The sequence below is a fragment of the Hypomesus nipponensis genome, chromosome 11 (genome assembly GCF_054491055.1).
Source record: "Hypomesus nipponensis isolate SF chromosome 11, ASM5449105v1, whole genome shotgun sequence".
Classification (NCBI taxonomy): Eukaryota; Metazoa; Chordata; class Actinopteri; order Osmeriformes; family Osmeridae; genus Hypomesus; species Hypomesus nipponensis.
Window position 1 is genome coordinate 20,241,547 of NC_140371.1, and position 121,896 is coordinate 20,363,442.

General features: G+C 48.1%; 11 protein-coding genes across 18 annotated transcripts; 3 read left to right on the forward strand and 8 right to left on the reverse strand.

The window, feature by feature from the left end:
- Window positions 1-1,547: 1,547 nt before the first annotated feature.
- On the reverse strand, window positions 1,548-16,361 carry actn2b (actinin, alpha 2b). Of its 4 annotated transcripts, XM_084709615.1 has the most exons (22): window positions 16,060-16,361; window positions 13,065-13,179; window positions 12,783-12,902; window positions 12,529-12,615; window positions 12,324-12,411; window positions 12,044-12,122; window positions 10,513-10,594; window positions 10,230-10,315; window positions 9,568-9,660; window positions 8,906-9,136; window positions 8,529-8,676; window positions 7,171-7,321; window positions 6,722-6,830; window positions 5,815-5,955; window positions 5,210-5,392; window positions 4,772-4,906; window positions 4,396-4,575; window positions 4,081-4,227; window positions 3,570-3,647; window positions 3,121-3,186; window positions 2,640-2,798; window positions 1,548-2,428 (listed from the first exon to the last, which is right to left on the reverse strand). In XM_084709615.1, the coding sequence occupies exons 1-22, from the start codon at window positions 16,186-16,188 to the stop codon at window positions 2,270-2,272; spliced, it is 2,766 nt and encodes a 921-aa protein (XP_084565741.1). In that variant the 5' UTR covers window positions 16,189-16,361; the 3' UTR covers window positions 1,548-2,269. The 4 variants fall into 4 exon arrangements, with proteins under 4 accessions (XP_084565741.1, XP_084565738.1, XP_084565740.1 ...); XM_084709612.1 differs by lacking the exons at window positions 3,570-3,647; window positions 10,230-10,315 and adding an exon at window positions 9,844-9,929; XM_084709614.1 differs by lacking the exon at window positions 3,570-3,647.
- A 220-nt stretch (window positions 16,362-16,581) lies between these two features.
- p4ha1b (prolyl 4-hydroxylase, alpha polypeptide I b) lies at window positions 16,582-29,403 on the reverse strand. Of its 2 annotated transcripts, XM_084709091.1 has the most exons (15): window positions 28,889-29,403; window positions 25,420-25,517; window positions 25,130-25,226; window positions 24,701-24,852; window positions 24,337-24,474; window positions 23,612-23,851; window positions 22,909-23,108; window positions 22,491-22,667; window positions 22,130-22,200; window positions 18,617-18,716; window positions 18,451-18,504; window positions 18,282-18,347; window positions 18,138-18,206; window positions 17,741-17,837; window positions 16,582-17,507 (listed from the first exon to the last, which is right to left on the reverse strand). In XM_084709091.1, exons 2-15 carry the CDS (start codon window positions 25,505-25,507, stop codon window positions 17,437-17,439), a joined length of 1,620 nt encoding a protein of 539 aa, XP_084565217.1. In that variant the 5' UTR covers window positions 25,508-25,517; window positions 28,889-29,403; the 3' UTR covers window positions 16,582-17,436. The 2 variants fall into 2 exon arrangements, with proteins under 2 accessions (XP_084565217.1, XP_084565216.1); XM_084709090.1 differs by lacking the exon at window positions 28,889-29,403 and having other exon boundaries at window positions 25,420-26,639.
- Window positions 29,404-29,614: 211 nt separating this feature from the next.
- On the reverse strand, window positions 29,615-35,213 carry LOC146268585 (prolyl 4-hydroxylase subunit alpha-1-like). The gene is made up of 14 exons (XM_084709092.1): window positions 35,094-35,213; window positions 34,813-34,909; window positions 34,473-34,624; window positions 34,003-34,140; window positions 33,446-33,685; window positions 32,982-33,181; window positions 32,546-32,722; window positions 32,182-32,252; window positions 30,909-31,008; window positions 30,743-30,796; window positions 30,574-30,639; window positions 30,430-30,498; window positions 30,135-30,231; window positions 29,615-30,016 (listed from the first exon to the last, which is right to left on the reverse strand). Exons 1-14 carry the CDS (start codon window positions 35,188-35,190, stop codon window positions 29,943-29,945), a joined length of 1,632 nt encoding a protein of 543 aa, XP_084565218.1. The 5' UTR covers window positions 35,191-35,213; the 3' UTR covers window positions 29,615-29,942.
- A 1,517-nt stretch (window positions 35,214-36,730) lies between these two features.
- Window positions 36,731-38,498, reverse strand: LOC146268586 (serine/threonine/tyrosine-interacting-like protein 1). Its single transcript, XM_084667116.1, has 5 exons — window positions 38,479-38,498; window positions 38,143-38,306; window positions 37,860-38,055; window positions 37,596-37,732; window positions 36,731-37,383 (listed from the first exon to the last, which is right to left on the reverse strand). Exons 1-5 carry the CDS (start codon window positions 38,496-38,498, stop codon window positions 36,731-36,733), a joined length of 1,170 nt encoding a protein of 389 aa, XP_084523242.1.
- Window positions 38,499-40,156: 1,658 nt separating this feature from the next.
- Window positions 40,157-43,600, forward strand: LOC146268587 (uncharacterized). The gene is made up of 5 exons (XM_084710288.1): window positions 40,157-40,415; window positions 41,321-41,485; window positions 41,922-42,126; window positions 42,354-42,654; window positions 42,780-43,600. The coding sequence occupies exons 2-5, from the start codon at window positions 41,346-41,348 to the stop codon at window positions 43,175-43,177; spliced, it is 1,044 nt and encodes a 347-aa protein (XP_084566414.1). The 5' UTR covers window positions 40,157-40,415; window positions 41,321-41,345; the 3' UTR covers window positions 43,178-43,600.
- Window positions 43,601-43,764: 164 nt separating this feature from the next.
- Window positions 43,765-49,243, reverse strand: ecd (ecdysoneless homolog (Drosophila)). 2 transcript variants are annotated; one of them, XM_084710286.1, is made up of 14 exons: window positions 49,150-49,243; window positions 48,647-48,886; window positions 48,414-48,531; window positions 48,224-48,311; window positions 47,860-48,038; window positions 47,551-47,743; window positions 47,195-47,323; window positions 46,895-47,020; window positions 46,727-46,812; window positions 46,484-46,593; window positions 45,277-45,523; window positions 44,963-45,030; window positions 44,529-44,737; window positions 43,765-44,371 (listed from the first exon to the last, which is right to left on the reverse strand). In XM_084710286.1, exons 2-14 carry the CDS (start codon window positions 48,849-48,851, stop codon window positions 44,138-44,140), a joined length of 1,992 nt encoding a protein of 663 aa, XP_084566412.1. In that variant the 5' UTR covers window positions 48,852-48,886; window positions 49,150-49,243; the 3' UTR covers window positions 43,765-44,137. The 2 variants fall into 2 exon arrangements, with proteins under 2 accessions (XP_084566412.1, XP_084566411.1); XM_084710285.1 differs by having other exon boundaries at window positions 49,101-49,228.
- Window positions 49,244-49,532: 289 nt separating this feature from the next.
- On the forward strand, window positions 49,533-58,390 carry fam149b1 (family with sequence similarity 149 member B1). 3 transcript variants are annotated; one of them, XM_084710235.1, is made up of 17 exons: window positions 49,533-49,719; window positions 49,836-50,112; window positions 50,648-50,764; window positions 51,135-51,279; window positions 51,779-51,924; window positions 52,255-52,413; window positions 52,631-52,780; window positions 53,032-53,213; window positions 54,093-54,238; window positions 54,713-54,781; window positions 55,592-55,710; window positions 56,121-56,399; window positions 56,589-56,712; window positions 57,113-57,238; window positions 57,331-57,406; window positions 57,537-57,668; window positions 57,848-58,390. In XM_084710235.1, the coding sequence occupies exons 2-17, from the start codon at window positions 50,066-50,068 to the stop codon at window positions 57,928-57,930; spliced, it is 2,100 nt and encodes a 699-aa protein (XP_084566361.1). In that variant the 5' UTR covers window positions 49,533-49,719; window positions 49,836-50,065; the 3' UTR covers window positions 57,931-58,390. The 3 variants fall into 3 exon arrangements, with proteins under 3 accessions (XP_084566361.1, XP_084566360.1, XP_084566362.1); XM_084710234.1 differs by having other exon boundaries at window positions 49,533-50,112; XM_084710236.1 differs by lacking the exon at window positions 54,713-54,781 and having other exon boundaries at window positions 49,533-50,112.
- A 760-nt stretch (window positions 58,391-59,150) lies between these two features.
- LOC146268590 (dnaJ homolog subfamily C member 9-like) lies at window positions 59,151-60,611 on the reverse strand. Its single transcript, XM_084710237.1, has 5 exons — window positions 60,313-60,611; window positions 60,075-60,215; window positions 59,645-59,899; window positions 59,443-59,529; window positions 59,151-59,342 (listed from the first exon to the last, which is right to left on the reverse strand). Exons 1-5 carry the CDS (start codon window positions 60,484-60,486, stop codon window positions 59,265-59,267), a joined length of 735 nt encoding a protein of 244 aa, XP_084566363.1. The 5' UTR covers window positions 60,487-60,611; the 3' UTR covers window positions 59,151-59,264.
- Window positions 60,612-61,623: 1,012 nt separating this feature from the next.
- Window positions 61,624-65,023, reverse strand: ndnfl (neuron-derived neurotrophic factor, like). Its single transcript, XM_084667163.1, has 3 exons — window positions 64,902-65,023; window positions 63,829-63,953; window positions 61,624-63,231 (listed from the first exon to the last, which is right to left on the reverse strand). The coding sequence occupies exons 1-3, from the start codon at window positions 65,006-65,008 to the stop codon at window positions 61,784-61,786; spliced, it is 1,680 nt and encodes a 559-aa protein (XP_084523289.1). The 5' UTR covers window positions 65,009-65,023; the 3' UTR covers window positions 61,624-61,783.
- A 7,642-nt stretch (window positions 65,024-72,665) lies between these two features.
- On the reverse strand, window positions 72,666-79,029 carry sparcl2 (SPARC-like 2). The gene is made up of 9 exons (XM_084666959.1): window positions 78,915-79,029; window positions 78,495-78,605; window positions 77,477-77,558; window positions 76,970-77,081; window positions 76,717-76,835; window positions 76,123-76,277; window positions 75,223-75,335; window positions 73,409-73,503; window positions 72,666-73,153 (listed from the first exon to the last, which is right to left on the reverse strand). Exons 2-9 carry the CDS (start codon window positions 78,561-78,563, stop codon window positions 73,098-73,100), a joined length of 801 nt encoding a protein of 266 aa, XP_084523085.1. The 5' UTR covers window positions 78,564-78,605; window positions 78,915-79,029; the 3' UTR covers window positions 72,666-73,097.
- A 12,739-nt stretch (window positions 79,030-91,768) lies between these two features.
- On the forward strand, window positions 91,769-117,730 carry ccser2a (coiled-coil serine-rich protein 2a). Its single transcript, XM_084709529.1, is given in 10 exon segments — window positions 91,769-92,587; window positions 92,590-93,120; window positions 93,294-93,499; window positions 98,894-98,993; window positions 100,953-101,064; window positions 102,277-102,466; window positions 104,376-104,441; window positions 104,535-104,678; window positions 105,923-106,033; window positions 113,957-117,730. Coding segments are annotated over 10 exon segments (2,997 nt in total). The 5' UTR covers window positions 91,769-91,785; the 3' UTR covers window positions 114,692-117,730.
- The last annotated feature ends 4,166 nt before the right edge of the window (window positions 117,731-121,896 follow it).

Below are 121,896 nucleotides of genomic sequence, written 5' to 3' on the forward strand. Positions count from 1 at the left end.
TGACAGATAAAGGTGAAATTGCGTATGGTATTTCAGAATGATGTCATCCTGTTTAAGCAAGCAAATGATTACAGGCCCAAATGCGGTGACTGGATTCAAAAATGTGATCTTGCACTTCGCAGGACACCATTTCAACCCATTGAGCTATCCTCAAAATGGTGTCCTGCGAAGTGTTTGAATCCAGTCACCGCATTTGGGCCTGTAATCATTTGTTTGCTATAACAGGATGACATTATTCTGAAATACCATACGCAATTTCACCTTTATATGTCAAATTATGATTGAATTACATTTGCTTAAACTTTGGCCAAATCTAACAACGCTTGTTACAGGAGAAACAGCTTACTTTTTTATATAGTAACTGACCGCTAAATCTCCACAACACTTATAGCTCAATCTGCCAAGGCAATTCACTATAGTGAGCAAGGTCACAGGATCAAGCCCTTTCACAGTCTTTGGACTAGTCATTATTTTGATTATCTGTTTAGTTGAACAGGATGACATACCTGAAAATTGATTCTGAAAGTCAGGTGGCTGAACGGTGAGGGAGTCGGGCTAGTAATCAAAAGGTCGTCAGTTTGATTCCCGGCTGTGCCACTTGACGTTGTGTCCTTGGGCAAGGCACTTCACCCTACTTGCCTCGGGGGGAATGTCCCTGTACTTACTGTAAGTCGCTCTGGATAAGAGCGTGTGCTAAATGACTAAATGAAATACCATGCACAATTTCATGCAATTTCACCTTGAAATGTCAACCGTTTATTCACCTTTGTCCCAAAGCTGACCAAAGTTAATAGTTCAGCCTTTCTATTCTTTGAACCTTAACAGTCGTTGTGTAGCAGAGAGGATAGAGAAACTGACTTGTAACCTTATGCTCATGAGTTCTAATCCCCATTCAGCATATTGTTGTTGTACAAACTTGAAGTAGTTTTGCTCTCTGGTGGTCCATCTCTTGACTTTCTACAATGTACATTTTTATAATATTTAGCCATTTTGCAGAGGAAACCGCATCGCTGCTTGCAGCTATATTTAATTACATACTCTGTTTAACCAGTTTCCTACAATACATTATGAATAGAGTTTATCAATGATACAAAAATAATTCAGCAACCACAACTTATTAAGAATTACATTTTGACAATTGTCAGCAGTTACTAATTTCAGAAGTACAATATAAACCAGGGTTCTCCAATCCTGGTCCTTGAGGGCCGCTGTCCTGCATGTTTTAGATGTTTCCCTGCTCAAGCACACCTGTTTCAAATGAATAGGTTGTAATCAAGCCCTGTGGTAGCCGGGTAATGACCATTCATTTGAATCAGGTGTGTTGGAGCAGGGAATCATCAGAAACATGCAGGACAGCGGCCATCGTGGGCCGGGATTATAAACTATTCATAGCCTGTATTTATTTAAATATTTATCACCCCATCTTTTTAAATAACAATAAATTGTGGGAAATGTATTTTTGCTTTGTTCATCCAAACTAATCTCAAACATGAACTAGGTTTAACATAAGTGTCAGATTCAATACAAAAAAGAGACAAGAGAATTGATTTCAAGACAAAGAGGGTTTATTGGATAATTGGTTCACTTGATCATTGGTTTTGTACAGATTAAAGGTATACTGCCCCACCCCAGTACCAACAAGGGCTGCTTTACACTGAATACTGTGATTGCGTTCTCGTCCACCCCAGGAATTAAATAAAAACATTTGTTGCCTGTTAGCATGCAAGTTATGCAGCCTAAACTGTATCTAAGGTTCGATACAAAGTTTGTTGGAATTTATTAGGATCCAAGGCAATTAGTGACATTGTCAAAGAGGCAAGGTTGTATGTTTCAATTCATTTAATTAATACAAAGTAACTAATTCTGTTTCAAAAAGATAGTGTATACAATGTTCCCTCTGTTACGACTTGCATGTGTAAATTCAAACCAACCACACAGGTAACATGGCTTCTTATGATAGCAGATCAATAATGATGTGTGTGAAGCATTCACATAGGCATCAAGTCTCAACATTTGTCATCCCCACACTAGTATTTGAATTATAAATAAGTAATTTTCAATAGCGTTAAACAATCCTGTTATACTGAAAATACCGGAGAAAGAATCTCAGGAATCAGAATTAAACTCATGGCTGTGTTCCTGGACATAGGCACTGATCAAACAAGAGATGTGATAAACATTGGACGCTATCAGTGAACTAAAACACACCCACTGTAAGTAGAACCAACTGACGTTTAGTCTGTCGTGTCAGTGTACATTTAAAGGGGTTTTAGAGGTCACTCTCTCCGTAGAGTGCGGTGGAGAAGGCAGTGTAGTCTAGCGCCCCTGGTGGACCTCCCTGGCCAGGGTAAGGGGGCATCCTCATGATGCAATACTCTGCCTGGTCTGGGGGCAGTTCCCTCCGTAGCTCCTCCACCAGGATGAAAGGCTGGGAGACAAACACCAGGGGGCAGTATGGCACAAACACAGCACTTTTAGCAAAGGTTGTTTGAAGTTAGAACATGATATATATATTTTTGTAAAAACCTTAAGTTAGAACAATGAATTAGTTACTAAACCCAGATGGACGTTAACATGTTCTCACAATTTCAGATTATTTTCTCAGGAACATCTTCCTACACACACACACACACACACACCTTATCGGCGGCCAAGATCCTAAAAGAAGCCACCACTTGTTCTGCCGTGTCGGTGTCAGCTGTTTCTCGGGTCATGAAATCAATGAAGGACTGGAAAGAAACCATCCCAGTGGCACTGGGGTCCACCATCATCATGATCCTGGCAAACTCCACCTCACCCTGACACAGAGACACACAGAGGGAGGGTCACAGGCCGAGGCAGTGCATCGTGTTAGCTGTGTCTTTCAACCTCACCACTTGTGAGATAGTAGACACCTCTTCTGTGAGGTGTCTACTAACACACAGTGGAACACACAGTGTAGTTCTCTAATGCCTTTTTTTCCAAAATAGTATGGCTATACACCTACAATGCCTCGACTTGAGCTGCTGCTATGTAGTTACATGTTTTTTACGTGTTTTTTTCCGATAATACAATAATTTGAAAGCAGACAGTGTATTCATTGGTGTGAAACATCTCTCAGTGATCACAGTGAAACCCTACCAAGTCGTAACCCATGGAGATCAGACAGGCCCTAAAGTCATCGGTGTCCATCGCACCGTGCTTCTTCTACAGGTGGTGTCCAGTCAGGGGTCAGGAGGGTGGGTGGAGGAGAGAGGCAGGGTCCAGGAGGGTGGGTGGAGGAAAGAGGCAGGGTCCAGGAGCAGGAGACGGGTGGGAAAGCAGCAGAGAAGAGGAGCACAGACCCAACCTCAAACATCGAACACACACAAACACAGTTGGATAGCGACGACAAAAGATGGGGAGAGAGAAAGGAGATTCACTTTAGGATTCGTTCTTATAAAGCAAGTGCTTCAGCTAAGACCCACTTGGTCTTTCTAACAAGGGTTAACACAAAAAAAGGCTACTTTGCTGAGGAAAGGCGGGGTGATTAGGTCAGAAGAGGAGGAGGTGAGTAGGCCAGGAGAGGATAAAGAACTCTGTGTGAGTACCTGCTTGTCATTGCACACACTGCCAAGGCTGATGAGGCAAGCCTTGAACTCTTCACGACCAAGCTTGCCCATGTTCTCCTGAGTCCGTGTTAGAGAGCCGGGTTAGAAACACTGACATGTGTACCGAGGGTCCAATTCATATCTTGCCGTTTTCTAGCATGGAAGTCTAACCCTACGTACTAAAGCACCCCAGTGTGCTAGTGAGCTACTATAGCAGTTTATAGCCACGTGATGGTAGATTTTACCCCTCTTTCCTTATGCAGCTTCTGGATGGAAAATTAGAAAGTTAGTTTTTGTTAGTGATATTGCATCAATCAACTGACCAAAGGTTCAGTTAAAGGTTTCGAGTTTTACATTTGTTAAACTCAAAACTACTTGTCAGCCACTGGTTCGTTTGTACGGTTTGAGTACAGTTGACTGTAGCGGGGGGGGGGGGGGGGGGGGGGGGTTAGGATGTTTGCGAAGCAGCAAGTTTCCTTTAGAAACGGACTGCGAGGGCGGGGCACTGTACCCGGTCAAAGTGGTTGAAGGACGAGCGGAACTCGTGCATCTGCTGCTGGCTGATGCCCTTGGCGTCGCGGGTCAGGATCTGGCTCTCGATCTCGTTGATGGTGCGAGCGATGGTGGTGAGGAGCAGCTCCCAGCCCACACGAATGTGCTGCGAACAAAGGTAGTTACACTCACACAGAGGACGAATGAACAACTCATAAAAAATGATATTCATTTCACAGGTAAACGTTTTCCCCTTTGTTTTGGAACTCGTTTTATTCTAGTTTTTAATGATTCTAATTGTATTCGTTCCTCTTTTCTCCGTGCAAGGTCTTACCTCCATGGTGTAGTTGGTGTGCTTGTTGTCAAACACCAGAGACTCCTGAATGAGCTGGTGGTCTCCCTCTAGCTTATCGATGTTGGGTTTGTAGGCGACAATAATGTGCTCGCACTGCTTCAGCTGTGTCATCTGGTCCTCCAGAGTCCCGCCTATCTCCAGAGCGCAACGGCCAATCTCCTGTCAGAAACACAACGTTCTGGAGGTGAACTTCCTGATTGCCCTTTACCGAAATACGATTCAAGGTTTGTTTCAGCAGATAATCCCTGCCATGAATGTTAGTAAATGATTTAGAGGCTGTAAACCAACCCAAGATGTGTTAAAAAAGGAGTTGTGTGTGTGAGAAGGACAAGGCTATCTGCCTGCTCTAGCTGACCTCCATCCTTGTCTGGATCCATGGTCCAATCAGGTTTGCTTGGGCAGCAAACTGCCGTCTGAGCCTTTCGTCAGAATGCTGCCGTGCCAGTTCCTCCTGGAGGGATCCATCTCTCTGAGGAACCAGCTTCTTCACCTGCTCACACCAACACAAGCAAAAGCAACAAACACAGAGTCAGATGGCTGAGCGGTTAGGAAATTAGGGCTATTAATCAGAAAGTTGGCGGTTCGTGCCAAATTAAGTTGTGTCCTTGGGCAAGGCACTTCACCCTACTTGCCTCGGGGGAATGTCCCTGTACTTACTGTAAATCGCTCTGGATAAGAGCGTCTGCTAAATGTAAACACAAAATGAGAAAGATGCTTTCTTTTGCATGGGTGTGTGAGGGTGTGTGTGTGTGTGTGTGTGTGTGGTGTGGGTGCCAGGGAGATGCAGCTGTACCTTATCCCACTTGATAAGAAGCTCCTCAGTGGTGATGATGCTGTAGGGGTTGTGGATGTCAGCCTTGATGCCGTAGCTCTGGGAAATCTTCTGCACTTCGTTGTGGATCCCAACGATAGCCTGTCTCTCTCCCTCTGCTTCGGGGAGAGTGGCCTTGAACTGCTCATGAGCTGCAATCAGACTCTGCAGGAACAGGTTGGAACGAAAGTGAATGGGAGGATAGGAGAGGGAGAGGAGGAGAGGGAGAGGAGGAGAGGGAGAGGGGGAGAGGGAGAGGGGGAGAGGGAGGATAGGAGAGGGAGAGGGGGAGAGGGAGGGACAGAAATGCAGATAAGGAACAGAATCAACACAAGGATCGTACGTTTTACCGTTTCAATGATGTTACTTCACTGTAACCCCCCACCCCCTCAAATCTGAGCATTTTTTAAAGTACATTCTGATTTTTCTACAATCTGTTAATTAATTCAATGAAGTATTTTTCAAGGCGTTTTTGTGGATTTGAGTAATACCCTTAAAGTTTCGAAAAAGATGACTATATATTCCCAAAAATACATCTTTAGATTTGATCCTCCTAGCACTGTGCGTGTGCAGGACTGTACATGTACCTGGACCTCCTCAATCGTGTGCACAATGAACATGTCCCGCAGGTCCTCCATGGCTCCTTCCATCCAGTTGTTGAAGGGAGCAGACCTCTTGGCAAACTCCAGGAACAGCTGATCAATCGTCTCCAACAGTTTCTCGGTCCTCTGGAAACCAGGACAGAGGAAACGGCACCCTGTTCAACCACCATGCCTCGTCGCCCTGTTTGCACTACTAATCCCAGGATGCATCACATTGACATGACGTGATGTAGTTCGGCATGGTCTTTATGGATTAGCCCCCCCCCCCCCCCTCTCCCTCATCAGGCAAGGGCAAGGCCCGACACCAGCCCTTGTCAGTCACCTTAATCCCAGGCCCTGCTCAGGGGCCCTCACACATGTGGGTCTGGAGAGGACAACAGGGACCCAAGAGGCTCAAAGGAAGTGGTCAGTGGGCTTCCATCCAGACTGATGCTGGACAGAACCAGCCATATCATCTACTATAACTCTACAATACCTCCCTAGCTGATTCCCTTCTCCAAGGTCAGAATTCATATTAGAAACCCAATTTTTTGTTTCCTGTTTCAGTTGTGTCTTAGTCATAAGTGCTTGGAACTGTAGGGACTGGGGTTGCAAATTAGCCCATTGGCTAGAAAAATGTTATGCAACACATCTACACATATTGTTATGGCTTTGACTGTGATAATTGTGTATGTAATAATGTGCGCTGCATTGTCCCTGACAAACTAATAAATAAAACGCTCAGTTTGGATCTGAATTATATTTACAAATTGACTTGGCAAAATTGAAAAGATGGTGCACCGGCAGTTTTAAATATTTAGAACTGGATCTCGCCGATCCAACATGAATCCCATCTAAGCAGGCAGTCTGATCACAGCAAGAAACAAGATGGCCTCCTCTAGGATGGCCTCACCTCCAGGACTTCTCTCCTCTTCTGGGTCAGGGTGCCCAGCTGGTCCCACAGGTCACAGATGCTCTGGCAGCGCTGGTTGACTGCAGCCACATCGTGATAGTCTAGCTCACTGCACGCAGACATTCATAGAGAGGATTATATTCAATATCTGCTGACATGTCCAACTTTAGGAGCAGTTATCTTTAGAAATACCTATCAGAAAGGACGGTTTTAAGACCCAAGTCTTGATATTGCTTATAGGACAAACTATTGACATTTGACATCTAATGTGTCAGTTTCTGAGAGAAACCCCTAAAGTATCTGACTAATGGTTGGGCAAACACTAAAGTTAACCCACCTTACGAAGAGGTAGATGGTGCCCAAAGGTAGAATACTTTCGACAAATATTCAGAACAATCCTTGAGATGATTTCAAATTCAAAGTATTGTATTTAAAAGAGGCCATCGTACTTGAGTTCCTGGGCGATGGCAGCAATCTGCTCTACCCTATCCTGGTGGGCCGCCAGGTCACTCTCAAAGGCCTCGTGTTTCCGTAGCAACGCTCGCACCTCTGTCAGAGTGGCTGTCTCAAAGTCCTTCTGAGACAGTATCAGGTCCTTTCCTGGGGTGTAAGCACACAGACACGCACACAGACATGCACAGACATGCACAGATATTGTAATGGGGAGAGAGCGTGAGACGTATAATAGAGAGAGTCTACTAAATGCTGTACGACAGATAATCCAACATTAGAGTACTGGTTAATCCCCATTGTCAAGAGGATTTAGGGGATCTCATCAATTATGTTCTTACATCCCAAACTTGTTTAAACATAGCAGGAAGCACAGACAGACAGACAGACAAACACAGTCAGACAGACACAATCAGACAGACAGACAGACAGAGACCGACAGACAGACACAAACACAGACACAGTCAGACAGACACAGTCAGACAGACGGACACAGACACAGTCAGACAGACAGACACAGACACAGTAAGACAGACACAGTCAGACAGACAGACACAGTCAGACAGACAGAAAGACAGACACAGTCAGACAGACAGACAGACAGACAGACAGACAGACAGAGACACAATCCAACAGACACACACAGACAGACAGACGGACACAGACACACAGAAACAGTCAGACAGACAGACAGACACAGTCAGACAGACAGACAGACAGACAGACACAGTCAGACAGACACAGTCAGACAGACAGACAGACAGACAGAGTCAGACAGACAGACAGACAGACAGACACAGTCAGACAGACAGACAGACAGACAGAGACACAATCAGACAGACACAGACACACAGAAACAGTCAGACAGACAGACAGACACAGACACAGTCAGACAGACAGACACAGTCAGACAGACACAGACAGACAGAGAGACAGACAGAAAGACAGACACAGTCAAACACAGACAGACAGAAAGACAGACACAGTCAGACAGACAGACAGACACAGTCAGACAGACAGACACAGTCAGACAGACAGACAGACACAGTCAGACAGACAGACACAGTCAGACAGACAGACAGACACAGTCAGACAGACAGACACAGACACAGTCAGACAGACAGACACAGACAGACAGACAGACAGACACAGTCAGACAGACAGACACAGTCAGACAGACAGACAGACACAGTCAGACAGACAGACAGACAGACACAGTCAGACAGACAGACAGACACAGTCAGACAGACTGAAAGACAGACACAGTCAGTCAGACAGACACAGTAAGACAGACACAGACAGACACAGTCAGACAGACACAGACAGACAGACACAGTCAGACAGAGCTCAGACTGACCACTGGCCCAGGTCTCATGGGTGGTGGCTTTCTGGCGAAACTTCTCCGCCAGGTGGTCGAGTCTCTGCAGCCTGCGGATCTCAGTGAGAAGCCACTCCTCATAGCCTTTCTCTGCCCCTTCCAGACCCTGCCACGCACTAGCAATGTCCTGCAAACACACAGTCAACACCCACACATCTCACTCCGCACAGGAACAGACTATGTGTCATTTATGTAAACTTATTTGGCAATAAACCGGATTCTGATCCAAGTCATTTATTGAATTACACTTGAAAACACCACTTCATAGCAACGAACATATGAACCGACAGAAATATATAAACAGATGTCTTGTCTTTTCAGTGTGTTCTGCCCTGAGTGATGAGTCTAACACTTACAGACACCATCTTGCCTTCGGAGGGCATGAAGGCGGGCCTGTTGCTGATGCGCAGCTTGGTCTGCAGGGTGTTGAAGTTGATCTCCAGCTGACACTTCTCCTGCACCTTGGGGGGCTTGTGCATGCGGCGGTAGTCCCGGAAGTCCTCCAGCTTCCGCTGCATCTCCACCATGGTCTTCTCCGAGGTCCGGTTCTCCAGCCAGGGCGTGGTCCGTCGGATCCACTCCAGGAGCTACAGGACAGGACCACTTTGAAACGCTGGATGGACAGACTGACTGAGCCACTGGCTGAGTGTTTGGAAGTGAGATGAAGAGGTGTTATTTTGCTTTGGTTGTTTTTATTTCCAAAATATGACTTATGTAGGTAGTCAGGTGGCAGAGCGGTTAGGGAATAGGGCTAGTAATCAGAAGGTTGCTAGTTCAATTCCCGGCTGTGCCAAATGACGTTGTGTCCTTGGGCAAGGCACTTCGCCCTACTTGCCTACGGGGAATGTCCCTGTACCTGTTACTGCAAGTCGCTCTGGATAAGAGCGTCTCCCAAATGACTAAATGTAAATCAATGTCTGTCTTTCAAATTGTAAAATAACACCACTCCTGGAATGCCAAAAAAATTGCATGGCGAGAACTATCTGTTTATATGGTAGAATTTGCTATTATTCAGTACCTCACTGGCCAGTCTCTCATACTCTTCCATCATTTTCTCATTCTCCTGGTTGACACCCAGCACCTTACAGATCCTGTTAGCAGCCGTCTCTGCCTGCGGAGAAAGGGAGAGAAAATAGAAGAAAAGAAAAGAGAGGCGAGGGTAAAGGATAGAGGGTAGAGTCATATTATTATCATCACGCAAAAACAAAAGCACTTTATTTTAAGCCTTTTAAAATATATGATTCACTTCAAAAAAAGACACAAGTTCACCAGATTGCTGGTGCAAACTGTATACCTGCTCGGCCCCAGCAAAAGCATGGTAGAAGCAGGAAACATAGGTCATGATAGCTCTCTCATCGGGTTTAGGGGTGTTGATGATGTCTACAGGAGGGAGAGGGAGGAGGATAACAGGAAGTTTGGAGGGCAGGAACATGTACCACTGGAGACGAGGGAGCACAATACTGGGAGAGAGCATGGAGTAGAAATACAGAAAGATCTAACACGCCTCAGTCACCTTAGGATGTAGCACGTCTAAGAATCTTCACTGAAAGGGCTATACTAAACTTAGAGGTGGTGGGGTATCGGTAAAGAAGGAATCAACCCCTGGGACTAAAACGGACAGGTTTCAGAGCAGGGCACATTTTGGAGGGCAGGCATGGACTAGGGCTACAGCAGCCTCACCTTCTGAGCACCTGCAAAGGTGTGATAGTAACTTGACACATAAGTCATGACAGTCCTGTCGTCAGGCCTGGTTGTGCCCATTATGTCTGTGTGGAGGGGAGACCATGTAGTGAGCTTAGCATCCATCCTGCAGTCGCCTCTTTTCATTCATCTCAATTCCACCTTCACTGGAATGGAACTGTCCGCTGACCCCTCCTGAACAGCCGTTTCGATGACATTCAACGGCGGAGAAAAGCTGTATGCCTGTGATTTGAGCGGCCGTGGTGTCTTGTGCAAACGTTACCTTCGGCGTCCAGCATTTTGGGAATGTCCAGGTGTTTCTCTGCGATGTCGAAAGCCAGGTTCAGGTTACCCATAGGATCGTCCTGAGAATGGAGACAAAGCTCGTTACAGATCCAGGGGACGGGGAGTACATATGACACCCCCCTCAAAGTCAGTTGGTGAATCTGAATAGACTGAGCCATAAACAACACGCTGAGAACTGTGACATGTGTAAACCATGAAGGTTTATTCCTTTTATACACAGTGATTAACAGGATTAACTGAAGGGACAGTAACCCAGTTTAGTTAGAGGGGCAGGGTGAATTGGAGTGCTTACTGGGAGGGGTGAGGGATGGGGGGGGGGGGTAATGCTGCTGGTGTTGTTCCTTTCTGTCTGATTCCCTGTTCTCCTTTCACCAAATGTGGGGTGGGGCGGTGGGGTGGTGGGGTGCAGGGGGAGGCTGCTACAGGGCAGAAGCAGCTGCAGAGATACCAGAGGGCCTGGGCGCTGTTCCCCCCCACACACACACTGGGCCGTTTCATCAGGCTTACGGTTAAGGCTTACTGGGCCCACTCACCTGGAGCCAGCCCCAACAGCTGACAAGGTCTGTCTGGGATCAGTGGGTGTAGGTGTGTGTGTGTGTGTGTGTGTGTGTGCCTGTCAGTCAGTCATGACATGTCCATCTGTCTGTCTGCCACTCAGCTGTCCTTTGTTATCCTTATTTGGCGTAATAGCCCTTTAACTAGGACAGATTCACAAATATGACATTGTCCCTATATTCCCAACCAGGATTGATCTGATGGTTCTATAAAGAGCATCCATGCCATGGTGTGTCTGTCAGTCACAGCTGAGGTAAAGCCTTGGCTGTCCTGACAGGCTCACATTTCCACAGCTATTCAGGGACAACACTGAGTTGCTGCAGTCTCGTAGAGTTCGACTGGGTTCGACGTAGAGTGCTGTTTCCCTCCTAACTACCAGTAAAGTTTACACAAATAACATCTGGTATTTCTAATCTACTACACTGAGTCTACCCAGTCTTTCTAACATCTCACACAGAATCCCACACTACGTCTGGAAACGTTTACCTACTACACACTGAGTTGAGATCTCTACAACAACACACTAGACAACTACCACAGAGAATAACGGTCCAAACTCGGTGCTGCTCCTGAAATACCTTCAGGCTGTGGTAGTTGATCAGCTCAGGCCTGTACTTATGGATCAGAGCACAGAAGGCTAACCCATTCTTCCAGCTTGGATCACAACATCAACAACAACAGGAAAGGAAAGACAGCAGATAATGAAGTGAAGAGGTGAACACAAAACATCAGTAAGGGACAAGGGGTGAATGAAAACACACACTAAGGTCAATCAAATCTCATTCAACTTGACAGTGTGTCAGTAGTCACTGCAAACCGATTCCATTTGTATTTAACGTTTCCGTTAAAAACACTTTTGGAATAACGGTGTTGTTTTGTTTCACTGTTTCAACAGGCTTAATTGTTGGGAGTGAATGATCCCTGTTAGTACAGTTTGGGGTTGTGCTGGACACCTTGTTGAGCTTAGCGTAGTCGATGAGGTCGGGTCTGTGTCTGTGAATCAGAGCACAGAAGGCCAGGCCATCCTTCCAGCTTCACCAGCCAATGAGCAGAGAGAGTCAGAGGTCAGGGTTCAAAAGGACGCCACAGGACTCAATACAACCCTCTCCCGGCGTTCACTGCATCAAGGTCATTCGCATTGAAACTTTTGCATGACGTTTTGTTGTCACACGTCTATAAGTGGTTTACTCAATGAGTACAGAAAAAAAAAAAAAAGATTTCAAAAGTTCTCACCTGATATGGAAGTTCTGGACATTGACGTTCCTGTAGGGGGCGGTCTTTCTCTGGCACCACAGAAGAAGGCCTTCTTTAGCCGAGGTTTCTGGGAAGCAGATCCTCTGATACATCAAGTACTATTTTACGACTGTTATTAGTGTAATGAAGGTCATGTGAAAATGGAGGCACGGCCTCTGGCGGGCTCGTATCCTATCACAGGTACCTTCCACAGAGATATCCTGAATGGCGAAACGGAGGATGATGGTCCAGATCATTCCCAGAGTCATTTTAATGTTCCCGTCCGTAATCTCTACACAAGACAAACAGCTAAATGCTGTTACATTCCACTAGCTCTTCCGTAAGATAATGTTACTAATACTTCTGACTACATTCATGAGAGGAGGATATTTGTTTAGTTCTTATTGAGGCTTTGGTTATCACAGCAATTTTCTGAACAGTATAAAACGATTCTCTCACCCTCAGCTCCGATGGAGACAAGCTTGACTCCTTTGCTTGTGATGAAGTCCAAGGCTTTGTTGACATTGGCTATCTTGTGAAAACGCATCTTCCCTCTGTCAGGCTTGGGTAACCTCTCCCCTGCAGAAAGAGAAGACAAGAAATAAAACAGGATCGAGCAAATGACGTCTTCGGGCATGTGCTGCTGCTCCTTTGAAATCCTGCTGATGACATCACCCATCTGGGGAAATCAAAGTATAGACTAGTAATCGTGAGACAGTATATTGCAGAGATGTAAATTACCTGAAATAACTTCCAAGAGCAGCATGAGTTTAAGGCCATTTCTAAAGTCTTCCTCGATGTTCTCAATCTGTGTTCCTGCTTTCCTCAGGTGGGAGTTGCACCAGGCTGTGAAGGTCTAGGCGAGAAAGGGCTACAATCAACTCATAAAGAACATGAACATTTCATGCCCTGGGATAAGGAGAGGTTGTGAATCTGGGAAGGATGGAATAGGGGGAGGGACAATCAGACAATAGTTTTCCTGGTTTTCTGCACAACTCTAAAACAATAAAAAACACACTTCAGAAGCATGTGTAAAATGTATTCTACTGTGCCACATACACTAGGAGACACTCATCCTTACATCCCAGCTGTAAATAAACTGTAGGGAGACAGCTTAGCAGGTCGTCGCTGAAGACCGTAAATTGTATTGACTCTGGCCACTATGACAAGTGTCACATATTCAGATTAACCCATTTGCTGGGGGTCAATTAACCCCTCGCTCTCCACCTCAATCTTCACTTCTTCTCAAAATTGGACACTTAATTGCCTACTGTACATGGCAGTCTGTCAACCCTCACAGCATACAGGCCCGGCTATCATTACTGGAACTTTGAATGTGTTATACTGTAATACGAGTTCATCCTTAGTACTGTATCCCTTTGTTTGAATTTAGACAGGATCACGCACTCCTGCTATGTTTATATTTAAGTCACTCAATAGCTTACAGAGCCTGAAAGCGATCAGCACAGTGCAGATGAAAGCTCCAAGCAGACCCCAGAGCACATTCCAGAAGATATAAGAGGTTAAATTTAGACTGCTCTGGTGGTCATCACGATAACAGACAGCGCTTGAAAAAAAATTCAAGTCAATATCAAGATGACCAAAAATGTCACATGTTCAGTACACATTCTTCTCTGGATGCTTCTTGTAAATTGACTGCATTCGAGTCGTTTTATATGTCACATTCAGAACATCTCTGGTATTACAACCAGACCAAGCTGAAAGTGAGTTGTTCCAAAAAAGCTGAATGGAATCAGTCAGTCAGTCTGTCTCCATCTTCGCTGTAAACATTCGTAAATACAGTATCACCACTAGTTTTGGGTTCGGTGCTATACTGTATACAGGCTTGTGTGCTTCAGTCAAATTGATGACAGTGCAACGATAGAAGGGGCCGCTAGGGGCCTGGGTTCGAATCCGACTGAGGCCATTTCCTGCTCATCTCTCGGCCCTCTCTGTCCCTGCTTTCCTGTCTCCCAACTGTCCAGTCAAGAAAGAAAAGCTGTGAAAAGCCCAAAAGAAATATATGTATGCATCTTTAGAAAGGGCCACACAGGTGATCCTGAGACATGCAAGGACGTTAACTTCTTCCTGTCTTCTCAGAAGGCTGGAGGGCTGATGCCATGGTGTGCACCATGGGAACAGACTAAGATGGAAATATCACAGGCTTCGGAAACAAAGGCCACATTCCACACCACAGAAGAAAGCGGATGGCGTGATGACATTGAACTTCTGTCCTCTCGTTAAAAAACGTGGTGGGCCCTCCGGACCCGACCCGGCCGACCTCTCTAACCCCCCCCCTGCGCCACCCCTCTCTTGGCTCCAACACCCCCTGACGATCACAGCTAAATATACCCAGTGTCAGTCCAGACAGGACCACCCGGGCCTGTCGTTTAAGAGGCTGGTTCTTCTGGGTCTGTGGAGAAGCCTGTATAAGGTGCATGGTGGGTTGAAAATCACAGTGCAGATATCGAAAGAATACAGGGAGACTTTCACGGAGTCAGAGGAATGTGTGGTTCTGAGTCTATGGAGAAGCCTGTATGTGCCAAATGATGTTGTGTCCTTGGGCAAGGCACTTCCCCCTACTTGCCTCGGGGGGAATGTCCCTGTACTTATTGTAAAACGCTCTGGATAAGAGCATCTGCTAAATGACTAAATGTAAATGTATGAGGTGCAGGGCTATTCGAAAATCACAGACCAGATATCAACATTGTACACGGAGACTTTGACAAAGTCACGTTATGACTTTCACCAAGTCACGTTGTGTCAGTCAACGTTACACGTGGTCCATACATCCGGTGGGTGTCAGAGCCCACATGGTAGGAGTGTTCCACTGAAGAAGCAGATGATGTCGGCTGTGTGGGTGGAGCTGCCAGGTACCGCATGATTACAGCTGTATTCCTCCGTGGCTCTGAATGGGTAAGAGGATTGAAGCTATACGTGCAATGATTAGGTAAAGCTATTATAGGGATTTCCTTAAGTCGCCAGAAAGGCAACCGAGAAGGCTTCAACGGGAAACAAATCCCACGTGACTGTGTGGTAATTACATGCGCTGCATGGGTACACATTTACAGTATGTGATCTCTCCCTCTATATTAATTTGAGTGACTTTAAAAGTGGTATTACCCACATTAAATATACTTGGGGAAATAACTCAATTTAATGGACTTGGACATTCAAGTGTCTTGATAATTCAGTATAGGACCAGTATAACTATATACAGCCACTGTATGCAGTGTATTTTGTGTGGTTTCTATAAACAAAAGAATTCCACACCAAGGGCACAGGATTAACCCACTATAATGCCTTTTGGTCGTGAGGTTAAAATTAGATATAGCATCCATTCTAATCCCAAGGACGTCATCATGTGTTAGTAGCATCTGTTGACAGTTTGCATTCCACGCCTATCAGTGGAATGGCAACAGTCTCGAGAGCTGCTTCATTGAGCTATTGTTAGCTGGTACCCACCGCATCCGTCCGTCAATATCCCCCTCAACCGGAGCCAAGACAGAGCCCTGCTCCGGCGGCACGAAACACCAGGAACTACAAATTAAGTTTGTGATATAGAACTCAACGAAAATAACGGTTAATTCAATTAATTCATTACGCAATACTAGGTAGGCTACAGAAATAGGTGTAGCCTACCTACAATGTCACCTTGTATGAATTGCGCCGGCTCAACCGAAATTCCTGCGCGTAAAAAATGAACAGCAGCAGGCACAAGATTTTCTAGACTCACTTTTCTTTGTTGTTTTTCCCACGCAGGGTCCAACAGCAGGTCCCGATCCCACTCGTCCTCCTGCGGCATATAGTCCTCCTCGCTGTATCCGTTATCATATTGAACCGTCGTTTCCACTTGGGTCATCATTGTTGCGCGTCTGTGCCGTTTCCCAAACTAGAAGAGTATTATACTGCAGTATCCTGATGTTCACTGACTGACAATGAGGATTAAAGTCTTGACCTTGGCTGGATACTTCCACGATTTGTGTCTCCCACCTCTTTCTCTCTGGCTTGCCCTTGTTCTCTCGATCCGAGAGCCGACTGGACTCTTGCCTCAGAGGGACAAGAGCTGATAGCAATTAGTACTGAAGAGTCACGTGACAGTCTGGCACCCCCAAGGAACCAACTGTTCACACAACTTTACAGTACACGCAAGCAAGCAAGCACGCACGCACATGCAAGCAGCACACACACAACTCCTTAAGCAAATTCAAGGATTAACTGTGGACACACGATGATAATGAATGCAACTTCAATCCGATTCTTATTAATGAAATATACTTTATTTTAGAGAACATTACATTCACACTTCAAAAAATAAATCGCAAAAGTGGGCAAACAAAAAGTTGTGAGATATACAGTACCAGTCAAAAGTTTGGACTTTAAATGTGTCCAAACTTTTGACTGCTACTGTAAATTAAATGTTTTCCTCGTAAGCTTCTAGATAATGTGGCAAGAATGTAGGGTCAAACCTTTGGATTCTAGGTCAACAGCATTCAAGACCACAAAAGTCATTTGGCAGCATGTTCTTTGGTCTACCTTGAAAGTTTATTTTTAATACCTCTTTTGCAATATTCCTTTTCTGTGTGTGCATGGTTTGTGTGCGTGGCTGTACGTGTGTGCTTGATCAGAATTTCACGGCGTAAACTGCAGGAGCCAATGAGAACAATGACCTCATCACAGGAACACACGGGAGATTTGGAAAATCCCATTCTGTGAGTACAGTTGCATAGAGGATACAGTTGCACAGACTGACTCTTTCACCTAACCCAAACAACCTGCACTCCACATTTCCATGTGAGCTGTGCACTCCTTTCGATTCTCTAAAAGGCACATTCATGCATCATTCAGGTGAACACCAATTCTGCTACCAACCAACTGAGAGGCTGACAAAACTCACATCAACCCTGATCACACAACACAGAGAGGCAGCATGTGTGTGTGTGTGTGTGTGTGAGAGGATGAAGAAACGGAAAAAGGAGAGGAGAGGGGTCCTCAAGGCTTGTCATCTGCAGCAGCGGCCCTTAGCTCCTGGTGTGTGTGGCGGTTATCAAGAATGATTGGTGGATACGAGGAGTGTAACAAAATGGAGAAAGGGAGGGGACATCCCCCTTCATCATTCGGTCTCTACCAGACCACAGGGACGTCTGAACTCCTGTCCTCTTTCATGGATCCATTTGTTCGATACTGGGATTCAGAGGGGAAAAGACATGTTGGTATTACACAGTGCATTCAATTATACCTTGGAACCTATTCAATTAGCCATTAAGTGAATCAAGTGATTCAGCCACTGAGAGACTCACCACGTGAGTCAAGTGATTCAGCCACTGAGAGAGACTCACCATGTGAGTCAAATGATTCAGCCACTGAGAGAGACTCAGAACGTGAATCAAGTGATTCAGCCACTGAGAGAGACTTACCCCACTTGTTACCCACGAGTACAGGACAGGCAGCATGTCTTGTGCTGTAGTCTCCCTCCCCACTGGGGAACAGGTTGTACCAGAACACCGCTGTACCCTGCAACACACACACACACACACACACACACACACGAGCATGAGCTCTCGCAGCGCAGACAGACACACATGCAGGAATCTGTGTGTGTGCGTGTCTGTGGCTCGATGATCTGGAGAACCGGTCACTTTTTGAAGCTGCACATGTGCAGGTGTATTGGTCTGGACCCAAGGAACATGCAGTGTCAAGTGTGACATTGTTTGGATGAGTAATTCGTGTTAAATAGCCTAAATGTAAAAGTACAAATGTTTGCCGCCAAAGGGCATTGCAATAGTACCTAAGCTTCAAATATTCTATGATTACCTTTTTGGGCCAAACAGCAGCCCCTACATCAGGAAATACTGTAGCACCTCCAGCAGCAACATCAGTCATCTGCAATGCAAAATAAAGTCACTCACCACCGCCACACTCTCCAAAATGAATCAATCTCACTCTGATAGCACTTACATAGAAGAGCCAAGTTGCTATGCGGTTGCCTGTGCCCAGCTCTTTGAATGCATCAGGCTCATCTTTCTACAGACAGAGATACACAACAGATTATCACCATGTCCCAGTACTGACAGGAGCCTCAATTAGCTCAGATTTTCTCCTCAACACACCTAACAGAGACACTCACCCTCCCAAAGTCAAAGTGGGGCTCGTACTGCCCTGCCACGCCGTAATTTGCAACCTGGTGAAGACAGTGAATTGAAGTTATTAGAGTTCCTAGAATTTTTTTAAGTTAATACTTAAGTATCGCCGACCCACTCTGCACAAACACACACGTCCACAAGCATACACACCTGCAGCTCCTCAGCAGTGTCCATCTCCAGACCTGTGAGGTCTTCAATCCTCTGGTTGATCTTGTCCACTACTGGGTGTTCATACCCAGTCAGCCAAGCACTAAGGCAAGGGAGGGAGCCATGAGGGAAACAGTGGAACAGGTAAACAAGAACAGTGTATGCATGGCCACCAGAGGACAGCAAAGTCTTTATTAACTGTGGAAGGAGAGAGCAATCGTGTACGGCTGCAGCCTCCAGCCCCATGCCCTCCCATCTCATGCCCTCCCGTCTCGCGACTTAATTTGCGATTTTGTATTTTTGACCCTCTGAATTTCCCGTTGGACAGCTTGGGCATGAGACGGGCGGCTGCAGCCTGCAGCCATTCCCATCTCGGAGAGAGGGTGGAAAATCATGCAGCCAGCCAGCCACTACTGAGACAATGCATTTTAGACATTATCCATGCAATGAAGTCCTGGAAAGTGAAGGTGTAAAGGAAATGAGGAGTAATAAGGAGTAAAAAGGAGGGAGGAAGAGGAGGAACTTGAGCAGGAGGTCCAACAGAATCTCCAATCAGCTCAGCGGATTCAACAGTGTGTCTGAAGTTTGACTGTATTGATGTAACTAAATAAATATTTATTTTTGTTTACACCCCTAAATGTTCTCTTTATAGTAACTGCAGGTCTGTGTCATCCAATGGGTGCCCGCGAAACTCATGGAGGTCACAGGGGATTGGTCTAGGAAGGCTAGAGGCCCTCTAGTTGAAAATAGTTCCATGATTTTGCCAAACACTGCCTTTCTTTCACCAGCAAGCTAAACATCCCCACTCAAACAGGGGGGTTATATGCAGTAAACTCCAGCAATAGTCCCTTTTACGTGTACTATGAAGACATCTTATTCTTGGTTTTATGAAATCAATTATATTACACTATGGCAATTCTTCGTTAGTTGGAAAGAGGCCAAACCAAATGAAATTGTCAAACCACATGAAATAACATTAGTTTTGGTCTAAATGGAGATGCCAGAACCAGTTGTCCTGGCTGGAGAGCTGAAGTGTTGTCTGGGCCAGGAGGGCTGGAGTACTGTTTATGAATGTCAGGATCAGGTCGATCCAGACATCTGCTCTCCACATAGTACTATCCTTTTTCTTGGCTACATTCTTGACTTCAAGACATCACCCAGCCTTTGTTTTTCATCAAACTAGAATGAGGAGATTTATTACAAGTTTCTGTTGGTTAGTATTGACGATAAAATATAAAACTGGCCTTGATAAAGTGCCAAAGAAGCCAGTAAAAGTTCTGTTTCAGCATCTTCTCCTTCCCCTCAGTGACTCATGCTACTGCGACCCTATTTAAACATCAGTTCAAACGGAGTTCAATCTCAGCAGAGCTAACACTGCCTCACCACAAAGCGACACGCATTCACACTTACAAAACCTCACATTCTGTACTGAACATCCATATTTTCCATCCCGTGGATGAAAACGCACACACGCACGCACACACGCACAGAAAGTAAAACCAAGATGACATAGGATGTGGTGTGGAGGGTAGAGGGATCCATTTTAAGCATGCGGTATACTGTATGTACGTGACCCAACAACTTGGCAACAGCATTATGTGGAACTAGAAATTGTCCACAAAGGGGCACTCCCTGTGCGTAATATGCGTTTGCCTTCATGTGCACATGTGTGATTCAGTGTCTGTGTGTGTGTGTGTATATCAGCCAGGGTGCAGCTATGTGTGTGTACACAATTGAGTGACCAGGGGTCTCATTTATAAAAGCTTGCGTACGCACAAAACGGGGCTGAAAATGTGCGTACGCCACTTTACACGCAAAGGTCGTGATTTATAAAAAACAAACTTGACGGGAGAATGTGCGGTCCTCCCAATGCAAACTCTGACCCTCCCGTAGGCCTACGCACATTTTGGAAACAGTTGGAATTGGCAACGCAGATGACCGTACTGTAGTCAGACTGCAGAAAATAAATGCGGGAAGAACATTACTCATAAAATTTATATATTTTGTTTTCCTCACGTAACGGACGTGGTCTTGCTCCGCCAGGGCCGTCGTTTGCTGCCATCAGGAGTCAAACCTGCCACCTCTGGACTGCCAAGCGCAACCACTACCAGCTACGCCAAAGAATAACTAGCTATTCATTGACGCGGGTGGCCCATTAGATACCTGGAGTGAGTTTTACCAGTTCACACCGGTTACATAAAGAACAATCGTATGCCAGGGTGATGATGAGATACTAGATTAGCATTCATGAGGTGCTTTGCATTGACCATTTATGGTTAAAAATGGGCGTGTTACATGGCGGGGTACAATGCTGATTCACGTACGCACACTTGTGGGTAATCTGTGATTTATAAGGGGAACATTGCGTACAGGTGTGCGTACAAACGGTTTTATAAATCTGAATTTTTGTGTGCGTATGCCATTTTAGGCTTTTGGGGCGTATGTACACTTTTAGTAAGAATCCTACCCACAGTTTTATAAATGAGACCCCTGGTGATGTGGAGAATGAGTTGGTGTTTGCTCAGCCAGTGTGCAAAACTCTTGTCAAAAGACACCTGGCAGGATAGGTAGGCGAGAGAGTGAAAGGCCACAACAACACCCTTCTTCTGAATGAGAGAATGGTGTTGTTGATCCTACAACATTTAACAGGGTCTTGTGTAGCAGGGAGAAAAGATAGAAGTCTGAGGGGGGGGGGGGGGGGGGGGGTTGTCCTCTGTGACTTTTGACCTTGTCAACCTTGAACCCCTTACCTCTTGGAGACTCTGTACGTGGCTGTGGTGTGCTTCCCAGTTTTGGGGTCATGCACAGTGGCGCGCTTTAGCTAGTTCCCCGGAAGCAAGCGAGCGAGAGAGAGAGAGAGAGAGAACAGTAGACAGTGAAACAAACATCAAGAAGAAGAGGGGATAAGAAGTGAAAAAATGGAGGGAGAGAGGCAGACAGTCACAAGTTGCTAGTTTTGATTATTGTCTTCTACTGGGCTGTGTCAGAGGCAGTCTTTCCATTCTCCAGTGAAAAACTAATTATATTGTCCATTTAATGCTATACATTTACACAAAACCCATTAGTCATATAATACTTCGCAATCAAAAACAAACTATGACTGATTTCTAAACTGGTGAACCAGACTGCCTCTGTCACATCCAAACCTGGTTAAAAGCAGCTACTACATCGATCGCAGGGCAGCAACTCCTGAGAGAAACCTAGTCCAAACCAGAATCAGCGCTCTTTTCTCAAGCACAGATTACTACTCCTCCTCCTCCTCTCTCATTTCAGGAGAGTCGGAGAAGATCTTACTGTGGTTTGATTCAGAACTTGGTTCTACCAGGGAGCACAGGAGAGTTCTGTTTCTGGACTGTTTCTGCTCAGGAGTTTGGAAGGCGGCAGTCAGAGGAAAGGTGGCTGGCTAGTGACGGAGGTCAAGGGGCTGGCTGCAGGGAGAAGGGTTGCAGCTGGGGTGAGAAGCGGGAGAGAGCAGGAGAGCCCCACCCCTCTGACCCCCAGCCTGGCCTTTCTTACCTCTTGCTGATGCGGTAGGGGGCCGTCTCCAGCACACCAGTGATGGGGTTGGAGATGGTGGCCCTGCGTAGCTGTTGAGCCAGGCACAGGTTTTACACCCCGGGTGAACCCACCCAGACGCCCCGCCCCCACCAATACACCCGCTACGAAACAAGTGCACCCTCAGAGAGACAAGCCTCTACTGATTTCTACCCTGAATCACACATTACTAAACACACTGAATTAGACTAGGAGAAATGTCATATTATAGAAAACCACCAGTGAGGACAGATACAGCTTTACAGCCTTCTGTATGAAAATAAACATGGCTTCAATCCAATAAAAACCCACGAGCAACCACACACACAGGCTAAGTACTCACCCTGGGCTTGGCAAGCTCCTTGACCTTCTCGATCTCGCTGTGGGAGATGATGTCATGGTAACGGACGATGTAGGGGCGGTCCCACTCGTCCTCCTGCTTCACCGGGCCGAGAAGGTACCGGGGGTTACGGTGGTTGTCGTAGTAACGACAGAACAGGCGGCTTTTTCTCCGGGGTGTCTGAAGACAGATGGGAGAGACAGAGTTGGAAAACATGAGCTAATGCAGAAGATTAGACTGAGAAATATATACTGTATCAGGTTAGATAATGTAATGTATAATATCAGATACTATAATTGATATAATGTTATGAGAGAAAGGGAATGAAGAGAGTGCGTGTGTGTGTGCATGCGTGTTTGTGTGAACATGCATGCGTGGTTGTGTATGTGTTTGCATGCGTGTGTGTGTGTGCGTCTTCTACCATTCTGATGCCCTCCCCTCGACACAGCTTCTCGTACATCTTCCTCTCAGGAAGGGGCTCTCTGAAGCGCTTCTTCCTGAGGGCTCCTTCAGTCTCGTTCCTTCCCTGTTTCGGGGGCTCCTCAGCGGATGCGTTCCTCTGTTTCTCCAGCTGGAACTCAAAGTACTTCAAGTTGCCGTTGGCCCTCTGGTGCTCTGGGTCTGGTGTAAACAAGCCATACTGGAGTCAACAATCTACACACATCAAGTCAAAATGTGTGCAGTGTTTCCCCTAGGTTTACAGCTTTGGGGGGGGGGGGGGGGGCGGCGGCGGTGGTGGGGGGGTGACCATGTAGAGACAGAAATGACATGCCGTATATGTGTATATATATATATATATATACACATATACACGCGGCGGGGGTACCGTTGGGGGGGGCGGGGCGCCCCCTAATATAATGGTAGGGGAAACACTGGTGTGACATGTTTAGTGACTTGTTTGGTTTGCTGCAGAAGCCTCAAGCTCAGAACAGCTTCAGTAAACACAATCTGAATTTGGGATGAGTTCAATTGACAAGAAAAAAACAAAACAAAAATACTGCAAAGCTCCAAATCTTGCGGAAAGCACCTCCAACAAAGTTGGAAATCAATAACAAGAAAATGGTGCTTTTAGTACGTTTTATGCGAATTGTCAGCACCACTGGAATAAAGCTACAGGTTCTCACCGAGAGAAAGCAATCTCTTGGTGAACTCCAGAGCTCTCTCCAGCTCTCCCTGCTGGTAGACAGAGTAGCTGAGATAGTCCAGCACCAGGACCTTGTCTATGGGAGACTCCTCGCCCTGGTCCAGCTGTTTGAGGGCCTGAGCCATCCATAACTCAGTGTGGTAGTAGTCCACCTCTGTATAGGCAATCTTTCCCAACTCATAGCAGTCCTCCACTGTCATGGGGCTCTTATAGGTCACGCCTGGGGGAGGAGAGGGAGGAAGGATGAGAGAGGGAGGATGAGAGAGGGAGGAGAGAGAGAGGGAGGGAGGATGAGAGAGGGAGGAGAGAGAGAGGGAGGGAGGATGAGAGAGGGAGGATGAGAGAGGGAGGAGAGAGAGAGGGAGGGAGGATGAGAGAGGGAGGATGAGAGAGGGAGGAGAGAGAGAGGGAGGGAGGATGAGAGAGGCACAGAGGGAGTGAGGGAGGGAGGAAGGATGAGAGAGGGAGAGAGAGGGAGGAAGGATGAGAGATGGAGAGAGGGAAAGAAAGAGGGAGGGAGGATGAGAGAGGGAGAGGGAAAGAAAGAGAGAAGGAGGATGAGAGAGGGAAAGAGGGAGAGAGAGAGGGAGGGAGAGAGAAGGAGGGGGCATAAAAGCAGAATGACAAAGAGAGAGAGATATAAGAGATTCTCTGAGATGAGCTTAGTCACATGCCTGTGTGATTGTTTATAAAGCCCTCACTCACCAGGCAGGTCTCCAGTGGAGATGGTGTTGGCGTCCAGCCTGTAGGTGTCCTGCAGTCTGAGCAGGGCTTTGGCAGCCCCGGTCTGGTCCTCGTCTGTGGGGAAGTGTTGTCTCTGGAGGGTCAGGTTAGAGATGAACCCTGGAGGAAGAGAGGAGGAGGTGGAGGTGGAAAGGGAGGGTAGAGAATGTGTGATAAGGCAAAATAAGTGCGAGAAAGAAATTGATTTCATACACCACCAAAAACATTTTTATATACATTAACATCGCCACTATGAACGTCCTTTTCAATCCAAACCATCAGCTAAATGAATACTATTTTAATAGGATAAAGCAGCCATGTTTTGTACGATGCAAAGCCGTGTTACCGTCCGATGTGACCTGGAGCACCAGGTTCTCCAGGTCGCCCCACTCAGTGTTCAGTCTCTTCATCAGCTTGAAGGCGTTGACCGGGTGCCCCAGGAAGCCCTCTGGGTCCAGGGTGGCCGTGGTGGTCAGAGAGTCCAGCTTCTCTGCCCAACTAGGAGAGAGAGAGCCCGAGAGAGAGCCCGAGAGAGAGCCCGAGAGAGAGCCCGAGAGAGAGCCCGAGAGAGAGCCCGAGAGAGAGCCCGAGAGAGAGCCCGAGAGAGAGCCCGAGAGAGAGCCCGAGAGAGAGCCCGAGAGAGAGCCCGAGAGAGAGCGCGAGGAGAAGAAGGAAGAGAGAGATTGAGGGAAGTGAGAGTGAGTAAAATGAGTTACAAACAAAGAGGGAAATTAGACAGAAAAACATGGAGAAGTGTCAGACAGAAGATACTCACTGTTTGACCTGCTCCAACTTGTTCTCCTCTGCTCTGATGTAGTCCTTCAATGAGGTGACCAGGTCCTTTTCAGTGTACAAGAGATCGGTCATGTGGCCTGCAGAAAGAACATTTATTTTTCTATAATTTTCAGAAACAAGGTAGGAAGATTTAAAGCAGGAATCTACACTAAGATGATCTTATCTGACTAAACAAAAAGACCAAGCATTCAGATATAAGGCTAAAGAATGAAAGACGATAAAATGTCCCAGGATAAAACAGAGGGATAACCGGAATGAGGGGGATCTTACCTATGGACGTGAAGAAGTCACTGTGGGCTGAGAGAGTCTGGAGGAAGCTACTCAGAACCAGAACACACCACGGACATCTCAGCTCCATCCTGGACAAACTAACACAGAATACACAGGCATACCCCCTCATGAAGAACCTGAAGAGCGTTGTATTCTCTTGGTGGTCAGAGACTTTCTGATGAGATAGAAACAGAGGTGGGGATCCAGGTGGAGGCCAGTGAGGGTCTGACTCCAGAGTCCTGGCTGCTCTAAGAGGGCATGGTGGGACCACAGAATCAGACCTCCTCAACCCTCATCTTAAAAAAAGACTCTGGTTTGGCGTTGTTGCCATGGCTACTACTGGACAATATTGAGGTCAATGAGTTGAGTGTCTCCCTTACGTTTCCTGCCTATACTTGATCTCTTAAAAAACGGTTGCTAAGAATACACGGGGAAGGAGACATTAGAGTAAGATGGAGTAATCTGAAGGATATCCTCAAAGTCCTTGAGTCCAAGCCTCATGCCCACCACACAGAGCCAAATATAACCCCTTGGTGGTGCTGTGGCCACTGAATGCCTGGTTTGGCACAGTAGCTGGAGGGCTGGCATGCACATGGTGCCCCCCCCCCCCCCCCCTGGGGAGTGTCCCATTCTCCGCACACAAAGCACCTCCATTAGCCCAGCAGAGTTTGTGTGTGTGTCACAGAGAAGCAACAAGGGTCTTGTTTGAACAAACACGACTATCCTAATTGCCTCTAGGGTAGGAAGATGGGAGGATAGAGGGGGAGCAGGAAGTGGAAAGAACCCTCATTCACACATAGAAATTGACCTCCGCTCCAAGGACACCACCTTGTTAGGCTGAGGGCTTGAAAACACATTTGCTCAACTGGAATCCACTGATTGGGCATCTCCAGTCGATGTCTGTAGCACCATCCCCCCACACAGAAACTACAATAACAGTGACATACCCCTCCTACTGTGGTTGCTGGGAGCTCCTAATCTCTCTCCAGTGCTGCTGTCTGTGTCAGTGCGCAAGCTGATGAATCTGGCGTCCAAGCCAGGAGCGGTAGCTATCTCTGTCAAATAGCAGGCTGGGTCTCTGCAAGGCTGTGTCCAAGTTATGTGCGCTGAGTAAATACTGCAGTCTGAACTCTGCAAACAACTATTCACAAGATACCTTCCCTGATATAAATCTACAACAGCCTGGGCAACTCAACACAGAGTATGAATTTTGCCTGTTCAGAATAATTAATCATAATAATAATAGTTTTGATAAATTATAACTTGGAACTGAAAAGATAAATTGTGTCTAACGTCTGCGGAAAACCAAGTTAAAGAGAGAAGACCAGCCATCAACAGGCAAAGGAATTCAGTTATGAATGTTGTCTCAAAGATATGTTTGCAAGCTATGAAAAAGGAGGGTCATTGAACCAGTGCCAAGCAGGGAAATGATCATCCAAATTCACTGCCAAAGAACAGGTCACACTTGACAGGATCTACACACTGCAGCTAGCATGCCTCCAGGCTCAGATCGTCCAATCTGTACCTCTGACCTATCTACTGAGTCAGAGAACAGGCAAAGACAAGCCCTCTGCTGGAAGCTAACAGGGCGTTATATTTATTGAAGAATAACACTCAAGTTCTTCATTCAGGTTGATGGGAGGAGGGAGAGAGTGTGTCGCCAAAACAGAAAGACGCACTGTGATCCTCGTTGCTCATGTGTTCACATCTTGAATCATGTCACCACTGTGAAGTAGTTGCATGGCAACTGTCACTCTTTACCATGTTAAGCCTGAACCCAAGTTAACTTGCACGCCAAACAGACAAGCAATAATATTTGCATGTATGATTGTGGTGTTCACATTCAAGACATAATCAGTAATTGTTTGGACTAGTGATAAGGCTGCATGGCCCAGTCCTTCCCCTGGCAGTAGCCTAAAGGGGTTACTGCTATAACTTGAACCAGCAGCTTCTGAAGAGTTAAGCCCCCACTACAACAATCTGTTACCTGGGAAACACATCCATCGGGTGCAATCATTCACACATGATTTGAGGTCGTTCACTGTGTGTTAGCCTCTCTGCTCTTGTTTTTGCAGTCTGTTATTAGTTGGTGTTGCCTGAGCGGGAAGTCAAACTAGTAGGATAGGTCCTCTGTCTAGTCCTGTAATTATCCGTCTTCTTTGGGGTGAGTGTTAAAAGGTTTGTCTTTAAAAGTAGCCAAAAGAAGCCAGTCATGTTTAAAGGGTCGTGGCTGCTTAAGTGAGCAGGTGGTGAAGTACAAAACCCTAAATGTAATTTTGTCTTGGTCTTTACCTAATGGTAACTTAAATTCGGACATTCTGACTTCTGATTGAACCTTGCTGAAGCAGTGATTTCATGCGTTCATTCATATTTTTCAATGGCAATGGTTTGCCTAAAAACATAATGTGCATAAGCATAGGAAAAAAGAAAGAGACAGATTGAAATACATCTTTAAATAATATCCAGTGTTGAATCAAAGGACTAAATCAGAGGGATTGGCATCTCTGACAGTGGTCAGTAAGTCAACCATCAAGTGGGATGATGTTTACAGACAGGCAGCTCCTGTGTGACAGCAACAAGAAGGCTAACAACAGGCCAAATCCACCCCCAAAACCATGAAGTTAACAATCGAGCTGTAAATTATAAAGCCAACCTGGTGTTTAGCATAGCGGGATACAGTCTAGCCTTCGGGCTCCTTAAATTGTGGGATTAGGCTGAGTGAAAGTTAAAGGCGGAGAGGATGGACTGCCACGTCCTCGCCCCACCCCCCGGTAAGAGAACTTCTCCCGAGTTCAGTGAACGTCTACCTGCAGCCACCGGAATTCTGAAAACTAGAGCGGCATCAATACTGAAACCACCAGGGTAACAAGTATTTAAGCAGATGACAAAATCGTTGCGCACTTTTAACACAAGCCCATTCTCATTTTGGACAGTCATACTAACCTGATACCAAAGTCTACCTGTGATTTTCATCTCACGGTTTTAAAAGTGCAGAGTACCAATGTGGAACGACCATTTCATCACAAGCCTACTAATAACCAAGTGTTTTCCACCATTTAAAAAGCTTTCGTTAAAGTTACTTATTTGTATCATACAAACCTGAGCATGCACTGTACTCAATATCAATATGTATACCTGTCTTCTACACGTTAGTATAAATCGTTTTTATATATATACGAACAAATCTGAGCAACTGTGATGGATGGACCATGCATTGGAATTTAACCCAGCACGAGCGTGAATGAACCTGAATGAAACCTGCTTAGGCTAAAGCAGACGTTTCAGTGAATTCAGTCACAGCACAGAATACTTGAAAATTAAAATACACTACGTTAAGGGTACATAAATGACCAGACACATGGAGACAGCCAGCTTACTTTGGTTAAGTAAATGATAGAAACGTAACAATCTGACCACCGCAGCCAACATTTTACCCGGCACATGTTCAAATAAATTGAGCAATAATTACCAAATGTGTCAAATAATCCTGGCGACAGATTGATTGTGAATGATACCCGGTGGCCCTAACGTATTATGGTAAGATTCCTGTTCGTTCTCTCTCGGTGCCTGATACCGTTTACTTGTGCGTAAACCTTCAGTTGGCTTTTATCCTTTCCTAGTAGGAGCTTCGCCATCTGGCGGATTGTTGTCACAGAATGTGGTACGTGCCGAGGCTCACATACTGCATTCACTCGTGGTCGTAACTGTGATTTTAGGGTACAACATTTTGGGCCACGCGTTCACAAATCCGGAAACTGTAATGACAACTAGGCTACTTCTTGGCTGTGTTAATATTTGTATCCACAATTTGCTGTCTATTTATTTGAAACTATTCAATTTCTAAATTGTACCATATTAAACTATATTTTAGATGGGAAACATTCTATATGGGCAGCAACGGGCCACACAATGGTATTGTCCTGCACGTTTTACAATTGTAAATGTACAACGGATGTAACTTCTTCACAGTCAAGAGCATGCAGATGCCCAGTGCACTCAATAATAACCAAAATGTCCCCCTGTAGTGGGAGATTGGCGTTAAGGTCCTCTCACATTCCAGAAGCTTCTCTGCTTCCTAGTGTTCAGCAGCGGGAGAATTCCTGCCCAATGAAGAAACGGGGAGGAGTTAAGAGTGCAAGTGCTACAATAGAGGGTTTGTGTACATCGTAAAAGCAAACACATGCTAAAATGCCAGTTAGTTGCGGACTTTCTATATTTCTTCACAGCAGTACATTTCTAAAAAATTAGTCTTTCTTGTGTCACTGTATATGAAGAAGTTAGCTCCTGTGCTGAAACCCCTTCCAGCCACAGTAGTCTTATGAATGGACTCACAACTCCTTCATAGACCCTCTACAACCCTCCATTCAGTTGGAAAACTCTTTCCCCCAAAATGTACATACACTGGTTCCACAGTAATGACGTTGTACAAGGTAAATGACAGACTGCAGCAAATGTGTTTGACTTTGATAGAAAACACAGTGTGTGTGTGGTGTGTGTGTGTGTGTGTGTGTGTGGGGGGGGGGTCATCTTTCGGTCTCTACCAGACCACAGGGACGTCTGAACTCCTGTCCTCTTTCATGGATCCATTTGTTCGATACTGGGATTCAGAGGGGAAAAGACATGTTGACATTACACAGTGCATTCAATTATACCCTGGAACCTATTCAATTATCCATTAAGTGAATCAAGTGATTCAGCCACTGAGAGAGACTCACCCCACTTGCTACCCACGAGTACAGGACAGGCAGCATGTAATGTGCTGTAGTCTCCCTTCCCGCTGGGTAGCAGGTTGTACCAGAACACCGCTGTACCCTGCAACACACACACACACAAACACACACATGAGCTCTCCAGCACAGACAGACAGACAGACAGACATAAAGGCTGGAATCTCTGTGTCTGTGACTGTGTCTATGTGTATGTGTGTCTTGTCTCTAAATGTAAATGTACAAATGTTTGCCACCAAAGGGCATTTCAATAATACAGAGACTTCAAATATTCTATGATTACCTTTTTGGGCCAAAGAGCAGCCCCTACATCAGGAAATACTGTAGCACCTCCAGCAGCAACATCAGTCATCTGCAATGCAAAATAAAGTCACTCACCACCTCCACACTCTCCAAAATGAATCAATCTCACTCTGATAGCACTTACATAGAAGAGCCAAGTTGCTATGCGGTTGCCTGTGCCCAGCTCTTTGAATGCACCAGGCTCATCTTTCTACAGACAGAGATACACAACAGATTATCACCATGTCCCAGTACTGACAGGAGCCTCAATTAGCTCAGATTTTCTCCTCAACACACCTAACAGAGACACTCACCCTCCCAAAGTCAAAGTGGGGCTCGTACTGCCCTGCCACGCCGTAATTTGCAACCTGGTGAAGACAGTGAATTGAAGTTATTAGAGTTCCTAGAATTTTTTTAAGTTAATACTTAAGTATCGCCGACCCACTCTGCACAAACACACACGTCCACAAGCATACACACCTGCAGCTCCTCAGCAGTGTCCATCTCCAGACCTGTGAGGTCTTCAATCCTCTGGTTGATCTTGTCCACTACTGGGTGTTCATACCCAGTCAGCCAAGCACTAAGGCAAGGGAGGGAGCCATGAGGGAAACAGTGGAACAGGTAAACAAGAACAGTGTATGCATGGCCACCAGAGGACAGCAAAGTCTGTTTATTAAATGTGACTCGAAGGAGCGGAGAGGGTGGGAAATGATGCAGCCAGCCACTACTGAGATAGTGCACCTTAGACCTTATCCATGCAATTAAGTCCTGGTAAGTGGAGGTGTAAAGAAAGCCAGGTCATAAAATACTACAGGAATCAAAACCAAGCTATGACCGATGTGATTGGATGGGACCGATGTGACTGCCTCTGTCACATCCAAGCCTGGCTAAAAGCAGCTACTATGTTATCAACAACGAGCCACTACTACAAGCTACCGTTCCTCTTCAGAAAAAGTGAAACACCCCGACTGTTTCTCCTTCTCTGTCCCTCTGGTTAAACATCGATCGCAATGCAGCAACTCCTGAGAGAAACCTAGTCCAAACCAGAATCAGCTCTCTTTTCTCAAGCACAGATTACTCCTCCTCCTCCTCTCTCATTTCAGGAGAGTCGGAGAAGATCTTACTGTGGTTTGATTCAGAACTTGGTTCTACCAGGGAGCACAGGAGAGTTCTGTTTCTGGACTGTTTCTGCTCAGGAGTTTGGAAGGCGGCAGTCAGAGGAAAGGTGGCTGGCTAGTGACGGAGGTCAAGGGGCTGGCTGCAGGGAGAAGGGTTGCAGCTGGGGTGAGAAGCGGGAGAGAGCAGGAGAGCCCCACCCCTCTGACCCCCGGCCAGGCCTTGACTGAGCCCCACCCCTCTGACCCCCGGCCAGGCCTTGACTGAGCCCCACCCCTCTGACCCCCGGCCAGGCCTTGACTGAGCCCCACCCCTCTGACCCCCGGCCAGGCCTTGACTGAGCCCCACCCCTCTGACCCCCGGCCAGGCCTTGACTGAGCCCCACCCCTCTGACCCCCGGCCAGGCCTTGACTGAGCCCCACCCCTCTGACCCCCGGCCAGGCCTTGACTGAGCCCCACCCCTCTGACCCCCGGCCAGGCCTTGACTGAGCCCCACCCCTCTGACCCCCGGCCAGGCCTTGACTGAGCCCCACCCCTCTGACCCCCGGCCAGGCCTTGACTGAGCCCCACCCCTCTGACCCCCGGCCAGGCCTTGACTGAGCCCCACCCCTCTGACCCCCGGCCAGGCCTTCCTTACCTCTCGCTGATGCGGTAGGGGGCCGTCTCTGATTCATCAGTGATGGGGTTGGAGATGAGGGACCTGCTTAACTGTTGAGCCAGGGAGAGGTTTAACACCCCTGGGTGAACCCACCCGGACGCCCTGCCCCCACCCATACACCCGCTACGAAACAAGTTCACCCTGAGAGACAAGCCTCTACTGATTTCTACCCTGAATCACACATTACTAAACACACTGAATTAGACTAGGAGAAATGTCATATTATAGAAGACCTCTCAGTGAGGACAAATATAGTAATATATCATGTATCTGTATGAAAATAAACATGGCTTCAATCCAATAAAAACCCACGAGCAACCACACACACAGGCTAAGTACTCACCCTGGGCTTGGCAAGCTCCTTGACCTTCTCGATCTCGCTGTGGGAGATGATGTCATGGTAACGGACGATGTAGGGGCGGTCCCACTCATCCTCCTGCTTCACCGGGCCGAGAAGGTACCGGGGGTTACGGTGGTTGTCGTAGTAACGGCAGAAAAGGCGGCTTTGTCTCCGGGGTGTCTGAAGAGAGATGGGAGAGACAGACTTGGAAAACATGAGCTAATGCAGAACATTAGACTGAGAAATATATACTGTATCAGGTTAGATAATGTAATGTATAATATCAGATACTATAATTGATATAATGTTATGAGAGAAAGGGAATGAAGAGAGTGAGTGAGTGTATGTATGTGAGTGTGCATATGTGTGTGTTTTTGCGTAAGTATGCATGTGTAGTTGCGTGGTTGTGTTTGCATGCGTGTGTGTGTGTGTCTTCTACCATTCTGATGCCCTCCCCTCGACACAGTTTATTGTACGTCTTCAACTCAGGGAGGGGCTCTCTGAAGCGCTTCTTCCTGAAGGCTCCTTCAGTCTCGTTCCTTCCCTGTTTCGGGGGCTTGTCAGCGGATGCCTTCCTCTGTTTCTTCAGCTGGAACTCAAAGTAGTCCATGTCGTCGTTGGCGCTCAGATGCTCTGGGTCTGGTGTAAACAAGCCATACTGGAATCAACAATATACACACATCAAGCTTAAATGTGTGACGTGTTTAGTGACTTGTTTAGTTTGCTGCAGAAGCCTCAAGCTCAGAACAGCTTCAGTAAACACGACCTGAATTTGGGATGAGTTCAATTGACAAGAAAAAAATACTGCAACGCTCCAAATCTTGTGGAACAACAAAGTTGGAAAAACACAACAAGAGCATTGCTAATTGTCTGTACCACTGGACTAAAGCTACAGGTTCTCACCGAGAGAAAGCAGTCTCTTGGTGAACTCCAGACCTCTCTCTAGCTCTCCCTGCTGGTAGACAGAGTTGCTGAGATAATCCAGCACCAGGACCTTGTCTATGGGAGACTCCTCGCCCTGGTCCAGCTGTTTGAGGGCCTGAGCCATCCATAACTCAGAGTGGTAGTAGTCCACCTCTGTGTAGGCAATCTCCCCCAACTCAAAGCAATCCTCCACTGTCATGGGGCTCTGAGCGGTTACACCTGGGGGAGGAGAGAGAGAGGGAGGGAGGATGAGAGAGGCACAGAGGGAGTGAGAGAGGGAGGAAGGATGAGAGAGGGAGAGAGAGGGAGGAAGGATGAGAGATGGAGAGAGGGAAAGAAAGAGGGAGGGAGGATGAGAGAGGGAGAGGGAAAGAAAGAGAGAAGGAGGATGAGAGAGGGAAAGAGGGAGAGAGAGAGGGAGGGAGAGAGAAGGAGGGGGCATAAAAGCAGAATGACAAAGAGAGAGAGATATAAGAGATTCTCTGAGATGAGCTTAGTCACATGCCTGTGTGATTGTTTATAAAGCCCTCACTCACCAGGCAGGTCTCCAGTGGAGATGGTGTTGGCGTCCAGCCTGTAGGTGTCCTGCAGTCTGAGCAGGGCTTTGGCAGCCCCGGTCTGGTCCTCGTCTGTGGGGAAGTGTTGTCTCTGGAGGGTCAGGTTAGAGATGAACCCTGGAGGAAGAGAGGAGGAGGTGGAGGGGGGTAGAGGTGGAACAAGGAGGCAGGGAGAAAATGAAAAGAGAAAGGAAGTGGGAAAAAGCAAAGACAGAGATTGAAATACACTACACTTCATATCCCATCAAAATGTATTTAGTATATACAACCAGTCCAGTCCTAACCTATTGTACAGACACATTGACAGTAGGTGCTACAGTAAGTATACAGTGCCCTACTTGCCTCGGGGGGAATGTCCCTGTACTTACTGTAAGTCGCTCGGGATAAGAGCGTCTGCTAAATGACTCAAATGTAGCAGCCAAGTTTTGTACGATGCAAAGCCATGTTACCGTCCACTGTGTCCTGGAGCACCAGGTTCTCCAAGTCGCCCCACTCAGTGTTCAGTCTCTTCATCAGCTTGAAGGCGTTGACCGGGTGCCCCAGGAAGCCCTCGGGGTCCAGGGTGGCCGTGGTGGTCAGAGAGTCCAGCTTCTCTGCCCAACTAGGAGAGAGAGAGAGAGAGAGAGAGAGAGAGAGAGAGAGAGAGAGAGAGAGAGAGAGAGAAGGGGGAGGAGAAGAAGGAAGAGAGAGATTGAGGGAAGTGAGAGTGAGTAAAATGAGTTACAAACAAAGAGGGAAATGAAACGGAGAGAGAAAAACATGGAGAAGTGTCAGACAGAAGATACTCACTGTTTGACCTGCTCCAACTTGTTCTCCTCTGCTCTGATGTAGTCCTTCAATGAGGTGACCAGGTCCTTTTCAGTGTACAAGAGATCGGTCATGTGGCCTGCAGAAAGATAGAAAAACATAAATATTAATTATATTCAGGAACAGTTTGAGAAGGTTTACAGAAGGTTGCATTGAGCTACACCAAGATGACAGACCAAGCACTCAGAAATAATGCTAGAGAATAATAGCGAGACCCAGAAGAAGAACAGAGGGGATGATGGGAAGGAAGAGGGGGTTCCTACCTATGGACGTGAAGAAGTCCTCGTGGGCTGAGAGAGTCTGGAAGAGGCTACTCAGGACCAGAACACACCAGGAACATCTCAGCTCCATCAGTGACATACCCCTACTGTGGTTGCTGGGAGCTCCTAATCTCTCTCCAGTGCTGCTGTCTGTGTCAGTGCGCAAGTTGATGAATCTGGCTTCCAAGCCAGGAGCGGTAGCTATCTCTGTCAAATAGCAGGCTGGGTCTCTGCAAGGCTGTGTCCAAGTTATGTAAATACTGCAGTCTGAACTCAAACACAAACAACTGTTCACAAGATATCCAGATACCCTGATATAAAGCTACCTGTGCAACTCAACACTGAGTGTGAATTATGCCTGGCAAGGGGGTTCAGAATAATTAATAATAATAATAATGTGTTGATAAATTGATACTTGGAACTGAAAAGATACAGGCAATTAACGTCTGTGGAAAACCAAGTTAAAGAGAGAAGACCAGCCATCAACAGGCAAAGGAATTAAGTTATGAATGTTGTCTCAAAGAAATGTTTGCAAGCTATGAAAAAGGAGGGTCATTGAACCAGTGCCAAGCAGGGAAATGATCATCCAAATTCACTGCAAAAGAACAGGTCACACTTGACAGGATCTACACACTGCAGCTAGTATGCCTCCAGGCTCAGATCGTCCAATCTGTACCTCTGACCTATCTACTGAGTCAGAGAACAGGCATAGACAAGCCCTCTGCTGCTAGCTAACGGGTTTATATTAATTTTTAAATAAAGTCACTTCTGAAGAGTTAAGCCCCAATGACAACAATCAGTCAGCTGGGAAACAAATCAATCGGGTGAAATCATTTACACATTGACATGACATGAGGTCGGTCACTGTGTCTTTGCAATCTGTCATTAGCTGTTGTTGCCGGGGCAGGAAGCCACAATAGCAGGATAGGTCTTTCACGCATTCAGCGTGACACACCAAAGAGATCTCGAGTTACATGCCACCTAGCAGCAAAACAGAAACACCACCAGCACCACATCTTCTCACAAGTTCAGTGAACGCTTCTATCTGCAGCCACCTGCACTTGGAAAATTAGAGTGGCATCAATTCTGAAACCAGGGGGAATCAAGTACATGACAATATCATAGCACACCTATTAACTTGGTCTGCAACAACAACGAAACACCACTTTATAACACAAAAGCAAAAGAAAAGGCTAGAACCGTTTACAAATACATATTCTTTATTTCTTTTCAAGGGTGTACAGTTGTTCCAAACTAAAGTATAATGATCAACCTCACACATGTCTAGAGAATGTGTACCTGTATGAGAGAGTGATAAGCATGTGGAGTAAAGAGGACATCGACCCTTGTAAACTCAGAACACACAGGCATAATACTGGAGCTAATCCGAAGAGACCTTCTGGTGATCTTCTGTACCCCCACAAAGTCTTTGAAAGGCCCACCCTCCATTGATCCCTTCACAGTTGGGTGTGACACTCATCCACGACTACTGAGTCAACACTGGTCTACAGGACGCATCTCTCTTCAAATTCAACCTTCTAGTGCCTTCTCCCCAGTGTTCAGCAAAGCACCCATCTCTCGTTTTGTGTTAAGACCCCCCCCCCCCCCCCCAAAAAAAAATAATCGGACCCATGTTTGAATCACAGGCGTATATCGTCCAGCGAGGTGAGCCTCTGACCGAACAGACTCTCCTCGTAGGTCAGAAGCTGACGCAGGAAGTTCACGTTGGGCGCCGTGCAGGCCCGCCTCTCCTTCAGCCAGCGCACGGCGTGGAGGAGCGACCAGCGCCGGAGCTGCATGAGGAAGGCCAGCGTGAGCGCAGAGCTGCGGCTACGCCCCATGCTGCAGTGCACCAGCACTCGGCCGGCCGGCTGGCCGCGCAGCGCCCCCGCGATGAAGCCCGTGGCCCGGGGGAGAGCCTCCACCAGGTCCTGCTGGGCGTCGTCGCTGAGCGGCAGCTTCAGGTACGACACGATGCTGGGGAAGGCGTCGGGGCAGTCGGCCGTGGCGTTCACCACGTGGGTCACGTGGAGGTTCTTGATAATGCGGTAGTTGGAGGCCTGAGCGGCCGAGCCCTGGTACAGCGCCCCCTCCAGGATCTCAGAGGGGTAGATGGTGAGGGAGTGCCTCTCGGGTTGCACGAGGACCATGCGGGGGGTGCAGAGGAAGGGGTAGAGGGTGTGGAAGGCTGAGAAGCCCCCCAGGAGAATGACGGGGTCCATGCCCAGGTCGCTGATCTGGAAGAAGCAGTGCTGCAGGACCGGGGAGTCCACCCTGGCCTCGGCGCTGCCCACTGACACACACATACACACACACACACACACACACACAAACACACACACAGGCTTTCAGACAGGCCTTCACAAGAGTAACACAACCTGGGTTGTTTATTTACAGTGTGTGTGAGCGAATGTACAGGTGAGCATAAGTGTGTGTGTGTGTGTGTGTGCAGGTGACTGTGTGTGTGTGCAGGTGAGTGTGTGTATGTGCGTGTGTGTGCATCACCTGGACTGTGCCCATCCTCCGCATACAGCAGGATGATGGAGAACTCCTGCAGCTGGACACAGCTGATGAGACATCCCAGCTCGGGGTGGATGACCGTTACACTGGCACGGGCTGTCACAAGGTGACTCTGCTTGTACCTGACACACACACACACAAACACACACAATAAACAAAAGATATGACATCTGAAATCAATCATTGACTGTTTAGTGAAACACACACGGCAGAGTTTGCTGACGTGTGTGTTTGCGGCCGCTTGTGCACCTGTCAGCGCTGCGACAGTCCAGGATGAGGATGTAGTTGGGGTCGTGCAGCGCGGGCTGGCCTGCTTCTGCGTTCAGCAGGTTGTAGACCTGCTGAGGGGTGACGTAGCCCCGCTCCACCCTGGTTTTCTCAGGCATGGCTGGGACCAACAGCTCCTCCACCTCTGGGTCCTCTCCGCACGCCGGCTCACTCACCTCTGCTCAAGGATGTTAGTGAGCACATTAAGATGTAGACAGAGAAAATCTAGAGAGAGTAAAAAGTTACGCGATATGGGTGTGCTCACCTTGTGTGTGACTTTGTGTTGGAGTGAGAGAGTGGCACTTTGGTTGTTTCTTGCCAGTACCGTTCACCTCCCTGTAGGGGGTGCTGTTTACTGGTTGACAGTTGTTGTTGCTGCTGCTGCTGCTGCTGCGCTCTGTAGAGACTCCTAAACGACTGTTAACCGCTCTAATGCAGACAACACACAATCAGTCAGAGGACAACACCACAACAGTTTTTTCATGAACAGTGCTGATGAATGGGAAGCAGGCTACGACCAGCCTGTTTTGCTGACTAAGTTTGGAACGCTACTTTTCTACAAGGCGACACTGCGGAGCGCGTTGCGTCTCAGCTAACTCACCTGGACAACACTATGCCCATGTTTCCCAGTGCCAGACATTTGGCAGGCGCAGTCTCTGCCCCCACCCTCCCCTCATCAGAGCATCATACTTCTCCCAAGGAACAGGTCCGATGTTTCGACTAGTTCCCCACACTCGGTTAGGTTGCCACCATATTTCCTCTCGTCCGATTTGGATAGATCAGGTGGAAAAGACAACTGTTGACAAGTCAACCTCCCTGGACTTGGTTGTCTCGACCCCCCCCCCCCCCATTCCCCTTCAACCGGGCCTTATTTTAGCGTGTTGCCCTGACGACGCTGTGGCGGTAAGTGCTCTAGAACGTCACTGGGAAGCTGGAGGTGACAGGAGGCAGATGGAGAGATGGCCGTGCCGTGCTCCACACACACGCAGAAACAAACACACACTCTCTTTCACATGTACCTTTGACACACCTGCCCCTCCCCAGTCTGACCAGGCATCTTCATCATCTTGTTTTCTTTCTTATCCTCTCATCATCCTCCTCCTTTATCACAGTCCCTTACACTGTCCACTTTAAACAAAGCATCAGCGCCCCCTGCTGCTCATTCAGACCACCCTGTTAACAACAACCACACACACACCCACACACACAAACGTCAACCGGGCAGTTTCACAGCCTTAGTTACCTGCTGATTTGTAAATTAAAAAAATGCCAATAAACTTTCTTTCTATGAGCTGGCAGTTATAGCTTGGAGTAGACCCAATACTAAGAATCCAGGTTTATGATAGCTGATCAATCAACAGCCAGGCATAATGACAGCCTTTCAAAACACAACGGTCATAAAGAACCAGCTGGTTGCTACAGTACCCAGGGTAGTCACCTTGGCATACAAATTAGGCCTGTCCTATGTGTTGTTTGTTTGTATTTCACACAGTAAAGAGCCGGGGCTTGTTTTACATAAAACATATTTTCCAAATGAGCCAGGCTTATGTCAGGGACAGTAACTAACATGAGACCAGCTTAATCTGTAAACTCTCTTGATGGAACAGGTCTCAGCTCACTCTGTAAACTCTCTTTATGAAACAGGCAACTGGTCTCTTCTAATGAAACACTTTTGTTTACTTTGTGTGCATCCCACAGATGGTTTCCCCACAGACGTAGAGAGTGCTATAAAAGGCAGGCAGGGGACATTAGAGGGAGTGTGTGTGTGTGTGTGTGTGTGTGTGTAAACTCATGACACCAAAAAGGAGGTTGGGTGACTTCAATGTCACAAGCAGATGTCAACTGGATAATCACAGAGCAGAACAAATTTCCCTCTGGGCAATAAAGGTTTTTATTCATTCATTCATGACACTTAAACAGAACTTACAGATTTCCATTAATAATAATAAGGATTCTGGTTAAAGGTATTCTTTTATGTATTTGGTTTTTATCGAAAACATATGTCAATGTTTTCAATAAAGACCATACGACAGTACGCCAAACAATGATATACATGCAACACATTATCCTAGATTCAGGAGTTCACGCCTGATACGTTTGTTATCGAAAGAGTCGGATCAGAACATCAGAATAAAGCTCACAACAGCAAAGGTCACGATACAAAGTCAGGATCCTCAGAGAGATAACTTGGGGTGTTGTGCTCTGTAATCTTCCAGCAGATAGCCAGCCACAGAACAAAGTCCAGGATTGGTCAATGCCTTACTGAACGCTTGGTCGGGTCAGTGTGAGAGGGACAGATATGCTGCTCTGTCCGTTTAATCACAAGGTTCTGAACACAAGAAGAGAACTGACATTCTCTCTGGAAAAACAGCACTGATTTCTTGCCTGGGTCCCCTCGCCTCTGCTGTCTCTCAGTTGTAAGTCTGTACGGATGGTTTGTGTTGTGATATTGCGTGGACAAGGGATGATAGGAACTTTTGGAATATGAATATTTGAGATAAGAATTAATCAACATGGCTGGACATCCAACTCTAAATTGTAAGTATGTCTTCCTTACCAATTAAACAACATATACATGGTGTTAGTTGTCTGAATGTTCATGTATTTTAATTTGCCATGTTTGGATTTTTATTTTTTTATTTTATTGCTGTTATTCATGGTATTTGTTATTTTTGTGTAGGTAAACAATATGCAAATTATGAAAAAAAAGAAACCTTTGTCCTCTGATTGTAACATGTTAGTGTGTACGATGAGATCCTAGTTTGAAATGTTGTGAAAGCTTCAGGTAATGGGGGCAAAATATACTGTACTGTCGACAAAAAGGTATATTATACTTTCACTATAATGGCCCGTCGAAACTAAAATCAATATTGAGCACCTGCTTGTTAACATATAAAGTACTATTATACATAATCTAAATGTGTATTTTGGGAACACACATAGTAAAATAAGTACGGCAAGCAGTGCTCAATATTGATTTTAGTTTCGATGGGCCATTATATAAGTATAATATACCTTTTTGTTGACAGTACGGTATTTTTGTCACCATTACCTGAAGATCTCACAACAATTCAAAGTAGGATCTCATCGTACACACTAACATGTTACAATCAGGGGCAAAGGTTTCTTTTTTTTTTCAGAATTTGTCAATTGCTTACCACATCGTCATTGAAAGCCACCCTATTTGCACTTATATAGCCACACTATTTGCATTTAAAAAAATATTAATATTTTTATTTATATTTTATAATGTACATTTATTTTTTGGGGGAGGGGGATTGTTAGTACTACTGTACTTTTATATTTTTTGATTTAGGATCCATATATGTTTATTGTTTGCACCTTCCGGCCACAGTAAATTCTGTGTTTGTGCAAACCTACATGGCAAATAAAACCAAATTCTGATTCTGAATCTGAAACAATGTTTTGTTCCCTTGACTTAGGGAGTAGCGAGGGACTTGTGTCTTCATGTCTCCAGGACCTCCATTAGAGGGGGTGATGATCCAACTCAAGCCCCTCCTGACCCACCCCCCTGGCAGCAGGACGGGGGGTCCTGGCCCCTGGGACACGGTCAAGACCACGGTCAGGACCACACTCGTCTCAGAACGGTAAGAGACCATCTTGACTCTTGTGCTGTTCACAACGACCCATCATTGTCCTGCGACAACTTTAACCGATACAAAAACAAATAAAAAGCATTTTCTTTTAACCGTTGCGCTGTGGGGGGTGTAAGACAGCCCGACGGTTAGAAAAAAATGCTTCACTTTATTTTTGTATAAGGTAAAGTTGTTGCAACACGTGTGGGGGGGGGGGCACAATGACTAAAGGGTCACAATGACCTGAAGATAACACAAGGGTTAACCGTATCCCACACGACAGTCTTTGGTAGGAATGCAGACACAGACACACACACATTTCAAAGTCCAGTAAAAGCCAGAAGGGAGCTCAGCTCACTGCCATGGTGGTTGAAGTCAAACCGAGAGACACACCCAGGGATATCTGTCCCCGATAAGTGTTTGACGATATCTCTTGACCCCTGCTCAGTCCCGGGTGGAGGACGTGTGTCGCAGTCCTGAGGCGGTTCTCCTCCAGTCCTGTGTGGAAGCCCCTGATCCCTGCCCTGGGCATCATTGCCTTCCTGGTGGTGACCGTCCTCTACATCCTGGCTGACAAGCTGCGCTGCTTTGTGGCTAACATTTTCGTACCACAGTATCACTACCCATATGCTGTGCCACTCTGCTTCGCTCAGGTACGACAAGCTTCACCCTGACATGATGGGTTTTATTATGGTCTGCTTTGTGCTAATGAGGGAGTTTCAACAGCTCTGGGAAGATTCCGGTGAATTTTATTTCATTTAGATGTCTGGAACTACACTAATGATTCTCTGACACACCCCCCAAAAAAAAAAGAATCACTGTTGCTCTGGCGAGAACATCCCAGCCCTCCATTTGACACGTGCCGTCCTCCCCCCTGAAGGTGTTGGTGACCCTGCTAGCCTTGCAGCTCCTCCACGCCCTGGGCCTGGTCCCCCTCAAGCCTTACTCCCTGTCCCTGGGCGAGAGGCTCCTGGTGCCCTCCATCTGCGACAGTGTCCAGGCCGTGCTGGGCATGTGGGCCCTGGCCGAGAGCAGCCACTCGGGCCTGTACCCCCTGACCATGAGGCTGCTGCCCCTGCTGAGCGTGGGCTGGTGCTACGCACTGGGACTGGCAGGGTCGCCTCCGCTCCACGTCACGGGCCTGGTCGCCGTGGTGACCGTCACCTCCGTCACCATCACAGGTTTGTGTCGAGTCCAGGGTTCTGAATTCCGAGATTCCAAAGGTTTGTTTTAAGTTCTGTTTAAATGCGTCTGTACAGAATTGTTCCCGTTTTCAAACCGCCGTCCCCCGCTTCCTCCCTTGCAGCGTCGCTGGGCCTGTCGAGGGTGGAGCCCCAGGAGGGTGTGTACGCCCCTCTGGCCCTCCTCCTCCACAGCCTGTCTCTGGCCTGGATGGCCAAGGCTGCAGAGGTGGAGTTACGGCGACCCGCCTCCCGCGTCTCCACCTTTGACCTGTATTTCACCCTGCTGGTGAACCAGAGCCTAATCCTGGGATTCCTGTGTCTGTTGCACCCCAAGGGCCCCCAGGCACTGGGCGGGGCCAGCTGGCACAGCCTGCTCTTCATTGGCTATCTCTTGGCCATCCTGCTCTTGGGGATGGTTCAGCACTTCCTGGTGGATGTGACGGCGCTTCGCTTGTCGCCGCTGGTCGCGGCGTTCATACACACGGCTCGGACCTTAGTGCAGCCGTTTTATAGGTTCTAGCGGTTCCGTTCATATACGGCCACGATACGAAACAGTGCTGTACTTTACACTCCCAACAGTCAAAGACTTGGACACCCTGGTGCAGCCTGACAGATGCAGCTTATGACCAGAGCATTGTGAGACTTCCGGAATGGAACGGAGAAATGCTACCATCAGAAGGGACTACAAAATGTACCTTAAATGATGGGACTAAGAGGATGTATTCTAAAGGCTGACCTTTTGATAAGCTAAATGATCATGATTGATTCACATGCTACCCTAGACGTGTAGGCCCAGTTTCCCAGACTAAAATAAAAGCTTTTTCAAATCATTATTTTTTTACTTGACGACAAAGCTTCATCCATGTCTGGGGAAACTGGGCATCAGCGTCTGAACCTGAGAAGCTAAAAGGAATAAATAAGCTATGTAAGTTAAAGTTATAAATGACTCCTTTGAGCACTAAAACACTACCTTGTGATTAACGTTACAGGATTCTCCAATGTTATTAATCATTAACGCTATGTGTATTAAAGCACAGAGTACAGTTGGTTACATAGATGTTAGATTAGTTGGAATGGAAAAATTGCTGTTCTAATTCTAAAAACAACTCAATCTTTCAATATTTTATTTAGAAAAGAATATATAAAGTAAATTCCAAGAGTATTACATTTACTCATCTACAAACCACTATTTTGCCTTGATTTAGTAAGTGCTATACTGACACATGGCAACATCTCAATTCATAATGGTTGTTAGGCAGTGTCCAGGCCAGTTTTGAACTGTCATATGTACGAACATTTGGACCCGTCATAATCCCGGTTGAGTACCAGGGATGGTGCAGTGTTGGGGGTCTGTCTGGGGTGTTCTGGCAGGCTGGTGCAGTGTTGGGGTCTGTCTGGGGTGTTGTGGCAGGCTGGTGCAGTGTTGGGGTCTGTCTGGGGTGTTGTGGCAGGCTGGTGTGGAGGGTGCTGTCTCTGCTCATCAGGAGTGGTCAGTGTTTGGGGGCAGGTGGATGCCCATACTCTGCAGCAGGTTGGACGCAGGTCCGGCCAGCCCAGCCTGGGAGCTGAGGGACTCCAGCAGGTTGGTGACCAGGTTCAGGTCCACATCCAGAGGCTGGATCTCCTCCTCTTCCCCGTCCTCGACCTCCCCCTGGAGAGGTTTACCCCCTGGGGGCCTGGGGGAAGTTGGGCTCAGGGCCGGCTTTCCTCCATCCTGCCACAAAACATCTGTGAGACAGCTGTATAACAGGCGGATAGAACCAACGCTCAATGTGTTCAACTAGGATCCATTTCCTCTATAATCTTCTTCCTACGTCCTGCATGCACACTGATGAGGAGAGCAAACAGCTGGTGGGAGATCTCTCCCGTACCTTCTGAGTGAAGCTTTGTCCCACGTTGGTGCCCAGGAGCTCCCGGTCCATCTCATCCATGTATCTCCTCAAGCCATGCAGCGCCTCCGCTCCCTTCAGCCCTCCTGGCTGTGAAGAACTTCCCAGCCCCTCCTCATCATCATCATCGTCCTCATCATCATCATCATCAGCATCTAGGTCATCTGAATCCAACTCCTCATCCTTAGCCCCTGAGGAGAACGTCAGTTTAAATGGGAGACAGTCATTAACAACACACCTTTTAAACTTTGGACTGTTCTAAATGTAATGTTCTCTGTTTAAATGTCCACTGTTCACTGCACTTTGACCCTAATGAAAAATTAGGAAAAGGAATTAATAGTAAAAATAAATAAAAAAGAATGTAGGTGATTACAAATCCCACGTGTCTTTAGTGTACAGCAGCGTGTACAACTGACCCAGTAGTGTGTCCAGTGCACTGGCTAAGGAGTCTGGATCAAACTGGAACGGCTCATTTGAATGGGACCTGGGACAAGAAGAAGAAGAAAAGAGCTTATTTCACTTTTTTCTTTTATCTGTTTTTTTTCAAGGTTACCAATAACCTGTTAAAAGCCCTAAGCAAATTGTAGGTTAATTTTACTGCATGCCAGGGGCCGTCCCTCTCAAGGTAAAGATTAACTACAGCATGTCAACACTTTATCAATCATTCAGTTTGTGGTGAGTCGGCCAGTCGGCCAATCAGCCAGCCAACCAGTCAGCCAGTCAGTCTCACCAGGGAAGCTCTGCGCCCTCATGTGAAGACATGGCGTTGATGAAGTTCTTCATCCCTTGGGTCACAGCAACCAGACTATAACTGGCCTCCTCTCCCTCCTTCACCTCCTCACTCCTGACCTCTGGTGCTCGTCTAGAGGAGGAGGGACGCTCCCTGCCCCCCCCGGCCCCCTGCCCCAGACCCCTGGCCCCTCTCTCCTCCAGAAGATGCTCCAGCTCCTGGGCTGAGATGTCCAGCCAGCTGTCACCTGGACACACCCCCATCACAGGGAGACAGTCAGAACAATAGAAGGGGCCATTACTTTCGTCAAAGACAAACATGGAGGCATTTTTACCCTTGATAAGTTTGTGAGCCTATTGACCAGCTCAATATATTATCAGTTCTCTAAACCTTATCTGAGAATGAATAGGCTTCAATGACTAAACCATGAAGGAATTTCCAACTGCCTGATAGTGGTGAGACACAGAGCATGTGAGCGTATTTTTTAAAGGACGTAGTGTTGCCCTATGTCCCGCTTCAAATTCACTCCAGGAATGCTCGAGGCCATGAGTCTGAATGCCCAAGCCCGACCCAGAATCCATCTGTGTCCTGCCCAGTCATCAACAGTAGACTATTTTAAGTCAAAAAATCACCTCAATTAGAGTTCATCGAGTACTTCAAAAACAAAACTAAAAAGTCATACAGGTGTACAATTAATATAAAACGAACTAACAACGATAATGTACTAGGCATACAAGAAAAATAATGCGGTAACATCTTTTCAGTCAGTAAAGATTAATTTTGGAATCGAAGGACACCTCTCTAGAAAACACAAATTACATTTGAAAAATGTAGTTGTTGCTCTTTAGTTCTTTGGGCTGCGGTTTAAGCTAAAAGTTAAATGCATGCAGAATTTTTACCTTTTTTGGAGTGAGCGGGAGGGTGATTTGAGTGGAGAGGGATGCAATCTGCATTGAGCGCTCAGCAATACTGAGTGGAGCGGCCGGGGGCGGCTTTGAGCGGGGAAGCGGAAATTCTCACCACTCCACTCATATGCTCTGCACTCGTTATGTTTGTATCATTCTAAAATATCTGATTAACTACAGAAGTGGCAAATCAAATAGTTGTGCAGTTGGTGAGACGGATCATGTGCACAGCCATATTTGCACTAGTACTATTTGATCCATGTTAGCAGTGAGCCAGTTCAGCAGGAGGGAGGAGGACTCACTGTCCTCTGGAGGCAGAAGGGCTTCCTGTCTCCTCAGGTCATCCAGGTCTGGGGGAGGGGAGCTCTGCAACAGCTGCATCACCTCTGCTCCTGGAGACCTGCTGCTGGAGCTAAACACACACACACACACACACACACACACGCACACGCACAAGTTAATGATTCGTCCGACTGAGCACCAAAAACCTTCCCATCTAGAATATGAACCAGCGGTTCCATTGATGTCTCTTACAGGGCACTGACCTCTGTCCTTGGTTTACTGACTGTTTGAAGAAGGTCTGCGCTGATGTCATCAGTTCTTTGTAGCGAGCTGACCCCTCTAGTTCAGCCTGCAGAGCACAATATCAACAACAATGTGAATCAACATAAACCACTATGCAGTGGCATCTGGGGGGGGGGGGGGGTGCACACCTTAAAGTAGTTGTTCTTCTTTAGACTGTCCACAAAACCTTTCCACAAGGGGTTACAGCTGATGGGCACATCTGGTTCTGAGGAGGGGGGTCTTCCCTTGGAGCACAAGATCTCAAACCCATGAGCCTGGTGCAGGCACAAACACAGACAGACACAGTCAGTACTGAACACAAGCAGACACAGTCAGTACCGAACATGAGCAGACACAGTCAGTACCGAACACAGGGAGATCTAGATCAACACTAGTCCATGGGAAATGTCAGGTGCAGGAGAGGAGAAACTGTCCAGGAGGGAACTCACTAGTTTCATGCCCAGCTCGTGGGCTGGATACTGGGGGTGAGAGCGGGCTGGCAGGGTGAAGCCACTCCTCCTGTCAGGGTTGAAGTGCTGCTGCTGGAGCTGGGCGTACAGACAGCGGGTGAACTTCACCTGGAAACGGACCATGAGATGGAGTAAAGACCACAACTCACAAGACCCAGGATCAGCATGGCAAAACCAATGCAAGATTTAAACTCTGAGGTAAGCAAAAATCCTTGTACACAACACATAATTAATTGACTCTACTTAGCTATGTTTCTAACCCCAGCAACAGCTAAGTCCCTTGTCCACACATCAACATGCTAACTATAGGGAAGCTGATCAACAGCTGCATATACCGAGGTGAGGACTCTGGTATCTGGAGGGAAGGTTCGGAATGTCCGGCAGGCTTGAAGATCCACCGGATCTCGCAGATAGAACGCAGAGACCGCTGGGGCGACCAAGGCTGGCCTCTGTGCCAACACTGTAACGATGCCAGCAGGCAGGAAACAATGGGCGAAGTGCAAGGTGGTCTGAACCTTCCCTGGGTATCTGTAGAGACACACACACACACACACACAAAGCATTAAAAACATCACGCTGTCAAGACACTGCCACTGTATTTCAACTTAGACCAACACTACTGATGTTTGGGGTGCTTTCTGTACCCATCCAGTCTTCTGGCCAGGGCTGTCCGGATGTTGGGGCTGGCCAGACAGGCCTGGGTGTGGGAGGAGAGCAGGTCCAGGGCCTGGGCTACACTGGGCACCACGTCCCTGGGCAGGCCCACTTCACTGGAACGGGACGGGCAGGGGAGAATGTGCAGCTCTCCTTTATGGAGAAACACCTGGCAGCAAAACCGTACGAGACAAAGGTTATGGTTACGAGACACTCACCTCCTAGATAAAGAGTTGCGTTTGAGACACGGATTAACTACTGTTGGTTTCAACTTTACGCAGGTGAAGAGATGTTGAGGATGAACATGAACAACGTGTTTGACGTGTTGAGTGCTACGTTAAGACCGTGAATCACCCTGTTTTCGCTGCTTTCTGGGTTTAGCCATTTGGGAAGATAGTCAGCCGCTTCAATGAGAAGAAACTCCCCGTCATTGTCCTCAACCCTGCGAAAGTTAACATAGTCAATACTTGACAAAACACAAAAGAGTTATATTGTCTTGATATTGATAAAGAAATCAGTAATATACATCCTTCCGCAGACCCACCTCACTGCCAAATCAGGAAAGGACTCTGTGATTTGCAGTAGGAGGTAAACGATAAACCACTCGTCTTCAACATTGTCTCCAAACTGAGTGCTCCCTTCGATGTGGGCAGGAAGACCCCCTGCACATCAACACACGTAAAACCATTAGTAAAAATCGCAATTTTTTATTGAGATTGGGTGTCGTTTATACCCGTGTGCGTAGTGCGTATGAGCTACTTTCGTCTGATGACGTACCTTTCTCGGGAGAGTACTTGAGGTTGAAAGGCTGCTGATGCCAGATGTACTGGACGAGAAGTGGAGTCACTTTGGCTAAGATCTCCTCAACTAGACGTTTTAGACACTGTTCATTGGCCAGTGGATCAGAAACATTGGGCTCAACCAGGAAAAGGTAATACTGGACCATGTCGTCATGAACGACCTTTCTCTTCAGAAGGTCCATGGTATGAGTTGCCTAACCGAGACCCACTGAGTAACCTAAGAGGAAAGAAAAACGTAAAAAAGCAACAAGGATAGCATCACACACGACTGTACAGTATTGAACACTCAACTGTATCACTAGTAGTATTTCTAGGCTTCATCTTGACAATGAATAGCACCAAGCAAGGCAAGTTAGTTAGCTAGCCACCCGTTGATATGGTTGTGAAAGCAACGAAGCTCTTAATGCATTAAAATAAACATAAGTTCTTACGTTTTGTAACACTTTTGGAACCGCAGACCCTGAAAATATAGTGTCTTACTTGAGAAACATTACTGCCTGACGTTGTCACGCCGTTAAAACCAGTTCTGTTTTGTCCTACAACGAAATTCCTCCGGCTATCAAACTTAATAATTACCAATAGTTCCTGTCTAAGTGTAATATCTCACAAAAGTTTGACAATGCTCAGTGAAAACAAATCTGGTAATTAATAAAAATATTTTACATTAAACACAAACAGTTTCCCTCTATGGACATTTGCTGTTATATAAATATAGACATGTCTGAACACATTCAATGTTGTCAATGGAGTGGCGGACAACATTCAGAAGCACACATGAAAACCGACAAGAAAGCCGGGAGCTGTAGTTTGACTTCTATGACGGGAAACGTCAGTCCACGAGAGCTTTCAATATATTTCCCAGGAAGCATTGGGATTCAGAAGTTATGTATCCATGACAGCCTTGTAATTGTTGTGTGGTGCTACCTATGGATCTGAAGTGGGGGATGCTGTTAAATGAAGTCGACAGATAAATAGCAAGGGAAACAGCAATCGTGTTTCATCTATAGTATACCTATACAAATATAAATGAGTCGCATGTAGTGTGTTCAGGTACATTTCTTATTCTGTTCTTCAAGAACGCCGACAACGTTAAAGCTAGCCATCTACAGTAACTGGCTAACAAGCTAACGTGTTAACGTCTTAATCCTCAATACTTTCTTTCCAAGGAGTGACCATACTATAGTATTAGCTAGCTAAGTAAGCCTAGTTGGCTACTTCTACGACTAACCTGAAGCAACACAACAACGACGCCTGTGTACGTCCTGGCTCATACATGATAGCAATCTGCAGCCGAGAAGACATGCCTAGTCTCTGCCAAAAGCATCAGCGCGGCATGGAATCAACAAGGACGGTGAGAGCGGAGGGCTTCAGCCGGTGAAAAACGGAGAAAAGGATAATGATTTCACGATACTCAAGGCGGCCCGTATCGCACAATTTAGAGATGTGAGTAGTACATATTAGCTAATAAGTATACGTGACGTTTCAGCATCTATCGTGAGAAAATATATCGATTCCTTTCAATCTTATCAACCAGCTGCAATCTATGAGGACTAAATATGGATTTTGCCTGGCCCAATGTTGGCATCGTGATACGTAAGGGTACATTCAAGGCAGTTTGTGTAATACAGGCTCATTTGTAATACAGATCGCTCTGGGATCCCTTGGTCAGTCATGCCCGCAGCGCCATGATCAGTTGACACTGAAGGTGTCATTTGAGCGTATATTGATCCCATTTGTGGGAATTCGTCTGTCAGCCCCAAGTAATTTGTCTCCCTTACAGATGGGTGAGCTTGATCGATTGGATCAATGTTTTTCTGTGATGTTGTTTGCCACGCAACAACCACCCCATTTGCTTTACCGCTGGGCGGTTATTAGACTCTGTCCCAGTGTCTAATAACACCCATGATCTCACTTGTAGCGAGGTGAACGTTAATGAATGATTCACGATCTGTGTGTGTGTGATGTTGCTTTGTTCCAGCCGTGGTCTGTCCCGAAGCAGCCTCGACCACCACCCCCTCCCAGAAGAGGCAGATGATGACCTGGTCCCCCAACCTCTCCTGCATGACCTCAGAGAAGCTGTATCTGCCTACAACAGGTACGGTACCTCAGAGAAGCTGTATCTGCCTACAACAGGTACGGTACTAGGACCCCAGCGAGCCAGACCTGGGGCTTGAGCCTGGGGCTTGAGCCTTGGGCTATCCTTCACTTGTCCCAGATAAAGGCAAGGCTTGATATCGCATATCCAACTGGGATATATGCGTCGATTAAGTTACGGAAACAATGCACAACCGTTGGTTGCCAGGGACATGGCCTCGCCTTTCCTGATTGGTTGATCGTGATTGTTACATCATGCAGAGTGGGGGAGCAGCTTCACAGCTGAGCTTCACGTCTGAATTTGATTCGATGATTCGATTGGTCGGTCACCGTTCTTAACGTATCAGGTCATACGGTTTCCCTCTCCTCAGCTCGGAGACGTCCGCGGCGTCCGGCCAATCGGACTGTCCCACGGTTACCACGGGAGACACCACCCGCTCCTGGTCAGGGATCCACAGCTACGCAGGAACAGGGATCTCTACTGAGAGGAGCTCCGTCTTCTCATGGGGATATGATGTGAGGCCTAGCTCTCATGTCCTGCTGTGAGAGTGTGTGTCTGTACACACTGTGTGTGTGTGTGTGTGTGTGTGTGTGTGTGTGTGTGTGTGTGTGTGCTGGTACTGAACTGAGCCAGTCCTCTAAAACTTTTCTGAAACTCGATCTGTTTACACACACACACACCATGTCCTGAAACCACCTTTGGAAAAAAAACATTGTTAAACACACGCAGCACGCACGCAGTGTTTGTGACAATTAAAAACACACACTCACACCAGGGATCCAAGCTCATCATCATGCATGCTGTAGCCTGCTGTGAAATAAACAAACCTCAATGATGCACTGCCAATAATTGATGAGCAGCTTGAAAAGCGATGCATGCTGTGACAAGTGTATATTTGGGTCTCTGCAATTGGAATCCCTTTCCTCCACTCTCACCTTCTCCTATCTATCTCTATCTCTCTCTCTCTTTTCCTCCCCCTCTCCCCTTGTGTCTCTCTCTGTCATGGTCCCTCAGGAGTTTGACAAGGCGGCGTCGCGGCAGGTGCAGCAGATGTTTGAGGAGATTGATGAGGAGCTGTACGAGGGGCGGGGGGGAGGGCTGCATCTCCGGGGGCTCCAGGATGAGTGTCAGCAGTGGGCCTCCCGGTTCCCCCACCTACGGTACCCCCACGCTCCTATACCCCCTCGCCCACAGCCCCTCATCCCCAATACCCCCACACGCTCTCACCCCCACACGCTCTCACCCAGATACCCCCACACTCACTCACAAACCGTCCAGGACATTTCTAGAAAAATGACATTCAATCCGCTAAAGCTGAAAGTGAGATGCAATATTACTCCAACTCTTCCCAACCATTCACAGCATGATTATCTACCTGTGTCAACGCACGGGCCTTCAGCTCATTAACCCTGCTACATGTTCAGTCGTCCAGGCACTGCAATCACCAGCTGATCTGGGTTCTGCACGGTTCCGTCTTCCCCCCCCAACAGGATCCTGGGATCTCAGCTGAAGTGTCCCAGCGATGAGGGCTTCCAGTGGTTCTGTACCTCAGTGAGGGCCTCCACAGCCAGCCCCGGCCTCTCGGGATCTCCAGTCCCAGCCTCAGGCGAGGAGGGCAGGCCCCAGGATAAGGACAAGCAGGGCACAGAGTGAGCTCTGATCTGCGACGGCTGCTGTTTTAACACATCAATTATGGATGGCCCTGCTCTGTGCTTTCTGACCTACTTACAGAGTGGCTTGTCAAACAGCCAAGTCAACTCTATACACAGGACACACAGTTCACAATGTCTACTTGTCTAAACCGAAGATGTTTTGTATTCATTTTGTGTGCATTTTGTGTGTGTGTGTGTGTGTGCGGGGGGGCAGGCTGTGTGTTCAGGGCAGGAGGGCAGTGTTTTCCAAGCCCTGTGTGCTGGAGATGGAACCGCCTCCTGGCTGTGAGGCTGACCACACGCCCCAGGTGATCGAGGCCGAGGGGCTGATGGAGGAGTACCTGGCGTACGACTCCAGAGACCTGTGAGTCTCCTCCCACAACGCCACGCCCACCTTCTCCCCAATCTCCCCTCCTGCCTCGCTGTCTCTCTGTACTAACTCCTGTTTGTCCATCCTCCTACCTCGCTGTCTCTCTGTACTAACTCCTGTTTGTCCACCCTCCTGCATCGCTGTCTCTCTGTACTAACTCCTGTTTGTCCACCCTTCTGCCTCGCTGTCTCTCTGTACTAACTCCTGTTTGTCCACCCTCCTCCCACGGCGGTGTCGCCGGGCAGGGACGAGGAGCGGGATAGCGGGTGCCCGGACGCGGGCCGCCGGCGCCCCTGCCTGCCCCCGGTGTCTCCCTACCGCTGCCGGAGGCAGGCCGTGCTGGACCTGCTGTTTGATGACGTGTGGCGCGAGCTGATTGGCTGGATGGAGGAGCTGGTGCGCCGTCACTGGGAGGGCTGTGTCTCAGGTGGGCTCAGCATGTCAGCATGCACGAGTCAGAACTCCCCTATAGTACAGAGACACACCAGTCAGAACTCCACTATAGTACAGAGACACACCAGTCAGAACTCCACTATAGTACAGAGACACACTAGTCAGGACTCCACTATAGTACAGAGACACACCAGTCAGAACTCCACTATAGTACAGAGACACACTAGTCAGAACTCCCCTATAGTACAGAGACACACTAGTCAGAACTCCACTATAGTACAGAGACACACTAGTCAGGACTCCACTATAGTATAGAGACACACCAGTCAGAACTCCACTATAGTACAGAGACACACCAGTCAGGACTCCACTATAGTACAGAGACACACCAGTCAGAACTCCACTATAGTACAGAGACACACCAGTCAGGACTCCACTATAGTACAGAGACACACCAGTCAGGACTCCACTATAGTACAGAGACACACCAGTCAGGACTCCACTATAGTACAGAGACACACTAGTCAGAACTCCACTATAGTACAGAGACACACCAGTCAGGACTCCACTATAGTACAGAGACACACTAGTCAGAACTCCACTATAGTACAGAGACACACCAGTCAGAACTCCACTATAGTACAGAGACACACCAGTCAGGACTCCACTATAGTACAGAGACACACTAGTCAGAACTCCACTATAGTACAGAGACACACTAGTCAGAACTCCACTATAGTACAGAGACACACCAGTCAGGACTCCACTATAGTACAGAGACACACTAGTCAGGACTCCACTATAGTACAGAGACACACTAGTCAGGACTCCACTATAGTACAGAATCAGAGCTTCCAGACTCAGTCGTTTTCTGATCCCTCCTCGTGTGTTCTTGTTCTGCCTCTGGGGACAGATGATGAAAAGACGTCGGTCAGCTTCAGCCTGGCCCAGCCAGACTCCCAGAACCCCTTCCTGCTGTTGTCCAGCGCCCTGCCCACCATGCTGCCCCGTCTGGGACAGGCCCGGCCGCCCCACCTCACTGCCAGCCTGCAGCAACAGGTCAGCTAACCCCGTAGCCAAGGGGTGACCCTGGAGACTGCATCCAACACACCAAAAGCTGTAAACACATTCAGATTGGTCTCAGTGGTTAGTTTGGGGAAAGATGTGTGGAGGATGTTAGAGAGATGGAGACTTGTTGACGCTAAGCGTGGGTGGAGATGAATGCCCAGACCACCGAGTTGCACAACAATCGTGAGATCCTGTTGGTCACTGGAAACAGGCATTTCCATCACTGCTTCACACACGAATCATGAAGTCTACTGTCTCTCCCTGTCCTTCCTCTATATCTGTTGCGGTACCGATCATTAACCTGTACTACTTTTTCTTTCTTCCCCTCCTTTTGCCCTCCTCTCTACTGTCACTCTTTGTCTGCACCACCCCTGTCTGATACAACTCTACCTCTCCACCTCACATCCTCCTTTCTTTTCATACTCTCTCCTTCTCCTTCTTCGGTCGCCGATCTCTCTTCCAAAGACCACAAAGTCAAGGGGCTCAAAGCACAATCCCAGACGGAAACCCAAAAAGCTGAGAAAGCCCTCCAGTGTATGTACAGTACCGCTGTGGGCCTGGCCCTTTTGGGCCTGACCCTCCTGGGCCACCGTGCTGTCGTGTTCCTCTCCTCTCCAGGCTGAATGTGCTTGTGCCTGTTTGAATAACACCGAACGTGACCATTTAACCTTCCTTCGTACGCCACTGCCTGTCCCGTTGTTTCCTTGACATCTCACTTTTATGGACTTCCCGTTGTGAATGCTGTCGTTTTGTATGTTGTGCGTTTGGGCTTGGTGGGTGTTGCTGATGTGAACTGTCCCAGATAGATTGGGTTCCCCTGACTTGGTTGCATGTAGACTGACCTTGGTGTTAGGCTATTGGTTTTGGACAGATCGGCATTTACTGTTTAATTCTCACCCCCTTCCTCCCTCTCCTCCCCCACCCCCCCTCCTCCCCATCCTCCCTCTCCTCCCCACCACCCCTTCTCCTGACCCACCCCCTATCCTCCTCCATCCTCCCTCTCCTCACCCACCCCCCCCTCTCCTCCCCACCCCCCCTCTCCTCACCCACCCCCCCTCTCCTCACCCACCCCCTCTCCTCACCCACCCCCCCTCCTCACCCATCCTCCCTCTCCTCACCCACCCCCCCCTCTCCTCCCCACCCCCCCTCTCCTCACCCACCCCCCCTCTCCTCCCCACCACCCCTTCTCCTCACCCACCCCCTCTCCTCCTCCATCCTCCCTCTCCTCACCCACCCCCCCTCTCCTCACCCATCCTCCCTCTCCTCACCCCCCCCTCTCCTCCCCACCCCCCCTCTCCTCACCCACCCCCCCTCTCCCCCCCCCCCCTCCTCCCCCTCCTGCAGTCCAGCAGAGTACCAGTCGGGGCGACAGTGACACAGACACACCACAACCTGAATGACCTCATTGTGATCCATGGGATCCCCCTGCAGCAAAGGACCCTGGGAGTTCTTGACAGGAATCTGTAATTTTTTCCCAAATATTTTATCCCACACAACACAAAGTTTCATGTTTTACAAAACTGTTTAAAAAAATATATTTTTTAACTTTGTTTTTACATACATAGTGAAAGGGCAAATATTTTTTGAAAATATTTTTTCAAAACCTTTTTCGAAAATGTTTTCCTTTTCAAAATTTTGGGGGAAACTTTCCAATCATTTATTTTATCTTTTTTTCTTTCTGAACATATTTTCAAACCTTTCAACAAAAAAAACGGGGGGAAAAATAATTTTCTTGTTGCCTTCTGCCTTTCTCTATAATAGCTTTGTAGAATAGCTTATGTTTGTTGAATTGTCTTTGAATATCCTTTGCGTTTCATTGCTCTGGCTCCATAAATCCCCGCATGACTCATCCCTGTGCCTCCCTGCTCTCCAGGGACCCCTGTGCCTCCCTGCTCTCCAGGGACCCCTGTGCCTCCCTGCTCTCCAGGGACCCAGACGAGAAGGCATCCCAGCGTCCTGGCTCCAGCGTTGTCCCCTCCAGCAAGTCCCGCCCACGCCGGGCGCTGGAGCAGAGCTCCTCCTCTCTGTCCCGCCCCCCTCAGTCGGCGAGGCGCAGGAACCCCGCCCCCCGCACCCTTGTGCCCCTGGCCCCCAGCCTCACCCAGCCCAGCACCACAGGCTCCATGGATGAGGTCATCCGCGGGACTCGCCTGTGAGTCGGGGGGGGGGGTGGTCTCCCATCTGATACCTGTCCTTCTGCCCTCCCTCCCTCCTCAACTATCTGGGCTGAAAGTGATGCCGCTTTTCAACTTGTTCTTAACAAGACCAGGACAGATTATACTAGTTTATCTTTTTCTTTACTTGTTGACCTTCTCGTGTGTGTGTGTGTGTGTGTGTCCAGACCCACAGCCAGTGACCGCCTGACCTCCCCCCCCATGCCTCTGAGCAGAAACACCCTGCTTCCCCCTATCGGCACAGGAGATGCCGAGAACACACACGCATTACAGCACTCCAGACATCTACAGGTACACACACACGCATTACAGCACTCCAGACATCTACAGGTACACACACACACATTACAGCACTCCAGACATCTACAGGTACACACACACACATTACAGCACTCCAGACATCTACAGGTACACACACACACATTACAGCACTCCAGACATCTACAGGTACACACACACACACATTACAGCACTCCAGACATCTACAGGTACACACACACACATTACAGCACTCCAGACATCTACAGGTACACACACACACATTACAGTATTCCAGACATGTACAGGTCCATACACACAGTGTCAGCAAATCCTTTTTTAAACTATATGAAGTAGTAATAATGCATGTGGGCCTTTTTTAATGGTGTGTCTGTGCGTGTGCGTCTGTGTGTGTTTGTGCGTGCGTGCATAGCGTCAGAGAGGGTCGTCCAGTCGGGCCCACAGCGCAGTGACAGAGGAAGCAAGCAGTTTGCTTCCTCGCGATCGCCATCATCTTCTGGATGTGTTCTCACGACCCAACACCACACACACCTACAGGGTGAGTAGAATAGAGCACACACACACACCTACAGGGTAAAGGCAAGACCGCACATACAGAGTCCCTCATCTAAACTCCTGGTTTGTTTCTAGTCAGACACCCCGTATCGGCGCTCCTTCACCGTGTTGGACAACATTAGCAGGCCTGGCCGGGCGTCCGTGGGCACAGGTGTACATTTATTCCTACAGCACGAGGGGGTGGGATTTGAACCTGCTAACTCTTCATCTGCAGTCAAATGCTCTAACCACCGAGCTAACCCCATCCCCATGTTGAGAACTGTGTGTCCTGTCCCTGGCAGACTCTCTGGGCATCGGTGTGACAGGCGTCAGCCTTGGCATCGGAAGCTCCTCCTTCCTGGACTCCTTCATCCATCACCCGCTTGGACACTCCCCCATCGAGGACGAGGAGGAACCCCAGGCCCTGCCCACAGGTAAGCAGGAACCAGAACCACAAGGTTCGCCCTCAGTGAGTAAATTAGTCAGACGTGTTGGAAGAAAACATGCCTTTGCACGTGACACAGACGTCACAGACACGGGTTGTATCAGTGAAGAGGGCTGTTCCGGTATGTTCTCTGGTAATGTTTCTTTTTCTTCCCTCCTCTCTCCTCAGTTCTGCTGGTGCCGGTGTCGGTCCCAGCCCGCGCCTACAGCAGAGGGGGCATCACATCTCGGAGTAGCAAACCTGGCTTGTAGCTCTTCCAGACCCCACCTCCCCCAGAACCCCTCTCCCACCTCCCCCAGACCCTCCCCCAGCCCAGCCCAAGGCCTGGAGGATTTCCACCACCATCACAATAGTGACTCTATACCGCAGCATCACTTTTATAGAACACAGCTTGGTGGTATTTATTCAATTCCGTTTTTATTGTTGTTTTCTAGAGCCCTATTTTTGTATGTTGAAACTCTCTGCGTACATGGCTGCCAAAGACAGTTAGCTGTCTGACCTTTCACCTGTCTTCAATGTTTGAACTCCAGCATTGTACGTACTGTAATACCGTATGTCTGTTTGGATGGAAGGTTTGGATGCATGTATACAGGATATTTAAATGTATTTTTTTGCATGAATCTGAACGGCTACTCCATACTGATTTGATACTATGCAGGGAATAAGTTCTAACCACACAGGTACAAAAAAAAGAAGCTATTTGCACAGAAATTCTTTTTCACGCTGGTTTATTTATACTGAGTTTAGGACTGTAAGCGACAACACCCAAGATAGGCATGACATATACCTGCCTCGGTGTGAAGATTGATTTTGTATCCATTCAGAGCCTTCAATTTCATCAGGGCTTAGCCTAAGCCCCATCAGACACCAGCAGGAATACAGGGATTGTATTAACAGTGTCTTCATCTTCCTCTAAAAAATCTCCTCAGCGCCCGGTTTAGCATGTGCACCCCTCCGCCCACAGACATCCTACGCTCTGGCGCAAACCGAGTCACGTGGAGGCTTGCTACAGGAAAGCAGCCATCGAATGATTCGTTCGCTGTCCGAGCGCTCGTTAAAACGGGCTAAACAAGTGATCAAAGCAGGGTTGAGCGCCCCAGTTCCAGTCCCTCAGGAACAGACGGTCTCCTGGAGTTTTCCCTCACGTCAGTCAGCTGGCCTCCTGCAGTCTGACACCAACTGGCCCTTGCTTCAGATAGGTGTGTTGATGCAGCCTTGTGCAATATCAAATGTTTGGTTGTGAGAATCACTACAGTTACCAATGCACTTTTGTTGTTGTTTTGGGGGCATTTCATTAAATGGTTTCATGTTGTACTGGTCAAGCTTGAGGATCACGTGGAAAGAAATAGTTGAGCCAACTAAAGAAAGTGGCACTGGAATTGGCCTTAACCCCGTGTCTCAATTACAAACCCCCCTACATATACCTTTCAAGCCAAACATCCATCCCTCGCTACAAAAATAACTCAAGATGTGTACCAAAACCATATTGTAATAAATATGTGTCAATTGACACTGACAAACTTGAATCAAAACGTGTGTTTTCAGTGAACAGTTATCAGTGTTTAAGGTGTTCAGATGGCTGTCTTCACTTCTTCGCCCCCTTTTTGGCATATTTGGCCTCCAGGTCAGACAGGAAGCTTTGCTCTCGCGATTTCTGCCTTTGCTGAAGAAAAAAGAAAGTGTCACTGTGTTCAGCATCGCATCTAAAATAATATCTGTCAGATTGTGTGATGTAAGGCATGTCCATATTGTGTGACGATCACCTGTAGCATCATGACCAGACTGTCCTTCTCTGCTCTCAGTCCCATCTCTCTCTGCATCTCTTCTGCCTCTTTCCTTTCTTCATCAGCCTGGACAGGAAAGAGTTCAATGTTACAAGGCCTCTGAGGAGCGTAACAGGTGAGCCTTGCGTAACAGGAAGTGAGCCTTGCGTAACAGGAAGTGAGCCTTTGACATCCAGCCAACCTTCTGCTTGCGTGCCCGCCTCTTCCTGTCGTCCTCCTGGGTGAAGGCGGGGTGGGAGGCGGCCTCGCCCGCCAGGATGGCGGCGTGGATGATGTCAGCGAGCCTGGACTCATCCTCCTGGGAGCAGCACAGCGCCGAGTCCAAGATGGCGTCCATGTCCCCCTGATGCTGCTCGTACAGCTGCATCACATCCTCCCTCTCCTCCTCGGAGCCTTTGTACGTCCTCTCAAAGTCCTGGATGTCTTGAACGGTGATCTGTCAAGAGGAGGGAAGGGGGCAGAGAGGAAGACCTGCCTGAGAATGGATACTCTGGTCTGGTGTGTTACACACGTGACCCTCACGACCTAGGCACTCTGATTAAACAAGGCCGTTGAGGAAATGATCTTCAGTCTCATGCCCAGAGGGTCATTGATGAGCAAGAGCAGCGCACCTTAGGGAACAGCAGTCTCCAGTACTCCTCCCAGCAGCGGTCATGAGTCAACAAATCATCGCCTTCGTCCACCGCTCCCTGCTCGTCATACAGCTGCCTCTGCTCCTTGTCACTCAACACGGCATACAGCTTTCCAAGCACCTGACAGTCAAAGGACAGAAGGCGAGTGCTTTGTTTTAAGAGTGGTGAGTGTTCAGCTGCAAATAATACAACATTTAGAATTGTTTTAACAGTATACCTGGAATTTCTCTGTCGCCCCTGGGTCTTCCGGCGCGCGGTCAGGGTGGACTTGTAATGACACCTTGTAGTAACTACGGCGGATCTCTGCATCAGTCGCCTCTTTTGAGATTCCTAGAACTTCGTACAAGCAGGCGGTTTTGAACAGCTCCCGACACTGGTCGAATAGACCCATCTTTTTCAGTTTATAGACGATATTTGATAGGCTTTGATATTAGTAACTTGGAAATATCAGCTGCCTAAACAACAGGAACCGCTACCACTCGATCCGCATTTAGGCGCGCTTATTTTCTTGTCAAAAACACGTCACGGTTTAAGGGCGCTCCTATTGGTGTGTGTTATATGACGTTTTGTACGCATAGTTGGATGAAGAAAATAAAAATGTAATTTATTAGTACAGGCCAGGGAGTTCTAGTTCATATTCATACGAAATAGTTAATTTTAATTAGTGCCGTCTTAGAATATATTTTCACTTTATGGTTTTCCACTGAGAATAAGTAATTCAAATTCGATTGAACATTGTTGTCCTTTACCTCTATGTTGTTCATAATGCAGCGATATTGTGTTTAACATAAATTTTTGGCATTTTTAGGCCTACTTTCATAATTAGAATGGGTCAAAGTAAGTTCTAGTCAGTATACATATGTCTAAGGGTTAAAGGTACATTACAATCAATTTGCAAATTGTATTAATTATCCCAGTTTTAAATCGCAGGCCAAACTGCATATTGTTTACCCGTAGAAACCGACACAGACAAACCAAACAAACCAATCAGCCATGCATCTGGGTTAACTGCCATTACTGGCATGTTGATTAATTACTAGAGAGATTATATTTAGTGTGACTTTATTGGTGCACCTAAAGCAGCACAAGAAAACATCGAACACAACAACACACAAAATCATTTCGCCTGCTTCATGCAAAAGCAGAACACAAGATTTACACGCTGATTCTGCACAATCTGTACAAAATGCGGCACAATATGCAGCACTAAAGATAGACACTTTAAATTCAAGCTCTCCACTGTTAAGTCCAATTACAGTTCCATCTGTTTATGTTGCATATTTGGCACTTTCTTGAATTGTTTTCTCTCTTTTGTCATCTAAAAAAAACTCCTTCATCTCTCTTTTTGCTCATCAACAGAACAGGTACTTGGACAACTGGCACATCATCAACAACTAAAACAAAACAACGAAAAAAGCACAGCAGGTTACTCTAGAATGGAATGGTTTTGCTGGTGTACGGTTTCCCTCCTCTCTGCGTCTACGCACCCCCTTCACAAGGGTACTTAGTGTCCGTATACATCCATCTATCTCTGGTCGGGAGGGCGTACCACGTCTTAACAGTCTTCCTCATCGTAGAATGGCTTTGTTATGGTTTCAGTCTTATTAAATCACCTGGCTTAAGTCCATGGCTGCCGCTGCCAAGCGCATCTCATCCTCTTCCCCTGGGACCCAGCAGGGGGCAGCAGCTCAGCATTCCCTCCTGGTCCGGATGGTCTTGCTGGCGTACTTGACAGGGATGCCCCAGCGTCTCATGAGATACACATCAAACACGTAGGCGGCCCCCGCCTCCAGGCCCCCGATCACGGCCGTGGTAACGGCCCTCCGAGGGTTCAGCTCCTGGAAGTATTTACACAGGACCCTTTCAGTGTCCGACCGAGACTCCGGCCCCACGCAGACGCCTGTGGCGGCCCCCTTCCCCCTGCCTCCCGCCTCCTCGTCCCCCAGCTTGCGGCGGTACACGCAGTACAGACTGCGCTCCTCCGTCCCCATCCAGGCCAGGGTGACGGCGTCGCAGCTCCGCAGCCTGTTGAAGGACTTAATCTGCAGGGTGGAGGGCAGGGAGGGGACGCCTTTACGGTGGTACGCAGAGGACGTCTGCATCTTCACTGAGGCCTGGAGAGCTCCAGCGGGGTCGGAGGCTGGCTGGTAGACCGGGCCGGTGGTCCCCTCTCTCTCCAGGTGGATGAGGTAGGAGGGGCTGCCCTGGAGCCACAACTGAACCAGGTCTTCGCCCACAGCCTGGGAGCTCAGGACCTGGCCCTTCCCAGACACGGTCACCTTGACTCTCTGGCTCCCCCTGCAGCTCTGGAGGGTCAGCAGGCCGCTCTGCTGCCAGCCGCGAGGGCGGAAGCTGAAGAACTCCTCTGAGGATCCTCCGTCTCTGAAGGTCACCCACCTCAGCTCTCCCTCCCTCAGGGCTGAGATCGCCGGCCGCGCCTCCTCGTGTGTCCTAGCAACCATCCCTGTGTAGGCAGCGCTGGTGCCGTTCAGCAGGTCCCTCACGAACACGTCGAAGAAGTACTGGGTGTCCGGGAACAGGTCGGAGACGGTACACACACTGTCGAGGCCCTCGCACACACACGGCAGGTCGCCGTACTTGTCATCGGACACGGCGGCAGGGGACTTGGGGTCAGGGAAGGCGTCCCACTGCTGCCACCACCAGTCCTTCAGAATGGGCCACACAGTCACTTTCTTCTTCTTCTCCTTTCTCTCCCTCGTCTTCTCTCGCTCCTTCTCTCTCCGGATGCCCTCGCGAGCAGCGCAGAGACTGCGGTAGTTGTGCTGGCGGTTGACCAGGACACAGTACTCGTAGCTGGGCTGGCTGTGTGGCAGCCTGGCCTGGGTGCTGCTGGGGCTCCAGCTCAAGGTGACGCTGGTCATCCCTACACCCAGAGTGTGGACACGTGGGTCGGGGGGAAGCTCCGGGAACGCCCCTGAAGGACCGGGCCCCTCGTGGAGGTACACGGCAGAACTGGTGTCCTGCTCTTTGGACCGCAGCCTGAGGATGTATATGGAGGCCGGGGCATAGGAAGGACCCGAGTAGGTGTCCATGGCATTGCCGGTGTAGGTGTGGATCTTGGTCTCTGTCCCTGGAGCCTGCCACCAAACCTCAGGCACACTTTTCTTGGAGTTCCCTGTGGAGGTAAGAACATTGTTGAATCGTTGAAGGTGAATAATCTCGTCTCTCACAGTTTACAAACACAGACTATGTCTGTATGGAGTTACATTTATGGATTTGTTTAATGCCGATACAGGGAGCGAGACCAAATGTTACACTATCAAAGTGAATTATTCAGCGGAACATCTAGGACCCTCGTGTTCACGCTCCTGAATGATTTATCCATCACTTTATAACTTCATAATGTAGTTACCTCAGTAATCTACAGAGTCGTGTTATGCAATGCAGGGTCTGTTCCAGGAAATAGTTGTGCATACACGAGGACATCTCGACACACAGATATACTTTTGATACTTCTGTAAAGTAAAATACACGTTTTTATGTTTTGCGTTTGTTTTCTCAGAGCATGTTCTGGACTTTCATGTTCTGTTCAGCAGTTGTCTAGTCTCTCCCTTTCTCTCTGTCTTGTAGACAACAACCAATGACCGACAAATAAGTCTTTGGATGGACCTCATGAAAATGTATGGCTCGGGCATCTTTTCAGATTGCAGTGTAATGCAACTGAGGAGGCATGAACTGGGATCTGTTGTGTGTCGTCTTTGTCTTCACTCACAGTGCAGACTCTTCGGGGCTTTATCCTTCAGGCTGCGGCCTACCAGGGTCCACTCTACGGGCAGGTCACATGGGCTGACGGTCACTGACATCATGGCTGCCTTCTTCTTCAGTGTGAAGTAAAGTCTGGGGAGAGAGAAACGCCACAGCACAAGGAATACCGGACGACCTTGTTAGGTATTTCAAAAATGGGAGAATTAAGAACCGGTAACTGTTCGGACATTACTTTTAAGTGCTGTCATTCAAGCATTTGTCAGTTATGGCTTTTAACAAACTAATGCAGATTTTGATAGCAGAGGAGAGGTCACAAGCAATGTTTGGTGATAAGCTTCCATCGACCTGCTCTGTTTTGATGATTATCTCTCATTGTTTAATTGTCTAGAATCGTGCTTAGCATGCATGGTACATCTTACAACACATCACTGATTTTTATGGTTTTTGTTGAGGGTTTTTCAAATCAGACAGTTTTATTTCATCTTTTGCATTTTAACGATGAATCCTTCAGTGATTAGGCAACTCATCCATGCCATCATGTCCTCTTGCCTCTGTGCTCAGAAAAATAACCTTATTATCTATCTTTATCTATTACATCTGCGGTTTACAGCTGTGTCCTGCTCTCAAGCTCAAGGGCGCTACATTCTTTTTAATTGATAGATTAATTTAAATCATCGTTAGCTAGCTGACGTTTCTTTCGCTCCATGTTTTCCCGCCGCCTCATTCTGCGAGACTGCTCCTACGGACAGATTGCAGCACACAGGGACACACGTTTCCTAATTTGCAGCTCCGGGTTTTTTGAGCCCTGATACTGGCACGCTTCCCTCCGGTTCAGGCTAAGTGGGCTGGACCTCCTGTCTCCGGGGTGACCGTGTGCTAAACTCCAGCCTCTCTAAAGGACTCTAAAGGGGGGGACCAAGTGGCCGTTTGCATGTAGATAAAATACATTGGATACATTGGAAATAGTATCTGCCTGTGATATTCTCACTTCCATACGACACAGTTCTTTCTCATCTGTCAGTTAAGGATGGCAAAGTGGCGACATTCCCCATTTCGCTAGTGCGTGTGGACACACATTACCTGCGGGTGCGTCCTTTGGGCAGGTGGATGGTAGTAAGCTTCCCTGCGGGCAGCCAGGATGTGGGGCGAAGTGGCACCTCGTTCTCGGGGGCTAGGACCAGTGCCATGGCAGACTGCCCCTTCTGCCAGGAGGGTCCAGAGAGCAGTGCCAAGACCAGGCACAAATACCAGGACAGGGCCATGGATGCCAATCCTCTTCCACGCCAACACGCACACACACGCTCAGTCCTTCTCCCGGTCACCTCCCTTTATCTTGCGTGGTCTGAAAGAGCAGAGAGAAAGGTCATAGACATCCATCAGTCTCATTGCGCACAGACGGACGGGCGAGCGCACGCACGCAGGCGCGATTGCATTCCTCACCCCAGCGAGCCTTTCGCAGACGGGAGGCCTAAAGAGGTCTAGCGACTGATGATTCATTGATATGAGGAAACTTCTCGGCTATTCAGACAGAATTATTCATGTTGGGAAAGAAATTGCCATGCCATCTTACTGTGGGATCTGTATAGCACAGCTTGGCACTCTATGAGGGAAAAATCACTCGGCACGACTTTCAAAGCATGAAGTGGTTTGCAAATATCGCTCAGAAATGAGGTCCTTTGAATGCATACCTCTATTTATAGTTACGCCGTTCAAATGGGTTTTGCTGTCTTAACATAAGGTTGATTTTGCTGGTTGTGACAGGCCTTGTTAACGGAGAGAAAAACCACTGGCACTTTAGTAAGGAGAATCTAACAACACCAGGAGATGTTACAGCCTGATCCGACAGACATGCAGATTGCGCCTGACAAACACCATCACAGCCAGGAGAACTTTGAAAACAGTTGGGTCTTGGACTGTTTCTGTCTCCCTGCCGAGATAATAAACCTCCATGATTACAGGTATTGCTCTTGTTCCCATGGGAGAAAACATGTTTGTTCAAAGTCACAATCTTCCACAAAAACCCCCCCACCCACAAAAAAACTCTTTAGAACCACCCCCTCCTTTTCTTGACGGTGTTGTTTGCGTCAAGGTTCCTTGTGCCCTACAGATCAGATGACAATCAGTGCAGGTAGGTACACTGGAGACAGAACCTCAGTTCCCATCTCAGCAGCTGCACACCAAAGACGCTCTCATTATCCCTGCAAAGTGAACAAGCCATAAAGATTTTACAGAGGGGAGAGGAATTGAGAGAGATTGAAACGGAGGGAGGGAGAGTTTGGGAGGAGGAGGAAAGGAGACAGGATTGTGGATGGAGGGAAATAGGAGCTGGGGGGATGGGGTTGTGAGTAATAGAAAATGAGAGATGCGGAGAGGAAGAGACTGATGGAAGGAAGGAAAGAGACACACAATTGAGGTTGATTGGTGTTGATTTTAACCCCATGCCTCTGTGTCTAATGGGTTCAGGACTGGTGTCACATGGGCTCTGCCTTCCCCGTGCTCTCTCTCTCTGTCTCTCTCACACTCTCTCTGTGTCTCTCTTTCTCTCTCTTTCACTCTCTCTTTCTCTCTCTCTCTGTCTCTCTTTCTCACGATTTATTTCTGCCTCTTTCTTTATCTCTGTCTTGTTAACAAACAGACTCTCTGCTCCTTTGCATACTTTGTCTATCTCTCCCTCTCTCTCTTTCTCTGTCTGTCTCGCTCACACTCTCCAATCTCAATCTTGATAAATAGCTGACAAAAAAAAGAAAACAGCTTGGCACACTTGTTTCTTCAAAATGCGTCTGTTGATAAAATATGCATTAGGTTCCTCAGCAAATTACAAGCAATTGAATTTTCATAAGGCAAAAAGGCCATATCCTAGAGAGAACGAGAGAGACAAACAGAGAGAGAGAGAGAGACAAACAGAGAGAGAGAGAGAGACAAACCGAGAAAGAAAGAAACATAGATAAACCAAGAGAGAGGGTGACGGGGAGCTTACTGAACTTAACTAACGTTAAAAAAAAAACTCTCCTTTACACAAAAGAGATCACGACAGTGATGGCTCGGCCACCATTCCTGTTTGTCTTAATATATCCAGAGATATCCAGTGGCACAAGACTGTGTAATTGCGTATCCCTCTCTTCCTTCCTCTTCCTCTCTTCCTCTCTCCCTCTCTTCCTCTCTCCTCTCTCCCTCTCTTCCTCTTCCTCTCTTCCTCTCTTCCTCTCTTCCTCTCTCCCTCTCTTCCTCTTCCTCTTCCTCTCTCCCTCTCTCCCTCTCTACACTTGTCTCTTCTATCTCCTCTCTGTTGGTCTCAGATTTCTAGGCACTGCACTGCAATTGCTTTAAGTACCTCTTACGCTGAATGCACCTTTACACCTGAATCCCTCTCTCTCTCTCTCTCTCTCTCTCTCTCTCTCTCTCTCTCTCTCTCTTTCTCTCTCTGTTTATCAGTAGATCTGCCTTACAGGCTCCTCTCTCCCATTGTCCCCCCAGCAGAGCGGGCGGGGGAGGGGTACAGTACAGGGGAGTTATCAGACTCTGTGTCAAATATCCTCTGCTCTGGGGACACGTCAGGGTCCCATCTGCCCTCTGTTATAGCGGCATGGAGACACAGATTAAATGGCACTGGAGGGTCCCTGTAGCTTTATGGTGTCCCTCATCATCCGGTGGCAAAGTGTGTGTGTGTGCGTGCATGTGAATGTACGTGTTTGTGTGGTGAGGAGGGCAGAAGATCCCTGATGGGATTTTACGGTTGATTTTCTACCTCGATGCCAGTGTGTTATCCTTCACTGTCCCTCCCTCCCTCCCTCCCTCCCTCCCTCCCTCCCTCCCTCCCTCCCTCCCTCCCTCCCTCCCTCCCTCCCTCCCTCCCTCCCTCCTCCTCCCCCCCTTCTCACTCTCCTCTCTGTCACACACTCGCTTGATGTCCTCCCTCCTTTTGTCACCTCATCTTCTGCACCATGGAGGAACACTTAGTTGCTCAAACAGCTTGAGAAAGAGATGGATGGATAGGCATAGACTAAGAGAAGAGTTTGTAAAAAGGTGCATACAGAAAGCAGTTAAACCAGACAGATGTACAGGGAAGCTCAGTGAAGCACGTGCGTAGAGAAGCATGCGGGGTATAGCAATATATCTTGAGAAAAGAGAAGAAAACAAACATACTGTTCATATGAATTTCCAATCTGTCCCACAACTAACTACCGCAAAGTATTCCGAAGCCCCTTTCCTTTGCTGGAAACCCTCTGGGACTAAACAGAAAAGCACTGATGCACAACGCAAGTTCTCCTCCCGTATGTCCCTGTGAGTTAGCGACATTCACAAAACATACATCAACTCTCTCCCACACAGACACTTCTCAGCAGTAACATGCCTTCCTACCTCACGGTACAGATTTGTCCAGCACGGGGGATGAAGGATGAGAGGAGGAGTGGAGAGAGCGACCAGAAGAGAAGGATGAGAGATGGAGGAGGAGCGTGAGCAAACGACTCAGGTTGCTGGAGGACGACGATCCCTCCCTCTCTCCTGCTTCCAGGGGTCTCGCTCCCTGGTCTAGCAGGTGTCAGGATACCCCTGCACCCTCTTCCGGGGCTGGTGGTCCAAGGGTGGTCCGTTGGGGGGTCTTGTTGTCTCTCTCTCTCTCTATCTCTCTCTATCTCTCTCTCGCTCTCTCTCACACGTGGAGCCTTGCCCTGCCACGTCCCACAGGAGCCTTGTGAATGTCAGTCCGTCACTGAAGCTTAACTCTCCTCCTTTCTCCTTCTCGTCTTTCTCTCCAGCTCTTCTCCTCTTTTCTCTTCCGATGTTTTGTGTTCTCTTTGATTTTCACCCCCTGTTCAGGACAGAGCGCCTTAGCTGGCGCGCTGAAAAGGTACAGGGGAAAAGGCTGATGAGGTGCGTGCGTGTGTGTTTGTGTGTTCAGGCTGAGGACGACTGCATGAGTGAGTGATTGAGTGTGAGGGAGGGAGGACGAGGTTGCAGAATGGGGGTGGTGGTGGTGGTGTGTGAGAGTTGGGGGGTGGGGAGTGTGTGTCAGGACCTGTGATAGAGGAAGGGGAGGGGGTGATAATTCACAACAATGATTCCCTGGTCTGATAAGGTCTGTGTGGACCGTGAATTGGATGCCCTTGGCTGTGTGGCCGTGCTTTGGGTCTGTACCTCTCATTAGGACCGGTGCTATGCTGCATGCCTCAACATTCACATGAATGAATAACGACTACACAAGACACAGACAGACTCCACAGACGCAGTCACGCTGCTAACTACATCCAAACTACATTCCGAGGTCCTGTGCAACCAGATATCCACAACTGACGTAAGACGATCCACTTCACAATGAGCTCCAAAGCTTTGGAGTTAGGGCTTCCCTGTTGGACCCCCCTCCCCCATCACCCCTCTCTCTCCCCCCCCCCCCCAACCCCACCCCTCACAGGTCAAGTGTGGATATCGGAGGACCAGGGGGTTGGGTTGGGGGGGGTAGGGTCGGGGGGGGCTGGGGTGGGCCCCTTCATCAACCGACACAAAGACAGGAACAATGGAGGTCCTCCTGTACTCCTCTCTCCCCGCTCAGCTCTTTAATCAATAACATCAGGAATATGAAAGAGGCCGGTAGCATTGTGTGCTAACTCCCCTTCTCTCTTTCTCCAGCCAGGCTTTTCTCACTCATTCACCGGGCACTTCAGCTGGGCTATTGAGGAGCTCTGAATGGAGCCACTTCACCCAGGGGGAGTATTGTCTGTCGCTACGCCAACCTGAGAGCCCTACGCAACACGTAATACCTTCTGGTGGAAATACATGAATATATATACATAGAAATATACATATATACCTATATATATGCTTGAATTGAGGCTGCAGACAAGTTGTTTCCGCATTTTACCAAGGCACCACTCGCTGGGACTGGACTCTCGTTCAAAGCCAAACCCCCCATCCACCCACCCACCCACCCCCACCTCCCCCCCCCCTCTCATCCTGGCCCAGTTTAGAATCCCTCTGAAGTTCTGAAAGTTGACAATCTGGCAGAGCACGATATGGCTGCTGCTTTTGAAGACTCTTCTGATTAGCCTTCCGTGGGTTACAGCCCACATGTACGACTGGGCATGTGGATATCGTATTCGTTTAAACGCTTAAGGGGTAACCTAAAGGCGGCTATCCTTCCTTCAGAACACAGCTCCCCTCACGTTGCTTCATTGCTGAACCTGTTGTCCTGATATAAAACTGGGGAGTTGATCGAGGCTCACACACTGACAAATATGCACACACACACACGTTGTTTGCTATCTGCTGCATTAGACTGGCCTGGCCTGGATATTTCTTTTGATCCCTGGCTTTCCTCTCTCTTGTGTTCTCTTTAATAATTCAGCAACAAACAGTCGCCGGACAAACTCCCTGCACCGAGAGCGACAAAAACCAAGAGTGAAATTGCATTTCAATAATTGCATGGAAGAAAACCGCAAAAATGCCCCTTTTATTATTTATTGATGACTGCTTACGAGCTATGCATTATGCAGGGGGCATCTTTATGACGATCATGTATTAAATATCACGTTTCGCGGGTCGCGGTCTCAGACGAGGGGGCGGCGTGGATGAACAGAACTGCGCGCGTATGTAACTGTTGGGTGTTGCGAGGGCGATGCTTTGAGAGATATGGTGACAGGGAGGAAGAGACAGAGAGAAAATTAGAGAGGAAGTGAGAGAAAGAGAAAGAAAAGAATTAAAGTAAGAGCGACAGAGAGGAATTGGAGAGCGCAAGCTGACAACGGGTTAACAGGAATCTTTATTTTTAACAGCATCTCATCACCAGCCGCCCATCTGCTCCTGAGCAGGCAGAGGGTCCCGAGAGAGAGAGAGAGAGAGAGAGAGAGAGAGAGAGAGAGAGAGAGAGAGAGAGAGAGAGAGAGAGAGAGAGAGAGAGAGAGAGAGAGAGGGAGAGAGGGAGAGAGGGAGGGAGGGAGGGAGGGAGAGGGAGAGAGAGGGAGAGGGAGAGGGAGAGGGAGAGGGAGAGGGAGAGGGGGGGGGTGGAGAGGGGGAGAGAGGGGGAGAGAGAGGGAGAGAGAGGGAGAGAGAGGGAGAGAGAGAGAGGAGTAGAGAGAGAAAGGGACAGACAGGAAAAGTGATAAAGAGCAATGGTTAGGGACGTAGAAGAGACAGTGAAAGGGGAGACAGAGAGACAAAGAGACTGAAACAGGCAGGACGTAAAAAGCGATGAGACTATCTCACCATCTCAGATCACCGAGGGGGAGGGGTGAAGCTTATGGAGAAGGGGGTGGGGGGGGGGAAAGAGAGATTGCCACACACTATCCATGCTGTAACAACAGAGGGAAGAGAGGGTGACAGGGGCAGAGGGCATGTCTGAACAGGACAGAGCAAGGAAGATGGGGAGCACTTCCCCTGTGTGTGTGTGTGTGTGTGTGTGTGTGTTTTGGGTTGGAGGTGGGGCTGCAGTCCAGAGGTAAAGAGAGGGAATGAAGGGGGGATAAAAACACAAAGAGGGAGGGAGGCCCAGGCCTCCAGGGGTGGCCCCAACCACTCATTTCATTTTCCCCCCGATAAAGGAGCGGGTCCCTGGGGAAGGGAAGGGGGGGTAATTGAAGGTGGAGGCGTTTGTGTGTGTGTGTGCGTGTGTGTGTGTGTGTGTGGGGTGATGGTGGGTGTGTAGGTGGACTTTGTATTCCACACTCCTATCGGCTGCTCGACAGGACGTTAACAGTCTGAAATGCGGGTCACTCATTAGCAAATACAGTCTGTTCTCCATTGGCACAGTGAGCTCTGGCATCACTACCCTCTCTCTTCATTTAGACATGCCCTTAGTCCACTGTCTGCTTTCTTTTTCTCATCTCTCCCTTTCTCTTCCTTTTTCTCCCTTTCTCTCCCTTTCTCTCCCTCTCTCTCTCTCTCTCTCTCTCTCTCTCTCTCTCTCTCTCTCTCTCTCTCTCTCTCTCTTGTTTCTCCTTTATCTCAGAGAACATTTAAACCCTCCAGTGGACTCGTCTTCTTCAAAAGTGACGAGTGCAAGAAAAGTCAGTAAAAAGTCTTGTTTTGACATACTTTGACATGTAGAGCAGCAACCACATTTTGTTCGCCTCGTGCTTGAGAGGCATCTGTGCCTTAGGTTGCATATTGAAATCTCTCTCTGTCTCTCTCTCCCCCCATCCTTCCGGCAAATGTGAGAGCTAATTAGTCCAGAGACACCAGTAGTACAAAAAAACTCACCCCAGGCCCCTAACATCCTTTATTGATCTTGGGAAACACACACACACATTAGAACATAACCCAACCACAGTTAAACTCACAGCTGAGCGATGTCCATATGTCAACAAATGGAACATGCTTCATCTTACAGGTTCAATGGTTTCTGCTCCGTGTTTGAGATGTAACTGTAATTTCAACCACATGAAGCTTCTCTCTCTTTCTCAGGCACTCATACACTGTGTTTTCCCTCCACTTCTCACTCACTCACTCACTCACTCACTCACTCACTCACTCACTCACACCTCCCTCCCTCCCTCCCTCCCTCCCTCCCTCCCTCCCTCCCTCCTTCCCTCCCTCCCTCCCTCCCTCCCTCCCTCCCTCCCTCCCTCCCTCCCTCCCTCCCTCCCTCCCTCCCTCCCTCCCTCCCTCCCTCCCTCCCTCCCTCCCTCCCTCCCTCCCTCCCTCCCTCCCTCCCTCCCTCCCTCCCTCCCTCCCTCTCTCTCCCTCCTCTCTGGGTTTTGCTCATTTCTGATCCATTTTTTATTAATCACTCCACCACATTCCCCACTCTCATTTATAGAGCCTCCCTCCCTCCTTCCAACAAACACACTTTCTCTCTTTTCCACAGTGCAGTAGACACACTCTTTCTCCCACTGGTTATTATCCCTCTCTCCCTTCCCTGGTCACGGCTTCTCACGCTAAGCCTTCCCCTCCCTCTTTCGTCTGTCTTGCATCTCATCCTCCGTCTAATGACATCTTGTCATCTCTCCCTTCCCCTCCATTGTCTACTTCTCCCTCTGGGATGATTGAAAGTTGATCCGTGTTTCCTGGTCGATAACGAGCTGTGCTGGCTGTCCTATGAAACGACAGACACCAGTAGCTAAAAGTACGACAGACCCCCACACACATTTATTACAGGCCACACAAACATACAGAGGACTTTCAAAAAACCGACAATGTCATGAATCAATATCGATACCGTGTAGAACCAATTGTACGTGCTAGGGGGCGTCGCGTTAACGTGGGTGTTGGTAACGCCGAGAGCATGGAACAGCAGGGACAGACTGATGCACCAGCAGGGGGAGCGGAGACGTGACGAGATCCATGTCAGAGGTGACTGTAGGTGGCCAGAGGACACAGCCTGTCAGAGCCCATCTTCATGGCTGTCAGAACGGAGGTGGAAAAGAGAGAGGGGAAAAAGAGAGTCATCGAATCGTCAGCTTGTAAATGCTTAACTCAATGTCTTGTTAGCTCTTGTGTGGAGGTCATTATTATTATATAGACTCAAAACATTGTTGGGCTTTGAAAAATAATTGACATAACCATTCCTGTAAACAAACCCCCAAATTTGCACCTGGCTGGGGTAGAAAGCTTAGGTACAGATTTAGTGCAGCAAAGGTTCCCTTTTTAACACCTACACATGTAGCTGTGGAACCAGGTCTCAGAGCGATCCACCAGACAGGAAGTCCACTCTCGCAGAGTAACCTTCCTGTTCCTGTTCTGGTCACATGACCTGCACACACAGCACAATCATGTCATGCATGGCTGACCATAGATATATATAAAGACTAGATGTCTTACAGCAGAGTCTAGAACGACCGCACATGGCGGTCATTTTGCTACGGTCAACTCGCAACTCGCACATACTTATGAATAATTACGTTATTAAAAAAAATAAAAAGTAAGTATGCAGTGGCATAACTACATCTCTGACGTCGATAAAATAAAAAAAACCTTTCAAAATTATTTGAAAATTGAGCAAGTTATGGTCATTTAAAAAGTACATGTAGCATCAACACAATGTTCTGGGTGAGCGAGTTGACCGTAGCAAGATGGCCACCATGTGCGGTCGTTCGACTCCGTTGGCCGGCAACGCAGACGAGACATCTAGCCTTTATATATATCTATGTGGCTGATCACATCAAAACACTGGCCTTGAGAACACATATGCTCACAAACACCAGCACACTCACAAACATGCCAACACACACACACACACACGCACACGCACATACACATACAATCTCAGTATGCAAACAGAGATCTTCCAACAGTGATGCACGCACACATGATCATAATACTGTATGCAAACAAATGCATCTGCACACATCTAATTGGCCCATCACAGACATTTGTCTTGACCCCCACAAAACATTATCTTTGAAGGGTAAAGTCTCCATTTGCACTAAGCCATAGACAGCGGGAAGCACAGTGGGTAATAAACATTATCATTGCTGGGAATGGGTTGACATTGAGATAGCCAACCCCACTTCCACAAAACCTGTCATTGAAAACTGGCAGAGGGAGAGAAAGAGGGAGAGAGAGAGGGAGAGAGAGAGGGAGAGAGAGAGGGATAGAGACAAAGCCAAACAGAGAGAGACTACATGTACAGGATAAAAAAATGTATTGATGAAATATGGATGGATCAAAACCCTGTCAGTAGTGTGTGTGAAAGGAGAGAAGGGAGGATTTGGAAGGCAGGGTCCTACACCGGAGGGAGAGGATGGACGGATGGGGTGAGAAGGAGAGGAGGGATGTACACAGGAAGGAGGGCTGGTGGGGAGGGAGGGGGCTGGTGTGGAAGGGGTGCAGAGAGGACAGGATGCCAGGAGGTGTGACATGGGGGCGGAGGCGAGATCCCTAATGGGGTGACACATTTTAAACCCTCTCTAAATTCTGCTGCAGTGACTTGGAAGAACATGGTTCGCATTAGTCACTAAAATGATTATATCGAACTTGTTACTTTCTGTCAAAAGCTGAGTACAGATACAGACACTCAGTATATTTCATTCTAGATATTTCTAGAAGATAGAACACTGATTGGCAACTGTAGGGATACTGTGTAGGATGGCACGACAGGCATGAATGTAATTTAGTCACGCATTAACTTGTTGCACCGTTAAAGCTCTTCCAAACATTCTCATTGGTTGGTTTTGAGGAACTAATTAGGGTGAAGTGTACTACGTGTTAAAACTAATTGCTTGAGAATTGCTAACTTTAGAATTACAGGCTTACACAAGGGTCATGATAAGGATAATTGTGATTGTGGATCATTATTAATCTCTTCTCTAATTAGATATTAAATTGACCCAAGGAATCATAGATGAATTTGAAAAACTTTTTTCTATTGTTCTCTTTTCCGAGAGATTTGAAATCAGGTCTTGGAGGGTGCGTCTTTTTAAAGAGTACTGCCATTGGATGAATCTAGGGAAGTTGTACTGGTTCCACTCACTTAAAAAAGTCTGTAGCGCAGTGCTCCAGAGGCATCCTCTTGTAGCGCAGTCTCTTGAGGTCTCTTCTGCTCAGCTTACCATCCCTGTTCCTGTCCAGCAAGATAAACCTCCTCTGGAAAGGGGAGGAGAGGGGAGGAGAGGAGAGGAAGAGAGGAGGGGAGAGGGGGAGAGGGGGGAGGGGGGAAGGGAAAGGGGAGATAAGGAGAGAGAAGAGATGTGATGAGAGGATTTTAATGCTGAGAGAATCTCACTGACATTGAAACATACCTCATACCTGTACAACACATGTTAAATGGAGTTCTGTTCTATTCTCTTTGAAGTTTATTATAGTTTACTGTGGAGTCTACATGAGTCTACGGGGGGCATTCTAGAATAGCAGGGCTCATGTCAGAAAAGCATGATGGCAAAGGGAGGAGGAGACCAGATGGGATTCAAGATGTGGAGAGCTGAAAGATAATAAAGGGTACACAGGCCATAAGGTCAAGGAGACAGGGTTAGGGATCTAGTATTACCAGACTGTTAACATGCTTAATGAATAATTTAGTGATTATTGATCATCGTCTATTTATATAAGGCCTCTTGACCCCTTCTCCCCCCACCCATCCCCCATGTTGTTCTGCTGAAGAGTACGCTATGGCAGGTAACAGGAACTAGTTCACCCTAATGGAGTCTTCTCTTGGGAGGTGTAGGGATGCTTGTCTATGTCAACAATACCCAGAGATGCCTCGAGCATAGTTGCCAACCTAGCACAAATATACCGCCCCAAAAAAATCGACTGTAGATTTTACAATACAGATCTGCTATTCCTAAACTACAGCTTGACGACTGCTGCTGTTGTATAATCTCTCAAAGGTACCTCTCCCCTCCACAGGATCCAATTGGCTCACTCCCGGGGTTACCTGGGCTAGTTCCGTCCTCCGGGCGTGGCTGAGGCAGCTTTGGGGAGGGGCCGCGGGGGTGTAAGACTTGCCCATGCGACTCAGCAGGAGGAACCAATCCAAGACACGGTACGGGAACTGACCAAACTCCTCCTCCGTGCAGTTTGCCTGCGGAACTGTGAGACGCACAACCTTGGTGGCTCTGTCAGGCCAAATAGTGTCCTAGGGCCAAATAGTGTCCTAGGGCCAAATAGTGTCCTACCTGACTAAATACTTCCTACCTAGTAACCAGTATAGCAACCATGACAGTTTCCTGCTAGCACGCGTGGATATCTCAGGAATTTAGGTCGGCATAGCGACGGACGCGTCCTTGCTTCGGAACGGCACTGTGACGTCAGGTAGGACAGTATTTGGCCCTAGGACACTATTTGGCCTGACACCTCCATCCATGTGTATCGGTTAGGAGGTCTTTCTTTACTCCTTAGGCCTTGCGTGTTTGTGAGCGTGTGTGTGAGCGTGTTTGTGAGCGTGTGTGTGAGCGTGTGTGTGAGCGTGTGTGTGAGCGTGTGTGTGAGCGTGTGTGATTGCACAGTCGTGTACGTGGGACGCCCTCACCCAGACAAGGTCCCGTGTGCGCCAGTCCTATGCGACGTCTCTTGCGACAGGCTTCTTCATGCAGCAGGCACTCATTCCCATACGTCTTCCCCAGAACGCTACACACTGGCGCCCTCTTCCTGCAATCACAAGCCACTGCATGAATAACGCAATATCCCGATGCACCTGCAGGCTCGTCTGTGATGAAAAACGGCCCATGAGAGTTGGCCTGTTTGCTGTTGTGTGAGTGAAGACATGTTAGACGAGGGGACACCTGGGGCACGTCTGGGGACACACACACTTGGGGACCAGGAGGCCGTGCTCTGGAACCACCTGACACCAGGAGCCAATCGGACTGCGGCATTTCAGCAACTCACACAGCTGGGCTGAAAGATGGGGGGGGGGGGGAGGAGAGAGAGAGAGAGAGAGAGAGAGAGAGAGAGAGAGAGAGAGAGAGAGAGAGAGAGAGAGAGAGAGAGAGAGAGAGAGAGAGAGAGAGAGAGAGAGAGAGAGAGAGAGAGAGAGAGAGAGAGAGAGAGAGAGGAAGGGGGAGGGGGTTCAGCGTCTTAAAGATCAAGCCTTCTGCAAGGATGGTACGCACTCTTTATCAAAGTCCCTCATAGAGCATCATGTGTTTTGTTAAAGGTGTGGAGGGTTGTGGAAGTTTACAATAAATATCTGATTAATGAAAGGAAAGAAAGAGTAAAGGCGGCACAAACAAACAAATAATGTATTTGCTAAACAAATGACGAGACGTGAGGGAGAGGAGTAGCTGTCTCACCTGGGTCCACCCTGCCGATGTACGGTCTCAGACTGGCCTCTACCTGTCTCTGTCTGCGCTGCGCTCTGCCCCCCTGCAACCCCTCACACACACACACACACACACACACATTCCTCAAGTTTGACGTTGAACAGATGTTTGACTTTTCATGCCCATTGCTGTACAGTAGTACACTGCCGTATGATTGAGGTGAGAAATGAGGTGTACTGCACCACACGAGAAACAAACACTTCTGAAATACCACAGATGATCTGATCTTTGTTGAGATATGGAGTTACTCGTATACGCATGGTGACAGTGATTATTTTACACAGCTTTCTTCAAACTATTGCTCAGACAGCTCTAGAAAAAAACTTTCAATGAAAGACAGGTCTTCGTAGAACTTTTATTGTGTATGCTTCCCCTCGGGATAAGCTTCATCCCTGACCCCAGCCTCATCCCTGACCCCAGCCTCATCCCTGACCCCAGCCTCATCCCTGACCCCAGCCTCATCCCTGACCCCAGCCTCATCCCTGACCCCAGCCTCATCCCTGACCCCAGCCTCATCTCTGACCCCAGCCTCATCTCTGACCCCAGCCTCATCCCTGACCCCAGCCTCATACCCAGCCCAGTCCCTGGCCACAGCCCCAGGCCACATCCTTAGTTCCAGCCCCCATCCTCAGCCTCAGCCCCAACCCCAGCTTCATATGCTTTGTAGTGCACGCCAATCCAACATCTGGCCTAGTTGGACAGTAAACTGATGAGAAACAGGTGCACATCTGACCTAAAGTCCTGTGCACAATCCTGTTCACCGCCAGCACAATTTAACACCAATACCGTCAAGACCATAGCATTAACTAATCCATAACAAACATGTAAGCAACAAAGTGAAGTCTGCCACAGCCTAAGCCACATGTTTTGTGCCAAGCAGGAAATGATCAACCCTTCTAGACAAATTGAGCTGTTTCTGTTGCAGCCAGGTGGGCTTGTACACAATGTTCTACAGCAGGCTGTTTGCAGAGAGGCAAGTGACACTCACCATAACCACATCAGGAACAGGTGGGTGGGTCACCAGCAGGAACAGCACCGTGTGTACGCTCAGGTGCATGGTCAAGAAATAAAGACGACCAAGACTCGAGGTTTTCTCAACCTGGAGAATAGATAAACCAAACATAACCACACACATCCTCCAAGCTGAAACTGAAAGACCATTAGCATCATTTCCACATACGTTTATCACGACCATTAACCAATTTCTCCTTCCAAACACCAAATCGTTTGTCTGTGTTCCAGGCAGGGAATCCAGTAATGGGGTATAAAACATTGAAACTGTCAGAGGAATGCAATCATGTTCCATTACTGTGGTGGAGGCTTGAGTTACACAGAAGGAACATTATGCTGTCAACACGGGAAGTCATTATGGAATAATAAGCCATTTATTCTCTTTAAAAAATCTTACCAGTGCTTCCCACTCTCCTCCACTTGTTCCTCAGCTCTTCACTCTCTCGCCAGCTGCATACCTTTCTCTCCTTCTTTCTGAGTCTTCTGTGGTAGCTGTATTTTATAGCCTACAGTACCTCTGCTGTCTATTCGTTCTCTCTCCCTCCCTCTCTCTTTTTTATTTGATTCTCTATTTTACATTCTCCCCCGATTTACCTCTCTCCCCTCCTCCCCCCGCCCTTCTGAAAGGTTCACTCTCTTCTCTTCATATTTGCCCCCTGTTCAAACAGATGACATTTCGGTCAGGCAGCCAAAACTGCAATGGGGTAGAAGTGATGAGAAAGAGAGAGAAGAGAGAGAAGAGAAAGAAGGAGAGAGAAGGGGGAGAGAGAGAGAGAGAGAGAGAGAGAGAGAGAGAGAGAGAGAGAGAGAGAGAGAGAGAGAGAGAGAGAGAGAGAGAGAGAGAGAGAGAGAGAGAGAGAGAGAGAGAGAGAGAGAGAGAGAGAGAGAGAGAAAGGGGGGTGGTAAATAAATGGATCACTGCCAACCTCAATGAGAACCAGCATTCCCTTCCTCTACAAACATGTATAAACACACACACACACACACACAAACGAACATCAGTTGCAGCTTCAAATTGGGGCACCATGGGGCACAGTGACTGACTTACTAACTTTAAAGAATGTATGCTGCAGCCTTCACGCTCACCACTGCCACCTACCGGCCATTATAATGTTTCAGACAAGAGAACGTTATTACATTGTGGTTAAGTTTATTTTCTTCTTCCAGATAGGGAACTTTCTGAGGACAAGATCAAAGACCTATATCATCCCTACAAAGGCCACACAGGTAGCTCATGCATACAACATTTGCATCTTTACAAACAACTTAACAGAGATTAAACGGAATGTACAATGATACATGCATTAATAGGACTGAAAATTAGGCTAAAATAAAACGCTTCAGACAACAAAAAATCCCCTATAAAAATGTATTCATTAATCCTTGACTTGGCCTATAATCCACAACACTCTATATCTACACAAAGTAAATGAATAAAGAATCATCTTTTAATTTTTTTTCTACTAGAAATGCACACTACGTCTTTATAAAACATACTTCTAATCGATTTGAAAATAATCCTTGTTCTTTTCATTCAAGCGGCGGGTTGGATGTCCCAGGCCTTTTCAACATGAGCGCGAGCAGCACTTTATGAACACGCGACAACTGGGCGGGATGAAAAAAGTATAATACGTGACGTCAGTGTAAACAGCGTTCTTGATGGTTTCGACTGAGGCCAAAGGGGGAAGAGCCATAACTAGGTGGCATTAGTTATTTTTAAATGACAATTACTCGTCGATTAGGACTGTATTTGTGCTTGTTTGAACATTAGCCTACCGTTAAGATAATCAAACGCGCATCACGTGCGATCCCACGGTATGAGATTAGAGATGTCGTCAAGCCATCGGGGTCCAGGTGACGCTCCGCCTAGACATGATCAAGCAGAGCGGAAGATGTTGGAATGATAAAGCATCATCTGGTATCATTGGGAAATTCCTGCGAACTGTTGGGTACGCTACTATGTTCTTGTCGAAATTGGTTTTCTGGTGTAGAAAATATACATAGTTTGCCTTTACTCGCGCATGGATCTTGTTTATTAGCATGTGTTCATCCGATCTATCATCATTCGACGTTCTGTAGGACTTGTTCAGGACTGTGCACCAAATACTGTGTTGCAGTTTCTGTAACTAGTTTATTATATTCCACGAATTAAAAACAGAAGCGTATCGGACGCTGTCTTTAACTAAATGCAATTTGTACGAGTTTTAAAATGAAACACTTGCAAATGTGTAGGGTGGTACCATTTCAAATGGTCATATAGGATTAGAGGACAGCATAGTCCATTGTCGTTCCGCCGATTTTCGCTTTCGCTAAGTATTTCCCGTAGTTGTTCATATTTAGTTGAAAACGGTCCTCAAAATCAAAAACACACGCGGTCGCTGATGTAGCCACTTCTGCCTAAAGTGACTGGAAGATAGCTGCAACTTCAGAAGAGTTCACACATCACCGCCTTCGAGACTGGACTATTCAAATGACCGAGTTGTAACTACATCATTTTATTCAAGGTAAGACAAAAATAAAAAGATATTGCTCATAAAAAGACTATAAATGTCTGTCATCATCACAGTCGCTACCTTTATAAAACAAAGTTAGACAAGAGCAACACTAGTGGCATAGAGTTAAAGCTATGCAGTTTAACACGTGTTGTTTTTAATTTACAAGATTAGACATACCACACTAGGGTCACTTGACTATTCTGGGATAGCATTAGAATCGATGACTTGTTCTGTAACTAGTTAAGTCTGGACTGCTGTATATCCCAGGGTTGTCATGTTTTATGGTACAGCGCAGTGTTCAGTAATGATTCATGCATCCAAGTGTTCCCTCTCCTCAACTTCCCGTCCTGTCAGGCCCGTTGTAAAATCTGCAGCCTTCTGTTGTCTGGCCAGGCAGAAAACTAACCTTGTTTTATGCAACATCACTCCCCTATGGGGATGTGACTCAAAACGGGCCTTGGAAAACTCACTGTACCGTGACTGGGTATGCATTTATATAATAGTGGCAGAAAAAGACCCATGTCAATTATGTAAGCTATTAGCATTTCCATTGGCTGGAGATGGATGTTCATAATATGCCCCCAAGTGAAATCCCAGACTTGCCATCATCATCAAATAGGCAGTTTAAATGAAAATGTCAGAAGCTGAATTAAATTAAAAGAGCCAAAGCTTTATATATTCTTATTGTCAAACCATTTAATGGGATTTTTACAGAGATTAACACAACATAGATGTTTAAATTGGTGCCAATCAATAGTTGCGGTAGGGAATAGATACCAGACTACTTGATTCTACAGTGTTTATTCTACAGTTCATAGCAGGTTTTTGTGTGACATACTCCAACCAGACAGCGCTAAGCACCCCATCATCAACACCTCTTATCTGCTGTAGAAACTCCATTCCTTGCTGTAAGTGAATGCTGTTAGCGTGAGCGAGATACACACACATTCCCTGGTCTTTTCTGCTCCTAGCTCCGTGTGTGTTCCCCTGCCACCTGTCTCTCTCCGATCAGGCAGGGTCTGCCCTGCCGTGTTTACAGCCAAGTCCACCCGCCCCCAGCTCACTGCCTCTGCCTGGAAAGGACCCCCCAAATAGCATGCTTCCTGGGCTCCGCGAAAGGCCCAGGGTTGGCCCAAGTTTAAAATATACATTTTTTTAAATGCATTTAGCAGACGCTTTTATCCAAAGCGACTTCCAAGAGAGAGCTTTACAAAAGTGCATAGGTCACTGATCATAACAACGAGATAGCCCCACACATTGCGGGTAGCCAAAACATGAAGCATTAATTGTGAAAAAACAGTCTCAAAGGGGAGAACCATAAGAACATGTAGTGAAACAAGTTACAACTAAACAACATTACAGAACATTTCAATAAATAATATTAATGTTACTGTTTAATTTAAACTACAATGTTATAGCCTAATCATTTACCATAGGGAGTACTGTACCCCCCTACTCTGGGTTTGATTCGCCTCCAGGAGGCCACCCAACAACTTCCTTCTGCCACCCCATTGCCACCCCGAATGGAAATCTCTAGATCCCCCCCTGAGCATGTCACCTGTCACGGTCAGCGTGGGAGAGGACATACCAGTCATACTCAGCCACACATGTGTCCCTGAAGGTCTAGTTCAACAGATAAGATGTCAGAGAGAGAGAGAGAGAGACAGAGAGACAGAGAGACAGAGAGAGACAGAGAGAGACAGAGAGAGACAGAGAGAGACAGAGAGTCAGTAATGAAAACTGTTTCTCCTTCTTAAAAAAGAAATACATGATCTATGACCGAATGGACCACTAACCACTGAGTAACCCAGGCTCTGAAAGCTGGGTTTACTTGTTGTCTGGTTTGACCGAAGTCTGATCTGTCTACACCTCGCTGACTCTGGTTCCACTCTCGCGCTATAAGACCCATCATTGGGGGCTAAATTTAACCAAGCTTATCAACTTCGCCCCAGCCTTAAGGCTAACAGTGTTTCACAGAACTAGGATAGCTTGAGCTTCAATCTGTCATGGTTAGTGTATCATGTAATCAGCTCCATTCATGTTGATATCAGGATTGTTATCTTTGTATGTGCCTTATTTACTGTACATGGTCTGACCATAGAGGCTGTGAGAAGCTTTTTTTGCAGACTGGTGAAGGTGAGTGGGGAACCTAATGCACCATACATTGCTGTGGGTGTTGTGTGTTATGACAGAATGTAACGTTTCTAAATAGACTGTAGCCACTCGTGTCTGTGCTGCCATGTTGACAACCTGTGTTATCCAGTTATAGAGTCTAATGTATGGGATCAGAGCCAGGTGTTTCTACACAAACAGATAAGACCTTGTTATGGTATCATTCAGAAAGCCTGGCTGTGTCATGTGATGCACAGCCTACAGGCACCCTATAGGGTCTGTATGTCCCTGTGGGGGCTGTGTATAGTGCCCTGGTATGCTCTAAGCATGTGTATGCACTTGAGTGTATTAAGAAGCAGAGAGTTTAGAGTGTGTTTAAAATCAATGCAGGATTTCTGCTTGAGGATTCTGTTGCTGAGGCAAGTATATGTGCTGCTCTTGGGATGCCCAGCAGACTGCTGGTGAAAAGACGCTTGCTCTGGCCAGTGTGAGGGGTTTTTCCATAACAAAGCGACGACGCGATGAAGGGAAGGAGACAGTTGGCGTCCCACCTTTAAGATCAAATTGAGTCCCCTCGTCTTTTTCGATGCACATTACCATACCAGTGACATCTGTGCAGTTGTCCCCCAAGAATACATGACCTGGTATTCGTTTTAATTTGTGTCTCAAATCTTTGACAAAGCCCCTGTTAGACAGAGTGTCAGGTGAAGTCTTTTGGGATGGTGCCATTCAGGGCTTTCTTGTTTTGGTTTGAAAAGACCATGTCCCGGCCCCTATTCCTTTCCGCGGGTGCAAAGACATGGAAATGACATTCTCATTCAAACTACCTATTTGCATAGCCAGGGGAACACGCTTCTGCTGGTTCATTGGATGGGTGAACACCCAATAGGATGTGAGATGACATCAGAAGAACATATCATATAGATAAGGAATTGTGCTGATATCTGGTTGCCAGGAAACTGCAAACGTTTGTCAGTTGTTGGTCGTTGGCCTTCAGCAGATCCTTGAGTTGTAGCTGACTCAAAAGGGAGATTTTGTTACAGGGGGTTAGTTAGTTAACCCTGCCAGATACTGCGGGCATAGATAAGGAATCTGATGGGAGACATTAAGTATTATATAACTATTTGCTAGTGCTTTCAGTGAGTCTGTTAACGTCAAGCTAGGCTACATGTCCTTACAGGCTTGGACTGACCAGTCACTGTAGCTTTAATATTGTGACTCGTACCGGAGTCACTGTGTTGTGGTGACATCACTGCCTGTGTCAGAAGAATCCCTCAGGGAGAGACCATGGAGGTGTGTCAAATCACTTCACCAGTCAGGACAGTGGGAGGGGCTTTCATATGCTAGTGATGTCATACTGTTTGAATGAGATCATGGGGTACATGGAGGAGACTTAATAAAGGTATAGGATACACAAACATCTTGTGACAAATCTGCTATGAGTCTTCAGTTGCTGTGTGTGTGTGTGTGTGTGTGTGTGTGTGTGTGCGTCATGTGAAAGTAAACCTCATGCTGATGGGATTACTCTCAGCCTGCACTCTGGTGCCTCTCAGCGCTGCGTCGGTGATCTCTCTGTGTGTGTGTGTGTGTGTCTGTGTGTGTGTTTGTGTGTGTGTCAGACCTTCCTTTTTCAAGCCAGGGTGTTGCATGGCAACGTGTTACAGGATCCATGTGTTTTCTTGTCTCTCTCTCCAAAACTTTCATGTGCGCTGTGCTACTCTCAATCTGAACAGCAGTCTGAACTTGCTGTCTCAGTTATAAAGCCGATGTCTGCTGGGTAAGATGATCCTTACCTCCCGGTGAGAGGGTGTGTTCAAGCATTAGAGGGTCACGTTGCCTTAAAGACCCCCTCCCTGTCATCATGATACCAGGAGATCGGTGTGGTCCGTGTTTGCGAGATCATGCTAGCAATACCATCCAGCTGTCTTATTCAGTACTCTCATTACCTCTCAACGGTGTCACTATTTAGATTACTAGCAACTGGACACCAAGGTAGTATGATGCAGCATATGCACAGCCTGATGGCTTTACTGTGTGTGTTTGTGTGTATAGCATGCCAACAAACTGAGTTCTTCAGTATATTTCCTTGTCCTACGCAGTGCGTTTTCTCTGAACATTTCTCCATATCATTTCCAAGTATGTTGTTCTTAGTGATTCAGTCATTTCTTTCTAGGCTGTGGTGTGTCTAAAGTACACAGGAGCGAGGTCACATGCTGTGGCCGTCGCACGGTGGTACGAACACAGAGGACTAAGGCAGGGCTAATATTTCCATGAATTAATCTGACACACACACACAAAGACTTGTGATTCCTAGTCAGACCAGGGCATTCCACATCAGCTCATATAACAAAACCTCAAGTCTGTTTCACACTTCAAAAGCCCAAGGAGTACATATGTAATATACTTTACTCTTCAGCTTACTGTCTGTGTAAGCACATGTACGGCCTAACATGCATGTCTGAACAGACAGAAAAAACAAACAGCACGCCTCTCCTTCTGTGTGTAAACGGGTTGACGGGGATAACAGGGATCTGTGGAGAGAGACAGTGGTCAGTAGCTGCTCCTGTGTTTAATACTGCGTGGACGTCCAGCTCTGCTCTGCTCCCATAAACTGCTGTAACGACCCAGCTGACGGTGATTGACAGCTCCAACGCTGCAGAGGGACACTTATCAGCCTTAGCTCTCCCCACCAGCCAATCCAGAGCCTGGAAATAAACGGTTTGTCAAAGGCACACCGAGCCCTCTTCTGAATGTTCACATCAAGGTCATATAGGCTGACGCACGCACGCACACACAGACACACAGACACACAGTTTTGTCCCTAGAGTGTGTCGGTCAGCTGCACAAGAGGAGATCACTAAAGAGGAGAGGAGAGGAGAGGAGAGGAGAAGAGAGGAGAGGAGAGGAGAGGGGAGGGGAGGGGAGGAGAGGGAAGGGAGGGAAGGAGAGGGGAGGAGAGGAGAGGAAAGGGAGGGAAGGAGAGGGGAGGGGAGGAGAGGGGAGGGGAGGGGAGGAGAGGGAAGGAGAGGGAAGGGAGGGAAGGAGAGGGGAGGAGAGGAAAGGGAGGGAAGGAGAGGGAAGGGAGGGAAGGAGAGGGGAGGAGAGGGGAGGAGAGGGGAGGAGAGGGAAGGAGAGGGGAGGAGAGGGGAGGAGAGGGGAGGAGAGGGGAGGAGAGGGGAGGAGAGGGAAGGAGAGGGGTGTGGTTAAAGGGAGAGGAGAGAAGTGTTGAAAAGAGAAAAGGGATGGTGAAGGGGTGAATGTGATGATGAAGATAGCACTGGAGGCATCCAGGCAGCAGGAAGTATGATCTAAATCAGATTTCCTGTATTAAACCTCCAGCACCACTACTAATAGCCCAGTCTTGCTGCCGGCTGCAACACCACATTGCATCAAACAGTCATTAGGAGAGAAGCAAATGGAGGAATGAGAATTAATGGATGGGTGTTTGTTGGTAAGGGCTGTTCTGAGTTACTACAGTTCATCTTTCACTATTAGTCATACAGTATCCTATAACCTTCATTTAGGCCTCAGTCTATCAGTCTCGGTTCTGTAAATGATTTCTCTCTTGTTTTCTACCACAAGTTATTAGAAAGCTGCAGTAAAAAAGGAAATGGATTACACAGATCACTGAAGCAAAAAGCTCTACATACACTGTCTCCGTGAACTAAGAAACATCCCTCCCTTTTCATTATGAATGACTTGCATTTATGTCTGCAGCTCTGCCTGTCTAGAAGACATCTCAGGTGTGCAAGATTCAGAAAACACAGGACACAACCGAGACTGGGTCAAAACCACCCTTGCATGCGGCGCTCAAAGCAATAGGCTTTTATTGGCCTCCCTGATTTGATTTGAATGTCAAACATTCAGTTTGTGATAAAACCATACTTAGCTAAATGTGGGAATATTGTGGCCTATGCTTTGATATTTAATGGGGCGCTTTGACATCACAGAAGCATGCCTTTTAGCTGAGTGAGTTATTTTCTGAAGCTCGCTAGCTTTAGTTACCTAGCATTATACTCGTAGCAATGGCACTACCATGCTTAGTGTTATTTGTTAGCCTTTTCTATTTAGTACATTCTGAAGTCTTACTAAAGGATGTGTCATTTAGTTTTTAACACTATCAATGTTCAAATGATATACCTACCTTGTGACGATGCTAGGTTAAAAGTGAATATTTAGGACTGTAAAAGAAACAACAGACCATCAGACAACAACAACAACAACAATAGTTTGGTTCATACCCATGTTGTCAGACCCATGTTATGTCCCTCATACATGTGGATACAAAGCTTTACATTTTCAGTGGCTTGGAATTGGAGATGACCTCTGCTGCTACCTCCTATAACTGGATGAGGACTTTGAGAAAAATAAACATCTTAGAGCTAGCCAGGGCGAATAATCGAGCAACTCTGCCGTTTGAGCAAAACGTGCCGTTTGAATTGAATTCAAACTTCTGACGGTAAGGGTAGACCACTCTTTTGTTGACGTGTGACGTGTGTGTGGGTCATACCACACCCGTCGTTCTCTCTATTGTGACTCACTGAGTGTGGCAGCAGTTTGGGTGTGTGCCGCTCAATATGAAATATTAAAGCAGCCTTGAAAGGCTTTTTTTCCCACCAGCCCTTACCCACACACAACTCAAGCACACACACACACACGCACACACACACACGCAGTGTGTCCTCCCAACCCACTCCTACCGTACACATCACCTCAACCACACGCTGTCAGACGTAGACAACATCTGTACCATTGAAGAAGCTCTTCCTTTTGCACTATTTTCACCTCGACTGGGTGCCGCCACGCTTTCCGACAGACAAGAGGAGAGGCCCTCGTTTGTCTGAACGACCTTCTCTGTTTCCCTGCCAGCTTGGGTTGTCGTTGGCCGCGACGCTGAGAATCTGGAGATGTTCAGAGGGGTCAGACCAGGTGGACTGGTGGTTTAGGTTACACTTCATTTGTACCGTGAGTGCTGTTCGTCATGTGTGTGGGATCTCTGTTCTGTCTGTTCTTCAGTCACAGAGAGACTGTGTGTGTGTGTGTGTCGGTTGTATTGCAGCTTTGTCTGTACTTACTCTCTTTTTCTCATTTGATTTGCCAAACCCAGTTGGTGTGTAGTGTTAGCTTGATTTCCACTCCCGTTGTGAATGGTGTAGTGATGGGATTTTGGAGGGATTTCGAAGGAGGACCTTTCTATGATGTTCTTGCTATCATGCTCTTTTTATGGAGCCAAGGGGAGGGTGACCCTGTGCTCTCATGGGGACAGACTGAGGGCTTGTCCTGGGTGTTGGGTTCCAGTGTCTCCCCATCATGTGGGAACAGTGCCATATGGCTTCCAGGCTGAGGTTATAGAGTTATCGATCAAACCCATTGATTAGTTCTCCATCTCGGATGACAAGCTTGAATTATGGGAGGCTGCAGGCGGGCAGGCATGGAGGCAGTGAGGCAGGAGGGAAGGCAGAGAGAGAGGCGGACAGATACGGGCAGGCATGGAGGCAGTGAGGCAGTTCGTGTAAAGTCAGCTTAGTACTGGGACCGACAGCACAGCAAGCAGGAGATGAGGGGGTCAATGCAGTTACACTAAGCTGCCCGACAACCAGTGCCAAAGCAAAAACTGATAACTCGGTTTTCTCTGTTTCAACCCTCCTCCTCTTCATCCACCCTTCTCATCTTCACTCCTGGTCTCTGTGCTGTCTTTCCTCTTCAGACAGCCCAGCCTGAACCCCACTACCTCTGGGGTCTAGCTGACCGGGCCGGCCAGGCATGCTGTGTGACAGAGGAGTGGAGAAGGTTCTGGAAGACGTTAGGGTTTGGAGAAGAGGGGCCCAGGGGGAGGGCTGGTGATTCCCTCGCAAGGGCCTGTGGCTTGGAGCTGTCACAAACTGTCTGTGTCCATCCTGTCGCTCCTGAAGAATGCTACTCTGTACTGTGTAGGGTCGGGGCGTAGACTAGATGTGTGTGTTAATGTGCCAGTAGGACAGTGAACCAAATTGCCAGAAGAGAAACGAACGGCCTCATTCTTGCCCAGTCCTTGGCCACTATCCCACTCCCCATCTATCCATCTCCCACTGTACAAGGCCAATGTTAAGGCCAGCTGTCTGTGGTGCTCGTTCTCAAACGTTCTGCAGATCATGCGAACAAAGAAGATTGTTCGATCCCACGGTATCGTCGTGTGACAGGGAAACTGGGATGACTCGGCGGTTTCAGTCTCTGCAGCACTGCCAGGTACCATGTCCTCATGGCAGGAGGCAGGAACCAGAAGCTGCAGTCCTGGTGGATAAGTCCCTTATGAAGTGGACACACATACGCACAAACAAATACACACATGAAGACGAGGTAGTGAAAATGGATGGATGGATGGATGGATGAATGAATGCAGGTGCAGCTGATGTTAGTTTAGGCCTGTTTGTTTCCCATAATTGGTCAGGGTGGGGGATGAAAACATGAACAGTCAGTAACAGATGGTGTGCTGCTTTCACTCTGCGTATCTGTGTGTGACTACGTATTATCTCTGTTTATGAAGGGTGTTAATGTGAACTAGTAACTGACTGTGAATAACAGCTGCCTATAGAAATCTCTCTGTTATCGAAATACAAGCGTACGTTTGAGATAAGGAAGTCGTTTCAGAATGAATGGGGAAGTTCTTTGGAAGAACCCCTGGCTGGTGGATGTGGTGGATGTGGATGTGGTGGAGGTGGAGTTTCCTGGTGAGTCTGTGTGGATGTGAACGGGATGAGTCCAGGGTGATCCTGTGGAATCATGACAGCGGAGCATGAGGGAGAAGCCCCCTAATCTCACCCCACCTACCTACCCCTGCTACCCAGCCCCCTGCCCCCTCCCCGGGCCAATAGGCTTTAGCTGCCCTGGAAGCATCTGACCTGATTATCATAGGAAGTGTGTGTGCGTGTGTGTGTGCAAGAGAGAGAGAGGGATTAGTGATGGTGGCATGGGCAGGCACCTCGATAGGCGTGAGTGTAGCTTTGGCGTAGTGTGTGTGTGTGTGTGTGTGTGTGTGTGTGTGTGTGTGTGGGTGTGTGTGTGTGTGTGGGTGGGTGGGTGGGTGTGGGTGTGTGGGTGTGTGGGTGTGTGGGTGTGGGTGTGTGTGTGGGTGTGTGTGTGTGGGTGGGTGGGTGGGTGGGTGGGTGGGTGGGTGTGGGTGTGTGTGTGTGTGGGTGTGTGGGTGTGTGGGTGTGTGTGTGGGTGTGTTTGTGGGAATGTGGGTCAGTATGTGGCGTTGGGTACCTTTGTCCAATCACACACACTGTTATCCAGCATTGTGGATTACTACTCCAATGTCACACTGTGGTTTAGGATTAAGTGTGCTTGGGTATGAAGTGGTACACTACTGGTCTACCGGTGGTTAACCCACAGAAAACCCCCTTAGAGATACAACATATAATACCATCCCCCTTACAAACTGGGCTATAACTGGATTGTTGTTCAGAGGTTGCTGTTTTGACCGTTATTTTTGTCTAGCTGTCGGTTTGGGTCAGAATTCGCGAGGCGATGTGCACACTCAGTGTCACACACGGTCTGAATGAATGACCTGAGACCAGCTGAATGAAAGTGACGCGGTGGGAGTAGAACTGGGTCGAAGACGACCAAGGACCAACGGCTGTCGTCCATTCAGAGAGCTGGTTTGGCCTGGTTTCTCTCCCTGCTTGTGTTCAACTCTGTGGGCCTTGTCTCAGTCCTACCCCTGGCCTGGTCTAATGACGTCACACACACAGTTTAGATGCAAAACACGGCTCACATGAGGGATAGACCTACAGTAAAGGATTGGGACTGAGGTTATGAATACTGGATATTCAGCTTACTTTATGGTAAAGCTGCTTTCTAGAACATTCTTCATATCCTAATATTATACATTCTTACGGGCATACATCTTTATTGACAGAAGTAGGCCTATACTTTGAAGGGTTACTGTGGTAAAAATGTAGCAGGTGAAAGATATATCCTATAGAGTCAGTGTTTATTTGTGTTCAATGACGGTGTCTGGTCCCACACATCCTAATGCCAGGACATGTAGGCAGTAGAACATGCTTGATGTAGCCACGCCCCCCTACTACCCCCCCTGCCACAAGCCTGACATGCAAATCCCCCCTCCTCCCCCCTCCTCCTGACCCGCCAATGTTCTTAAAGAACAGCCATGTTCAGCACCCGTAGCAGGGAATTAAGGACAACCTTGAATATTATTATTGTTCTCACTTGACTGGATGCTTAGACCCTGCTTGTGGGGCGGGTTTCAGCGAGAGGGAGAAGGGGGAGGGGAGAGAGAGAGAGAGATTGTGTTTGTTTTAGTGTTTTACAATGTCTGGAAACAGGAACTAAAAAGGTGCTTTTCTATTACAATAGTAAAGAGAACCCAAACTTCCCCCTCTCTCTGTCTCTCTCTCTATTTCTCTTTCTCTCACACACATAATCTCTCTCTCTATTGTTGTGGTATCAAAAGCCTGGCTCTAATGCCAGGAACTTTGGTTAGGGTTTCTAAATCTGAAACACAAATGTGTTTCGAGTTCTTCAAAAGCAGAGGTTAGGTTTCTAATCTTTAGTCTCATTAAACTCTAACCCCTTTCTCCCTCATTCTCCCCCCCCTCCTCTCTCCCTCCAGACTGAGGGATCCCCCCCCCCCACCCCCCCTTATGCCCACGGTGGCAGCTGATGGAAGATAAATCACTGTCCAAGCCCACCATGGTGTCCAGACTGCCCAAGTTCGGTGCCCGTCCTGCCCCGGGTGTGTCCAGCCCCCTGCCCAATGGGCCCCCTCAGCCCCCAGCCTCCACCCAGGAGGGCAAGACGCCCCCCCCAGGGAGGGCCAACGGACTCCTCCGCACCTCCTCCTTCTCTCTGAAGTGGAGGAAAGATGGCGTGGGCGCCGGTCCTGAGGATGGAGCGTGCCTGGAGGGGAGGGAAGACAAGCCCCAGTTCCAGCTCCCCTTGCTGGGGAAGGAAGGCAAGAAAGCCTCCCCCTCAACCCCTAAGCTGCGGAGGTCTGGTTCCTCCGTGTCCTCCACCTCCAGCCCCAAGGCCATACCCAGGCAGCAGCAGTCCAAAGCTAGCCCCAAGACGGGAGCCAGGCTGGGGCAAAGCCCGCTCAGCGGGGGCCTGAAAGCGGGCATGAACGGCTCATTGGGCTCCAGACGCTCGGAGTCTGGCTCGTGCCTGGTGAACTCCGGCTCGGCCCGCAGCTGCTCCAGGGACAGTCTGTCCCAGTCCAGCGACAGCCTCAAGTCTCTGGTGCTGCTGGACCACATGGTGCGCTCCCAGAGCTTCACCCACTTCAAGCAGATCCCCTCCCCCAGCAGCCTGCCCATGACGCGCTCCTTCTCCTTCAACAGGGCTGTGGAGCTGGCCAAGCCCCTGGCCAACACCCAGCTCAGGACCCCCAGGACCACCCTCATCAAGCCTCCCCAGGGCCTGGCCAACGGCCGGCTGGGGCTGGGAGGGATGGGAGGGATGGGGGGGTGGGTAGTGTGGGGAGCCCGGGGGGGGTGACGTACAGCAGGGTGGGCTCGTCCCCCCTCCTCTCCACCCCCACCCCCCCCAGTGGCCTGAAGAAGCCCCTGCTCCCCAGCAGTGTGCTGTCCAAGCCCTCCTCCGCCCTGGGCTCCAGACTAGCTCGCCCCGGGCAGGCCAAGCTTCAGAAGCCCCTGTTCCCCGGCATGGTGAGGGGGGAGGTCAGGGCCGGGGCGGGGGACAAGGCCGTCTCGCCCCCCGTCTCTCCGGACCCCCTCAGCGACAGCGAGCGGAGCGGGTCTCTGAGGGACGGGCTGGCCCAGCCGGGCGCGGCCGACGGGCTGGAAGACATGTCCCTGTCGTCCGCCTCCTCCCTGGAGCGCAACGACACCAGCGACGAGTTCCTCGACGACTTCGACAGCCTCGGCGACCCCGGGCAGGGGCAAGTGCCGGACAACAGGAGTCCTGGCAACGCCACAGAGATTCGCCTGCGTCACTTCCTGAATGAGACCATGGACTGGGAGGGAATGGGCCTGACAGGTTGGTTCAGCTCTGCGGTTAAAGTATTTGGACTTGTAGATCGAGAGGTCTCAGGTTCGAATCCCCCCCTGCTGGATGAAATCATTATCACTCTTACTACAATAACTCTTACTCCTTTTGAACGTGTTACTGTAACTAGACTACAGTCCGGTGTGTGTTTGTTTCCTGTCCAGGGGGGCAAGAGGAGGGAGGCGAGAGGGGGTCCCGGGGGGCCCTGTCATCCGAGGAGGGGGACCTCCCTCAGGGCTCGTCCTTAGAGCTGTCCCCCTCCAACAGCTCCGGGGGAACCTACATGTGGGACGAGGAGGGCCTGGAGACCCTGGGGAGCCCTGCCTCACACCCCTGTGACAGCTACGACAACGCAGACCTCCACAGCATGGTAGGTCCCCACTGCACTGATGAATCTCCAGTCAGTGCTGTATTACTGTAGGTCCAGACAGTACTACAGTACACACAGTATTACTGTAGGTCCAGACAGTGCTACAGTACACGCAGTATTACTGTAGGTCCAGACAGTGCTACAGTACACGCAGTATTACTGTAGGTCCAGACAGTACTACAGTACACACAGTATTACTGTAGGTCCAGACAGTACTACAGTACACGCTGTATTACTGTAGGTCCAGACAGTACTACAGTACACGCAGTATTACTGTAGGTCCAGACAGTACTACAGTACATGCTGTATTACTGTAGGTCCAGACAGTACTACAGTACACGCAGTATTACTGTAGGTCCAGACAGTACTACAGTACACGCAGTATTACTGTAGGTCCAGCTCCTGTTGGAAGCTGAAGATGGCAGTGTTTCTCTGGCCAGTGGCGTCGTAGCATGTTGGTGTAGACTGCAGGTCTTACCTCACTCGATTACACGAACCCTCTCCAGAAGATTTCCTCTTAATGAGCAAGGGATTAACCAGGAGAAGAAAGCCTCTGCTCTCCCAGACTGAGGGAACACTCCTGACAGACTACCAAGCTCAGACAAGCACCCTCCAACTCACTCTGGACAGATTCTTTAGCTGTTCCAAGATCCGGAATGCCCCCCCTCCCCCCCTCCCCTCCCCTCCCATCCTCCCCCCCTCCCCCCCCCCCCCCTCCTGAAGGGCTGGGTTAGCTCCTTGACTTAATCTGTCTGTTTTTGCTTTCCTCCGTGGTCTGGTGCCATGGCGATCGGTTCCTCAGGAATGTTTAAAGAGGTTTAATTATTTAGGATTGGAAGTGCTAATCAGCTTGGTTCTTCCCCTGGTCTCTCTACCCTGCCTGTGGTACAACACTGTTGATCCCACAACAGGCCCGGAACAGCTGACAATGTCAAGATAACGGCAGGAGGAGGTTGCTGCCTGGATGTGTGTGTGTGTGTGTGCGCTTGGAGTTCCCAACTGCTGGTGTGTACACACGTGCAGTGTCCATGTGTGTCTGATTAAGAGTAATTGAGAATTAAAGAGTGTGTGTGTGTGTGTGTGTGTCTGTGTGTTATAGTGAAGTGAGATTAGGGAGAAGTCCATATGGGGATGATTTAAACCAGCGATGCCTCTCTGTGTCTTCAGAGAAGTCATGGACAAGTCCAAGTCCAACTTGAACGTTCCTCTGTTATATGACTATTACTATTCATCCTATTGTGATACTTATGCGATATCCAGCATCTGTTGATGCACACTCTAGAGATCCATCATGTTGGTTATTATGGGCCAGTAACTTTGCAACCATACAGGCCTTTAACCCTAACCCTATATTTGTCATAAAGGGTTAATAGAGAACTATAATTTTTTTTTTTGGTGTGAGGGGCATGCGAGGCATCAGAGTTAATGAAGTCTGTGCTGTGTGTGAACACAGGGGGTGAGAGGGACACCTTGTGGACAAATCAAGCCATGACAGGGTTGAATTTCAAACGTGGTTCTCGTCCACCATCACTCACCACACATCTGAAGTCTCAGACACTTCCTTTCTCCGTACAGTTATCACCCTCAACTGTAATATGATTTATAACAAACAGATGGTACAGAGTACAGTAGAGTATAGTAGAGTCCTCATTAAGTTCTCATCAATGATGAAAACCTTTTCTTTTTTTAAATCTGAACTGAACTGACTGAACTGATCTGAATGCTAACGCTTCACTCTGCTGGGCTGCAATACCTACCTGTGACCACCTGAGGGCGGTATGCACCTGTGACTGGAAAAAGATTGACTGACTGTGTCTGAGAGGAGGAAACAAGGACACAGACTGAGAATGAGAGAGGAAAACCGAGGGAGAGGGGGAGAGGGAGAAGGAGAGAAGGGAGAACCCCTCTCTGCATGTCTGTTTCCATGGCGCTGTAGTCTATGCTCTTCTACTTATATTTTCAAATGGCCGCAGGCAGTTTTATTACCATTTAGTTTCTACTCTGTTATTATTCCTGATAGAAGCTGTGCCTTTATTAGGTCTCATCACATTGATGGCCTTGTAAAGTGACAGGAAGCAAACATCTTTGAAAACATCAGACGGTACCGGAGGGTTTGCCGCTCTGCACAGAAGATTTTGGTTCGCCTGCGTCGCTTAATTAATAATGCGCTAGCGAGTCGCAAAAGTTGCGTTTGCTGAAGAAACGCATTGCAACCTGGCCTTTTAAAGCCTCTCTTTCTTTCCCTCTCTCTCTTTCTCCTGGAGTGTTTGTCACTTCCTTCTCCAGTTGTCGGTCTTTTTAATATATATATATATATATATATATATATCTTAATATATTAATTTCTCATCCATCATCTGAAGTGCAGACAGCAGACAGCTCTGTTGTGGAATCCTCTCTCCCTCTTCAAAGACCTCTCAAGGAGCAGTCTGACATGCTCTCTCATGTATTTATTTGGGTCTAAGTTTAGACTTTGTACTTCTGGGTTGAGACAGGATCATTATTCATTAGTGGCTCTACAAGGTGGGTGCATGAAAGCCCTTTGTCTCAGCAGGGCTCTTCCACCACTACTGAGCCTGAGCAGCGCTCTCATGCCTTTCATTAGCTGCTACTTAGCTGCCAGTGTTGACCACGTTTACAAATGCAGTCATTGTGTGGCCTAATATTCATAGTAAATCGTTGTCCTTCTTTCGAGTGTGTTTGTGTGTGTACAGGAGGAGCATGCAGACACATATTAGATGGTAGCTACTCCTGTTGTACACGTTGTCACGCACACCATAGTGAGCTGAATTGTGGATATGTTTTTGATTTTTAATTTCCTTCTCAGGTTTAGACCACTAACTTTTAAAGCTCAGCCTCAGCTACTCTACACAGATCCAGGACCAGCCACAACGCAGCCCGTCCCAGCTGGAACCAACCCCGCCTAGGCTAGTATAACTGACCTCAGAACAGTTCCTCTGGGTCAAGGCTCCCTCTCCTTCCCCCTGGAGTGCATCACTCCAGGGACATGCATGTTGCTGGGACTGTCCTTGGACGTGAACCCCCTCTCATCCGTGTGTCTAAGCTGCTCTCACTACCCCTTTCATTGTCCTGCTGAAAGTCAGTAATCCCTCCGCAGTGATGACTACTCCTGATGATTACCCACATTACACACTCTGTAGACCCAGGCCAAGCGGTCATATTCATATGGCTCCAGTCTGTGAGAGGGGGGGGGGAGGCAGGGGGGGGGGCGTTAGCTGAGCTGCAGGAAATGGGACGAAAAATGTGATTACAAAGAAGTAGAGCCATTTGGGAGCCAGAGGACATATTTCCTATCTAAAGGGCAAGCTTAAGTTCTTCTTTTTAGGGGAACTTCCACTAAGTCAGGGGAGACTTTGAGAGTGATGTGCACGCACGCACACACGTGCATGTCTATAACTGCACCGCTTAATACATAGGCATTTGACATGGGATCTTATGACATACACAGTGCACATATATGTTGCTAAGTCGTCGTTGTTCTGGTATGACCTGACGTGTGTGTCCTTCTGCCAGCCCTACTGGATGAACATGTTCATAGGGGGCTGGATGGCCTGGAGGACTCAGTGGGTCGTTCCAGCTCGTTTTTCTGCTCTTGTTTGCCCTGAAACATAATTGAGCAGTTGACACTTTGCTCTCTAAATGCAGCCATTGTTTTTCCCTGCTCTGAGAAGATGTCCAAATGAATAACTAATGTGTTACCGTGTCGTGTAACAACGCAATACTCTTAGCCCTGCCTGGATTGGCTGTTTTGTGGATCTAGTGGATCCCGTTTCTGGCCTGTGTGCGCACGCTTCCTACCAGCAGCACGAAACCAAACGGCTGGCCTGAGACAGCTTCAGCTAAATACGACACATATGCATTGGTTGAGTTGGCAGAGATCGTGGTTCAGCATTGGTCCATGCAGGCTTCAGTCGAGGCCTGGGCAGGGGCTGTCAGGGGGGGAGTGGGATGTGGGAAGGAGTCTCAACATGGAGCTCTGGGCCAGTTGGATGGAAGAGGCTGGAGCAGAACTAGCCTGGCTGCCCAGCGGGAGAGCTGACTCCTGGCACTGGGAAATGTCATTTTCTCCAGACAAAGGCGGTGTGACTGAGCTGTTTGCTGCATGAAGCTACTCTAGAGGACAGGGAGGAAGGAGAGACGAAGATGGATAGAGAGACAGAGAGAGACAGAGAGAGACAGAGAGAGACAGAGAGAGACAGAGAGAGACAGAGAGAGACAGAGAGAGACAGAGAGAGACAGAGAGAGACAGAGAGATGGATACATAAATACAGATGGGTAGATGGAGAGATGGGTACAGAGAGGGAGATTATAGATAGATAGAGAGAGAGGAGGTGCGTAAAAGAGGGAAAGGTTTTAAGAAAATTTAGAGAGCATGTTGGAGAGGTTAAAAAGGCGAATAGTGGACATAATGATATCCATCATTGTGGGAAAGTAAAAGCTGGCCTAAATAATACACTATCAGTGTATGTCTGTTTGTTTATCCTCTTCTTCCATAGATCAGTCAAGTCAAGATTACCATTCAGTTACCACAAATAGAGCAAGTCATCATTTATTAACAAAATCCTCCACTCTAATGGCTGTGTCTCCAAGCCAAGGCTCATCCATTTGATTTTCATTTTCCGCTGAAGCACAAAATTGCAGTACATGCTTTGAACTACTGGTTTACCTCCTAGTCTCTTATTTGCTTTTGGGGACGCTTTGAATTCAACAAGCAAGCAGCTGCCACGTTACCGGAGCAGGAGAATACTTTCGCTTTCATAATGAATATTCTTTTCCTACAGCATTATCATGACAAACATAAAAGGGACGTCTCTTTAGAGATGTGGGGGACTGATGTGTGGCTTGACTCCTACTGTTGAAAGACGGCAGTCTGTTTTCACAGCCTTATGTGGGTGTGTATTGGCTGGTGCACAGAACTGGCCTCAGTCCACGGTCATGTTACTAAACGAAAGCTCTCCAGTACTCTCCGGTACCCTCCAGGATATAGGACTGTCAGTGGCAGATGTCCACAGACCTTGTCTCTCTTGTCAACTATTTAAAATCAATATATCATTGAACCAATTTTTCGCTTCATCACTCTCTCTCTTTCTCCCTGTCTCCCTCTCTCCTCTCTCTCTCTCTCTCTCTCTCTCTCTCTCTCTCTCTCTCTCTCTCTCTCTCTCTCTCTCTCTCTCTCTCTCTCTCTCTCTCTCCTCTCTCTCTCTCTCTCTCTCTCTCTCTCTCTCTCTCTCTCTCTCTCTCTCTCTCTCTCTCTCTCTCTCTCTCTCTCTCTCTCTCTCTCTCTCTCTCTCTCTCTCTCTCTCTCTCTCTCTCTCTCTCTCTCTCCTCTCCTTCTCTCTCCTCTCCTTCTCTCTTCTCTCTCTCTGCCCTCAGGACATCTTGAACCAGCTGGGCTCCCTGGATCCAGGAGACTTGGAGGAGGATGACCTCATGCTGGACTTGGACCTGCCTGACGATGGATCCCTGCACACTGGTAAGACAGACAGGCAGGCAGGCAGGCAGGCTGGCAGGCAGGCTGGCAGGCTGGCTTACGGAAAGAGACAAAGACGATGACAGACAAGCAGACGAATAGACAGGTGTTACTGATATCCATGTAAACCGCAGGAGGGACAAGCACATGATATGCTAACTGATGATACAGGCCGAGGCTGAGACACGCAACTAACTGCACCTTGCCAACATGGTATGTGTCCTCCACAATATTCAGGTGATTATAATTCAGACTGTGTCCATCTGTCCTCTCTCACAGGTGCTCTCAAGTATACTGGTCAACTCTAGATGCTACCATAATCAATTTTGCTTTAAGACTGGAACTGCTAAATGGAATCACATTATCGGTGTAGTCACCTTTTGAAAAGTGGATGAACTTGTTTAATTGCGATAAGATGCACCCGTGGTGAATGGCTCATTCCTGTCAGGGTCGTAGACCTAATCACTCATGTTGTTTCTACCACACCCAGTGTTGATGAGAGCATTAGAGACACTGAGAGGACAGTTTGTCAGATGAGATAAGGTGACGGAGGGTGTTTGTGTGTGTCAGTGTGCATGTGAAACACTTGAAGAGGAAATGGTTGATGGGTGATGTGGGTGTTCTGCTGGTCTGAGGACACTCAGCCCAGTGTGTGTCTCCAGGACGCTGTTGCCAAGGGACTGCCAACAAGGGTTCCTTTTATGACGACGAAACACACAGAAAACAACTACTCTCACTCACACACACACACAGAGGCAGATGCATACTGCCTCCTACGTTTGACATTAGTCTGGTGTTTCAGTGTAAACAACCGTGGGCTTGTTCAGTCCTACGGTGGATCATAGTGTGTGTGTGTGTGTGTACGTGTGTCACTGGAATGTTCCCTCATGAGGAATGTGAACCCGGCCATAGTCCCGCCCTCCTCCTTTTTGGGAGGACGCCATATTTACAGCTCTCTGTCATGGCCAGGGGTGAGAGGGGGAGAGGAGGAGAGGGGGTGAGAGGGAGAGGGGGAGAGGGAGTTGCTGACCCTGTGGTGCAGGCCTGAGAGGAAGCATAGCTCTCGTCTTCCCTCCCTCCTTCTCTCTCCTCCCTCCTTCTCTTCCCTCCCTCCTTCCCATGGACGCTCGGCCAGCCAATCAGGCCGAGGAAGGTACGCTGGAGAGAGCCAAGGCCCGACCTCAGTGTTTTTCTCCAGTCTGGTCCCGTGACAGCCCACTGCTTTCCCCCTGCCGGCCCCGGGCGGTGTCTCCCGGCCTGGGCTCAGACACAGCAGACAGCAGCCTCTCCCTCCGGCTCCTGGGGAGTTCCCACACCCACGCAGGACCGGGCAGGAGGACTCAACATTCAGCAGAAGCATCAACAGCTGATCAGCGGACCAGGCAGAGACTCTCTCCCCTCCTCTCTTGTCCTGCTCCACCTCTCCACTGTGGAGTCTTCTCCGGATTTGCTGTGTAGTTCCCGTTCTTGGTGAAGTGGGAGTTTGTGGAGTGGGCCGTGGAGGGTGGAATGTAGCGGGCTGCTTTTGCGGTATGTGGAGAGGAGCAGGGTGGTGGTGGAGGTATTTGTTTATCCCCTCGCTAAATGCCTCGCTCCGACTGTCTACACTTGTCCTGTTTTCCAGAAGCCTGGGCAGAACAGCTAACCATGTTGAGGTTGGTGGGAGATGAGGGTTCCTCCAATACATACACAGGCTTTGGCTCTTTTGTAGAATAGTCATGGTACATTTCACAGCCTGGTAGAGGAGCAAGCTCAATGTACTCGTCCCTAATGCTTCGTGAAATTGGAATCACTTGAATACGGTGCCACTGACTACAGCGTGTGTGTGACAGAAGGGACTCGGTTTACGGGGGAAGTAAACAGCCCCTCTCTCTCTCCCTATTTCTGTTTCTCTCTCACAACATAAATAAAAACACGCACACGCCCAGTGAGTGACCTGTGCCCTGCTCCCTCTCCCTGCAGACGCTGATGGAATGGCCCACTCGGAGCGTTCTGAGCGAGGTGGGCGACAGGGTCACTGGAGGAGACGGCAGCAGCGCTGGAACGGACCGGAATCCTTTCACCATGACGACAGGTAAGGCTTTGTGAGCATGAGGAGGCGCTGCTGGAACACGAGAGGAGCGTGCGTGCTGGCGCTCACCGAACGCTCTTGACAACTGACGTGCCGGTAATTACCGCCCCACGCTCAGGTCCTCCAGATCAGTACTGTGAGCGACAGACTGGTGTAGATTAGTCAGAGCACCATTGTTTTTAGCAAACAATGCAGAGGATGCACTGTTTGTACAAGCAATGTACTGTGACAACAACAGTATGCCATGTATTGTTTATGTGTAATCGTCATCCCATTACGGTGACACACTGTATAGATAGGAGACACAAAGAGGTTGTGTCTGACATGAACGGGGGTGAAAATAGTCTGACGTGGTGATGGTAGAAGCCTGGTTCTATTATAAGACATGAACATGAAGTGTACTGTTATACTGACTGTCTATGGGAGTAGCGTCATGACATCATGCACTCCTTAGTGATGTCATCGACTTCCAGCCTCACAAGCTAGTTTATAACGGCACAGAAGTTAAGAGAGGTCGATAAGATAATAACAAATATTAATAGTAAAAGTTTGTTGGTAGAGGTAAATAAATTGCAGTTTGATTTGTTTTGTCCACCATTTCCTGAGGGAACATTATTGTGAAACAATCTACTACTAAAGTACACTTGTTTAGTAAATTCAGAAAAGAGGCCGTGGTCATTTGGTGTTAGATTGGGGGTTATGTAGAATACCCTTAAAGCATTGATTCATCACAATACCAAGTCATGATTGGCCAATTATGTTTTTTTTTGTTGAGACACCTTTTGAAACCTTGTGGCGATCTAAAAAAGATTGGTCTGAATTGTACAGTAATTGGTCCATTACCCTATTAAGTCTGTTTATCTGAATGAATCTGCACAATTCCAGCTGCCAAGTTGACAAATGGAAGCAAGCGTTCTGAAAGCAATTAGCTGTGTGTCCGCTCTTTGCTGTGGTGGTGACACATCCAGTCTTCACCGCACATCCAGCTCCCTAACTAATGTTACATTACTACAGTACAAGTTTCTCATTCTTTCTCTCAATCTCTGTCCCCCTTCTCTGTATTTTACTTTCTGCCTCTCAAGTGAATATTCATCGGCATGACAAAACCATTTCACCTGCCAAAACATTTTAAATCTAAAGAAAACCATAATAAAATCAAAAACCTAACAATGTAATATCTCTATTTATGACTAATTGCCTGTTTCTGTTGCTCAGGGGCCCTGTGTTTCAGCATTATGATGGTCTGGGCTCCCCAGGGGCCTTGCGACCGGGCCCTCGGACCCTACCTCCTGTAGGGAGAGCAGACGGCCACCTGAGGGCGCTAGACCAGCTGTCTCTCAGACATATGGCTCTGGACTGCACTTCTGTCAAGAACCAGCTGCTCAAACTCAAGACTCTGTTGCAGGTTAGACACACGCTTGTGCTCGCACACGTGACAACACACAACACGTAGACACGCTGGTGCACTCGGATATGCGTGAACACACACACACACGCACACACAGTCCTCAACCACTTACATGTTTTTCCATTCCAGGCTCAGTTGATCTTATTAGTCACTAAGTATGTAGAAATCACATCATGTCACTGACACCATTACTATTAAGTAGCACCGGCTTGATTTGAACACATGTGATGTCAAAGGTCGGCCTGTTTTTCCAGCTGAAGGCTGCATGTGGCAGCCAGCTCCTATATTCAGCTCCAGCCTCACGTTTATCAAATCCAGAGGACTGCAGGCTGAAGTGCATTCATCCAGTCCTCTGATCTGGAGAGCTAAACCTGGAAACTGGACGGCTGTCATAGGGAACACCTCACCGCAACGCCATGTCCTCTTAGCTCAGGCTCTCATCTGGCTCACTCGCTTTCCCTCTCCCTTTCTCCCTCTCCCTTTCTCTCTCTCTCTCTCTCTCTCTTGTTCCCAGTTTCCCTCCACGCACACACACACACTCACACACACCCTCGCACTCATCTCTCCCATGACATATTGTGACATTATCGGAGATATGTGAGTTCGTCTTCATCGATTTTTCAAAGTGGAAACCAGCAGCAGGGTTGAAGTGCTGAAGTGTGGCACGTCTCCCAGGCTGAGAGGGAGGGCCGGTGGAGCCGGGGCCCAGGCTGCCTCACGTCACACGGCAGGCTGGTGCAGGCCCCTCAGCAAAGACCTGTCCAGACCCACACCCTCTCACCCAATCATTTAATAAAGCTGTCATCGTCAGTCGAAGAAATACATTCACCGTCCACGAGAGGGAGGGAGGGGGAGGCGAGGGAGGGGGAACGAGAGGGAGGGAGGGGGAACGAGAGGGAGGGAGGAAAGGGAGGGAGAGGAGAGGGAGGGGGGAGTAGATGGAGGGAGGGAGGGAGGGAGGGAGGGAGGAGAGGGAGGGAGGGGGGAGGAGAGGGAGGGAGGGAGGGAGGAGAGGGAGGGAGGGGGGAGGAGAGGGAGGGAGGGGGGAGGAGAGGGGGGAGGAGTGAGGGAGAGAATAAGAACAAGAGTGAAAGGACGGTACTAAGGAATAATATTAGAAGAATATGCACACACACACACCTATAAATGTCAGAGAGTAAGTTGGGATAAGGATTATTTTCTCTGTGACCATGTCTGCCTCATGTCTGGGCCTTCATGACCCCAATATCTCCCCAATGTGTCAGTTTGGCTGATATTGCCTCTGCCCACACACAAACACAAGCACACACACACACACACGTACAGACAGACACTGCCACAGCCCCAACCACTCCTAGACTCTCTGAAGACCAAGCACCAGTGTCTGGGACTATATTACACTGCAGCATTGACCTGAAAACATGTCATTAGTTTTTGTGGTATCAAAGATAAACCCCTGAAAGAGCAACCCTTTTCCTAACAACAATATTAGTTCAACCAAACTGACTACTTCAAAAAAGGATGTTCACCTTTCTCTCCCCCTAAAATAAGTCTTGATGTGGGGTGGAGCCTCAGTGCGTGTCAGCCGGAGCGCCTGGCCCTCAGGGAGCTGCTCCTTTCCGTCTGCCCCATTACCACAGGCATCCTTAATAGTGTTTGTGTGCATTGTGATGTTGTGCTTTGGGCAGCAGGTGTAAAATGAGGCTTCCATTTGCAAGAATGAACTCTCCCCCCCCCCAGTTCTCTTTCATCCAAGTCCCCAATCAAAGTACTGTTTCTCTCTTCTCTACAATTCCTCCTGGCGACTTGTCTACTGTGCACTCAGCCCTCTGGTCTGTTTGTGCTCGTGTACTACACCAGTGATGGACACTACATATTGTTTAGGGTTTGCCGGATGTGTGAATTGTGCATGCCTGTGTGTTGACAGCTGGAGGATGGAGCGATGGGGCCTGATGTTGAAGAGGACACGCAAGACAACACGACCACTCTGCAGGTCTGCCCCCCCCCCCCAGCCCCTAAAGGTGCATTTCACCCAAACTATCGAACGGAATATCAACTCACCTTTATCTGTGTGTGTGTGTTTCAGCTGGAGGAGCTGATGAAGGAGGTGATGGTTCTCAGGGAGGAACTCAGACTGAAAGACAAGACCATCGCTCAGCTCGCACATCAACAGCAGCACAAACAGGAAGTGAGCAGGCAGCAACAGGAAGTGAGTGGACAGCAACAGGAAGTGAGTGGATACTAGGGAACCACAAGCCTTTTTTGTATGCACAACTGTCAAGATACCTACACGTGTTTCCACTCACTACCTCAATCCTGTTGGCTTTTAGCAGTGTGTGTCTGTGTTCGAGGGCTCATTAGAGGTTTTGGTCCAGCGCTCTTGTTAGCAAACAACACCATCCCGCACTCACTTTATTCAAATTCCCACACGTAGTGAAATACCAAATGTCAAAGCCTGTGTTGCTCGCCTTCGTTTTCTCGGACCGTCTTTGTTCCAATTACTCTTGCTGCTCTAGAAGGCTCCTCTCTGCTCACAGCAATATCACCACCTCCCACCCAAACAGTGTCAGAATATTTGCAGTTGTCTGTTTGAACTTTCAGAGCCGAGATATTGAAAGAAAAATAGAAGCGGAGAGAGGAAGAGAGTGAGATCATTTATAAAGAAGGGAGAGAGGGAGAAAAAGGAAAGAGAGAGAGGAAGAAGTGAAACAGCTTGGGAGAGAGAGAGAGAGAGAGAGAGAGAGAGAGAGAGAGAGAGAGAGAGAGAGAGAGAGAGAGAGAGAGAGAGAGAGAGAGAGAGAGAGAGAGAGAGAGAGAGAGAGAGAGAGAGAGAGAGAGAGAGAGAGAGAGAGAGAGAGAGAGAGAGAGAGATATTCAGTCAGACAGGAATAATGTGAGAAAGAACCATAAAAAGCAGAGTGTGGGGGGGGGGGGAACTGGCACCGTGCAGTTGCCTTTCATGTCATGTCATATCTCTATTAAAGCTGAATAGATACATAGTCATATAAGGTCATTTCATTTAAACCCCAGCTGCCTCTATTGATTATTGGCATAATATGACATAACGTTGAATGAAAATCTCTCAAGAAAAAATCTCTGCAGCTCTTTCCAGGAGCATCAGTTATGTAGTGAGTATCGATCAGTCATTGACCTGTCCCATAGTCATGTGACCAGCTGCTACCACAGATCAGGGAAGCTCTCTGAGTCCATTATTGATATTATAAACCTCTCTCTCTCTCGCTCTCTTTCTCCGTCTCTCTTTATCTGTCTCCATCTTCCTCCCTCTTTCTTTAACATTCTATCTCTCTCTCTCTCTCTCTCGCTCTCTCTCTCTGTGTCTCTCTCTGTGTCTCTCTCTGTGTCTCTCTCTCTATGTGTCTCTCTCTGTCTCTCTCTGTGTCCCTCTCTGTGTCTCTCTATGTCTCTCTCCCTCTCTCTCTCTCTCTCTGTCTCTCTCTGTCTCTCTCTCTGTAGAGGGGGCGGTGTGTCTGCCACCAGAGGGCTCCCTCGCTGCGGGGGGGGGACAGGCGGACGCACTGTGACAAGACCACCCAGACACCATGGAGAGGTGGACAGGGCCATGGCGTGAGTACTGTGCGCACACACACACACTGTCACACACACTGTCACACACACTGTCACACACACTGTCACTCACACACTGTCACACACACACTCTCACTCACACACACACACTGTCACACACACTGTCACACACACTGTCACACACACTCTCACTCACACACACACACTGTCACACACACACACACTGTCACACACACTGTCACACACACTCTCACTCACACACACACACTGTCACACACACTGTCACACACACTCTCACTCACACACACACACACACTGTCACACACACTCTCACTCACACACACACACACACTGTCACACACACTGTCACACACACACTCTCACTCACACACTGTCACACACACTGTCACACACACTCTCACTCACACACACACACACTCTCACTCTCACACACACTAACATTCCACACCCGGGGTGGGGGGGGCTTGACACTGTATTCAGGCGTGCTACATTCAGTTTCATCTATTGTGTGTTGCAGTCCTGATTTAGGAGGCGAGGGTATAACAAGGGGACATTTCCCCAGCTGGGTTCCGTAGTTGTGTAGGTTAGTTGTGTAGTTGTGTAAGGTTAGCACTGTACGGGGTTTCTTCTGACTCCTACAAGGAGGGAGAAGTCAGAGCACAAGGCCTACAAGCATCAAACAATGGAATGGGTGCTTTTCCCTCTCTGAATGCCTTGATGTGCTCCCTTCACTCTGAATGCCTTGATGTGCTCCCTTCACTAGGATTCTCTCTCCCTCCCCCCCAGGTGTCTCCTTCCCTCCTCCTTCCTTCTCTGCCTTCTCCTTCCCTCGTCCTTCCTTCTCTGCCTTCTCCGTACCTCCGTTCCTGTTCCATGTCTGCTCTCGAAACCCTTTGTTCTTAACCTTCTTTCTCTCCTTCCGTTTCTCCTCGGTCTCCGCCCCTCTCTTCTGGAAGGTTCCCTGTGATGGCAGGTGAAGCGTTGGCCTCTGTCTGGGAGCGCTAGCCTCTGTCATGTTAAACCCCACTCTCCTTTCTGCTAGGACCTCTGGAAGGGTTCTGGCGGTCGCTTCATAAAGACCTTCCTCAGTGCCCTGTAGCCTGGGATTTGAACCCCTTTGAAGTCTCTGATGTAGTGGGAGTGCAGATTCTCCACAGGCGGCACTTTTGAAACTTGCTTATGACTGTGTCACTGTAAAGCTTGTCTGTGAAGGGAACCTGTGTTAGCTTATAGATACTGTATCACGAGTGATGCGCTGGGAAGGCTAGACTGCGTTGTTAGGTGTGTCTGCTCTGTGTGTGCATGTGTTTGTTGTGGAGGATTGTGGGTGAAAGTAAAAAGCGACTGAACAAATGGATTGTCCCGCGTGACAGATGAAGGGCCTCGTTGATGACACAGATGAACAAATACTTGACAGAATAACAGTAGCACTGTATGGAGAAACCCAGTGTTCATCACTCCCAGACAAAAGGACATCTGCTGCTGCACCCCCTCTCTGTACGGCTCATCAGAAGCGTCTCTCTGCCCACTCGTATAGTCCCTCTACTCTTCCTCTTCCTTTCTTTCATCCTTTTTTGTCGTTTATTCAGGTGTCATTTGGCCCTGCTCCTGTCCTTCTGCCCTGACTCTTAGCAGAAAGTTGATATGTATAGAAAAAGAGCAAGAAAGAGAGAAAAGGGGGGGGAAGGAGAGGTCAGAGAGAGGTCAGAGGGGAAGTGAAAGATCAGAGAGGGCGAGAGCGAGACCGGAGTGAAAGACTGAGGAAATGAAAGGGCTTGTGTCTAGCATTAAGTGCTGGCACGATAAGTGGTTTTCTCTCCGAGGTCCTGACATTAGTTCCCCATCTCCACCTCCCGCTCTCCACGTTCTCTCTCTCTCTCTCTCTATTCTCTCTCTCTCTTCTCTCTCTCTCATTCTTTCTCCACTTGATCTCAATCCTTCATCCCTCTCCATCCCCCGCCGCTCACTCCCCTGCCCCCCCCCCTCACGGCTCCGCTTTCCAACTCAACTTTATCGTCTTGGACAGGTGAGAATTTAATTGCCAAATCCACCGGGGTAGAACTGCAGGGCCCGACCTGGTTTGTAGGCTTGGCATTATCACCGGTCCGGTACTAAGCCCTTCATGTAGAGGGGTGATTAGGGTGGATGAGGGGATAGCTACATGACAGGGATAGCATTTAGCTATCACACCAGCGGAACATTCCAGGCTTTGATCGCTCCTAATGAGCAGGCTTGGGAGATGATGCTCAGTCTGACTAAGTGAAGTCTAGCTTCACTGTTTGGGGCCAACAGAAAAGGTTGTAGAATGCTCCTCTTGTACCACATGTTGGTTGTCTCTCCCCTTAGAACAGCAAAAATCCTTGCTGATTTCTACTGTTGGGAACGCTGTTGGAAAATACGGTAGCTGAATCACGGATTGTGTCGGCAGTTTTGTAAGTGACTTGAAGAAAGGTTTATCACATTCAAACTCAGACAGACATTCCCCCCCACCATTTCATCTCCCTCTCTCTGTTATTACAGAGAGAGAGAGAGAGAGAGAGACATCAATAATCCTCACACAAACACCACTTGCTTTATTGCTACATCTCGACTGAGTTTTTTACCCGGTGACACTGAGGAGGCAGGGGACAGGAAGCTATCCCGAGACACAGACAGCCCAATGAAAGTGCCAGTCAGAGTCAACGGCAGCTCGCCTCTCCGGCTCGCTCCGAGTCCCAGCTCTTCCTCTCTGCAAATGAAGCCCCAACGTGGGGCCCCAGCAGGCGTGTCTCCCCTGTAATTGTGTTGTGCTGAAACCCAGGGCTGAGGCCCCATCAGGAAACTCGTTCCTTCCCCCTCGACTCCTCTCGCGTTGGGGGGTCTAAGCAGACGCCACCACGGGGGTGGGCGGCCGTTCCCCCCCCACCACCCCCCCCTGCTTTCCGTGCCTCATCCCCTTCCACCCCCCACCTAGTCCTTAAACCCTCACCAGATGGGATGTGGCCTGAATGAGAGTTGGCTGGAGTCTAAACAATCCGGAGAAGAAGACCTGTTGATGGTCCTGTCTGCTCGACGTGATGGTCGCTCTCCCACTCGTCAGCTGCTCCAGGGGGGGCTCCAGGGCCCCTCGGGAGGGGGGAGGGGGGAGGGGGGAGGGACTGGCTTAGGACGGGGCTGGCTGTCATGCTCTACATCCACCTTTGTGGTCACACACACACACACACACACACTGACTGATGCGCTGGAGGTGGAAAGGAAAAGATGGGGGTGGAGAGTTGTAGTGATTCAAGAGAAAAGAGATAGAAATAGTTCCTCCGCGGAACACAGAATGAAATGGAAAGACAAACAGGCAGAGAGTATTATCAAGGAGAAGGGCATATGAATGATCTCCTCCCCCCTTTCTTCCTTCTCTCCCACTAACAAGCTGACCTCATCCTGGTCCTAGATAGTCCTGTAGGCGATAGTTTGGTCTTCTTCAGCATGTGTAGCTAACCTAAGGCTGCATGGCTGGTTTCTGTGCATGTGTGTCGGATGTCACCTTTCTATAGACTCACTGTTTTGCTGTGCTCTAGACATGCAAGAGGGCTGTGTGTGTGTGTGTGTGTGTGTGTGTGTCTGTATACCTGCAGGGTATATAGGTTTGTGTGTTAAAAGGACTCTATCCTGTAGGTGTGTGTTAGTTTCTGTGTATGCATGTGTGTTGGTGTGTGTATGTTGGTGTGGCATGTGTGTGTGTGTGTTTCTGTGCATCACACCTCTGTGTTTCCTCTGTGTTTCCTCTGTGCAGGGTGTGCTGCCTGCCCCTCTCCTCTCCTCCTGGCAGAGCCCGCACCCGGGGGTGCCCCGCGCCACCATGCCCCAGCGGGGCAGACAGAGTGAGTCACTAACCCCTCTCCCCCTCCTCCTCCTGGCTGACCCCCCCCCCCCCCCCACTCCGCCTCTCTGACCCTCGTGTCTGTGTGGTCACTCAGCAAGTGGGATCTTCTCTTCCAGTATGTGAGAGGGAGGTGTGTGTGTGTGTATGTGTGAGAGACATGGAGAGTGTGTGTGTGTGTGTGTGTTTGGTGAAGGTGGTGGTGGGTGGGATGGTAGCATCCTGGGTGAAAGCTCTGGGTGGAGACCCATTCTACCACCCTGACGTTAGAACAGGGGCGTCAAACTCTTTTTAGGTAAAGGGCCACACACTGGCCACTTTGATCTGCCCGTTTGACGTCCAACGCGTCACAAAGCGAGCAGCAAGGGCAGCTGCCTCTGGAGCAGACGTCACATCTACGCTGTTTTTGATCGATTAAAAAAAAGACTACTCATAAACCTGCATATTCTTAATAGACATTTGGATTCGGAATAGCAGTTACTTTTATAGAAATGCAATTGATGTCTTTCTGTAAGGGGGGCAGGGCAGGGGAGGGGAGGGGAGGAGAGGACAGGGGAGGGGAGGGGGGGGGGAGGAAGACAGACGGGATAAACGACTGAACTAAAGGAAATGGGAAAGGGAAGGAATAAGAGAGGAAAAGAAAGAGAGAGGGCAATAGAGGACGTGACTGATCCCACGCAGTGCTTCTTTTGATCTTTTCCCTCCGGGGCTCGGGCGTGTTCTTTGGGGGGGGGGGGGGGGGAGGCGTCTCCAAGGCGACCAGCCTTCTTCTGGCGTGTTTGGAGACGATTTCATCTGAAACCATCGCGGTTGGCCGTGCTCGGGCCACACGGGCTTAACCGGAGGAGAGAGTGTAGTCATCCTCACCATGTTTCTGTGTTTGGGTACAGGAGGGAGGAGGGATGGGAGGGGGAGGAGGGAGGGGAGGGGAGGAGGGAGGGGAGGAGGAGGAGGGATGGGAGGGGGAGGAGGGATGGGAGGGGGAGGAGGGATGGGAGGGGGAGGAGGGATGGGAGGGGGAGGAGGGATGGGAGGGGAGGAGGTATGGGAGGAGGAGGAGGGATGGGAGGGGGAGGAGGGATGGGAGGGGGAGGAGGGATGGGAGGGGAGGAGGGATGGGAGGAGGAGGAGGCCAGGTGGGTAGATTGATATTCATCTTTGTCCTAAGTATGAAAAGAGGGAGGGACTAAGACATATTGAAATGAGTGAAGCGGGTTCACGTCCAGGACCTGTTTTAAAAAATGTCTTGTCATAAATAAGAAAAGGGTGTTATTTAGAGAAGAGAGCAGGAAGAGGAGTTATTACCGTTCAGGCTAATGATGTTGTGGTCTCCCTGCTGTCTGTGCTTGCTGTAAACAAACCAGTCGGGGAGTCTTGCATGGAATTGGGATGGGATTCTACAACTGAAAGTGGTCGTCACCAGAATGTACATTTGACAGGTGTGTGTGTGTGTGTGTGTGCGTGTGTGAACATGCGTGGAATGTGTTGATACTGTGCTGGCTTCCCCTGGAGCTAGCGTGCTGATGCATGGGTTGTCTTAATACAGGTTGAATCTTCTCCTGTAGCTGTGTCATATTGTCTGCAGTCAGAATCAGTGTTTGTGTGTGTGTGTGTGTGTGTGTGTGTGTGTGTCAGCAGCTCCACCTCCCTCCGGGCTCCCTTCTCCTCTCTTCCTCTTGACCTCCCTCTGTCTGTTCCATGTCCCTGTGGGATCTGTCTCTCTTCCTCTTTGTATTCATCTCTGTGTGTTTCTCTCTTTGTGTGTTTCTCTCTCTATATTTCTCTCTCTTTCTCTCTCTCTCTCTCCCCCTCTCTCTCTCTATCTGGCGCTCTCTCTCTCTCCCTCTCTCTGGCTCTCTGTCTGGTTCTCACACAGGGTTGGTAAGGAGGAAGATTGTTCCCAGAGAATTTTGTCAGCTCTACTTTATTGGTCTGTGTTTGTCTTTCCATCTTCAGGAATAGAGCCTAGTAACACTCCTAAATGAATGCCTTGTGCTTAAACACTCTCTCCCTTTCTCTCTCGCTCTCTCTCGCTCTCTCTCGCTCTCACTCGCTCTCTCTCGCTCTGACTGCATTGCCATGTTTTCTCTCCTCTCTTTCCCACTAACCCATAACGCCCCCCTGCCAAGGAGTGGAGCACCTAGTTCATTATGTTCAAGACACAGCGTGGTACAGTAACTGTTTACAGCCTCCCTCTCCTGCCAGCCTGTCCTGCATGCCAGGCTGGGGCAGGGTGCCCCTCAGACGCATGCCCCTCAGACGCATGCCCCTCAGACACATGCCCCTCAGACGCATGCCCCTCAGACACATGCCCCTCAGACGCATGCCCCTCAAACGCATGGCCCTGTCCCTGGGGGACATGCAGCTGCATGCGCTGGTTTGCTGTGATGTTTTGATTGCGTTTGTTTTGAGTTTTGAGTTCTTCTCCTCTGCCTGGTTTTGATCTCATACATGGCATTGCTCAGACAGGCACAGAGATTCTGATTTTGCTCGTGTCCGGTGTTACTTTCTGTCTGGGATTTCTTTTTTCCTCTTTCACTTTTAAGTTTGAGTCAGAAGTACCATGACGTGTTTTGGTTTGGATGTTTTCTCCGTCTCTGGTCCTGGTTTATTATTTACTCCATCTGCCCACCTTCAGACTGGAGGGTAGATTGGGGGGTCACGCATGCATCAAGGAATACCCTCACCACCATCGCCTTCTCTGTCTCTCAACAGGTGGTTGCTAACTGTGCTTCACCCCTTTTCATGTTCTAGGGTAGTATCACAGGCTAGCACTCGAATAGTATGCTGTATAGGAATGATGTAGGTATCTTGATGGAGGACTGGTTGAAGCTAATTAAGTCTGATAATTGGCATAATCTGAGAGGAAGCAGGCCTACGCAGAGTGACAAGGACAATGTCCTCACTACGTCGCAGTGACCCCAGTCTGGGGGACGTGTGTTTCGGCGGCTGACGGGGTGTGGTGTTGGAGGGGTCCAGCAGGGGGAGCTGTAGGTCTGGATGTTCTCCTGCTCCCTCCCCCCCTCCCCTTCTCCAGGCAGCCGACTGTCTCAGATCTACGGTCAGGCCTCGCCTGCTCGGGGGTGCCTAGTGGGGGCCAAACAGAAGTCTGACAACCCCATTAGTCTCTGGCCAAGACCTGGAGGGTCACGAGCAAGCCAAGGTGTAGACAGTTAACAGGGGTTCCCCGCGATAACTGCCCTCATCTGCAAGCACTGGCTGCATGTGAAAATAGGCTCTTGTGACATAACTCATCTGAGTTATTGATTGTACAAGATTCTTTATGGACCATGTCGTTAATCTAAAGGAATACTCACTGTAGCCAGAATTATGTCACATGGGAAGGTCATTTGCAGACCGGGGCATGTTTGGAGTGGGTTAGGTCTGTGAGCGGGACTCAGAATACACAGCCCTGGTGCTGGTTTTCTCCGAGAGAGAGAGATGTATCAGTTCAGATGTGTTCTTTCTACTACTGCAGGACCACCTCCAGCAGCCTGCTACACCTGTAATGAAGCCTCAGAGCCCTGAGAATAGAGCTGCTGTCCAGCTGTTCTCTCCAAGCCCCCTGCCTGGCACTCAGGGCTGGGTCTGCCCCTGGCTCACTCTCCCTCCATCCTGGGGAGGAAGCGCTGCAAAACAAGCACAGAGATTATACTGACGTCCAAACCCCCCCCAAAAAAACATTCTTACGAGTCAGAAGCAGAGATTCTTGGAAACATGTTCCTTTGGCGATGCTCTCACTGCCATAATCTTTCGAGAAGCTGCACCGTGTGCTTGCTGATATACGGGACACAATAAGTCTACCCAAATAGATTCTCTCAGTCTCTTTCCTGTATCCTCTCAGTTTCTATAGTTTCAACATGGACGGCAGCCGGGAAGGAGGAAGGAGGTTTGGAAGTCTATTTTCAAAGAAGCATCTAAAACATGCTCTGCACACTGCAGCTTGACAGTTCCATCTCCAGATTCTTTGATCCGAAGTCTTTTTGAAGAAGCCTAGTTGTATTGAAAGATTTAAGCTCATCACATTAGTCTGAATGATAGCTTCTTTAATGATTTTCTTTTTTTTTGTATCCCTTTGTGCTTCACAGCCTCCGGTTCTACAGCCTTCCAGCCCATGCCCCAGAGAGCTGCCCCTTCAGGGAAGATTAGCAAGAGCAGCCCCCACAGAGGTCCTCAGTGACCCCCAGCCTGGCCCCAGCGTCGAGAGGGGGACCCAGACACACTGTGCCTCCCCTGAAGGCCCTCCCCCCCCAGACCCAGATGAGCTGAGCCTTCTACTAAGCACCCAGCTACACCTCCATGTCCAGGCGGGGTCTGGGACATCTCAGAGGGGCTCCCCGGGCAGCAGTAGCCCAGCTCAGGGAGCTCTCTCCGGGCTTGAGAGGGAGAGGAAGGCCCCTGGCGGCTCCGTGGCTAGCTGCCCTCGCGTCCTCCAGCCTCCTCGTCGGTACAGGCGCGTGTGTGTCCCCGCCCTGCTCCGGGGGGGCTCTGCCCTCACGACAGGCCCGGTGGGGCAACGGGCCGGCCACATGATCCAACAACTGCCCCCTCCCTCCAGGGGCCTGCCCTGCTTCAACTCCGGCCCTCAGGGTCTGGGTCTGGGTCTAGTCCGTCATCCTAAGCACCGCACGCTACCTGGCCCCAGGAGGGGATCCGACCCCGAGATGGAAGAGCTACCCCTGCCCCACCCCCAGCCAGGGTCCCGCCCCCCCCCAACCCTGTCACTTCTTCCCAAGCCAAAGATCCTCAGCCCAGCTCGGCTCGTCACAGCGGATGACTCGTCTATGACAGTGCCGTCTGTCTCCATGGTACACACATCCTAAACAGGCTGAACTGATGTGCGCGTCTTCATGTGTTTTTGCATCGACACGGTTTCTGAATCCTGCTCAAGTCATCGCAATACACACACTTTTACAGGTTATGAATAAACTGCACTACTGACCCCCTCCGGACAGAACAACACACTTGTTTTTCAATATCCAGATTGTCAATATGCTGTTATTCAATATGCACAACATCCTAGAAAGAAGCCAATGTATTTCTGTTTCTTTCTTATAGTAACTATTGGATACATGCCCCATGCTCCTAAGAAGGAGCAACCAGTGGTCTCACTGTAGGCATTGTACATGACCTCAGCAATATGACATTGATCCTCAGTGGAAGGAGCAGGAATAGAGAAGCTGAATAGAGAGCGGCTATAAATGAAGAGTTCTGTCTGTCTCTCTCTCTCTCTCTCTCTCTCTCTGTCTCTCTCTCTCTCTCTCTCTCTCTCTCTGTCTCTCTTTCTCTCTCTCTCTCTCTCACACACACACCAACACATGTACATTTACACATGCTCTGAAAATACATTGTTCCATGAAAAGAACATAACAGTCGCAATCTCCCTCGGATCCATGACCTTTACATAGAGCCGAGTGGAATCTGGGTCTGCCTGGCGTGCAGTAGTTCAGGATAAATGGAGGTCACACACATTGAGACAGCTCTGTCGAACGGTGTGTTCATATAGTCTAGGCTAGATGCGGTGTTACTATTTCATAGTTCCTCCATCCCCTCTTTCTCCTCTTATCTCCAGGGATATGGTTCAGCGTGGTTTCAGCTGGGCTGCGGACACAGTATGTCATGTTGTTTTATGTGGCTTATATATCATGCCAAGATTTCAACAAAAAAAGTTTGAATTGGCTGCTGTTAGGATTTGAGGTGATGAGATCTCTTTCTACGTGCATCTTTTTCTAAGTGTGTGAGATTGACAGTGTTGGAGAATCCCATGGCGATATTTGCCATGCCAACCAGACCAATCAGGGGGCTCTGTTGCATATACATGACGAGCAGAAGAATCCATGACTTCTAAAGGAGAGAGAGAGACAGAGAGAGAGAGAGAGAGAGAGAGGGTGCTGAGAGACAGAGAGAGAAGGATGGAGAGAGAAAGAAAAGGGATGCTGAGAGAGAGAGAGAGAGGGTGCTGAGAGACAGAGAGAGAAGGATGGAGAGAGAAAGAAAAGGGATGCTGAGAGAGAGAGAGAGAGAGGGTGCTGAGAGACAGAGAGAGAAGGATGGAGAGAGAAAGAAAAGGGATGCTGAGAGACAGCGGGAGAGGGAGAGAGAGGGTGCTGAGAGACAGAGAGAGAAGGATGGAGAGAGAAAGAAAAGGGATGCTGAGAGACAGCGAGAGAGGGAGAGAGAAATCGAGAGAAGGAAAGATAAACTTTGTAAGTGTGTGCTACGGTCCAGAGATGCCCAAACCCCTCAGCTGTGTCACTCACCACTGCTTAGCAACGCCAAACAGGAAATCAATGTTGCCCGCTCGGCGAGTCTCCAGACACAACTTGCTGCCAATGTTTGTGTGTGTGTGGTGTGTGGTGTGTGTGGTGTGTGTGGTGTGTGTGGTGTGTGTGTGTGTGTGTGTGTGTGTGTGTGTGTGTGTGTGTGTGTGTGTGTGTGTGTGTGTGTGTGGTGTGTGTGGTATGTGTGTGTGTGTGTGTGTGTGTGTGGTATGTGTGTGTGTGTGTGTGTGTGTGTGTGTGCGTGCCGGTGTGTCCACGAGCAAGAGTGAACCCATGCCAAGAAGTGAGGGCAATGCAATCCATATTCATACTGCTGTTCTCTATGCAATCATGCAATCAGAACCGTATCTCGATCATTCCAGAGTCCAGACACCTACATAACAAAGGCCCCAAAAAGGTGACAAACAAACTACAAAACCCAAATCCATGTACCCACGCCCGTTTCATCCACGTTAAATAACAGAGAAACAAATCGCCAAACTTGCAAGTATCGCGTCTTGTTAGGCTGAACGGGTGGTTGAGACCAGCGACAGGACTGGTGTTGGTCACATGCAGTTTGCACTTCCAAACACGTTATCACAATCCAGGAGGGAAGTGGGCAAAGAACACGAGAGTAGCAACCTCCCCTCGTTCTGTTGTGGTGGTCAGGCCACAGCCTAGTGTACATCGCAGGGGTGGGGGGTAGGTTACAAACATAAACATCTTCCATTATTTATTCAAAAGGGATGATGTTGGCTACAAAAGGTACTCATTTTTCCTAACTGTTTAATCATCCTATTCTCAATTTGAACACAAGGATCAAGGGTTTTATTGTCACATCTGAACTGATACATCTCTCTCTCGGAGAGTGTCTATGACATCACCAAGACAGGCCTGATTGTAATGTGGACTCGCATGCATCTCTTCTTCAAGTCAAATCAGCTCCTCCTATCAACTGTCATCATTGTCCTATTGTATACCGTGCAATATTCTAAAATACCTTTAACAGATGTCAATATTAAAGCATCACTGTACTCTTAGGCTAATATGCAAGATGAAAATGTACTTTTCATAAAAAAAAATACAAAGCTAATCAGAAATGCACTTTACATTAGGCTGATGGGACCCTGGTTTTGTTGTACAAGATTTATCTTGTCTCATCTCTTGTGTGTGTTTTCTTTGTATCTGTTTGTGTGTTAAGCTACATTATAGTCTTCCAGACGGCAGTTGGAACAATCTCGACGGCTGTCTCAAAACTGCTAACTCTAATTTTGATGACGTACCTCAGGTCAAGGCAACAAGAGTATAATCACTTCAGGTTTTATACACACGAGCAGGTGCATTCATTTCCTGGACTGTATGTTGGCCATGTTTTCTACAGCCCTGAAGTGGATTTGAGATGGATGTTTGAGTTAGCATTGGATTCAGACCTTGTCTGTCAGATATGTGGACTACCATGCCAACCAATGACGTGCAGTGACAGAGTTGGTAAATCGGGGGACAACAGAAGCAACATAGTGGCCGAGGACGAAACTTGTGTCACACGTCAGTTTGCCTTCTCATCAATGGAATGAATAAAGGTTTTGATGGAAACTAAAAAAATGGTGTCGAGATTATTAATACTGCTCTACTGTGACATGCTGATGGTTCCCTCACAAAATATATGCTCCAGGTACATACTCGCCGATAGAAAAATCTTGATCCATTTGGGGTTTTGAACCTCCTGGAACTGTGTTGTGTCTGGGGGGAAGGAAGGATGAGGGCAAGGATGAGGCCTAGCGCTGGGAATCAAGAGGTTTAGAAAACACCTCGGGGCATCATAGATTTAGTGACTCTCTCCAGCTCGAGTTAGTTGGCTTTGAAGCTTAGGCAGGGTTAAGGTCCTTCAAAGGACTCTCTGAAGAAGTCAGTTACCAGCGTTGTGATAGGGGGCGAGAGTGGGACCTTTGCCTTTTGAAGATGGAGTAGGTTTGATGATTCAATGGGCTGAGAGGTGTTGCTCCCAATTCACCAACAGTCCTCATTGCTTACAGCTCTATTGACATGCTGGGGTTAGGGTACAGAGAGTCCAGGGACATGGATGGGTTTTAAGGTGGTATGAAGGAAAGCTGTATGTTTTGAATTGAATCACTGAGGAGTGCATGAGAGAAAAAAAAACAGCCATCCTAACTGAATGTTTGTATGTTTTTCCTCATAATTGTTTTTAAGCATTACAATTATTTTGACAGTAGGCTAAGCATTAAATGGGAAATGTGTTTTAATTATAGGTATTCAATATAGACTTTAGTTTATTTAGTTAAATCCAGCCACAAATCCTAAACTATATACAGCCACAAATCCATCATTACATTGCAGCTAATAATGTCAGCATCAATCAGTAGCTCTACAGCTGGTCCACAAAAATGTATCTTGGGCACATGCGCGGTCCCAGCTAATCGCAATACATTCTCACACATAGTAAACAATTTATCAATCGATTGTGAGCTTATGTTAATGAGTTATTTATGGGTGTTTTCAAGGATATTTTTAATAGCCTTTACTTTTCTTTATCTCCATGAATCTGTGGACTTTTCTATTTAACAACTTTTACCCAATTCCTTTCATCTCTTCTCCATGAACAAACAAGCGATCAGTGGGAAGCCTTTAAATATTGAAGCTGTGACAAGGCTAGCAAAAGCGCACAGAGGCGCTGTTTGTGTTTCACTTGTCTGTGGCGTTTGAGATGTTTTCTTCCTCCTCCATGCAGTGCTTCCATTCTCCTTAAGAGGAAACACCAGCTCCACTCTTTCCCTCCTGGCAAACCTTCAAATATTCAAAAACGCTGCAGGCTAGATTACTTGCTGTTTGACTGGGGAGGATAAAAACACCACAGCCCAGAAGGAGCTGCAGGATACAGGCCAACATGGCCTTAATCACATCCCCAGACGACGGACTTCTCTCTCACTGCTTTCCTTTGGATTCTTAACGGTTGCTTCATTTAGTCGAAACTGTTTACGTTCCTGAAACATTTTTATTAATTAGGTTCATTTGATCCTTCGGTAACTCTGCCCTTTTTATTTTATTTAAAACGCATAGAACACAATCGTCCCATAATAGATGAAGGCCTGTTAGGCAGGCTTATTGTGTAAAGATAACTTTGAGCTACAAATCATAAAAAAATAAATTTGAACCATCTCAAAAAGCATCAGAAAAGCAAAGCAAACTCCCAATCATTGCCTGTGGTGTTTCTCTGAGAATACCCCCATGGCTCCCAATTCCAGTCAGCTATAACGCCTCTAATCAGGGCGGTTCAGCTGGGTTTTGTAGAGGTAAGAGAATCTAGATGTTCACAGACACGGCCTTGGTCCACCTGGGCTCACAAACACATCAGAGTGCAGCACCTCTGTGTAATCAAAGCGCCTGACCTCGCCACGGATGCCGAGGTACAAACAGCGCAGCCTTCAGAATATGAATAAACCCCCGAATGCTGTTGGAAAGTTAAAAAGCAGCCTTTTTTTATTTAGCCTGGTAAGGTTGTTTTTATTGGCATTTCTTGAAAAGAAAAAGGTGTTTTTTTTTTTAACAGGATTGAAATGTAGCGCATAGCCTATTAATAATGAATGTGTTGAAATTGAAAAGGTTGTTTTCTATTGAAAGGATCATGCTCATAAAGAAATCAATAGACATCTTAAAATACTTCCTTTACATTAAATAACTGGTGTTTGAGGCCGTTTCATCCTTGTCATAGTCATCCTTTCAATTGAAGTGGGCACAGCATTGTACTCAGAGACAACACAGTACATACTGGATGTCCTGAACAAAAATGAATGTATGTACATCTGTGTGAATGAGTGTCTTTATAAGTGATTAAATTACTCTCTAATTAAATTACAGATTTACAGACACCAGCTAAGCAATCAAACTTTTCACACATGGGCTTTGAAGTTGCAAGGACATCCTTTATAGTTAGGTCCATCTCATTTCCTGACTGTGAATTTGTCCCGTCCCTTTTTCCCCAATTTCAAAGTGAAGCTGAACTGGTGTTTTATTGACCTGAGGCCTTTTGGACAGTTTAAGTGCATCTTCAATAGGATTCTTCAAACACCACCCCTTGGTTGGTATGTTTGGGGTATGAGGAAAACTTGCTTCAATTACTGGCAAATCCAAGGCCCTGGCAGATGCCAAATAGAGCCGCAAATGATCTCTTCAGTCAGACTAAAGAGGAAGTGGGGGAAGGAGGGAGGGATGGATGGAAGGATGGATTGAAGAACCATAACACAGAAACCCACAGAAAAACAACAAAAAGAGACAAAGAGAGGATCAGAGACGACAACTGAATAGACAAGGAAGAACAGGAAGGCTGGACCATGATCAAAACATTCATTGTCGTCCTCCAATTAAGGACAGATGGGGCCAGTGTACTGGGTATGATCAAACACGACTGGTCTAGATCGCGGCTAACTTAGCCTGCGCCTAGTTTAAACTGGGGAGAACATCTTTTACGTTTTCACGTAAATCAATAACACCTGACTATACAGGGACGTAGTGGGGGATAGGAGGCAGCTAACCCTGCTGGTCGCTGGGGTTCCAGCTGGATTATCAACACCCAGCATGGCAGAGATTCATCTCTCTGCCATCCCCTCAGATGGAGGACTCAGTGGGGAGCACAGGCTAATCGCCCGAAAGTCTTCAATATGGGGTGGCTGGGGTTGTCAAAGATTAATGAGAAGCGCTCCATCACTCCAGTGCTGCTTGGGGAGGGGGGATTCTGGGAACTGCTAACACAAACATGTTCCTCTTGGCTTCGAAATACATTTTTGAATGTCTAGGTATTGTCTATTTTTATTTTTATTTTTTATGCCCATTGGCATTTTTTTGAATACCTTCACATTCAGCCATGTGTTTCATTTCTAGCTCTCCCCACTGACACATCCACAAAAACAGACTGTATAAACCTCTGGGTGAAATGCCCTGTGAATTATAAATGTTATAAATCATCGTAGAAAATCATGTAAAGAGAAAATGTAAACATTGAAAACTGACAACAGTATGTCATGTACATTCATGGTGTCCTTTAACACGACATTTGAAGGGTTGCCAGAATTGTATGTTAGAAATGTATTAAAGGACTTCCTAGAGAAGAAAGAACTTCATCCTTGATGATGCCATTTCTGTCCTGGTGTTGAGCACGTTGTATAGCATCGTAGCCCTTGAACAGTTTGTGAGAGAAGGACATTAAGGTATCCATACCTTGAGATACTGGCTCTCTGTATTTCCCTCCTGAGCATTTGATGTTGTATTTTCCTTCCTCCATCATATCCGAGTTTTAACATTTGCAGATATAGAAATGAGTCCCATTGTTGCAGAAAGCTTCGGGTTTCTCCTAGGTTGATCATAAATGTCTCCCTTTGTGTTTTTCTTTAGATATGTTGCATTTTAATCATAAGTAGGTCACATCATTTTGAATAATATGTATAGATTATGATTCTGCCTCAGAAGAATAAGAGTGATGATGACATAGATTAAATATGCTTTTTCCGTTTTAGAACTAACAGTGTAATTAGTTCAAACATTGATTTGTGCAAAACTGTGGTAATTGTATTTGACGCTTATCTATTCGCCAAATTCGAACCTAAAAAGAACATTTTGTTCTCAACATTCTCCAAAAGAAATGATCATTGTGATGAAGGGGGGCAGAAAGGAAAAGAATGTGAGCAGGACTGAAAGAATGAGTTGACTTCTGAAAGCAGTGATCTGAATGCACTAAGAGAAGTTGCAAAGCAAAAGGA

Coding starts and splice junctions, on each gene's coding strand:
- LOC146268585 (XM_084709092.1), bottom strand. CDS start 35,190: ATGTCACTGATGGAGCTGAGATGTTCCTGGTGTGTTCTGGTCCTGAGT. Junction 34,910..35,093: donor GGACTTCTTCACGTCCATAG/GTAGGAACCCCC, acceptor ATCTTTCTGCAG/GCCACATGACCGATCTCTTG. Junction 30,640..30,742: donor CCCACTTTGACTTTGGGAGG/GTGAGTGTCTCT, acceptor CTCTGTCTGTAG/AAAGATGAGCCTGGTGCATT.
- sparcl2 (XM_084666959.1), bottom strand. CDS start 78,563: ATGCACCTGAGCGTACACACGGTGCTGTTCCTGCTGGTGACCCACCCA. Junction 77,082..77,476: donor CATCGGCAGGGTGGACCCAG/GTGAGACAGCTA, acceptor CCCATCTTTCAG/CCCAGCTGTGTGAGTTGCTG. Junction 73,154..73,408: donor CTGGTTCCACAGCTACATGT/GTAGGTGTTAAA, acceptor CCGTTCTGACAG/CCATGAAGATGGGCTCTGAC.
- LOC146268587 (XM_084710288.1), top strand. CDS start 41,346: ATGTCTCCAGGACCTCCATTAGAGGGGGTGATGATCCAACTCAAGCCC. Junction 42,127..42,353: donor TGCCACTCTGCTTCGCTCAG/GTACGACAAGCT, acceptor TCCCCCCTGAAG/GTGTTGGTGACCCTGCTAGC. Junction 42,655..42,779: donor CACCTCCGTCACCATCACAG/GTTTGTGTCGAG, acceptor CCTCCCTTGCAG/CGTCGCTGGGCCTGTCGAGG.
- fam149b1 (XM_084710234.1), top strand. CDS start 50,066: ATGATTTCACGATACTCAAGGCGGCCCGTATCGCACAATTTAGAGAT. Junction 52,414..52,630: donor AAGGACAAGCAGGGCACAGA/GTGAGCTCTGAT, acceptor GCGGGGGGGCAG/GCTGTGTGTTCAGGGCAGGA. Junction 54,782..55,591: donor AGCTGAGAAAGCCCTCCAGT/GTATGTACAGTA, acceptor CCCCTCCTGCAG/TCCAGCAGAGTACCAGTCGG.
- actn2b (XM_084709615.1), bottom strand. CDS start 16,188: ATGATGACCCAAGTGGAAACGACGGTTCAATATGATAACGGATACAGC. Junction 12,123..12,323: donor GTCCAGAACTTCCATATCAG/GTGAGAACTTTT, acceptor TGGCTGGTGAAG/CTGGAAGGATGGCCTGGCCT. Junction 2,799..3,120: donor TCTCCATGGGTTACGACTTG/GTAGGGTTTCAC, acceptor TCTCTGTGTCAG/GGTGAGGTGGAGTTTGCCAG.
- ndnfl (XM_084667163.1), bottom strand. CDS start 65,008: ATGGCACTGGTCCTAGCCCCCGAGAACGAGGTGCCACTTCGCCCCACA. Junction 63,954..64,901: donor CCCAAAGGACGCACCCGCAG/GTAATGTGTGTC, acceptor CTCTCTCCCCAG/ACTTTACTTCACACTGAAGA. Junction 63,232..63,828: donor AGCCCCGAAGAGTCTGCACT/GTGAGTGAAGAC, acceptor TTACCTCCACAG/GGAACTCCAAGAAAAGTGTG.
- LOC146268590 (XM_084710237.1), bottom strand. CDS start 60,486: ATGGGTCTATTCGACCAGTGTCGGGAGCTGTTCAAAACCGCCTGCTTG. Junction 59,900..60,074: donor GGAGACTGCTGTTCCCTAAG/GTGCGCTGCTCT, acceptor TCCTCTTGACAG/ATCACCGTTCAAGACATCCA. Junction 59,530..59,644: donor GGCGGGCACGCAAGCAGAAG/GTTGGCTGGATG, acceptor TTTCCTGTCCAG/GCTGATGAAGAAAGGAAAGA.
- ecd (XM_084710286.1), bottom strand. CDS start 48,851: ATGGACCTTCTGAAGAGAAAGGTCGTTCATGACGACATGGTCCAGTAT. Junction 47,021..47,194: donor ACGAGCTGGGCATGAAACTA/GTGAGTTCCCTC, acceptor TGCCTGCACCAG/GCTCATGGGTTTGAGATCTT. Junction 45,524..46,483: donor CCTTCTGCCTCCAGAGGACA/GTGAGTCCTCCT, acceptor GGGTGTGTCCAG/GTGACAGCTGGCTGGACATC.
- LOC146268586 (XM_084667116.1), bottom strand. CDS start 38,498: ATGGGCATAGTGTTGTCCAG. Junction 38,307..38,478: donor ATGGGCATAGTGTTGTCCAG/GTGAGTTAGCTG, acceptor TGTCTGCATTAG/AGCGGTTAACAGTCGTTTAG. Junction 37,733..37,859: donor GACTGTCGCAGCGCTGACAG/GTGCACAAGCGG, acceptor TGTGTGTGTCAG/GTACAAGCAGAGTCACCTTG.
- p4ha1b (XM_084709090.1), bottom strand. CDS start 25,549: ATGAGGGGGTATGCCTGTGTATTCTGTGTTAGTTTGTCCAGGATGGAG. Junction 23,109..23,611: donor CAAGAGATTGCTTTCTCTCG/GTGAGAACCTGT, acceptor TGTTTACACCAG/ACCCAGAGCACCAGAGGGCC. Junction 17,838..18,137: donor CTGCTGTTTGGCCCAAAAAG/GTAATCATAGAA, acceptor TGTGTGTTGCAG/GGTACAGCGGTGTTCTGGTA.